This window comes from Aphelocoma coerulescens, chromosome 1 (assembly GCF_041296385.1).
Source record: "Aphelocoma coerulescens isolate FSJ_1873_10779 chromosome 1, UR_Acoe_1.0, whole genome shotgun sequence".
Lineage (NCBI taxonomy): Eukaryota > Metazoa > Chordata > Aves > Passeriformes > Corvidae > Aphelocoma > Aphelocoma coerulescens.
In genome coordinates, this window is record NC_091013.1 from 113,098,306 (window position 1) to 113,226,772 (window position 128,467).

Consider the following 128,467-nt stretch of genomic DNA (forward strand, 5'->3'; position numbering starts at 1 on the left):
AGCCCTGTATCATGACAATGCTTTAAGTACATAATCAAAATTCATTTTCAGTCCCATGGCTGTACCTAGTCTTGTACCCAGACTGAATAACAGAAAGTTTTTCAGGCATCTGGAAAATAAAACAGCAAAAACCTTCCCAGGGTTTTAGAATTAACTGTAAGAAATACAGCCATTCTGCACTCCTGGCACACAGAATCCACCTTTAAAATGAAACACATACAGGAAAACAACAAAGTAAATCTCTCTCAGAAACCTAAGCAGATTCATGAAGGTCCTTGTGACTCCCCAGCAGTCACTAAAGTAAATCTTTTAATATTTGAAGTTATTGCTATTACTTTTTTTCCTGGTGTTTGCTTCAAGATGGATAAAAATTAACATAAAATTAAGCATTCACAATAATTTTTTTTTTTTTTAATTTTATAAGGTATAGTCCTCTTGAAACATTATAAGTGAATACTGGGAAAATATAATCACTACTATAGACAAAGTAAAGCATAGCTGATCTGTACCAACATGTTGACGTAAGTAGAAACACTACAGCTGAATAAAAAGAACTTTGACAATTTAGGCAACTGGGGAAAATATGGTGTTACCTATAAAGCTGAATATTTCTCTGTTTTTACTTTTAAAACATTTGACTCACACACACAAGTCACATGAGCTCTGGATTAGTCTGATGTTTTCTTCTCCATCCATAGTTTTAGGAGGTACTTCTGAGCCTGCTGGCACTCTGCATTGCACTGTCATTTCCCACTTACATTAAGAAACAAACAGCATTTCATAGGACTGGCTCCATGTACCTAGAGAAATAACAAGGGGAAAAGTGCATCTGGAAATCCATCCCCAAACCGAATCTCCGTAGTTCTCTCTACATGTCACAAATTGAAGCTCAAGGGGAACTGCATGACAGGAGTGTAACCTTAAAAAGCTGCAAACCTGTTGAGAAAAGTGGGTGTTCACTAAACCATATAAATCCAAGCTAGAGTATATTACAAAAATATTCTACATTATCCAAAAAAAAAGAAATGTTCTGAGATTTTAGAGTTTTGCTAAATGATATGGACTATCAAGCATAAACATTCATTTAATCTAGTTTAAGAGATCTATTAATATTGCTGTGTTATAAAAGTTAATTTCTGAAACCACAAAATATTAATAATAAAAATTACATGAGTAATTTAAAATGCAAGAAAATTAATTACTCCAAGTTCTCCACATTTTGTTAATTTGGATTAAAAGATCAAATACACCAATGCTGTTCATCAATAAGTTATTTTTTAAGATTTCAACTTTAAATATGTGGAGAATTTTAGTATTTTATAATTTTGAAGAACTAAATTGAAGTTTAATGACATGGAAACATCAAACCATTACTTCCATTGTGACATTGCTACACATTACTAGCACGTTGAAAAATTCAGAATCTGTCACATAGACTATTTATTTTCAAAATACAGCATGTAAGTAACATCAGAAAAGACAGCAGAAAGGCAACATACATTTTCAGAGAAATCCTTCAGAAGACAAGTTTTTTCCTGCATACAGAAATGTACCATTAATATCAGTTACTAGGAGTGTGGGAGTTCTGGAAACAAGAAAAATATCCTCTGGCATATTATGGTTTCCACCTGCTAAGTCTTCATGTGTGTACTATAGCTTCATTTCTCTTGCTATTAGAATTTGCAACACAGACTATTCTGCAATAAAATGATTCTACTTCTTTGAGATTCACACTGGATCCTATCACGAGCTATTTGTGCCACACTTCTCATTCTTTATATTTTTTTTCCATGTTGTCATCATTTTTCAAGAACTTCCCACACAGATGGACATTTATCCATGTTGTTAAATTACTGAAGTAGTCTATTAATTCACAGATTCCCTGACATGGATGTTTGTTGGTACAATTTATTGCTTTACAGATCCCTCCATAGCAGAACATTTACCTAATGGTGAAGTTTTTTGTGTTACTGGTTACCATTTACACAAGATCAGCCCTAAGAGCCAAGGTTTGAAGTCAGATTCCTGAGAAAATACAGTTGTCCTCATCAATTTTAGCACTAGAATAATTATTCTGCAGTCACCTACAGCAAATTGCATTTGCATAATATTGAGATACTTGCTTGTGCTGTTATGCAATCAACTGTTCTCTTCAGAGGTTTTTTTTTTCCCCTTCATTTCAGACCCCCCACCCAAATAATTTACATAAATATTTTTAAAGCTCCAATATAAACACCAAATTTTGTAGTCATCTAGTAGTAATAACTGTCCAGGGCAAAAATGTGTCATTTGTAGCTTTTAGTTACTGTTCCTCAAGTTTTAGAGAGTATCAGTCAAATTTTTACCTAATATATTAAAATGTACCTTTTTTCCTCAAGAATAGATTTTCCTGTTTAGGGAAAAACAAATAATCCCCTCATTAAGAGTGTGGAACGGAGTATATTCCCCTCCTTATCTTCTGGAAGATCATTTCTACTGTTCTTTGCTATTTGTTTCTTGAGTTTGCATAACCCTGCCCTTTCTAAAAGGCTAAATGAAAAAGTTGAAGAAAGCTTTCTGAAAAGACAACCTTTTTCATTTTTTTTCCCTATACTTCAAACATTTGAAAAATACCATCCCCTTTATATTCTTAAAAAAAAAAAAAATGTTACAGCTAGTCAAAAATGCTGAAGAGACATTTCAAAGCACAGAGTATTTCAACTTTAACTGAATTTCAGCTACACCTTTGTATCTATAAATACTGGTTTTAAATGTTACTTAATAAGGTAATAGAGGGTTTTCTCAATACTGTAGCCCTCACAGTCCAATCTAAGGTATTTTCTCAAGAGAAAAATAATAGTTAAGAGGTTTTATAAATTAACCCTGTTTCTGCTTTTATGAATCTTGTTGACTTAGCTAAACAAAAACCCACTGGCCATTTCCACGGTGAAATTTCTAGGTACACAGTGGATGTTTCCAACACTGATTTAGGTACCAAAGCAGGAAACGTCCCTCCCGGCATTGAGGTCCTCTGCTGAACTTAACAGTTTCCTCAAACATATTCCAAAGCAGGATTTTTAAATTCCATATCCCCACTATTATGCCACAGCATTGCACCCTGCTTGCTGCTCTAAGGCATCAGACAGACATAAAAGGAGAATATGTGCTACAAAAAAAGACTTTGCCCCAAAGTTTCTGTACCCCACCATGTTAACTCTACAGGTTAGCCCCCAAATATTAACAGACTATTTATTTCACACAATTTTTATAACAATGAAGGAAAGCAAAACTGCTGGCATGTTTTAGCAGAGCCTTAATCTCTTCTTTTTCAGTCAATATTATGAGTATTTGATCATGCACTTTGAGTTGCAAAGAGGATGTTGTACCTTCATTCCAACAAATCAGAAACATCATGACTGACATGAAAATGAAGTAACCAAATATATTCTTTTACCCTTATTTTATTGTTCTGAGAAACTATGAATTATAGGCTTCATTACATAATTATTGGTATACATTAGGTTATCTCTACAATATTGGGCAGTTTCTAATTCTATCTCTTCTTTAGTTACGAAATTTTCTGATAATCTTGAAAGAACAAAATTACTATGTTTTGTTTTCTGTCAATGCCAAGAACCCACAGGCTAATATTTTCATTTGGGAAAGCTGACTAACATACTTAAATTGTATTTTCACTCTTGCTTATTTGAAAAAGGCTTAAGGAATATAATAGACATTGGAGCAGGAGTTCTATATAAAAAATTAAAAATCAATGAAATTTATGGAAAAGCTATAATTTTCCACTGGTAAATCTCCCTTACATCTTAACAATGTCACTATTCACTACACTGTGCATCATGGTTAAAAAAAATCACTTTTTTCTTTAATATACATTTTACCAAAATTTCAGAAGTAACATCTAATTTCTCATAAATTGCTTTTATAATCCTAACCATGAATGCATGTATTGATCTTGCAGCCCAACTTTGGCAGGTTTAATTGTTCTGTCAAAATACAAGATGAATCTTCTGATGCTCACGTTTGCTGCCCAGCATCTGAGGCATAAAATGCGACACAAACACACCCTACTTGAGCAATAGCAAAAGAAGAACATTAATAGAGAAAAGTGCAAGTGTAGTTTCTCTAACACCACTGCTCACCAAAAATACTTTTTCATATAAAGATATTTTAGACAGCAAAAAAAAAAAAAAATCTTTTTTTTTTTTTTTTTTACTAGAATGGTGAAACCAGTATGGAAGATTGGATTATCTATTTACATTAGACAAAGAACAAACCCATTTTTTATTCACATAACATCTATGTGCGTTTTTCAAGGAAATAGTATGAAGACAAATGAGTCAAAACAGTAAAATTCATATATATGCTAAGGTTTTTCCAGACACATAATGAGATGGCAAGAAACATGAGATTTGACTGTATGTAAATGAGCATTCAGTCAGAATTCTGATAATACAGAGGACATTCAAAACCTGAGTAACTTATGTCTTATATTTTAATGAAACCAAGTGATAAGATAGAAAGAGGGAGGTAAGATGCAGATAAGCAAAGAAAATTGTTTTGTAAAATGTATTTAATGATGGATGACTTCAGAGTGTTTGCAGAAACCTGTATCATTGGCTCACAATTAAAAATTCATTAGGTCTTGCAAGGCCTGGGTAACATTTTGTAAATACAAAGCATCATATGAAAAATTTGAATGAATGCAAGGACTTAATGGAATAATCATGGCTTGAAGTAGCGCTCCACAACACAACAATACATAAATATGTGTGTGTCAAGGACTAAATCATGCTCATTGTACTTTCACTAGCAGCTCCATTACCTTGGGTTATTCTGAAATCAACCAATGTACTCAGAGCAATAAAACAAACAGCACCCTAATAACTGTGGTGTCGTTCCATCACCTCTATTTCTGCTGTTACGTAACCATAGCCCATAAAATGTATGGGACATCAATAATTTCAACTGAAGGAATTTTTTTTCTCAATAGTAGATTTTTTCTATTCCCACTCATGTTAATTTCAATTCAACTCAGTGACAGAAGGCTTAAGTCAATGTTAGTTTAATGTCTAGTTAAGATAATGAAATATTTTTATATAACTGTTTCCATTTAAGATTCAGACTCCTGTCATTTGTTTCAATGGATTCAGGATTATACTCTATGAGTTGCATAGAAATCCATCATTTGCACTTATTCTTTTGTCAACTCCTGCTAATTTATTCATGATAATTTATTATTTATTCTCATATCCAAAGAAAGTATAAAGTAAAAAGCATGCATAGCTCCAGATAGAATGAAGAATAGACTTTTAACAAAACCAAGCACTGAAACACATTTTTACCTGAAGTCAGAAGTCATCAATATCTTACCATCACTGGCACTACACACCTCTCTACAAGTAACTGAGTACCAAATGAATCTACCTATTAAAATAATAGAACATGCAATCATCACACCCACCAGTGCTTTCAAACACTGATTTGAAATACTTTGGAATGATCTCAAAGTACTCAAATAATTGTGGAAATCCCCGCTTGACTTGGAGCACAAAATGGAAACATTTATACACCTGATACTGCTGGCTTTAAGGAAAAGGTAGCACCTGCTCTTTCAATGCACCCATGTTATATGTTTGCTTTTGCCATCCAGCAGCAGCTATGGTGGACATCAAGAGCCTTGAAATAGCTGGCTTAACCCAGGTTTTGGAGATTAAGTGTGCACTATAAAGAAGCTCAACAGTGAACCTGAGTTCAGTGTTCAGTGTAGATATATCTGCCTAATGATGCTGATATATTTGGCCCATCCAGCTGTGCTGACTCCTCAGCCTGTCATCATCACCTCCTTCTTCACAAAATTAAGGAAGTTTGTTTTTTTTTTTTTTAATTTTTACCACATATTTAAACAGTCAGGAACATTTTGTTTCAACATTCTTCCTACTTCTTCAAGATCAAAGCCTTGGCTTTCTCCCTCCCTGCTAATTTGCCATCTATACACAAATACATAAGAGTAACAGACCATCATGTTACTGTATATTTTAAAGTTTTCCTTACAGGACAGGTGGAAAAGAAGTGACTATACATTTTTCAAATCCTTTAGTCCTCCCACTAATTCAGTGGGACTGGTTTTCAAATCTATGCAGTTCAAACAGGACAATCCCTCTACGTGACCTTCTCATTTGAATTATGCAGATTTGTTATTCTGATCTCAACCCACCTGTCAAAAATATTAAAGGGCAAATAAAACACCCAGAAAACATAGAGGGTGAGAGAGATGGATTGTCAGAGAAAGTTATTATTATCTTGTAATACCATGGCAAATGTCTTATTACGGGGAACAGTTGAGGAAAAACATGCAATATTTCATACTAGAAAAAGACATACAACTAGACAAAAATAAATATGAATGGAATTTTTAGAACATAAATTGCGTTGTTACAATTGGTATAGATGCTACCACACCTGAATGTTTTTTCAGAAGAAATTCACATACTTATTTTCATCTATCTTTACATCTTTTCAGCTCTTCTAATTTATTGCCTCTTGCATAAATGCCCTTTTTATTCCTCTATACACTGTTTTGAGCTCTTCTTTTTCATTAAGCAAGGCTTAGCATTATACAAGATTTTTCTATATCCAAGCAGCAGCTAGACATCTCCGAGTGCCTGCAAATGTAATTGACCCTAATCATTACATGACAATAATCACTTTAATGAGACCTAGTCTTGTCAAACTACTGGCACAGTGTCAGCTCTTTAGTTCCCAAACAAGGAATTCTGAACCAGGATTTTGGTTATACAAGTTTTTTGATCACCATGTTTTTTCAAGGAGGTGATCAGTCAGATCTCCCCTGTCTGCACTGACAGTTCATGTGGACGGCAATGTCAGCCACTGCTCTGAGCTCGGCTGACACTAATTCCTGCAGAAGGCAAGGATCCCAATCTTTCAGCCCTAACAAGAGAGAGGCAGATAGTTTGCAGTCAAAGGCGAAGGCCACAGAACATAGAGCACTGATGCTTTTGCAGTTGATGCATTGCCCTGCTCTCATGCCAGCAATCAGCTCTGCCACATATTTTCTTTCCAGCCTCAGCGAAGTCATCTGTTCTCCTCGTGAATCAGTGCCACACTGGCACAGTGGGGAGGACAGCATGCTCCCCTGCCCGTCATTTGTCTGACTTTTAAAATTAGCTCCAGCCTTTTGCAGAGGAGCACACAGAGGTGCTTTGTCAAACAAGCAGAACCCCGCTGGGGCTGAGACCTTCCCCACCACGGCGAGGCCGCGGCTGCACGGGCGACGCCTGCCTTGGCAGGCGCGGGGAGCCCACCCACACGCGCTCACCAAGTGATGCAGCCGCGTACGTGTCAACAATAAAGTGAACCCTGAGCCTGAGAGTGAAAAAACGTCCTCAATAAACGAGGGGGAAAGGTTCATTAAATCTATTCATTTATGCTAGAATTTGAAAGACTTCACGGCCTTTCTCGGTCTTACCACTGCTTAGAAGCAAACTCATGATTAGACAATAGTTAACATTTAACTTAAAACCTTGCTGTTTTGAGAGATTTGGGTTATGACTTGAAGTTTCTAATTCAGACTCAAACCAGGAAACTAAATATTTTAGCAATTAATAGTCTTTTCCAAACTTCAGGTAGCCTTTCTTTATCCATTAATTTATTCTCGGTATTTGACATGTGGGATGGGGAAACCAAGACACCACCTGTGGTTCTATTTTATTCCTAACACATCCTTCACTTATGATTTTAAATACTGCATCAAAAGGAGCCTGTTAAGGTGATCATTTTCATTGTCAACTCAGAAAAATAGTATAGTATTATCTCCTAATGATGTGATTCATATTTTTATTATAAAACTAAACCCTACTTTCTATTTAATTCTTCCCTCACAAAATCCCAGTAATAATGCCTAGAAGATAACTATAGGAGGGAAATCATATCTGATCGCTACACCCTCAGTTTTATCCTTAATACGTTGTTTTAATTAAAAGTAACATTGTTTATACTTGAAGGAATGTTAGGGAGAATTTGAGTGTTGAATATTCCATATATAAAAGGGAAGAAATAATCAACACTTTCTGAAGTCTTGGAACATACACTCATGTTATGTGATGTTACAGCCATTAATCAGATGATTACTCTGTCCTCAGATAGCAAAATGCTTGGGAGTTAATTCAAAACATATGCCTTCATGTTCTCCATGTGGCAAAGTTTAATTTATGCATAAGATAAATACAAAGAACCTACTGTGGCTTCATGGCTTTTAGCTGTATATCATGCAGTTACCTTTTTATAAAAGTGAAGAAACTTAGGTAAACTTTAAAATACTGGTTTTGTTAAGTAGACGCATTAGTCACAACACATAACTGAGGATTTTACCTACCCTGACCTTTCAAATCCTCTCCTGACAGGTTTGATGAGCAGAACAGCCTAACACCAAGGCACTGTGGTACCTCTTCATAATCAATTGAATCCCTGGGACACACTGAGGAATGTCTCAATGGCATTGCCTCAGACTTACTAGAGGATTACAAGGGTGCTGATTTGTTTGTAAGGTAGCTAGAATATCCTTACCTCTGCTTCAAGAGAATCTCTTTTATTCCACAGTTAGAAAGTTTTTTTTTTTCCATGTTCTCAGAGTTTTTGGAGGTTCTCACATGTCTCACATGTTTTTGCATTCTTCTTCCCAGTGTGGCAGCAGATAACACTGTGCTTCTAACAGAGAGCAACTTTCTTACACTTCTCAAGTTTCCTGACACATCAGGGTTTGATCATACAAGATGCTGAATGTAGCTGGTCCAACACTGTGTTATGCTGGAAGCTATTTGAAAGGTGTGAGAAAGGAAATTTTGTGAGGTTTATAGTTTCAATGTTATAAACAGTGACAGTGTGCACATAACAGAGGAGTCCAAAGCACCCTCTTAAAATTTTGCTTTCATATATTTAATCAAGAGAGTAGGAAGTGTTCTGATGAAGGAAAATACTGGTCTAAAGTGTCCCAAGCCCAAGCATTAAAGACACAGCCTTTCCTCTTTGTGTTTATGCTGCCTCTAGGATTATTTGGAGCAGCCACAGTTGGTTCAGCTGGGAGGAGAGTGAAACTTCTTTTCTGATATGGCCATTATGTCTACACCTGAGTCTGCTTTAAAATTGACAATCTTCCCGCAAATATTCAGTTCCACTCTTCAGGCTGGCTCTGTATCATTTCTTGTGACTGAATGCAGGAAGAAAGTAAAGGAAAAAAATTGAAAAAGCAGACTTGACCCAGGTGCTTGCTTTCCATGCTGCCTTTGTGTGACATAAATCAACAATTTTGTATGTCGGTGGCATTTGGCTGCTGTAGCTGAGCAATTACCTTCAGATATTGGTGTCTCCACCTCAGCTGTACGGGCATGAATTTGACCTGAAATATCCCCATAACCCATTTAGATCCACTATGAACGCACCCAGTAAGGGGGGACCTCAGACAGTTGTCATTCTGTAACACTGGACACGTCCTGGGACTCAGAACTTCACTGGCACAAAGGCCAGGTCAAGCTACTCTAACAGTTTTCTGGCCATCTCAGAATCCTTTGTTTCTTGCCTCTGACTGACTGTGAAGCAGAAGCTAATTGTAACTTCTAAGCTGCATATGTTTATAAAACTTTTAAAGAAGAGCCTCAGTAGTGGATTGTTGACATCTTGAACCTAATAATAGAACCTAAAGTGTTTTTTTCCATAAGAGTCAATGGAACTAGTGCAATAATCCAACAATTAAGGATAAATTATTAATTTTAAAAACTATATTCTGTAAATATCAATTTGTTTATCATGCCTTAATCTGCTACCCTTCCATTTCATCACTGATTTTATGATGCTAAAGGAGTGCAATCATATCCTTACAATGCAGAAAGAAAGGATGAAACTTCAAAATAAATAAAAACTGCATCTCAAGATTTTTGATACTATTTAGGTGAGTTCCAGTTGTAGGGTTTATATCTGAACTACTTGTTTCCATATAAATTGCTTTTAGCTACAATAATAAAGTGAGGGAAATAGGAGATATCTAGGTTTAGGTAACTTAAGCATTGTGGTAAACACAGACATACAGAAAAATTGAATGGAGGAGAAAGAACTAAAATGCTTTTGTCTGGCTGGCAAGTTAGGAATATCTTTTATTCACTTGGTTGCTTTACTTTTTTTGTTTGTTTGTTTGTTTGTTTACTGTTTGGATGAAAAGAAATATCTTCAGTAATCCTAACATATGCTCTTTGTACCCTGAGGTAGAGATCATCTGATAAAATACACTTGAAAGACCTCAGCATTTGCAATGACATGGCTATACTTATAGCTTTTTCTTACAGTACTGATAATGTTATACACAGGAAAGAGGATCTATGCACAATACAGGGACTTGCCTACTCTTGCAGAGCCTCAGCTTTCCTTTTGCTATCCCAAACTGTCTGTTGAATAGCAATGAGGCTGATAATGAACACTGCAAAATGACAGCTTCTAGAAGTTTAGAGTTCCCTTCAAGAGCAGCCACATATCAAGACAAGATTTCTTTTCATCTGACAAAGAAATTTGTTTTCAAATATGTCTCTCTTAGGTATCTGGGGAATCCAGTGGACAACGTGACAGACTGCTTCAATTCCAGAATTCTTACCCAGGAAGCCCCATAGGAAAGGGCTACCCCCTTTCTAGTGGTGAAATAAAAGAGGCTGAACTGTGCTACTGCCAATGTGCTCAGAACACAGGCATCAGGAGTGAGGAGGAGGCCCTTCACATCTCATTTACAAACTGAGTCTCAAAATGTTTCAGTTTCGTATCTTCCACATTTTCTTTCAATATTGAGTGAATTAAAAGACTCCACTTACTGTAGAAAGGGTTAGATAATAGAAAGGGAATGATTGGTTTATCATCTAAGGGATTCATATGTGATAAAAGGAACATTCAAAATTCACTGGAGGATGGGAGGGTTGTAACACAAAATTCTCCACTCAAGGCAAGCAAGAGTGTAGTTTACAAAATCTCCTGTATTTTGAAGTTAAAGGGAAAGCAGAGAGGGTAAGAATTTTTTATGTTTGTGCCTACAGAATCTAAATAGAGAAAAATCAATCTCTCTCTTCCTATTTATATAGCTGCTTACAGGGTCCTCAGAAACAGTTTGAGAGCTACAAAACCATGGATTTTATCCTTGAGGTCTTCAATCAGCACAGGAAGTATTCCCCTTTTACTGAATCATAAACAGAATAGTTTTTCAAATCAGGAATTAACCTATGTTTGAGAGCCTTTTTCCAGTGAGACTTTTTTCATCCTTGTCTAGTTCACAGAATATTAATCTGTACTGGTGTAGTAAAGTAGCACAAAATGATCCCAATACATCATCCACCTGTGGTCACTTTTACAAAAGCAGTAGTTTGCTTTTAGGGCAGTATCATACTAAGCAGAGATGTTTTAAGTGTATTAAATGCTCTCTGAATCATGGTAGGAACTAGACAGAGCACAGAAAGAGGATGAAACATGCAAGTAGCAATGTTAGAGGATTTTGGATACCGCTCAAAGGGTGGGTATTTAAGATTATGAGGGACTGGGAAGGATGGAAACAGACAAATAGGCAAGAAACATATTTCCTAGATGGGTTACTTTCTCTAAGAGACAAAGATTTCATTCATAGAATGTGAAAGAGAACAGCTTTTCATGCTTGGAATAGCCACAATTCTGATGCTTGTTAGGAGCTTTTGTTGTTTCTTAATTGTTTTCAAAAGCTAAGTTTATTAATGTCCAGTCTGGTAACCTGAGATTGCTTCTCCTGCAATTTTCATATTGATTTTCATTATCAAAATGAAATTATATTTTTTAATGGCTTCTAACTCCTTGCGCTATCTGGCAAAAATCATGACACAGTTAAATCCTGATGTTAATGGCCTTAGAAGTAGTAAGTAGTTCCCACCTCAATAAATCAGAACCTTCCAAATCTGCACAGTTTATTCCACTTGCAATCAATGGTAATTTCCTTTTGCTTCAGCAACTTCATTTACTTTTCTACTGAAAGTCCAATTATTTCTGATTACAATTTCAACATATTAAAATTAATGTGATATACTATCTATATTGTAATTCATTGTAATTTAAGTTTTATTACACTATGGTGTTTGAATTTATTTTGAAGCCAATCTCACAGGATAAATACTAATGTTAATGTCCCAAATTTTACGTTCTGATTTTCACATAATTCCCCTGCAATTTAGCCATGATCTCTATCTGGGCTGTTAACACCAAGAAGTTTATTTTTGAGCATACTACATGTGACGAAAGAAAATTAGAAATGCAAAGCTATGGTTGCTTCTGCAATTATAGAAACATGTCTGTCAGAGCCTGTGGGCTCTTGTAAAATTAACATAGTCACATGTTCTCCATTAAATTAATTTTTTCTCTGATTTTTCAGATCCCTTACAAAACTCTGTGAGGCTTTTCAGATGTTTCATCACTTGCCGCTCTTTCTTTACATTCCTGCTTTAATGACAGTTCTTCTGGTAGTCTTTCATGATGTCTTGTCCTTTGTTCTAACATCACTCTGAAGTAATGAGTGAGGAATTTCTAGTATTTCCTCTTAAGACAGATTATATAATGAGGACAATTTTTTGAAGATTGTTTAACATGTGAACCCATTAAAACTGCTGTGGAAAGGAACCTGTATAAAGTTTTTTTGAAACCTATTAAGATTTTCCTCTAGATTTGTATGCATTTGCCATGATTCTGCATTCATTTTAATCTTTTATAGTAAGTTATCTAATTGCAGATTTCCAGTCTTGCAACTGATTGATTTATTTATGCCTTATTTCCTCCTTTGTAAATTGTCTTTGTTAACTTCATGACTTCTTTTATGGGCGGAATCCATTTTTGGCCTTGCCTGTCAAAGCACTGCAATCTTCTTCCTCTAATCAGCAAATTAGACATCAGTATATGCATCAGGGTGAGTAGCTGAAAAAAATGATGAGAGATCTGAAGCACTCCTATAGTTAAATGATTAAGAGCTTCATACAATAGTGTAAATCATTGAAGGCTTCTTTGACTAAATCTGACAATTCCTTTAAATCATTTGAGGGACCATTTGAGACATATTGACACTTTGCTAGGCAAACAGACTGGAGTTCCTGGATGTGTTGTATGGCACTTCATTAGATCAATCAGTTCAGCTAATTCACCTACGTTACGTTAATATGGCCATGAAAGTGGAAGGAAGAAGTTGTATTTGTTACTTTCTAAATGCAAAAAGAGCTAGAAAATATTGTGCTGAGATTATTCTTGCCCTAGCTCTGACAGTGTTGAAGGAAGGCCCCTTATACTTTCATTCTTATCACTACACAGTTATAAAACAGATATCATTCTCTAAGGAATCCTGGTTCTAATGAGATTAATATTTCTGCTCTGATTTCAGTAACTCCAAAATTTCTGAGGTTTCCATTTCTGGATAAAATCCACCAATCACTTAAGCAAAAGTAACTTCAAGCACAAGTTGATTTTTGTATAATATATCAATTCACCATCCAGAAACAGATGTTGGAGAGATCAAATGAGGCTGCTACAAAACACATCTAAGAGCTGGTCTACAGCATAGTCTGGCTGAGGATTAACTGTTCACTGTGTGTCCAATAAGAAGAGTCAGAAGAGGAAAAACTAGAAGTCAAAAGAAGCTAGTAAAAGCCACATGAAAATCCAAAAATCAGTAAGTAAATTTTGGATTAGGGTTTGATGGTTTTTTTCTCCTGTTTGAAGTGTTCCAGAGCTGCAAAACTTTTTTTCCTCCCCTAATGGAGATTGTGGCTACTCACATTTGTATGGGTTCAAGGGATGAGGAACATGTTGGAAGAAAAAGTCACTGAGATTTTTCAAACATAGAGAAGCAAATATGGCTTTGACTGTCTAGCTCTTACATATTTTTCAGCTAAAAAATAATTTTCTTAGTAGCAGTACCATACTCAATCTAACAAGCAGCAGATTTAAAACAAAATAACAAGAAGAAAGCAATATTGTAGATATATGGATGTTTACTTGGTGGTCTTAGAATGGGTCACAGGAATAACCAAGTCATTCAGACAAATTTTATATAAGTTGCACTTTCCAGTGAGGCACTTGAGGGCTAAGGCTTAGAATAATGGCTCTCTAAATGATAGTTTGCTGTTCATAATCATCTTCAATCATTCCTCTCTCCTTCTCCCTTGCTTCAAGTCTAGAGTATAAAGGTATTTATCTTTATGAAAAATGCAGAACAAAGCTGGTACACAAACTTTGTAAGTTACACTTGTGCTCTTATAGACATTAAACCCAGTATCCCTCTGCCCTCAAGGAAAAAAAAAGCATCAGGCAAGGATCTATCCTCCTCTTTATTTATATATTTTCTATCACTTCTAAAACAAAAGAAAATCTGTCTATCACTTCATTAGAATTCAGAGATTTTGCTTATTTCTTATTTAAATATAACAATTTATTTCATGAAAAATATTTTTTTGTTTGTTTGGGTTTTGGGAGTTTTCCTCACAGAGTTCAGTCTCACAATGGATATACAGCCATTGAGGACAAGTTACAACCCATCATTCTTCCTGGAGCTCAAAGTATAATGCAAAACAGAACATTAAAAAAAAAATTCAACCTGAATTGTGAGCCTATGATTCCAATTCTAGACAAAGACTGCTGTGCACAGCCTCAGGACAGCCAGTAGCCTGGATTTCAGCAGTAGGTATTCAGTTAAAAAAACAAAAAGCAAACAAAATTATGCAAGCGAATTTGCTGGTTGTTTGAGTAGAGGCTTAGTAAAGGCTGGCATTGTTAGCTTGTTGGTTAAAATTATGCAGCTGAGGCAAATATGTCAAAATCTGGCTTTAGTGAAATAGACTGTTTCTGGCAAAACCTCCATTACAGTCATTTCAGTTAATGGCCATGTAAAAAATGGGATTTAGCAAAAGGAGATCCTACATAGTTATCTAGAGAGGTTAACAATTGTTAACACAACTACTCGTATTTTCCAAGTAGAGAAATAAAACACTTGCTTTCCTTTCTTCTAAGTACACTTATATAATGAACTTTTAATAGCTAGTTTTAACTCTTGCCTGAAAACAAAACATTTAGTGACAGAACATATTCCAAAATGCATGCAAACTGGGAGTTTTAGAGACCTATATCCAGCTCTGGGACATCCAATATAGGGGTGTGGACCTGTTGGAGTAAGTCCAGAGGAGAACCACAAAGATCATCAGGGGTTTGGAGCACCCATCCCATGGACACAGGCTGGGGCTGTTCAGCTTGGAGAAGGCACCAGGGCAGTCTTCCAGTACCAAAAGGGGCCCACTGCAGAAAGACAAAGCACTTCCAGAAAAGCCTCCCTTTCCCAAAACTTTCAGCAGACAGGTGGAAAACATACAGACAGACCTGTTTCTCTCTTCCCCCTCTGAGATAATTTACAGAGCAACAATTGGAGAAATCCCTGCATACAACCTGCAATGGACTGCAACAGTGCCTTTTCTCTGTAAGATCAGTTGTAGTTTGGTCTAATGGAGAAAGCAAAAAATGAGGCTCAATAATTTTAATTCATCCATAGTCTGGTCTGACTGGATGTCCAGGGCATCCAAGTGACAATAAGAGCAATCATTCTCAATCTGATTTTAACATACTCCTTGAGTTGCATATCCTTCATTGGAATAGTTAAATGCTGTCTTATGGATACGTCACTCTTGAGGGAAGTAGCAACAGCAACATAATTTTCTTCTTTTTACAAGGCATTCCCTACACCTCACAGGCAGCATTAAATCCACTAAAGATTAGCTATACAGCAGATTAAGCCTGACAAGATAAAAATCACATAAATAATAAATGCTGAACTAGCATGCTATGCCAAAGCCTATTTCATCAAACACGACAATGAAAACCTCTTAATATTTTTGTTTTGATATCACTGATATTATAAGGGGACAGTAAGCTGCATCTTCCACACCCCAAAGCCTCAGGGGCAAAGTATTACAGATAAAACACCTTTGTCAGCCAGCAGTAACATGCTTTCCAGGAACCCAGACCCACTTCCACACTGGCCTGGAAAAGCCTTGCTGGATTTCATCATTAGTAAGTTTGCCTGTGAGTTTTATGGGAATTTTTGAATAAGTTCTTCTGTGTTGATACAGACTGCATTTCACTTTTTTTTCATAACAGGTAACTTATTATGTTACTTAAGATATTTTTTGTGCTTCTTTTAGTTATTGTAGGATTATTGTATCTCCATTTCTGCAGAGGTTAAACATGGGAAGTGGTAAATGAGAATTTCCTTAATTTTTCAGCATGTTTCTCTTGGGAAGGGGAAGTCCTCTCAGTCTCATACTAATTTTTCCTTATTTTTAACAGTTAGTCCCCCTTGTTTCATTAAGTGCATTACCTAGAGCTCTGCTGCCCATTTATGCAAAAAGTGCTCCATCTATATATTGTATGCTAAAAAAAAAAAAATCAGACTGCTGGTTTATTGTATTTTTCCAACAGAGAGATATTCTCAAGTTAATTATTTATGCTTTGCTCACAACTTCTTTTTTTGTTTTCTTCACACATCTAGCTAGATGATCAAGTTTAAAACAGATTCAGTAATTCAGCAATTTTGTAAAAAGCAGTGGATTTCATCTCCTCATTTTTTATTAATGAGCTTCCTCGCATCTATTTTTTTCTTCTGAATAGGTATAACTCATAAGGAGTTAAAACAAGGATTTTGGCAGCTCTGATGGAGGGTGTGGGGAGTTGGAAGACACAAAGCTAGGAGGAGCGGCCAATACCCCAGAGGGCTGTGCAGCCCTTCAGAAGGACAGGTTGGAGTGATGGGCAGAGAGAACCTTTCTGAAACTCGACAAAGCAAAGTTCAGGGTTCCTGCCTGTGGGAAGAAATAATCCCAGGCATCAGTACTGGCTGAGAGCCAAGCTGCTGGAAAGCAGCTCTGTGGAGAAGGACCTGGGAGTCCTGGTGGACACCAAGCTCTCCATGAGCTAGCAGAGCCCTGGGGACAGAAAGACCAAAGGTGCCCTGGGGTGCATTAGGAAAAGTATTGCCCACAGGTCGAGGGATGTGATCCTGCCCCTCCACCCAGCCCTGTGCTGTGTCCAGTTCTGGGTTTCTCAGTCAAAGAGAGACATGGAGCTCCTGGAGCAGATCCAGTGGAGAACAGCAAAGTTGATTGAAGGGTTGGAGCCTCTCTTATATGAGGAAAGGCTGAGGAAGCTGTGCCTGTTCAGCCTGAAGAAGAGACAGATGAGAGGGAACCTCATCACTGTCTATCAGTATCTGAATGGAGGTTGTCAAGAGGATGCAGCCAGGCTCTGCTCAGTGGTGCCAAGCAGCAGGACAAAAGCAGAAACTGATGCCCAGCAAGTTCCACATGAACATGAGGAAGAAATTCTTTACTGTGCCCTGGAATAGATTGTCCAGAGAGGGCGTGGAGTCTCCCTCACTGGAGACATTCCAGAACCATCTGGACAGGATCCTGTGCCATGTGCTCTGGGATGGCCCTGCCTGAGCAGGGAGGCTAGACCAGCTGACCCACTGTGGTCCCTTCCAACCTGACCCATTCTGTGATTCTGTGGCCTGACTTTAGTTCTGGCTTTACATTTTAAATGCTGATTTTCTGTTAGATTACCTTATGTTTCTCTACCCTCTGTTTTCTCCCCCACTTTCTTCTTGTCTTCTCTACTTATATTTTCTGCTTTGGGTATTTATAGAATATATATTCCAAAGCAAAGACTCCTATATCAGTAATAAACACTAGCACTATTAACAATCATTAATTGGATTCTGCAGAAAGACTGTCTAACACAGTGTCTAAGTCAATTTCCATTCCTCCCTTTCCTTCATCTCTCATTAATCTCTTCTGCACAAAGATTTTAAAACACTTTTTTCTTGGTGTTCAAGAAAGGAGTTTTAATTGAAAACTATCCTTTTTACCTGTGTATGAATTACAGGATTATAAAATGGAATCAGGAGAGGGAGGCAGACAAGGGGATCAATAAAACTGCACTGAGTACACCTCCCAGTAACGCTTCCTGAAAATCAGTTAAATCAGTCCATAGATATTATTTTTTCCTCTTTCAGTGCAAGACTGAAACAAGACTCAAAGTCTTATTAAGGTCTCTGCAAGTCATTATAAGGGTAGTTGTGTCTTGTGCAATATAACGAAGGTGCGGCCCAGCTTTGTGTGTATCAGCAAATATCTAGTGATGTTCTGTATGTTCTACCCATATTAATAATAATTTAAAGTTGCCACTTAATAGAGGTAGAAATACTCCTCAATGATACTGTTTACATTTATAAGCAGTTAGTGGGCAGAGATATTTTAGTTCCTTTCCCTCAAACAGTTCCCCTGCCAGATGACAGAAACAAATTTTAAGCTGTATGGTCACTGTTATATTATAAACAAATATCTGCCAGGAAAAGGTCAGTAGATTTTTTCCAAAAGTAAAGACTGTGAAGTCCAACAGAAGGCACACATGGAACTCACTACACCTTGGTCCAAGACACTTGCAAGTAAACCAGATAAACATGAAGAACAGAGATTAAAATAATAAGAAATTATAATAGGGAATATTCAGGATTAACAAATACAGATATTACTCATTACTTAGAAAACCAGTTTTTAAAATACTTTCTCCATGACTGATAAAAATGAACAAACACGTAAGTATAATATACATTTAAAGACATTAAAGAATGTTCAAGAATATAATGAATGTAATTGTGACAGGGTTGTAGTATGCTTACTAAGATTTCATACTTCGTTAATGCCATTACAGTACAAAAATGCACTTTTACAACAATTACAGTACAAGGGTACATTAAAGTACCCTTCTTGCATCTATGTTTCCACAGTAAAGTGTTCTCCAGTAAAATGAGTGTTTGATTGTATGTGCATTTGCTGGATCACAAGATGCTCCCACTGCCTCCATCTTCTTTTCTTTTTAGAAGAGAGAAATCCTGCCATATGCAGATCTAAAGTTTTCTTTTTTAAATATCAGTGTATACATTTAAACGTTGTGGCACATTAAATATCCTGGATACAGGACCTGTGAGGAACTTGACTGTCTTTCTTTACATCCTTTGCAGAACTCAGCCTGCAGAGGCTTGGTGTACTTAGGATTCAAAGAAACCTAAATACTCATTTCAAAACAGAAATTTATCAGGGTTTTCAAAGCCAATGATAAATTTCCTGCAGGATGTGTTTAAAGAAATGCTAATCCAGTTGCAAGAAAGAGAGGAATATGTGAGGGGAAAAAAAATTGTCATAGACCTCACATGTTAGAAGCAGTCACCAAGTTCTAGAACTCATTGTGTGGTTTGTAAGCTAAAGAAATGATATTTTTCTTCAATCTAGCTGATTGTCAGTTAATGATTCCACTATAAAATCTTAGCAAGATATATTATAAAGGACTATCTGAAAAACAGAATTAGGTTACACATAACAAGGTGTTTGTCAGAAGCACAATTACATTAACACTGAGCACAGGAAATAAAGTTCCTGATCCTCTCATCATCATTAGAGCACCTAAAAAGAGAAACTCCCACAGAAACTCAGAAATATTTCAGGAGAGAAGTACCAGTGAAAGTGCACATAGGTGGAAGAAGCAAAAGGAAAAATGCAGAGGGGTGAACAATAGGTTCATTTAAAAAAGCCAAAAAATACTTTTAGGAAGGGCAGGAGTCTGTGAGAAAGAAGATATAAAAATTCATTCAGCTTTGAGGTTTGTGGTTTAACTTAGCCTTCTTAATTTTAATCATCTACCAAAATCTACTATGCCATGCTGCTACCAACAATAAATTTCATTTTAATTATGCTGGAGATTCATTTGTATGTAGATGTTTGCCATCAGATGCATAAACCCAATGAAAGAGATTCATTGAACATCTGCCTCAGAAATTTAAGTCAGGTCTGCTTAATGAGTAGCATTGTCCAACTACCTGTTCTTTCCATCAGATATCATTTAATTTACCTTTCTTCCCAATAAAAGTAAAAACATAAGGGGGAACTATACCACCTTCTCCTTTTTACAATTATTACATACAATTTGTAAAGATAATAATGAAGGATAAAAGATTCCCCAGCTGAAAAAAAAGCTGAGGGCAAAACATTGCAAATAAAGTCTTGTATTATTGATTTGGAACTAGAAACACAACACTGAGTCTTACACCAAGGGAGTGATTCATGTACTACACACAAGCATCAGGTGCCATTTTAAATGCCCAAGTGGATACAACACAGTACAGAGCCTGATTTCCTGCTCTTCTGCAGCAGCAGGTGGAGGTGTGGGATATCCTTGGGCATCTAAACAGCCAAAAGATATGCAATTTTAAGCACCATTATAATTTGTGAAGTGACTTGCCTGTAAAAAAGCTGCTGCCTCATATTAGTGGTCGCAGGCTCATTTTCAATTACATGGTCTGCATTCAGAACTACACTGAAAAGAGTTTTTGCCTTGATTTGTTTTTGTTTTAGCTTGTTTAACTTCAGGGCAGTATAGTTTTATTCACATTTTCACATCCTGCATGCACCAATACAATATGGCTGTAGAAATATTGAAATGAAGGAGCTAGATCACCCAAACATAACATCTTCAATTAGCTCCACTACCAATGCTGAAAAATCCCAACCTTTCTATGAACAAACCGAGTGCCAAGAAATATACCTCCTATAGTATGAACAATATGACTTTGGTTATTTATTTGAATTGTCTTTTTGTTTTGGAGTTTTTTTGTGTGTTTTTTTCCCCCCAAAATCTACAACACATGTTGCAGCAGGGATGGTATCACTCAAGAGCAATAGGATTGTCCAACTGCTGAGCCAGTCTGCTATGAAATCATTCCCTCCAGCAAAGCCACATGACAGGAACACACCTGTAACAGGTCAGATAAAACGGGGGGATGCAACAGGGCTAAGCTCTCATGGGAGAGGGGAACACATTCCTTGGCACCTATCACATGCAGCTCTGGATGGCAACTGTGCCTGGCACGTGGAAACAAGGAGGGAGAGAAAAGCTGTTGCATGTAAAGCTGTCATCTCTCCTCCCAGGCTACTCCTGCCACATGTTGGCTTTCACAGCATTTCTATTGCCTCCCAACAACTGCACACATAGCATCTATTCTACTGCATATAAAACCAGATCAGTATCTTTAGTTTATGCTATAAAAAGCTTAATATTTCAGGAAGATCCCCCTGGAGCCAGTGCTGATCTGTGCAGTTTCTTACTGATTACATGAGTGGGCAAGTGGAATTGCCTTCCCAGAGAAGTTGTCTTTCTCCTTCACTTTTGTTGTGTGGAAAAAAACAGTACTCCAACTGCAGTGCTTTCCTCCTCCTTTCCTATATATTAGCAGAGGTGGTTTTTTGTTTCATTCTTGAAACACACACTCCTGAAAAAGGTTATATAGTACGTTGAAAGGTAAGATGCAGCTAACAAAGCCTAGAAAAAGCAAACGGGATCATCGCAAGAACAGTCAAAATTAATTCAGTTAGTAGAGATTGGTAAGGATGGATGGAATTCAGTCATGAAACGAAAGAGAGACTAAAATTTTGGCCAGGAAACTAAGCACACACCTTGAATGATAAAGGAAGGAAGCTACCACAATGCAGTGGTAGCAGGTAGTAATGCAGTGACAGCATTACATGCCAAAACAGACTTTTTCAGCTTCCATATGCTTTGCCTTTTTTTTTTTTTTCCCCACATTTGGCTATAAAGCCCAGTATTACAGGGGCCAACCTAAATTTTTTTTTTGAAAGAACTTCTTTGCAACATTTGAGAATCAAACTTGTGTTGACAACCAAACCATGGTTGCAAGATTATTCAGTTTTATCTTACAGTTCATTTTGTTCTTAAAATACATGCCCCACATAACTTGTTGAAGCTTAGCTTACTCTAGAAAAAAGAGAAAAAGCTAAATGAAACACATATCTACATGTTTTCATATTTTTTTTACAGATTCTTTGTTTACTTTTTATTTATAAATGCATTCTTTCCTCTTTTTTCTATTAAATAAAAAAATCCTCTTATTTTAAGAAGACTGCTTATGAGAAGAGAGAAAAATAATATAGTCTGTGAAATACAAAACGTGATAAAATATGGTGCCAGAGTTTGTCACACACTTGCAGTCTCAGAGTCTCAAGTATCTTGAAATTCAAAGTTCAAAGCATTTCAAATGGTAGTCAGCTTTTTAGAGTCTCGTGGCTGTGCCCCACTTACAGCTCAACTTTGAACACAGAAGTAGAGAAGAGACAAATGTGAGCTATCTTTGCAACAGGAAATTTTAGTTATTGTTGATGTTAACCTCAGAAACTTCTATCCACCTACATTCATAAAATACACCACAACAGGTGGTGATTGCCCCTGTGATGTTCTTACCTCTGTCTGTCCCCTTATCCTAAGCATCTGGGCCATATCTGTCTTGCCTCCAGGCTCCTGGGAAACTATTTCAGATACCAGTGGTGCGTGCATAACAAGATTATGTGAGATAGTGAGGGTTCAGTCATACTTCCCTCCTTCAAAGAACTATCATTCTTTTCAGAATTAAATCATACCTAATCTTTGGACTTGGGTAGAGTGATGCAATGAGATCAGGGTTCAGAAACAGAGTCAATGATAATGGAGAGTTCAGATGCAGTCAGACTCCTGGAGAAAGTTGCCATTTAAAGGGAAAAAAGGAAGAGAGATGTGTAACTGATATGTGGTTATTAAAAATTATTAACAAATCCCTGCACAGGGGTGAAAACCCATTATTAATTAATACACAGAGGTTCCTGCAGTGCGGGTTACAGGAAGTGGGCACCAAGTCTGCATACTACTCAATCTTTTTCAGGCATTCAAAATCCAGGAAATTGTAACACAAACTTTATATATATATATATATATATATATATATACACACACACACACATACTTTGTAGGTGAGCAGGGGTATAGAAGTCCTGTCTCCTGGCAAGATAAGGAGGTCAGGGAAACAGTAAAAGTATTTTCTTTTATTCAAAGAAGTATAGCTATCATTTCTGTTCACCTAGATTTGCTTTATTTTGACCTCAAAATGCACAAATTCCTGGAATCAATGGATTTGAGTGTCTTGTGCAGGTTGTTACAGATATCATATACTTTTTGGCAGATTAAATAGGCCCTTTAACAAAAGGCACAGGGTTGTGGTACTCCTTCAATCCATCAGTGATAAAGTGGCTTGGACTATCTTCTTTTTCTTTTTTCCTGTAGTTAGAAGTTCCTGTTTACTTCCATGTCTATTTATTCTGAACATGCTTTGTATGTATGAATCACTCCCTGAATCTTGAAGGGGAAAGAACAGTTTATAATCTTACCTCTACAAAGTCCTAGTAAGCCTTTTAAAGCAGTTCATACAATGCTGTTACTCCAAAAAACAGAGCATATTTAAGAATTTTAATAATCTTACTTAAATCCTTCTCTTGAGGCCATAAAGTGCATGCCAGTATCAAAACCTCGTCAAGGTAAGAAAGGGCAGAACCTGCCTGGTGCTGAGGGAAACAGTTTGAGAAGCAGCCCTTGAGCTTTGACATCTTATTTTCTGTCCCCATGTCATTGAGGAGGGGGACTGACAGCAGCCAGGTGGGTGTCTGGCAGCTGGCCATAGCCAACTCTCTTCAGTAGCTTTTTAAAATGAGCAGACAATAGAGAAAATTGTTTTGAGCTAAATACAGGTGGACAGTTACCTCCTGGAGTGAACTGAGGAGACCAAACTGAGCACGTGTCCCACCAAGGGACTGCCAGATGCTTGGCATGAAGATGTCAAGAGGAAAAAGAACAGGGAGAAGTCAGTACTTTATGGCAAGCAAATGGGATGAGAGGAAGATTTCTAGTTGCACACAGATGTCAGTGAGCAAGAAAGAGTTGGAAAAAACTATTATATTTAACATGAGATTCTTCTCCCTGTGAAACATGCTTTCTCTGACCAGCTGTGCTACAAACTAGATTGATTTTGTGGGTGTGGGTGTATCTTTTTTGTTTTGTGATGGCTGCCTCCTCAAACATAAAGAAAGTGAATGAATGCAGCTCTAGGAGAATACTCTAGAGTCTTTTTCAACTGTAAAGAAACTTCCGAAGAAATTTTAATTAAATTCCTCCTAAGCTTCGGGGGGTGTTCATATATGTATTTAGGCTTGCTTACCAGAGAGATATTTGCAAATGCTTAATACCATAATTCTAAAGCCAGTCCACTTCACTGATACTGCTTAGTTCTGAGAAGTGCTACAAGTGGATGCTGTAATATTTTAATTATAATATTAATTGTAATGATGTTTACAGTTATTGGAACCTAAGGTGTTCTACACCAGCTTCAAAGGGAAGTATCCAGCTCCAGACAAAAATGTGGTATCCATACAGCATTGCTCATTGTATCTGCCTTCTGCTTGCTCATTTTCCCTTCCATTCTTCAGCTCTGGACTACTCAAATGTTGCCCTCAATTCTTCTCCCTTGTTTACTGGTCTGCTCATCAGATTCATTTCTCTAGCTGTTGTTCTAACCCATCTGTTAGACATACACACATACACATACTCTCTCCTTTCTGTTTTTCGGCAAAAACTCTTGGATGTCCTTTCTAGGAGTCCAAAGATGTCACACCTTAAGCTTAGGTCTAATGCATTCTGGAGAAACTGGTTTTCAGGGGAAGCATTAAGGACTACAACTCAGTATCCATGATCAAAAAAGAAAAAAAATTGAACAGCTTGTGGGTATTTTAGAGAAACTGTGTAAGAGCCAGGAATAACATCAAGAAATCTTCACTGAAAATTGTTTAAGAGAGAACTCCTGCCAAATTTCTTTTGCTGAAAATAAATTCCTAACTGCAAAAATTTTTACATGCTCTATTTCTGACTGCACGTAGTCTCATGCTTTATTTACCAAATTAATGTTTAGAGCACAAGGCAAGAGTGTTCTCAATTTACATGACTGTAATTTGGCTATCTTCAATGAAATTAGAAGTGTTCACATGAGAGTTTAAAAAATGCCTAAATTTTAAAACTGTGTCAGCATACAATTCCTTTCATTTTTTAATTGCTTACCCACATAGAATTATGAGTGGAAGAAAATAAGGCAAGTGCTTTTTTTCCTGCTATCATCTCCAAGTTCTTTCAAATCTTTCTGCTGATGGTAGATTTTGACAGACAACATCAAGCTGCCTGAGTCATGTCACATTATAGCTAAGAGGTAATTTTCTCATTTCAAAAATGTTAAATTCTAAGGGTCATTGGTAACCACAAAACCCTGTTGAGGTTATTTGCTAAGAAAAAGCCAACATCCTAAAAATGTTACTTCTTTCATCCCATACTTATTTGATAGAGGTGAGAAAACATCCATTTTCCTTGCACTACACAGTTCAAAATGTAAATAGTATTTATATGCATAAAGAGGGGTCTCTAAAGCTCACATTCACCAAATAACACTGTAAGGTATAGACTAAAATAATGACTTATTTTTTTATGTAGCATATATGGAAATAGAATAAAATGACTGACATGTAGCCTGATTAAGGGCTTTGTTAGGTTTAAAGCTTAAACACCAAGCCTTTTGTTTGTGAAACTGTACAACTGAGACTGCCTAAAATATACAGTTTGTATTCCTACTGAAATATTGAAACAAGAGTGAGGCAATGACAATTCTGTGCATCTGTTCCAGGCAGTACATGCAGTCCACAGGCATAAGAATGTCCTTTGCAAATACGTGATGCTGACACATTTCATCCCAAAGTGTTTCAATAGCTATGAGTTATCAGTGTAAAGGAAATATTTCTGGACTGGGTTTTAGAAGAAAAAAAAGCATAAACATAAAGTGGTACACAACAGCAAGTGGAGGAGAACACTGAATCAGAAAGCAGGATCTCAGTTCAGAGCTCACAGAATCAAGTCCTACACAACAGACCCTGTCCTGAATACCCCTCCATAAGAAATATCATTTCTGCAGCCAAGTGTACCAGTTTTATTACAGAAATTTGACACAAAGACAGTGTTATCTCCTAGGATTTGGCCCATGGGACTTGCACTCTAAAACTCAACTCACATGAAGCAAACTGAATTTGCAGACGCTCTGCCTAGCTTCTATTAAGTTAGCTTGCTTATTAAGAAATAGACAGATTACTTGTTTTCAGCTTGTGCTTTGACTTTGCCATCATGTCCTCATTATCATATTCAATTAATTATCATATAAAGATAATATTCCAGCATTCACACCTCCCTTAGAAACATTATTGACTTCCCCTAAATGAGGTAGACTTGCAACAGATTAGGGGGATTGGAAAAGGAAGATTTAGGGGTTTGTATGCATACAAAACGGCACATCTCTTAGGAAAAGTAAAAGTATACTAGCTTTCTATAGGGGACAAGAAAGAAAAGAGGTAAAGAGGAAATAAAATCAAGAACAGATAAAACCGGGGAAAACTGCATACCTAATGAAAAAGTACACTTATTTTTGCTTCACCTTGACCTCATTATGAACAGAAAGATGAGGGGAATAGAAAATGTGTGTCCATTAAAGCCATCTATTCCATTTCTCTGTCTCAAAGAAACAAACAAATATTTTTTCACAATTTTGGGGGATAGTAGGGGATTAATTGCTGCATTACTTTTAATCAAAAGTCTCAAATCTATTAATGGGGTGAAAACAGACAGTAAAATCAAGAAACACTGTATTAGTTCTAAAAATAGGCCAAGTCAGATGGGTTGTACCCATAGCTTTTCTAGCTTAGTTGAAGGATGCTTTTGGAAGAAAATAACATGATCATCTCCATTTTCTGTATTTTGTTTTTTTCTGTGAAATGGTTTCAAAGCACATGGTTAGAAGATGCACCCTGGAGGCATCCCTAGTATACTTCATTCAGTCAATGAAACCCTAATAAGGCTCATAAAAAAAACCTAAAACCAAACAAGCAAGCAAATATATAAATGTAAAAGTGGTTGGTGTGGATGTTGTGTCCCCAGCATAACTGACAAACTATTTCTAAAGATCATGTCCTCTTAGTATATGTCTAGAATGGAACAGAATATTTTTAGTTGGAAGATACCTCTAATCCTCTGGGCCAAGTTCCTGACAGCTTCAGGGTGACCAGAAGTTAAAACATGCTTTTAAGGGCATTGTCCAAATGCCTTAAGCACTGACAGACTTGGGGAATCGAAGGAAGAAAATTCTGCTCGTGCTGCACAACGTGAAGGGAAGCGCAAAGGCGTAAATCCTCTCTTAGTGATATAAACCAGACAGACTCTACAGGTGATGTTTAGTACTCTGAGTTCAAAAGTCTCCAGATTTCTGTGGCTTGGGTTTTTTCATGATACTTTTCAGTGCTGCTTTGCAGAATAGGTGGCTAAATTGCTTTTCTCTTGGTTAGTGCCCTCATTCTGGTGGTAAAGGGGATGGTTTTGGTTTTCATCAGGAAATAGTCTCACCCCTTTTTTTTTTTTACATAGTTTTCAAATTAAATGAAATATATATGATGCCACATTTTTACATTAAGCACTTCCAAATCTCATTAACTGCAGCTTAATAAATGTAATCCTGCTATTGGTACTATTTGCTTTCAGGGAGTTAAAAAATTATCCTTCTAATGCAGACAAATTGCTTTTGGATACAACATATGACCCAGCATACTCAGGATACAGAATAATCACTAAAAAGCTATTTGCTCTGCTTTTCCCTACAATCTTTTACCAGAATATCAATGTTGTACTGGAAGTAATATAAATACAGCACAACACATTGATCTCATTGGGGTTGCTGCTGCAAAGAGGTTACACAAATACTTCCTAAGGCCTCTTCTAAAATGCTGTTTCTCACTCTTCCCCTGTCAGAAGACCTTGTTTCAACATTGTTACCAGAATTATCACTACATTAAGCTTGGTCTGCTATTACAAATACATTTCCAATTCCTCACTTGGGAAAGTATTCAAAACTTCAGTAGCTCACATAACAAAGAGTTCAAGTGTTCAGAAACAGAAAAATATTGTGCATACTCATATAAGGCATTAGGACAATCACAGATATTTCTCTTAACAAAATGTTCCCTGAACGGAAGCACTAAATTCCACTTATACCTAAACCCATTTATTATATGCTCTACTCAGTTGCAGGTGCATTTATTACATTAATATTAATGGCAATATTGATTTTACTGGTAAGTCCCTCTCTTGGACAGATCCATTACAAAGGAAAGTTCTTGTCACTAACATCCAGTAAACTCAGAGCTCTGGTCCTATCTGAGCTACCAGATGCTAAGTTAATGCACACACCCCAAACACATCAGAGTTGCCATGCACATGTACAGTAACTGAAAGGTATGTTCCAAAACTGACCAGTTGGTAACTGAATTTAGAAAACAGCAACTGTCAATAGAAAATAATCAAGAGGCACCCTTTTATCAGTTAAAGGCTGTGGGTTTATCTGATTTGTTGCTGAAATTTGCTGTTCTTTGTATCACAAATAGCCACCTATTTGATTTTCACAAAAAAAAAAAAAAAAAAGTTGTGTGGAATCAGAATTTCTGGATTTTATAGACATACTTATATATTTTAAATTGAAAAATGATCACCTTCATTGGGATGAATAAATAAATTAGTCATGATCCTGTATTGTGCACTTCCTTCCTCTTCTAGCTAGGCCACCTGTGCATGCTGTAGTTGCCTGATTCAAGACCTGTAAAACAGCAGCTGAGTGAATTGATCACATGAGGTCTGTCAGCCATTTTCATTATTATTTTTTGCCTTGACAATGGCACACATCTTATGAGTCAGGTTTCCAAATGTAGAGATTTAAAACCAAAAAGTCTACAACAATTAAGACCACGTTTTTCAACGTCTAATCCATAGTTTAGCAAGGACACCTGGCCCTCCTACTTGAAAGCATAGGTTATGCATTTGGAGATAACATGAAGAGATGTTTATCTCAGAGGTGACTCTTCCTTTGCAACTTATACTTTCTTGAAATCCCATTCTGTTCATTTTAGGTATCATACTTCCTCCACCCTCTTCTTGCTAACTTTGCCTTTTATTTGCATCTGAAGATGACAGTTTTGTTAGGATTGACTTTCTAGTACTGACAGTTCTAGAAGGACAAGGATATTTGATGCATTGCTTAGGCAGAAAAAAAAAATCTATGTTAAGCATTTGTTTATCTATCACTTGTCTGAATAGACAATGTTGCATTTCCAATCTTTACCACAATAAGGCTCTTTTCCTTCTGGGAAGAAAAATAAAATTATGAGCTTCTAAATAAACTCTAACTCAACTTCTCAAAAATAATTCAATTATCATCCTTTAAGGCTTGCAAAGAAAATTTCTTCCTTATATACTTCAGTTGTCTTATCAACAATAACACAAGCTATACACTGCTAAATGCCTACTGCTAGTTGGTAGTAAATCAAGTTTGCATTTTACAACTGACAGAAGAGTTCAGTTTTTCTGAAATAAAACTTACAGCTATACTTTCACTGACAAGCATGCAAGGTTTCCACTTATCTTCACCATGTGAAATCTGAAGTTATTTTAGATAACTTCATATGTCAAGGTAGCACAAGCTGGAGGCCAAAATGAATTGTTCCACAGGCACTAATTGCCTTACTAAGACAAAGCAATATTGTGCTTCACTACAGTGAATTGTTGTCTTGAAACACATTTTCATGTGTTATGTTCAAGGTTTCTTTTAACAGTAGAGATTGTAGACAAAAAATTTTAAAAAAAAGATATTTCTTGCTATTGTTGCATTTTAAAACAAAACTGAGAATTTTTTAACATGTTGTGATGCCAAGAATCAATGTAGCATAATTGTAGTTTTAGTAGAACATATACATCAGTATGTGGCAGGATCTAGAAGACAGCTTATAAACGTTATTGGATAGGCAGAAATCCCCTTCTTAGATTTCCATTCCAGCCTGTCAAGAAGTTTCCATACATCAAAAGTGAGAAGATAACTATATTCCAAAGCACTTCGGACACACTAGTTTAATGAAACTAACAAAGGAGAGCATGTACACCAAAAGTAGTAGAATGCAACAAAATAATTTCAAAATAGTTTATAGACTAATTTCCATGCCTCAGAGAACTTTAATATTGTTCCTACCCAAGATAAAATTTTCTGCTGAAAAACTCTAAATACACAAAGGAAATATATACAGACATTATTAAACCAAACTAGAAACCTATAGATATAGATATAACCTCTTTTTTTTTTTTGCTCAGGGATAGAATTTAAATGATCAAACCCATATGGCCTTCACTCCAATAAAACAACAGTTCAAGAAAATTTAATAAAACAAATGATACAGTTCTACTACTTGCCAAGGGAGAGTAATTGTTAATGGTTAATGTGAAACTGAAATGTAAAGTAACTGAAATAGAGAATTAAGTCCTAACAGATTTTCATTTCCATGTGGTTCAGTTCAAAATAAGTCTGAACTGGCATTAGACATGAAAATAAAAATAAAAGTTAATCTAAACCCTTCAAAAAACCTGATCAAATATCAGTAACAGATACATTGAATAAGCAAATAAGTAAACCAATAAACTTTTAAATCTCTATTTTGGCAAACTATTAAAAATTTATTCAGCTGAAATGTAGCAAATTGAATTTTAGTGCCTGAAAATGGCAAATAAAATAGACACCTTTGTTACTATAAAACTAATAGCATAATTTCTGACTATGTCCTACTTTCTGTTATGAGGAACTGAACGCTTTGGATGTGAATCCTTCTCCAGTAAAGCTAAAAAACCCAACACAGTAATAAAAAAACAGACAAACACACAGCCCCTCCCCGCCACTGTAGCCACAGTTCTCATTTTGAATTAGTTTCACCTATAGAAGAGATGAAGTTATTTCTCTACCTGAAATGCATTAGGAACCACCAACAAAGTGTTGAAATTGAGTTCAAAAGGGCAACACCTTGCATGTACAAGAAAGTTTTCCTTTAACTAATTCTCAGCATAAGTTGATTTTTCTGTACAGGGCATGTTGCTCCTCTAGATAAGCGAAATATCAAAAAAATGTTAGCAGGTATAAAAGGCCACTGAGTAATATCTCTCTGATTCTAGAAAAAAAACACCACCATAAACTGAAATGGTCATGCAAGCTCTGTCTTCATGGCTCTATTTGTTAGCTACCCCAAGCTTCCTAATTTAAGAAGCAAAGTTTTAACTTCTGATGAAACACTGTCCTTCTGTTGTGAAAACAGCTTTACAAAGAAATAAACTTTTCCATAATCTGGCTACAGAAGCAGAAAATCAGCTAAAGTGGTGGGAAGTGATAAATGCATAAAGGCTTGTGCAAATCACGGTTGAGAAAGTGTGGTCTGGTTACAAAAACAATGCTAGCTTTTTATTTTTAATAAACTATTAAGCTGTCCTTCACAGCTTTCTCAGATTTGAATACAGCTTTGCAAATAAAGAATTCTTACCTAAAGAACAATGTGAATTACATTTGGACTTCATATTAATTGCATAGATTAAAGCACAGAAGTACAGCAAGTTTGCAGTTATGTTTGTGTACTTAGCTGGCTTGTAGAGCTTTTATTTTCTCAAGGAAATGGCTTTTCTACTTTTAGTGTTGTTATCAGTTAAAATTTTGTCTGAGGCAAAAACGAAACCAAATTCTGTCTCCAGCCTAACTAGCTGGAAAACATGACTACATACACGCTCTTGCCAGCTTTCACGGTTTTATCAAAAGCTGCAGAGTAAATGGTGGTTTTCCTCCAAGGTGAGGGCCAGAGATTTATGTGAGTTCCCACTTTCCCTAATGCACCAAAAACTAAACCATCAGAGAAAACCCTTGCAAAACATGAGGGTTTGAAAAGCCACATGATTTTCCAGTGCTTGGGCATCAGCAATGTTCATGTGAAGATTTATGAAACAGGTAGATCTAGAAACAGAAATCATTCCCTTTAGGAAAATACAGTATTATGTATTAGCTAAACAAATTCCCTGCGCAAATGAACCATCTACCCATTTCTTCCTTGCCTTGTACTATTATAAGCCATTGCTAAAACTGGATGGTTTAATACAAGGTTAATGCTAAACCATCTAAAAGTATCACTTGGCCTTCCTGGATGTCAAGCATCAGCACACTCATCTTTCTTGTTTCTCTTTGAAAATACATGTTTAAATTGCATCTCTAATGCAAACTTAACCCAAGTAATTGGAACAGAGTTAATTTGCCTTATTGTCTGCCTAACACCTCCTTCTCACTCTGTCTTCCTGATTTTATGGCTCAGTTTTATCTAATTTATGCATGCCATTGAATGACACTTCCTCAGCCCAGAACCCTGGTGTGCAAACATAACCTATGCTTACTGCACTTGACCTACCAGGCATTCTTTAACTGATAAAATAATCATTCAGGCCTATTTTGCATTTGAGAAGAAATGATTTTTGTTAATCATGTTAGAAGAGATTTCAAAGGCCCATGACTAAGAGAGAAAAATCAATGGAATCTGCATTCTCAGCACACCTTGATTTCTTGGAAAAAAAATACCCCTAGGGTTATCTCTACTTAAATAAGTACTTCTATCTATATATTTTTTTTAATAAATATTTATTTATTTTTATATTTATGAAGTAATCTAGGGTACAGGAATTCATTACTCCTTATTTCCTTCTCAAAGATATCTCACACCGCCCTGTGGCTAAAAGTCCATGTTAGAGGTTTCTTATTAATATATCCTTAATTGTTTTATAATGCCACCCTATATTTTAGATATTTGTGCTCATTTAAAGCAAAGAGAGAGGTGTACATTGCTATTTCAAAGGAATCCTTTTCAAATCAGATCTATTGAAGTGAATTACTGAACGACAGTTTGACTGATTTGGAGGTTTGCTAAGAATATTTCTTTCAGTTCTAACTGAAAACAAGATGCAGAAAGCCTTTGGGATTTTTTGGTCCAGTCATCTCAAGGCCTGTATTCAAAAAAGCTGGATATTTCTTGCTTTACACTGACACTAAATATACAGTGCTAAATATATAATGTATAGACTTAGACTATCCTTCCCCAGGATGTCCCTTCTTGTTTCTTGCCTAATGTGTTCTATGCTTTGCTTAGGTTTCATTTCTTCCCTCTTTAATGTTAGTTTTCTTTACCAAGGTTCTTTAACTTTCAGCATTATAATTCAGTCTTCAGCAAGGTATCTACTCTTTACTAAACCTGATGGAACTTTCTTTACTCACTTCACAGAGATTTAGAGATGTCAGTTTTTTTTAGTAGTGCCAGAGTTGCCAGGTACCTCCAGCACAACAAAAACTGAACTTCAGAAGTGTTTATATACATACTTTTAATGTATGTGTAACAATTCACATCAGAGGTCAGAAATGACCATGTACTTTCATGTAATACCTTTGCAACTGAGTACGAGACATATAAAAATCATAACGGTGCAGTTCTACTGGAATTAAACTTTTTCCACCTCTCAGGTCCATCAGAAGAACATACACAAATTATCAATCATCATTCTGTGGTGTAATTTTGAAAAAAAGTAAGGAAATCATCCTAAAAATTCAGTTATATCATCTTATTTCCATTCAGTTTCTTATTTGCTTTTGGTAGAATTCAACAGCATTCAGGGTATCAGTATTAGCTACCTGAACCCAGCCTCACAAAAAATTACCAAACTGATAACCACAAGGCAATCAGTACTATTAAGAGATTTGTGAAAGGTGCAATTTAAACTTTTTTTAAAAAGTGCAACTACAATAACTCAAATATGAAAATAAACACTACTGATACCACAGACCCTGTCTCAAAATGATAATTCTCAAGTGACAGAACCGGGTAAGAAACCTAGAATTTGCTTAAGAAAAAATAATCACACCTCAGCAATCTCTTCATTGACTCTGAGTATTCATATTTTAGACAAGAAATACTATTTCTTAACTGATGTAGTGCTTAAACTCAATGTACAAAATATGCATGAACATCAGTGAAAAATAAAGGAAGAAAATACTCTAGGCAACCACATCTCTTTCCTCTCCTTTGCACATCACACAGAAATAATATATTTATTAGAGAACTTTGGGAAGTACCATAGTTTATAACTTGATTTTCAGATCCTTTAAAGACTTTTGAAATGCCTAGTTCTAAATAACATGGATATTATTCTGTTAGCTGATATGAATGCAAGTGGAAAATGTAATATTTTTTGGTGGCTGGTTTCATCATATTCTGCTGTACAGAAACTATGGGAGTGTGTCATTTCCAGACATGTATGCAGTGTCTTCAAGACAATCTTAAACATCATAGATAGATACGTTTATTGAGTGAACCAGGCGAATTTTAATTCTTCAGTAGCAACAGTGGTAAATTATTAATTGTTCCTAATGTTAGAGGTCTTGATTAAAGGATTTGGTTTTCTTGAAAGTATGACTGCATTCAGCTTATTTCTTTGAAATATCCCATTTTCGTTGATCCCAGAAAAAAAAGTATTTTTTCTAGCCACTGCTCCTTCTCCAGATGCCTTCCAATTTCTCTTTCCTCTGTACTTGAACAGCTTTTTTATTTGCACAAGTACTTATGCACACATTAATTCCTGAACTCCCAATTTTGCTCCTCTGTTCCTACCCTCTCATTTTATCTAGTCCATTTGACAGAGTGGAAAATTTCATTCTCCAGCTTTTTATCTTCCTTGAACACCTTCCTGGGTGTTCTTTAAGATGATTAAATTTCTTCTCCTTCTTCCCTCTAAGTGTTCTCATCCTTTTTTTTAAAGAAATGATATCATTGACTTTGAAAACTGTGTCAACATCAAAAGTCTTACTCACAAATTACTCTTTCATTGATAACCTGGCTTCTAATAATTGCTTTTTTTGCCCTTAGTTGCTAATTTTACCAACAGCAACAAGTCTAATACACCAAATCAACATGTTCTTTCCTTCCTACAAAACTTTCATAAATCCAGACAAGTTACCTTTCATACTTTTAAGTTACGAAGTATACATCTTCACATATATTGTCTATATTTTAGTGCAAAGCTCATGTATTTGCACTGAAGAGGTAGCTTTAACTCTAGTTTTGACATTTTTATACTGTTGTTTTCTCCTGGTTTCACAGTGTCAAAACAATGCAAGTAATCAATAAGTACATTGCTGTTTCTTGTATCAGGCTTTGCTTAGAGCTAAGAGATTCACGCTTCAGCTTCTGCTGTTTGTCTAAATGTCTGTGGGTGGAAGTGGAAGAAGACAGAGAAAGCTATGTGCGTATTAAACAGGCAACATAATGTACTGTATAGCACAAGATAACCCTTATTTATGCCTAACAAGAGCCTAATCAACATACATTACTGAAATTAGTTCTTATTCTTTGCATGCTAAATATGTAACATATTTAAGGGAAAACCAAAATCGTGTAACAAGTGCACACGAAATTACACCAATTCAGCATACAGTAGACACTTTAAATTGAGTATATAGCAACTTCCACTGATTTGATATCCTGTCAGGCTGTTAGGAATGGCAAAAATAGACATTAAGCAGGGAAGTTTCTGATTTACATGACTCTTTCTTGATGTCTGGCTTTGCGACTCCATCCCTTTTTCAGACCTACTGAATGTTAAACAAATATAATCTATATTTCTGTAGGTGCTCACTTTTATGATCATCTGAAGCCATCATTTACATAACGGCTGAAATTGACTTGAAGGCTTTCAAGGGAATTTCAACCTGTTCCATGAGGTAAATGGACAAAATTATCAGGGCTTTGGACTTCAGGATTCAATAATGTCATTATTACTTATTCCAGCTGGGTCCAACTACTTTACTACAAATCCCTAATTTTTACATATAACCTACTTGAAGGCCTATAATTTCTTAAAAATTATGGTGACATTACAGAATTATGGTCAACTATTTATTCTGATATGCTTACAGTACTGTCCAAGAAGACATTCTGGACCAGCTATTTATCCCTATGGTGATGACAGTTTCATTAAGTCTTTAATACTTTAGGCTATGTATAACCTTTTTGGTAGAACTTCCATATAATTAGCCAACAGTCACAAAGTTATAACTGTTTCAACTGCTGTCCCATAATATTCTAGAGGCACAACAGGCATATTTTTTCAATTCAAATGAACATTACACGACCTTAAACTCTTAAGTCACTTTGTTTTCTTTTTTCTATATTAACTTTTGAGGCGGCTTTGGCATCTTTGAACTCACATTTTTGTCAGTACTAGAAACACAAGTGTATATTCCATTTCCAAAACACTGCATTAATTTTTTTCTTTTCGTTCACTGTTTAAGACCTTTATAATTTCTTTTTTTCTACCTAAATAGGAAGAACCACCATAACCAAAACATCCTGAGTAAGAATTTAAAAATAAAGAATCAATAGGATCAGTTCCAAAAAAAATATCAGTAGACAACAAAACAAACAAACAAACAAACAAACAAGACAGTTTCTGAATATTTCTCTCTGTCTTACGTCTGTGACATCATCTTTTCATATCCTGCCCAAATGCTGAACCCACCCAAAGCTCTACCAAAAACTATGAACAACACGCAGATTCACAGAAAATAATGTTTGCAGAGATGGGTTGCACAACACAGAAAAGTCAGAACCCATGCACTTGTTAACCCTATTGCTATAGCAAAGACACAGCCTGCCAAGTTTATGTGGGGGGAAAAAAAAAAATAAAAGATCTAATTAAGGTTAATTTCACCTTACAAATATTAGGAATTCTCTGTCTGGGAATACCAGGCATTTCACCTGAAGACAACATGAGAAAAAGGAAAGAATCACAACCAGAATATCTTGAAATATTTTCAGTAATATTTTCAGGCAAAAACAAAAGTTGCCACTGTGCTCACAAGCCCTTGACTCTTGTCCTTCATTGCAGACACTCACTAGGTGAGATTACACTGCAGTTTGGTGAAGGTATTTGAGAAGGCAGAGTCAAAACACAGCAAGACATCTGAACCATGAGTATCATATTCTTTTCATTTCAGGTGTTTACTTAATGGAAGTCCTGACAATTGGGTTTATCCAGCTTGCAGAGAATATTATAATTTATATCAAGATGACACACAAGAAAAGTATGGGGGGTGGGGGGAAAGAGATTTTTCTTGTAAGTAACTGAACAACTAGAAATGGAAGTTTCAGGGGAAATCAATACAATTTCAAGTCTTTAGTGAACTTCCACAGGAAGGCTGAGAAACTTCCTTTTCAAAACTGTGCCTGCTATGTTCAATCTATATAGATTACTACAAAATAGACCTGCAGTTTGGATCACTGTAGTGGGTATAGCTTTTGTATAAAATGCCTACGGAGAACATTACTGTTAAAAGAAATAACGATTTTACTGGCAGTATAACAGTCAAAAAAACTCTTGAAATTATTCCTTTCCTATGCTCTGAAAACGAGACATATGACTTCACCTATTTTTTCAAACTTTTATCTTGAAAACACATTACACTGAATGACAGAATCACTCTAATTCTATTGTTTTAGAAAGCTTATGCAGTTCTTTGACGAGAGATAGTGTAAAAAAAACCCCTTAGGGTAAGGGAACATGTACTGCATGAGTCTAAGTGTGATAGATGTACAACATCTTTGACGTCTTCTGGTCTCACGTCATCTGCGTGACCCAGGTCCTTCTCTCCCATCTCATTTTGAGACAAGAACATTGGACCTTACACCTAATCAGTGCTGAACCTGGCATCACCCAAACCAAGGAGAGAAAGAAGTTTCCTCAATATGGCAAAAAATAGCACTTTGAATGTTTTTGTCTCAATGTAATAAATCTCCCCAATGAGATGAATAAAGTATAATTTCTCAGCTTCTTTGATGAAGGCCAACGAAACTTCCACCTTGTTGCTGGATTTTCAGTAGTACAAATAAACTATCATTCCACCTGCATTTTTAAACTAATCACTCCAGCCTTCCTTCTCAAGTGGAGAAGAAGGGAGGAAATGGAAGAAAGATACCTAGAGTGGATGAGTTTCATAAACTAATGGAATATTTCTCAGGCTACCAAGTTGCTGCAATGGTGTGAATTGCTTGAATTTTGATCATAACATTTACGAATTTAACTAAACAGATCCACACTACACTATCTACTGCCTTCTTTCCAATGCAGACACTTTGGCCTTCATCACTAGAAGTGTGTTTATAGTACTACCCACAAAAATAAAACTCTGTATTAGTGTGAACGCAAAGTCCTGCTGAACAAACTACCAGGCAACTGAACCTATCCTCCCTTCAAGATGTTTTCTGTCATAAAATTAGCATTTGAAAACACCCTTCATAACAGCAGTTCTCCTGTGGAAAGCAATTCTGTTAGTATTTGGAGTTTGTAATTTATAAAGAAACTGACAGTTTCTATTCTGGCTGACATGCTCTGAAAGATCTTTCGCTTTAAAAGTATTTTTTCAATACAATGTCTAAGGAAACTTAAAAAAAAAAAAAAAAGTTAAACATTGCACAGCCTTTAATTTTTCCAAGAATTGTATTCAATTGAGCCTTAACAATTTTATATGATACAATAGGGGAAAACTACTTTCTTCTGTTACTCTGTGGGAAAGAAAAAACTTCAATACCTCCAGTACTTCTGTTTCTGTTATGGGGACAACTTCTATAATCCACTTTTTGTCATCTGAGAACAGCAGAAGGCTTTTTTAAAAGGAGACTTTTTTAGTTTTTATTTTATTTGCTCAGATAACTAAAAAAAAAAGTTATTCTTGCTTGGCTCAGCAGATTACATAACAGTTTTATATAAAGTAGCTTTTAATATTTAGCAAGTCCTACATAATAGCTTTTAGTGCTTTTAAATGAGAGCTTAGATATCGGTCTTTTTTACTGTCATTCCAGCAGTATTTGTGATTTCTTGTGTATGTCTGAACTGTGTCAACAGAATTAAGAGAGAGAACCTGCTATACAGAATATGCTCTATTATAAAAAAACATAGTTACCTTCAAAAGCTTACTACTTTATTAAAATGCTGCAATAATTTCTGTTGCATATTTTTTATCTTGTTGCTTTTCAAGGAGATGCTCATATTTCATCAAAAAATGTTAAAGCCTTTGCACATAATTGTGTATCCATTTTGTCTGATGTATTTATATATAAATTTACTAATAAATAAATTTGAAAATAGATGGAATTTGCTTCAATTGCTCTAATCTATATTATTTGCCAATGGTCTAACAGTTATTCTCAAGTATATTCATGACTGAATAGTTTAATACAATTAGAACTGGATTCTTTTGAGAGCAGACCTGTGCACAGAACAAATCACAATACAGAAAAAAAAATCCATAGGAAAAAATTCATAGGAAAATCATGTTCTCTTGTGACAAAAAGTAGATGAGCATAGTAGATATCACTCTTTGATACGTTTGTCCCAAGACTTTTCCTGTACATCAGGTTTTTATGGTATTGAGCCTTCACACTTCTGAAATGTGGCAAAGCCATCTCTTAAGTACCTGAAGCTTGCAGATACAACTTGACAACTCAGCTAAATATTTCCTTCCTTTTATTTCACATGCATTGAGTCTTCAGGCTTTAGCAGTTTCTGTATGATAACTAATGAAACATTCAAAAGTGTGACAGGCTACAGAAAGCTCCACAAAACCACTTATGAGCTTATGCCACAGAAGTACCTGTGTTCTCTTCATTTCCTAGTCACACTTAACACAGGGAAGGTTTTAGCAGGAAGATTTTGTGGGAAGGTCTCCTTGCTGGCACAGCTAGAAGCAGGTAGGGCTTAATGGTTCTGAGCAAATCAACACTGAACAGGATTCCTGAGACATGGTTTTGATTCTCCTGATGAGCCTTTTGATTCTCCATGACAAGCCTCTGAGCTGCTTTGCAGGGCCCACCTGAAGGACAGCCAGAATGATGCCACTCCCTGTTAAACATTCCTTGAGGAGACAGCGACAGTGCTGCTCACCTTTTTCCCCAAACAACTCAGTGGTGAAAACCAACCTCCTCTATAGTATGTATGCTCAAGTCTCTGCTTCCCACCGGTGTCCCAATCATGAACTTACAGGGGTTTTGTTGGTTTGATTATTTAGGTTTTGTTCCTTGTTTTTAACAACAGTAATTGGAGAAAAACAAGACCTCAGTCCTCTCCCTCCCAGGTGAGTACACCAAAACCACATATCTGACACTCCCCTTGGATCTGCCATGGTATTAATGTCAAGCCATGCAGAGCTCTTTTATTAGACTTCATCAGCTATGAGCAGTGCTGCCTGCATTGATCCTGCTTCATACATAAAAATCACAGAACTAAGATCAGCATCCGATCTGTGTCACAGAAATTCATACCAACATGCACTCCCAAGGTGTTCAGACACCCTGAACAACAAGAAGTCTGGAAAACACATGCCTCAATACTGTGCCGTAAAACTGTACTGATTAATTTCTCCCTTCCCTTAGTGCCTGCATTTCTCAAAACCTTTCTTGTCAATCCAGGGCTTGTAGTGAAGAGAAGACCTTGATGGTAATTCACACATCCAATTTTTACCCTATATGACAGTACTGCAAAAAAGCACTCTCTGGTTGGACTGATCCTGAGTCATCCACAGATGGCTTCAGCTGCCAGACATGTTGTTTCAGTAGGGCGTCCCATAATCCTCACCTCTTAGCAACAACACCTATTAGCTGCTATCATTTCAGATAGCCACGATGATTTTGAAAACAAGTGGTTTCCCTCTGTAAAAAGCTGTTTGTACAGGTTCCAAGAACAGGCTTTCTCACTTTCTGAGACTGTTCGAAAGCTATACTACTTTTAAGATGTTTATGTGATAGTCACTGAATCATTCTGAGAGAAGGAGTCTTCCAGAATTCTTTATTAACTGTACTCCTTCTGAAGCTGGACATATGCCCATTCCTTTGTAAGGAAATCGAGTTGTTTCTGCCACAGCAGGCAGTTCTCAGCAAGCTTTAGATGCTATTCCCCACCCTCACTATATGCTAGACAATTTAACATGTTTCTCTCACAGTGACTGTACACAAGGATAATAAATGACTAGCCATTCCAAATCCTGCCGTGCCTCTGGCATTTTCCTCTTGATGATCTCAAGAGCACTATTAGCACCAAATATACACCTGTGGCTAAAAGATAAAGTAGCAAAGTACCTTCTTCTCTTGGAAGAATGCCTTGCAGCACAAGACCCATTAATCTCCCAACTATTTCGTTTGGGTGCTCCCAACCACACATTTAAGAACTACTCTACACTTCATCTGATGCACAAAGCAACACTCAGTGTAAACTGGTTCTCTCTACAACTGCCCCCCTCCCTTTCTAAATCTTCTGGATCTGGAAGAGCTGCATCGTAAAACGTTCATTTAATCTTAATTGAGCATCAACCAAGGTATGACAGAAGCACTATTTCCCTGCCAACATCACCAAGACCAACTTTTTCCAAGTCCCATTTGAGAGAAGTGCCAAGTTATGAATTTCTCAGTTCAGTCAGGCAGTCCCAGAGCATCCCCACCCCCCCTCAGTACTGACAAAGTACCGACAAAGTACCAGGGATCAACTTTGCTATTTTCTTGTTACAGGGAATGCTTTTGCAGTTCCAGCATGCTGGGCAACATCTGCTGAAGCTGCTACTGCCTCTCTCACGTGCTGCAATAATCTGCTTCCTATGGAAAAGTTAATGCCAAATGGAGAGAAAAGAGGGACAGATCAAAAGGGTGAAAATGGGCAAAATTTGTGCAATGGGCTCAAGTAGAACACAAGTGAAGACGAAAGAACAGGCAAACTGATAAGCACCTCTGTTATAGGTCTCACCAATGCTGTTTATGTCTCTGCCAACTTGCTCAACTAATCTTCCCTTCTTTTTGCAGGTTGACACCAAACACAAATAACAGCAGCTGCAAAGCAGGCATAAAAGTTCTGGAATTCAAATCTCTAGATGATGATTCAGTACAATGTCACAGTCTTCTCCTTGCTTATTTGTGTGTGTGCAAGTGTGGCAAGGCAAGCAAGAAACCATTCCAAGCAGACAAGCTTGGAGAGCAGAGTCAAATCAAATTTAATAAACTGAGTTAGTTAGAAAAAATAGAGGGGTAAAGGTGAAAGGCAGCAACTTCTGATAGGGATTACAATCAATCAGAAAAACTGCTACTTTAAAAAAAAAAAAATGCAGTTGAGAAAAACTAAGGTAATTCAGTCAGGTGAGGACTCTTGTGTTTCACTCTGCCTGGGGATAGTTAGGGGCTGCAAATTCCTTCACAGATCTTGACAGTGTTCTTCGTAGCTTGCTTTTCCAATTCCAATATGCTTTTACAGTTCCAGGCTAAAAAAAGAGTGCCTGAACTGTGACCATTCAACTAGTTTACATCTCAGGGACCCAGGGTAAGGTTGAAGGCTAGGACAGGGAGATAAATACACAGATAGTTCAGTAAACTGTAGCTTATAGAATTGCATCTCCCACATAGCATGCTGCATACAACCTGTACCTATTCTTCAAGCCGAAAAACATATCTTCCAATTCATTAAATTTCAAGCAACACATAAATTTTCTTTTTTATGCCTATGTCAAGCAGATTAAAGCCCTCTTTTGCTGTATATTTATCCTTCAGCTTCATGTGGTCAACTTGTTTCTGCTCAGTTTGGATTAGCTCACAATGCCAAGCTTGCCTGCACACATAACAATTTCACCAGCCTTAGTGCAGCTGCCAGCATGGCACTGTCTCCCATGACTCTGCTCTGCCCCTGGTCATACAGTTTCCTCTCCTTAACCAAGCAGCTCCAGCATCACTATTCATTTTTGAAAGAATCATATTCCAGGTCTTTATTCCCCTCCCAGGAGTCTATCTTTACTCTTTCATCCCACCATTTCTCCTCATGAAACCAACTACACATAGGGATTTCACCCTGGCCTCTTCAGTTACATTATATTCTGATTAATATTTAGTCCCTTTACCCAATTTTAAGTCTGATCCTTTGGGCACCTCTCTAAAATGAGGCCCTACTACAGATAGATGTGGAATGATGAAAATGGAAACTTGCAGATTTGGACCAATGCTGAAGTCACATGCATTTAGAAAGTTTCTTTGGTTAAAAAACATTGCCACACACACAAACCCTCTACTCTCAGTTCCTGTATCAAATAAAAATTAGGCACCATAATGCTCATTAGCATGTAAAATTTGATTCAACTCCACTTACTAGCTGAAGTAACATGGAGCGTAACATCTAATCCACAGAAGTCTTTCAAACTACAGTCATTTTTCCCAATTTCATTCACTTTCATAAAGCTAATAACTGCAAAAAATGCTAGTGTAAAGCATATGTTGAATTTGGCTCTCTCCAGGTACATTTTCCTCAGCACACTTGATGACCTTGATGCTGATTATTGTTGCATTCCTCTGTCAAAGACAAGGATTTAAAAATACTGTATGTATTTGTGATTATTAATTCCATGTCTTCTACATTCTTATCAAGTCTACTTAATGATTTATTCCGCCTTGATTAACTTGGAAACTATTATTAGCTAGCTATATTAGCTACCTATCTTATTACATGTTAGAAAGGTTTTGCACTAAAGAAAACAGGGACTTAGTTGTCCTTGATATGTTCCTGTTTATCATTCTCAGATTTGTAGTAATTCCTGCCAGACCAGCCTTCCTTTGTTCCCTGAGCTTTTAGCTTTTTAGTACAAAGTGCTCTCATCAATTGTGTTTAATTTGGGGATTAAATATTCATCAAACCATCAAACCATTACTATTTCATAACAATTTACATTATCTTCACACTTAAATCCTAAGGTTAAAAGTAATTTCTTTTGTGTCCATCCCCCTTGAAATACATATCTGCCCTTCCAATCCCTGTGCTTTCAACTCTGAACATCCTGTACCAAGCAGGTCAAACATTCCCATTGGAGCAAGCTCCAGAACACCTAAACACAAAACCTTCTCGATGATCCATTTCTTTTTTCATATTATATATGAACTTATATCCCTTTTTTGCAAACCAGTTCCTTTTGGACACACATCTGACTTAGTCATTAACATTTCAGCTTACAAAAACTCCAGGTTCCACATGTACACTTATTGAATGCATTTTCTTCTTCCATTGAGGTGGAAAATACTTGTTATAACTACATTGTCTTACAGGGATAAAAAAAAAAAAACAAACAAAACCCTCTTCTGCTTAAAGTCAAATAACTCTATTTAATTTTTTAAAACAAAATAGAAAACCCCCCACATACACACAAACCCACATCAAAGCAACATTTCTGTGGAGTGCTATTTGTCTCTCTGGAAGCATCTAGCTAGTTAGCTGACTGTCTTATACATAGTGAAAATTTAATAAAGAACTAATCCCACTCTAAAACTCAGTTTCTCAGCTCTATCAGTGATGCTTCTTCACAATGGTACTTCAGAACCACCAATCTAACAGTCACAGAAATTCATTTCATGAGCTGTTCTTCACAGCCTCTAGTCACATACTTCTTGATTTATCTAAAGAGAATTTAGCCCATACAAGAGTGGCCTCCTTTAAGGCTCTAGTAAATTACACCCAGCCTTTCTGTAGATAATTTGACTACATTGAAATGCCCTTTCAAAGAAACCAAACAGACCCTCATTCATTCATGAACTGAAATTCAGCATGTACTTTTTGGCAGATAGACACAGACAAAACAGATGGAGATTAAAAAAAAAAACAAAGCCAAAAAAAGAAGAAAGCTTGATTTTGTATTTCTCCAGGAGCCAGTTCTGCCAGATCTTTTGTGCATTTCCTCACAGTTGTTTTGCTGAGATACTATTGTCCACAACCATTGACAGAAGTCAAAATAATCCTCATCCATAACAGGCCTAATGTCTGAGCCAAAACCTGACTCCTCCAAGTGGTAGCTAATATCACTGAGCATCAGAATAGTTCAGGATGTAAATTGCTGGAGCTGTACTTCTGATGAGCACAGGTGATTATTCCTGTGTGTGTGTGTGCACAGACCCGTGCCCACAAACACAGTGCTAGAAACAAATCTGTCTTTCCCTTTTGAGTCCACAACACATTTCTCATTCCTCTCTCTGCTTCAAATTTATAAACTTCATCTTGGCCAAGATGAAAGACACAGGATGCACATCAAACAGGCACAAAGCAACAGACTCTTACTTGACTCTATATAATTTTCAAACTGGCCATCACATGATTTGGTAGCACACAAACACTGAGGCACTGCCCAGGAACAGCATCTGCTCCTAGATATTTGAAGATGACCATCTCACTCCACAGCAGAGCTCACTGAGTTCTTGCAAGTGCAATAAAAAAAAAAAGTCACTTTATCTTTCTTGAAAGAGGTGTGAATGTGTGCATGGAGAAAACAACAACATATAAACATATACTGGATTTCCAAGTCTTTTTGGTGCACAGGGAAAAAAAAAAACCAAACACAACTAAAACCCCATGTCTTACTTTTCTTTAAATCCTAGAAGGCTTACTGTGCTCCCTTAACATTTGCTGTTCTTCTCCCTTGCAATATTGATGCATAATAACCTCTACATATTTCTTTGCTACCAAGAGTTGCCAAATTATCATGAGAACATACTAGTCTAAGGAGGGGTCCTTCCAGAAGAAAATGAGTACCAGACACCTAAAATTCATATGTCCAGAACAATTTCTAGAAAGCTTTGTTTTCTCAGGTTCAAGCAGTAACTCAAAAGAAGCCATAGGATCTGTAAAGTGAAATTCAAAAGGAAAAAACAAAGGTACTGGATGCTTTTTTTACCAACTTTTCACCCTTCTCACAAAAAAATTAAGGTATTATTACACTTACAAAGTGAGTTTAAACTGGCCACACCAGTTAAACCTAAATATAAACTCCTATCTCAAAGCATTTCTTCCTTAAAGATTTTGTTTTTGGGGAGCAGGGAGGGGAATGTTTATTTAGGGGGTTTGGGTTGTTTTTTTTTTTTTTTAAACAGTATTTGGCTTTGCTCCCAGTGCACCACTTGTGCTGCATTAAGTGAAATAAAATCAATTCCATGTATACATCGATAGGAACTTTCAAACACACATAGATGTCTTTGCTTCTGCAAGTTAAGGAACGCACAATTTTTCCATCAGTGCAACAAAAATACTGTTAGTGGCTAAAACCAGAAATGTTTTACTTTTTTTAAACAGTGACACCAATTTTCTCTTTTTTTTTTTTTTAAACTCTGTAAGTTTCAAGAGTAAGAAAAAAATGATACGAACCCCTATCATGTATAGCACATATTTCAGTACAACTTAAAACCTGACTTCTAGTCCCTTATATATGTAAAATATGCCAGCTGTACCTGACACTTAGTGTCAAACCCCAACACAGTGTTATTCTACTTTTAAAAGCTAATTAATTCAGGAGATTGGAAAAACCTGCTTTTCTTTTAACAAGGTAATTGATTATTATTCATTAATAGCTTTAGACTTAAAACTGTCCTGAAGATGCTTAGTAGATGTTTAAAAAAAAGTATCAGAGAATGTATTGCAAAAGTGAAACAAATATAAACAATCTCAAAGAATTAAAAGAAAAAGGAGAATAGGTGAAGGATGAGAAGAGTATTGGCTTTGACTGGAAGAACTTGTGTTTATCACCACCTATATTTTATTTACTAGTCAGTCCAGGGGTATGATTCCCAGAGGTATGGCTGTCTCTCTCAGCATCATGCTACAAGGCAATAGATAATACAAAGTAGAACTGTAGTTAAAATTCTTATTATGTGCTGGTTTCCCTACTGTTGCCTCTAAGGCAAAAAGAGACCACTGAGCTCTGTTGTATTGAAGCTTTCAAACACAATTTCAGCCTAATGCTTTGCATTAATATGTGGCATCTCTGAGTGCTCTGCTCTACTACTGAATGAAAGAGTGACTCAGGTACTGTGAGAGGCACATCTGTGATTAAATATGGCAATGGTATTTATGCTGCAAAGCCACCGGCAAAAACAGCTTAAGAATTAATGAGAAAAAGGTTCCACCACTAAAATGGCGGAGCCAATTTATGTAGACAGATTGACAGTACCCCAAAGAAAGAGAAAACAGAAATTAGCCTACCACCCACACTTGTGCAGATATTGCTACGTTGTCTTTAATAAATAGAGCTGTACACAGATATTAACCTCTGCTGTGAACATACAGCTTACTTATTCAACTATGTTATGCTATATGACTTTGAGAAGGTGGCATCTCCCCAACAGATATTGATGTTTTAGACCTGCATGTTTTCCAGGAACTGATCATAATATTTGTGTTTACAAATTTATAAATTAGTCTCCAGAGTAGAAAATGTTTAATTTTCCTTTTCTTCTCCATAAATGTTAAATTTTTAGTTAGTCCCATTGTTTTGACAAAAAAAGATTTTATCACTTCAATTTTTTTTTTCCTGAGGAAAATACATAGCTTTTCCTCAAAAGCAATGCATAAAATCATCTCACTTTCCAAAATAATAATGACATTATAATGTAACAACACAATAGCATATATTCAACTGAATACTTTCCTCATTTTTTATCAACCATATTACATTGTGAAAGATTCCAACAACATACAATTATGGTTCCTTTGCTGCATAACTATTCCCTTAGGACTGAATTCCATGTGATATCTGCTCCTCTAGTACTCATCAGTGGATTTCTTAAGTTTTTTATTAGGAAGACTTTTTAATGAAAGACTGAAAGAGCATAGATGTAGATGAGATGTTAGGAAGAAAGTCTTTACTGTGAGGGTGGTGAGGCACTGGAACAAGGTTGCCCAGAGAAGTTGTAGATGCTCCATTCCTGGAAATGTTCAAGGCCAGATTGAATGGGGCTTTGAGCAGCCTGGACTGGTGGAAGGTGTTCCTGCCCATGGCAGAGGGTTTGGAACAAGGTTATGTCTAAGGTCTCTTCCAATCCAAGACGTGATCAAAATTTAAAGTGAATGAAGACTAATAAAAATGCATACTCACAATGTACCCTAAATTTGCAACAGAATCATACTAATAACAGGAAGCCTTTTAAAAGATCTGAATTTTAAGATTTAATTAAAAGACTTGAACCATTTAAAAATATTTGAAGGGTAGCTAGAATAGACAGCCACTCACTGAAAAATTTAGACCAAAACCACTCTGACCCCAGCACACTCAAGGGTATCTTTGTCAGTACATTTTAGGATTACACACAGTAGGATTAAATAGTAGGATTACACACAGTAGCTTTACCTGGAATGCCAGCTTGTCGTTGTGTTGTGGACCAAAAAATAATCAAAGCTGGAGCAACTTGAATTCTTACTGAATGTGATGGCTCTCCTAAAGCTATCCCACTGCATAAATGCAGGTACAAAAATACTCGTTTCTAAAAATGCTGTATATAAAACAGTGCTAAGACATCAATAAGAATGATGCAAAGAAAATTGCAGCTCTTCATCCTAAAAGCCCAGCTAATGCAGTTTAAAAGTTATAAAATGGGAATTAAAAGACACTCAGAATTTGATATTTTTTGTCAACTTTTTTTTAAAGTGTTACCAATCCCCTACCAATAACACCTACACGAAACACTAAAGCTGCTTCCAGAACAGTGTTTTCTTTACTGTTACCAGTTCCTTTCATGAACCACACTACAGAAATTTAGAAGAGTTTTCATACAAAACATAAGCAATTTTTTTTAAGTTATTCAACTTTAATTTTTAAAAGAATTGCAGTCCAGAGTTTGAATTTTAGTATTAGAGAACCATAACAAATGATGGCTAAGAATGATTTCTTATATAAACTTTCCTATATGCCTATGTATATACATCACTTTGGGCCCCATTTCTAAAACACATCCTGTGGCAGAAATCCAAATGAAAAGAGTATTAAATACTGATCCAAGTAAAGATAAAAGCCAAATCCCCATTCAAAATTTTACCAATGAGGTTTGGAGCCTATTTTTATAATCTTGTATTAGTATTCTTCAAAATCTATTAAAGACAAACCTATTTTATAAATATATATACATATAAAATTTTCCAGGCTCAGACTAAATGACTCTAAACTTAGTATTTATATTTTGGTTCATAGAAAGTAGATTTACCTCTGCTGTTCTTTGTTCCAATGTCTGTGTCCCTCTGCACTGACCCTCCACGCAGATCTCTTCTGTACAAGTTACTACTTCTGCTTCTCTTCCCCATCCCATCCCACCTCCACCACAATTCTGCAGGCTCATGTGGGAGGGCACATATACGTGAAGAAGTGAAGAAGTATTTGTTTGTTTATCAGAAGGGGGAAAAGGTAAGGATTCATATTAATTGGACAAGCTGCCTGTTAGAATTGTCACAGGCTCTCTATACCCGTCACAGTGCATTAAAACTGTCAGGAAAGTGGGCAATTAGCACAATATACCACACTCCCTGTTCTGTAGGGCACAGGATTGTCACTCTACACCTCATTGTTTAGCCTGATCAGCTAAAAGCCTTCCTAATTGTCTCATTTTTTTCTTGAGGAAAACCAAAATAGGGTTATGAACCACTAATTATCTCAGTTTAAAAACTGCTGAAACTGGAATGACCCCTCTGCTTCTGAGCAACCCTGTTTGCTCCTGAACAAATCTTATGTGAGAAAAAGAAGAAAAGAAGGGAGAGGTGCATTATTTATTTGGATTTGGTTTTTTTTTTAAATTCTGACAACCCTTGTTACAGATCTCAAGAAGAGAGTCTGTGAGCCCAGGGCCACACTGAACAGACGTGAGTGGCTCGAGCGGTCAGGCAGACAGGGCACATCTGTGGGGAACAGGACACTTACATTCCTGCCTCTGGTCTTGCAGAGACACTTCAGGAAAGAGAAAAGGCCAGGGTGAATAAATATGGTTTTATACTGAAACAGTCCTATTCTCAAAGCACATACTAAAATGCCAAATCAGCAGCAGGAAAGAAAAGAATGATTAGTTTATTAGGAAATATGTGATATGCTAATAACTTTGAAAAAGTAGCTGGGGAGACGGGAAACGGTCTCTTCAGGCTCCTGTAAGATGTATATGTCAAGTCTATTCCACGTAAATGAGCAGGGAACACAGAAATAGCTCTTTTTGGTTTGTTTTAATAAAATGAGCTTTCTCAGCTCAATTTTTACCTCATGAGATTAGTATATAATCTTCAAGCAGAATTTCCCAAAAACTTGCACAACTATGAGCTCAAAATCTAGTCCTCTTTGAAGCAACAGAGTCACCTTTCTTGTTAAAGCAAGCTGTATTTGCTTTTTCAGTTGAATGCCACCTAAGGATGCTATTATTTTAAAAGAAATACTCATTCAGTCTCGGACAGACTAGAACAGAATAAAATATTTCAGATGTAAGGAACCTGCAGCTGGTACAAGTCAGGGGACCAAAAGTTAAAGTACATTATTAAGGGCATTATCCAAATCCTCTTAAACACTGACAGGGATGGGGCCACCATCTACCACCTCTCCAGGAAGCCTGTTCCAAAGTCTGACCACCCTCCTGATAAAGTGAAGTCTTGAAGTGTTTAAAAAAGATAGGGAATGCATTGTGCATAATAAAACACAATAACTAACAAGGAAACAAAAATGGCAAATAATTAAACCTTCTTGATGCCACAGTATAGACTTGTATCTTCATTTACCTTGTTCTGTTTTTTCCTGACCTATGTAAACATGGTCAAAAATGCCTGCAGATCTATTTGTAGATTGCTTTTCAATGAAAATTATTGAGCCTCTGTATCATAAGAAATAAGCTTTTTGGCATTTGCTGAGTTTTTAATTAAGTTTTACTTCTAGCTTCAGGAAGGAGCTGTCTTGCACAGTAACTCATAGATAGAGATGAAGATATTTAAACTCACTTCTCAAAAACATCAATATTTCACTCATGCTTACAAGACTCAAGGAATTCTGTGAACTAAAGCATTCTATTTGTTGTTTTAAAGACTGCTTTTAGCTGCTTCTAGTACAGCAATCCTTCCAAATTTTGTAGTTATGAGGTGTCACTAAGATGAAGTGTTATACCTATTCATGTCAATGTGCACATCATATTATCCTCTATCACCACTCCAAGGATTCATGTCAAGAACGACATATAAAAATATGTCTGCAACTACAAACACCCTGTTTTCCAATATACTGCTCAGAATGTGAGTACTAGGGAATTGCTTTATTATTATCATCATTATTTTTATTCTGGCAAATTCACAGTCCTTAACGATTTGCGCTTGCAGCACAAACTTGCCTCACGCATTTTGTATCCAGGAAGGGGAAAACTGGACAAAACTCACAGTATTCATTATTTACAATGTATTTTAAGGCAAGGATATTAGAATTTCACTGAGGGGTAAGAGGGTTTTTCCTACAAATGGGGTTGACTACAAAATTCAAGCTTTTTCCCACCTGGTGTTCTTCAATAGCTGTGTGCAAAGATGCATTTGAAATGATTTGTTACGTGGCTCAAGTTGCAGCTCACCTTCACAAGAGAGGCAAAATGGCACAAACCCAGGGGAGAGATAAGAGAAATTCCATGTGATTTAACTTCATAAGTATTTTCTGGATAAGAGTTATAAAACTAGAAGGGAACTAGAAAAATCATTTAGCCCCTTCCCCTATAATAAGGCAACTTCAGCTATCTTTGTCCTGACTGGTTTTATGTCAAAATAAAATATCTCATGTTGAAGACACTAATTTGCCAGGAAACCTGTGCAAATTAGAGTTCCAGTCTCCTTTCCATGACTTATTTCTTTTTCCCAGAGTATTCAAAGCTCAATCTTTATTGTCATTAAACCCAGACTTCTTGGGCCTCTTAACATGTACATAGAAAAAAAAAAAAATCCTTTTTACAGCAAGAGTTACGAAGTAATCTTGCTGCAGGTAATGACGCTGACAGAACATTCTGACCAGTTTTGGCTCTCAATGTGCAGTAAAAATCTTCACTAAGAATTACCAGAGATCCTGTCACACCTACATATGCTGCCACCTTGTTTCTCAAGCCAAGGCTGCAGCTGTTGGAAATTATACAATGTTTAAAGTTTTTTTATGCAACTTTAGTCAGTTTTGTTTGCCTTTGCCCCAGGGGAAGGGAATTGAACTTTCTTTTCAGGGGACTGTTCCACCAGGTGACCTCTGATGATCTCAACATCTCCACAGACTGTGAATAGCGCAGAAGATAGACAAAAGATAATGACCTTTAATGACCTTTAGTAAATGCCAACTCCAAACATCACCCCTGGCATGGTCAGAGACACCTGGTCAAGAAAAGACTGAGAAGAGAACCGAGGACTGAGGACCACATCAGCATCCAAGGGGAAGAAATCTGCAACCAATAGGAAACCAAATACTAAGAACTGTGTAACTTGGGACTGACGAATGTTGAACCAAAGAATTTCTATGGGTTTTGACTGTATAAAATGTGAAAAATGTGAGTAAAATATATGTGTGATAGAATGATTTTCACTGCACAACCTGGGAAATATGTGGATGAAATTATTTCTGTTGCACATCCTGGCCAGAATAAAGTAATGCCTTGATTCTCAAACACTAAAAATGTTGTTAGAGAGTTTTTATTTTCCCCACAGCTTCGCTGACACAGCCAGGATCTTTAATCCCTACTAGAATTAATGTCAGCAAATGGTCTCATAACAAAGATGCCACAATGAGTTGCTGTAACCTTCAACTTTTGCAGAACCACCAGTAAGTTTTCCCTCTTTAGAGTAGTGGACCACCACACAACTGAGGTTACACAAACAGGCACTAAGTTAAATATAATTACCAATCTCAAAATTTAGAAGGGGACTATCCCAGCAACTAACCAATTTACTGGCTTTTATGAGGAAATTACACTTTATTAAAAAAAAAATAAAAATAGCTTGATAAGCAGACAAATTTGGTGTGAAATTTAAAGGCAGTGTACAGAAAACTTGCTGCTTCTGGCTGATTCCAAGCTTTGCATAGCTGCTGGAGGTCTGGGTGCTCCATGAAAAGGAGCATTACGCAGCCAATCACCCTGACTGATCCCAGATCTAAAATGTTAGGGTTGCTGTTCCCCTTCTCACACAGACACCCATGAGAGTCCCATATACACCAGGGGCTAAGACTAAAATGAAATGCTGGTCTAGAGCTCCTTAAATTTAACTTTGAAGTTACAACGACGGGGTGAGTTTATGAACTCAGGGAGGATTTAGACCTCCCTAGGGCTTTAAATAGTAAAAATGATACCCTTAATTGCATCCTGGAGCATTTGTGTGTTGCAGAAAGATGACTGACATTTCAATTTTTAAAACATGGAAAAATACTTGGGAATTCTTGCCCTTTTTAAGCTGTTAGCTTCAGAGTTGTTAGCCATAAGGCACTCTGCATTCAAATCACAAGGACAACAAAAATCTTGATCTTAGGTAGAGAAAAGGAGGCTGTCTGCAACTTGACCTGCTCTTTTCCACTTAATCGTGGGCCAAGCCTGAAGTTGGCAGCCCATCAGATACTGACATTGGCTCAGTGTTTTTATTCAGCAAGAGGGAAATAAAAAGAACAACAAGTTTGGAGAGCTTATTCCTTGCACGCTAACAAGTGTTAGCATTTGCATAGGACAGGTTTTGCCCTTGCTGATCAGTCCTTGGAGCACAAGTGATCCTGCAGAAACAAGGAGGGCTGCTTGGGGAGCAAGGCTGTGCTTCCATGTCTCTTGTCGTTACAGATTATTTCACACTCCATGTCATACATGGGAGTCAGGAGCAAGCTTAATGAACACGGGGCCCAACAACCAGGATTAGCAGCAGGAAGTTATAGAACATTAGATTAATGAGCTAAATCTACCAGGCCCAGAACAGGAACAATTGGTAAGAATCCAAGATTCACAGCCAAGGACCAGAGTCCTACAAAACCAGTTGCCAGAAATAAATGCTTATTGTACCAACACAAAGGGAATAGAAAAGAAGTTCATTTTCAAAGCACATGACTGGAGAACTGGAAAAAAAAAAAAAAAAAAAAAAAAAAAAAAAAAAAATAAAAACCAAACCAAAAAAGAAAAAAGTAGGAATGACAACCTCCTGCTCAGAAGCAACAGTAAATAGGACACTAATGCACAAGCAAGAAGAATTTTACAGGAGCTTTTTTAAAAAGAGAAAATAGTGCAGATTCCAACTGAGGGAAACCCACAGAGCCAGAAAATAAAGTTGATAGAAGTTCCCAATATCTTTCTTTTATTCTGACAAAACCCTTTCTCCTGCTTAAAGCTGCTGATGTAAATGCCTTGTGAAAGTGACTCTCTGGCATTGCCTCAAACAGAGCCTGGGTAAGATCTGGATGCAGAGAAGTAAACAGCCATCTTAGTGCATTTGTTTCCTGTTGCTTGCACAAATCTAAACAGCCCTCTTGCCTGTTTCACTGTTAAATCCTAACTTTGATTCCAATAAGAGATTAGATCTGGGGGAGTGGAGAATAGATTTTTGCTTATTAGTTTGTTTTTGCAGGATAGTAGCTTTTAAAGAAAGGTATTTTGAAGGTAAAAAAAAAAAAAAATCAAACGAAAAATGAAAGATTTTCTGTGAACACGGATAATTTTGTTATCTGAGGTTTTTGGTATTAAAAGAGTAAAAATGTCTTGAACAAGGTAAAATCCACGCCAAGCCAGGGTGGATTTCCATTTCTTCTCAATTCACCAAAAAAAATATAAAAAACTCCAAAGCAACAGCACCAAACATACCCAGAAAAATGTAGTTTCAACATTCCAGCGTGGATACAAACAATACCAACATAAGCAAGAAATGGCAGCTGGATTATCATTCTCTGCAAAGAGCTCTCAGATTTCTCGATCCATTTCAATTTATCCTTTATGCATGACTTTTTGGGTTTTTTTACCCAAACCTATGAAGCAATGAGCATTCTTGTTTATTTATAGTAAATCCTTCTGCATTATTATATGTGCAACTGTAAGAGATGACCAGAGCACAAGACGTCTGTGTTTATATTTCTTTAACTGAAAATAAAACAGAAGAGCTAAGTTTGTTAAAACTGAGGCCCTAGAAGCCCAATTTATAAAGCTGATTCATGGTCTAATAATTATTGAGAAATACAAGGAAGTGCACACAAATGGACCTATCCTCTTCTGTAGAACCTAATATAACCTAAATATAAATATAACAGCATTCCTTCAAGGAGTCTACTTATAGATTAAGATGTGAAAGACAGGGGCATCTCACTGTGCTGTCCCCATCACAGGTACTCTGATTAGTCTCCTTTTTCTGTGGGATACTGGAGGGAACACTCTGTTTCTCAGTGTATTACAGGTGCATAACTCCTGCCATGCGCACAGGTCACTAGAAAGGAAAGAGAAGCAAGATTAAAAAGAAAAAGGAGGAAATAATTACTTTGCTGTGCAGCAGATTCTCTTTAAAATGGCTCGCCTTCCAGATGCTCCCCAACTGAAGCAATTGGCAGATGGTAACGACTGCAGATGGATGGGCACAGCTGAGACACAGATACAGCTGCGAGTAGCTGGCGCGGCAGTGTTTGCTTTTCCTTCTGCCAGCCACAGTCACAGCACTTCTAGGGAGTGGGTGGCAAAATAGGGAGAGGATTTCCCAAATTCATGGCAGAGGAAAGAGCCTTCTGTTAACATCACTGTCTTCCTTATTATCCTGAGTGCATGATATTATAAGGCATTTTTCTTACTCGTCAGCAAGAACAGATATACTTTGCCATCTATTAATTAATGCATATGATTAATTTAGAGAAGATTTAGTAGATGAAAGTCTGGTGTAAATTTCCCTCTTTCTTACAGCTTGCCATTCAGTTCTTATGAGGCCTCAAAACCTTATACATTTTATCCTAGGTCTGCACTAAAAACTCCTTCATTAAGAGCAAATAGTAGGCTGTCAAACAAAGCACACTGAAGTCAACTTTACCTTCAAGTTACACCATGGAAAACAGTAACAAAGAGACCAGAACTGCAAACCATATCAATGATTGTGCAAATCTCTTTGCCCATGCCATAAAACATTGTGCAGAATTATTTTTATCCTTCTGATTTCTAATTTCTTGTTGCTCTTGTGCCAATTTTAGCTTTATAATAAATTTTACTGAATTCTATGCATCATCAAGATATTTTTATCTAGGGAAGGCCTCAGCCTGGTAGGCTAGTAATTCTCAGTAACAGAGATGTTAATAACCATTTCTACCTGGAGTACTAATGCACTGAATATCATTTAACAGGCAAACAATAATTAAGACCTATGCATTTCAATAGCAAAAGAAAACAGCCCAGCACATTATCTCATGTTTTGAAAGAGCACTTTGGGTAATGACCATAGGAGAGCACACTTAGAGACTGATAATTTGAGAGCAAGAATTCCTATTTGCACGCTTAGTTTACACAGACAAACTTCAAGCCTTAAGTGTAAGTATGTGCTGATAGACATGAGCCCTCTTCTCCACCTGCCTTCCTAATTATGGTGACTACAAACATGGGTAAATAAGAATGTTAATGTGCATTCATTCTGTTACAATGCCTACAGCCACCTATCCTACAAAAAAGTGCAGCTGACAGAGCCTGTCAATGTCCAGACTACTTCTGGAGCTCAGTTTTCCTCATCTTTTTCCTCCCCCCTGCAGGAACGTCCAAACTGCTGGAGTCTCAGTGTTTCATAACTGAGAGCACTTTTCCCTGCCTCTTGGTTAATTCTATCTTATTTAGATTGAAACGTTCTGCTGGTGGACATGACTACTAATGCCACATTTAGAAAGGCTGGGTACCTTCTTTCAGAAAAGGGATGGCAAGGTTTTTTTGTGCCAGCCTAAGTGCAGAGAGGCAATTTTCTTTAAATTGTGCTGATTTATTAAGATAGGAAAAGGTTACATGATAGAGAGGACCACACGTTTCCATCTGCAAATGGCAATACCAACCTGTTTGTTCTGTACATCAGAAGGCATAGAGAGCAATTTCAGAGGAAGAATGAAACAACAATAATTTAACCTTTAAAGAATAAGCTCTTCTTGCTTGCAAATAAAGGCATGTTCTAAGACTGTCATAATCCCTGAGATGTTCTTTAAGAATCATATCCAAAACAAAATGCTCAGGGAAGATGTTATAGCACACAGTTTTCAGCATACTACATGAAGCGTGAGGGAATGGGAGGAGTGGAGACTGATTATATTCGTAGTTATAATTTGGTGGCACACATGTATAGTTAATGGTGTTTTAAACATACACAGAATTTTTCTAACAAGTTAGAATGAACAAGTCTATAAACTGTTAAATTGGTTTGGTTAATAAATCAAATTACTAAACAAGCTTGCCAGACAGATTTGTCAGTGATTTATGCACCTCTGAGAGATTTGTCTCTGGGGATGTTCTTATATAAAAGGCTTTTATTGGTATCCTGCAAATCTGTCCATGGTGCTATTTTCACCCCTTTGACTGTGGAGTCAGATTTGTGACAAGATTTTGTTCAGACAGTTCACAGGAGATTCTATTGATGTTCAGTTTTTGATTGCTTACTTGCATATTTTTATATAAGAGGCAAAAATTAGTCAGAACTTAATTACCTCTAGATTTTTAAACTGATAACTAAATCAATTCAAATACAGATAAACCACTTCCATTAAGTCAATGTATGCACTATCCTTGAATCATACATGGCCTTATCAAGTCAAATGAAATAATCCTGTGCTTTTACTGAGGGTGTATTTCATAAAACTGGCTAAAGACATATTTCAGGACCTACATCAATATGTTTAGTGAGTCAAAAGTCATGCATAAACAAGAACTGTAATCCTGCACAATAAAACACTTAAAAATTCCTCAGTATGAATCTATGACTTCCCCTCCCTTCAGTGGGCTTCTTCATTCCTTCTCTCCTTTTCAAGATAGTCCTTTAAAAACCAACACTATTTTTATGACACTTTTAATGCCCCCACAAAACTCCCAAGTCAGAATGAATTGTAAATTAGTGTTTACAATTTACACACAGTTCATTAATTGTTTGTAAATTTAAATTTTAACTAATTTAAATTAGTTTAAATTAATTAGTTTAAATTTAAACTAATTTAAAAACAATTAGTTTTTATAAACAGGATATTTCCTGTTCATGGTGACTCTGTTAAGCCACATAATTAGATAGGGACAAATTTAAGCCAACCCGTGGGCCAAATTCAGACTGTGAGAAGTAAGATCATTTCTCTCTGTTGGAAACATATATTTTGATATTGTCCTTTACAGAGAGGCAATCAGCATACAACTGCCAGCCTCATCTTCAGGCTGTTTTCTTTTCCTTTAACAAGTTCCAGTGACTCAAAGCAGAAGAGGAATCCACTTTTGCAAGGGAACACTTACCTTTTTCTTTTTAACCTTTTGTCCTAGGACACAGCTTAACAAATTTGTCTTTACGTGCAACATTTCACGAATACCCAGGATTTTTATGTACAGAACAGACAAACTACTGGGCAAATATACACTTAGGAAATAACTTAGCATTTAAGAAAGGGTTCTCACCTCATGCAAGTCACAGATCTATGTAGATTAGGAAAGATCTCTAAGATCATCATCTTTGATTGATCACCACCTTGTCAATTAGACAGTGGCACTAAATGCCACTTCCACTGTGTTTCTTGAACACCTCCAGGGAGGTGTGCCTCTCTGGGCCACCCATTCCAACATTTAACAACCCCTTTCATGGAGACATTTGTTCTGAAGTCCAACCTAAACCTCCCCAGGCAAAGCTTGAGGCCATTTCCTCCCATCCTGTCCCTGGCTGCATTGGAGAAGAGGCTGACAACCACCCAGCTACAACCTCCTTTCAGGTAATTGTAGAGAGCAATAAGGTGTCCACTGAGCCTCCTTTTCTCTAGTCTCCACATGCCCAGCTCCCTCACATGCTCCTCTCTGGACTTGTGCTCCCAACCCTTCCCCCACCTCTCTTGTCCACTCCTGGTCACCCATGTTTTTTAAAAATATGGAAGTTATTTTATGCCAATATGATGACCAAGCACAAGAGAATTTAAAAAACCCAACCAAACAAACAAGAAACCCCCCCAACAAACCCACTCTATAGTAATTTCTTTCAAGCAAGTAAAATATTTTTTAAATGTATGTATTTGGTACTCATGCTTCTGTCCAAAACTCAAGTCTGTATTAAAGCAGAGGTGAGCAGTTGGAATTATACAGGTTGCAGCTCCTGTTTCCATACTTCTCTTTTCTTTTCAAACTAAACAACCACACTATCCTGGACTTCAATATAATCTCTTCATATTCTTGAACTTTTGTGCAAACAATGGTCATATGTTCCTACAACTCAATTCTGCAGTGCTTTTTCAGGCAAGAAACTCAGCTCATTGGAGAAATATTTGTGATTCCCTGAGCTCCTGTGCACACAGACAGACTGTGTGGATGTTTACAAAGAGTCAGGTTTCCAAACAAATGCATTCATTTTTTTCCTTCAAAAATGAGTTTCTTCACCTTTTTATATTTACGTTCCCAGCACACGTTTACCCCAAAAAGCTTAAGACACAAACTCTCAAACTTCAGTGCCAAATATGTTGATGCCACTCTGGGGACAGTCCTTAGAGTTTTCCGTGGGTAAGGAATGCCTAATTTACATCTCTATTCAGAATCTGTTAAGGACGTGTAGCATAATCTCTAGTGAAATTATGAAGACTGTACTTTTCATAAGTTTCATATGATCCTGGGTACTAAAGTGACTACATTGATCCTTTTCACCAAGAGAAAAGCTAAGGGATATTCCATACCATATGATGGCAGCTCAGGCATAACAACAAGGAGAAGACAGAGGAAGGGAGGACATTTCTTATGTAAAATAATTCCCTTCTGCAGCCCCACTTCCCAGGAAATGCTTGCACATTGCTTGCTGATGGGAAGTGGAGAAAAAAAATCTTCCTTTTCTCTTTGCTGGTGCATGAGTAAACTTAGCTTTTGTTTCAGGAAATTGCCTTGTCTCTGCCTGTAGTTGTTTACCAGATTATCTTCTCCCCCTGACCAGCTGGCATCAGGGAGGGACAGCATGGCTTGGAAGCCTGGAGCTGAACCTGATTCCACTTGACCTGACCCAGACACAGGGAGAGACTTAGACCTGGACTCAACAGGAACAGAGCTGCACCTGACAGACCTGAACATGGACCTGCCTTACCTGTACACAGGGGCAGATCTAGACCTGTACCTGACATACCTGGACTTAACTGGACATGGACCAGACTTGACTGATATGGACTTTTACTTCATTTGAGTTCTGGGAGGAAAAAAACACAAACAAACCAAAAGCCCACCAGACCAAGGCAGAGCTGACATTTATCAGGAATTACACTTCCCCACAGCAAGTTCCATGGATAGTCTGTACCAGAGCCAACAGACAGACACTGAGTACTGTTAAAATGCTCAAGCAGAATTTGGTTCTCGCAGACCATGGTTATATTGTTCCTCTTCTCTCCTGTTGTGTTCACAGAACTTGAATTCTTCAGTCATTTCTGTAGCACAGTCCTTTTGGTTTACTTTTTTTTTTTTGTTTTCCTTACAAAAACCCTCTACTTTGCCAAGAGACCTGAATTCACTCAACAAATGACTCAAAAAAAGCATTCCAGGTACAGAAATCCTCCAGCCCTCCCACAATTTGTAAGAAAAAAATGATAACAAATTAGACTTTATTGAATAAGGAACATAAACCCATTGAAATCACTTTTATCTTCCATTTAATGACACAGTCATGCATTATGTTCTTCACTAACTGTGAAAAGGGTGGAGCAGATGGTGAAGGCCACGTTTAAAATAAAGCACCCATTACAATCACATACACTGCCATGAGATTGTTCACAAGACAACAGGTTATTTTCACTTTTAAAGGAGTTTGGCTCTAGTGAAATACTCTGCTCTGCAAGATGGCTGGAGTTCAAAACCTGCTTGTTATACCATCACAACAATGAAATTTTGTTGTAATTGTAAAGATAATTTACCTATTTTGAGAGTGTGTGTGTTTGTATACACACACGCTTCTTAGGAAAGGTTTACGCTTGGAGATTTAGAGAGGTGAAGCTACAGTTAAAATTATATATGATGGCAAAAACTGCTCCTGCTCCTGGCTGCTTTATTTTGTGCACCTGCTGTAGGAAAATGCCTTTTTTCCCCCCTCTTCTTTCTTCAGCAATAAGATTATAGTACTAGCAGGCTTGCAGAAATACCTCTCCAAGCCTCTTCCCTTACTCTGCCTATTAACATCATCCCAGCCCCAAAACACATCCTCTCTTCCAGATCATGACAGAGAGTTATTAAAGCAAGGAAAGTGCTACAACATTATAAACTACAGAGGAGTCAGAAGATTTAAGCCAACAACTATTGAAGAGAGATTTTACTTTTCCACATCTGTTTTTGGCAGGATTGTTTTAAGTCTTGTAACAAAAAAATCGTGTGCTGCACGGCACCTGGGGTCCTAGTTCATGTCAGCAACTGGTTTATTTTCTAATTGTAAAATGTTTTACTCAGTTAGGAAGACATAATGACTCTTAGGGCCCCCTTAAATTTCTAAGCTCCTGAGCTGAAAGGACACTGATGGAGGAGTCAGGTATGCCAGGGTTAAGTACAAAGTGCAAGGCCTACTAAGTAGATGACAAACCTTTAGGGCAAAGCAGTTGCATCTGATCTTTGACAGCAATAGTACAGAAAAACTTTATAGCAGGAACAAAGGAGACGGCACCTAATGTTTTGCTTCAAGGTTGAAAGAAGTGGCTGCTTCAGTTTTGAGGCAGAAATACCCATTGCTTCCTTAGGCAAGAAAATATTCATCTGGAGCTCCTAAGAGAATTTTGCACTTCAGTTATATTTTCTATTACTTCAACCTAACAAAAAAACAAAAAAGGATTAAAAAATAGTCAGTACCTGGTAGTTCAACAAAAAGTAATTTCTAGAAAGTCATAATTTATATAAAAATGACTATATGTGTAAATAGTGATCTGAACCAACTTGTAATTTAACTGTTGATAGAAGCTATTGTTAGAAACTTATTTTTGAAGCCTTAGAGTGTTAATTAAGGATTTATTTATTATTTTTTTAATGCAGCCCTCTCGATGTAATTGAAAATTTGCTGAGATTGTAAGCACAAATCCAGGAGGATCAAATATGGCATATAAATACAGAACATGGACCTAAAATGCAAGCCTTGCCCAAATATTTTTTAAAAAGCAGAGAGAAAATGTACCTTTCCAAAAAGTATTTCTGGCTATACCACATTCACAGAAAGAAAGAAGATAATGTCAATCCTATTCTTGCCTTCTAACACAGTTTCAAATGTAAAACATGCCATGTTTGTGTAAATTAACAATCATAAATTTCAGAAGGAAATTCTGTATTTTAAAGATTAATACAATATGAAGTTCTCACAAAAGGCTGTTATGAGACCCTGGATGCTGTTAGAGAAGAATGTTTTTTCATAAGCATCTCATTAAAAAAACAAAACTTGAAATAATAGTATTTCATAAGCACACTGGCAATAACTTTGCAACCATCTTGTTAAAGATTAATCCTACCATCTACACATCTTTAAGAAAATAAGTAATCTCCATTGCTAAATGATTTCCAGAACAAGAAATTAAACTGATAAAACAGGTAGCTTACAGCAGGTCAAGTGATCCAGTTTTAATGTATCACTAGTGTATCTTTACACGTGAAAGCAAGAGGTTTTGTTATTAGTTGTAATATGTAAGTACATTTATTTCCATGGCCTTTTCTCCACTTTTCCACTTGAAGGTTTCAAACTGAGGTAATGTGTAGAAGCAGAGAACAATACACAACTGAAATTATCTGGGAGATGCCAGAAAAATTACTCATTTTGGTAAATGAAAAAATCTAACCAAAGTTGGTGCCAAATAGCACTTTGTCACCTTGGACTGGTGAGAAATAAATGATTTATCTCCATTTTTCAAATGAGGAAAAGTTAGTTGATGCAAGTGACAAACTAGACATATCTATAGCAGGAACAGAACCCAAAACACTTGGCTTCCACACTCGTACTCTCACCACTTGACCATGCCTCTATGGCTTTCCAAAAGATTATTGCCTCAGCAGCCATTGCCCAGCCAATTTTGTTTAAATCACTGCTGCCCTGTCGGTAGCTGATCAGGACAGCAGTCAGGCCGTGCTCTGCTCATGGCTCCCGCAGCGCTCCTCTCACCGGGAGCTGCAGCATAATGCACCTCTATAATGGATGGCTGAATCAAAACTAAAGGTAAGCTGTTTGTTTGAAATTCCCATCAATTTCATATACATAGACTTGCATAGGAGGCCTCTTAAGGGGTTGTTGGAGATGCAAGGCAGAGAGGTGTGCGATAGGCAAGGCCAACAAATACTCCTGCTGATTACCAGGAGCGTGGGCCTTCGCCTTTCCTTACGATGGGAAAGCCCGAAAGCAAAACGGAAAAGGTTCTGTTTTCCAAGACATGCTCGAAGTGAAACACCAATGCTTAACCCAGGATTTCTGATGATATAGAGAAAATAATTTGAGAGGAAAACAGTAAGAAAAAGCCATTCATTTTTAAGTGTCTTGAGTTCTAAATTCCTCCGATAGTTGTGCATCAAGTAACTAATTTTCAAGATACACACACAAAAATTAATATACAAAAACCAATGCCCACATAAAATGATTAAAAGCTACATCCTAAGAATTAGAGTTTTTCACAAAAGAACAAATGAAGATTTACATTGTGCCCATCTGTTGTGGCAATGGGGATGAGTCTAGCTGGCCTGCCTCAAAGGTCTCTTCTCAAAGACCATTTCTACTGACAGGTGCTCATACACATTTCCTTAAAAATTACAAGCCTTTTGACTGCAGCCAAAGCTTTGGTGAGCACAAGCACTGCAACAATAAACAGAAACTACCTAAAATACTGTACAACAAGCACAACATCCTCCAGTACACATGGAAACATGCATGTATGCACACAGAGCTGTCAAAAGATTTGTCCCCAGATGTTTGGGCAACTGCAGAGTTAATTGCATATCACAAAACGCTCATTACTTTGATTAGATACATGAAAAGGACTTTTAGCCATTGAGTAAATAACCTCACTAAAGATTCCTGGAGCTAAATACGGTCAATGTGGTGATTTCCTGCAAATCTATATGCCTTATGTCCACAATATAGCTTCACTGAGTTAGATCCCATAGATTATATCCACCAAGGTGTTTATTTTTTTTGACCTCTTGGGGACTACAGGGCAACCACCACTTATTTTCTGATGACTTCTCTCCTCTGGTGAATGATTTTAAAGGCTTGTGTGCCTGGGAAGGATATTGAAGGACAGTGTAGGATTTGAATTTACAGCATGGGACTAGGCAACAGAAAGCTACGGCCAGTCAAAATTATATTAAGTAACAAGAGCGTCCACATGGAAAATTAGCGTGAAATTAGCAGTGTGCTGTAAATTCACAGACATACGTATATGTACTGTGCACTAAGACCCTTTCCCCCTTATAAACAAACTTTTCACCCTTTCTTGGTGAGGACAGTCCTCACTGTCTAGGAAAAGGAACAAGTACACACAGAATAAAGAGGCTTTAGGAATGGAAGTCTGAGTAAAGTAGATGTATGAAATGGAAGGTTTTAAGCCAGCCTGTTCAGATTGATTGGAGTTGTTTCAGAATTCAGTGAGAGCTGCCATCTCTTTTTCATGGTTAATTCTACCAAAAGTAGAGAGATTTCCAATCCTTATCAAACACTGAATTTAAGTGTAATATTAAATCAATAGTCCCAGAAATAAAAATATGTTTTTGATCAATAAAGTGTTATTAACTTAATAAGGGAAAACATTTTATTTCAATTCATACTTTTATGTTATTTTAATACACGAGACCTTTGAAATTAAAGCCTGAAAGTTACTTTGATAATATAACAGTGTTGTTTGAAAAGGAAAAATACATATAATATTTCAGGTTTTTTTCCTCCAATCTTTTAATTTCAGTGAAAGCAATACCCATCAATACCCAACTTGAGACCTACAGTGCAGTGGACTAAAAGCCTGACAGACACCTGACAGACAAATTTGGCTGCATGAACATCATCACAAGAGAGTCGGCTGGATGGGCAGCATCGCATCGGCTTCTCATCCCCCACTGCACCAGCCCAGCAGCCATAAAGGAGAAAATAGATCGCTGGATCAAGAAGCTCAACATCAGAGCAATACATAAATGCATTTATCTGCATAAAGACAGGGCATGATGTCCCCTTCCCCACTTGCTCTTTCATAACTATAATCCTTTGACTCATGAGTGCGTCTGCAAATCGTGCGCTGCCCTGTCTGTACACACCCACCCTGGTGTACCTGCATGGAAATTCTGAACACCTTAAGCTTTCCCTAAAGTAAAACAGCAGCAGTAATAATAATATTAATTTCTGATTCACAAGTGGAAAGTGTGCAAAGTATTTCTGTAAGGAGAAGAGGCACGTAAAGTGGAAAAAGGGGCTTAATTTAGTTTTGTAAAAAATAAATAAAATAAAATGACAAAAAATGGAAAAAAATTCTATGAAATTTGGAAAAGGCAGCAGAGTTCTGGAAGAGGCTTGAGTCAGAGTTTTAGCTTTGAAAAAACTCATATTGCTAGCATTAACAACTGCAGGAGAGATATATTTGAAGTAATGATTTGTTCTTTCTGGGAAGAAAAAGAAAATCAGCAACTCAGTAGAAACATTGATGTTATGTTTTGAATTTGATGCTATATAGCAATTCTTTCTATGATTACTTAGACATTAACGAATTTATCTCATTTTATAGGCTATTTATAAATCATGCATTTAAGTATACAGCATGTCCAGGAGAAAATGAGACATTTTTACTCACACAGAGTGTCCTTCTGGGGAAATACATTTTAGTAACTCTCAGAATTTACTGTAAGCTATCAAGACAAAAAGGCATTCAAATCAGCGATAGCTTCAGTCTGTACACAGTAGACCTAAATCTAGGCTAGTGCCTTTAACAATTAAGGGTGACTGGCTTGAATAGAAAAAGACAAAAGATGAGATGGCATCTGCATTATTTTGTTTTGTAATAGGATAAATTACAATTCTAATTATTTAGAAAAAGATAGTTGCTGTAAATATATAGCTAGGAAAAAAATGTGCTTGTGCCAAATAAGATTTATAATAAAAAAAAAATTTGTACACCATCACACCTTATAAAAACATCATGCTTACTGAAAACAGCTCTACCTAAGCAAAGTGAAGAGCTCTTTCAGTGGCTTGTATGTGATGTGACAGTGCCAAAACAAACTGGAGGATCCTTGCCATTAAATCAGCTAAGTTCCTGAAGACTTTAGAAATCTCATGAACTAGTAAATTCAAATGTGCCATCTTGAGCCTAAGGCACATCAAACCCATGCAAGCAGATAGGACTAAACCAAAAATCTAATGTTCTAAATATACCAAGATTTACCTTTCTTAAGGAGGAAAAAAAAAAAAGTCATTTTCCAATCAGCTTCGTGCTTGTCTTGCTGCTATTACCAAACCCAGGCTCTTTCACATTCAGTCAGCTAGAGTTTTAATACCTAGCTAAATTTTACTGTGTGAACTATGATTAACTCATTTCTACATTAAGTGTTTTAGTTCCCTGATCATCACCACCTCAACTAAAATAAAATTCAGCTTCCAAATTATACAGGTTAAATTCTGGATGTTTTTTCCTAAGGTGCACACTATTATAATTAAGATATAATTTATCAACTAAAAATAGAGCTGCATTTTAGAGTTCTTTATGTCCCTTTTGTTTGGCTAAGAGGGGAAGTCATGTATACCTGCACATAATCAGAGTTACAAGGTTTCCAAGTCCTTTCAGGTGGGCAATTTAAATACCTCCAGCTGTGATGCACAGCTGATCAGAAATGCTCTGGGTCAGGGGAGGTAGGTGGAGGCTATGACATAGCTCATCCAGAAGGAGCAAACCATGTCTGTAATTAAGCAGAAATAAACCTGAAGAAACAAATCAGCAGCACCAGTCTTATGCTGAGAAGTGAGAAGCATCACATGTGATGTTCTGCTAGCAAGCACAAGTGAAAGACAGCTTTTCAACTCTGTAAGAGTGACAGAAATGCAATCCACATGAAAAAAAGACAAACATTAGAGGTGAAAGCTCCTGCTTCTGCATGTTGGAACCCTGAGTTCAGAGAATTCCAGCCTTTCAAGTGCTGACAGACAATGATCTTCAAAAGCACACTGCATTTGACCTGAAGCCTTGGGAAAGGCTTCCCAAATTGTGTGATAACACTGAGTTTGTTGCTGTGTAATTAAAGTTATGTCACTGGGTGGAATATGTAGAGATGTAGAAAACTAGGTTTATGGGATTTAGTAACAAGATGGGGGATTTTGTGTGTGGATTTGTTCTTCTTTTCATCTTCTTCACAAATCTGGGTGGTTTGCTATTGGCTCAAAAAACCCAGAGTGGGGAACATGAATGATTAGTTACTGGGTTATAAGTAAAAATAAATTAGTTGGCACTTCATGATTGGACAGTTTAGACTTTAAAAGACCTTGGAAATTAGAAGTCGGGGCCATTTTCACCTTGTTAACTCAGAGGCACATTCAGTGCAGCTATATTATAGATAAGAAACAATAAACATTTGAGTCTGAAGATAAACTCTGTGTCTACTGTGTTTCAATCTGAACGCTGAGTAAAAGAACTCACGAAGCAGAGGCAAAGAAGAAAAGAAACAAAACAGAGAAAAATTAATATCTGCCAGCACCAAGTGACATTTCCTCCATCTGAAGAGAGATGGCTGGAAAGACAAGAGAAACCATGCAGCAGTGAGCTCAGGAGAGTCTAGACCCACTGCCTCTCAGGGAGCTTTCCAGGCAGGCTGGGGCAGGCACACCACACTGCAGTGCCCCAACACACCTTCATCAGCCTCCAGGCAGGTTAGATGGGTAACTGCAAGCAGGTCTAAGTCGTCCTTGAAAGCATAATTGTAGTGCAATTATAACTTCATTATCTCTGAGAATTTAGAAGCCAGACTGGTCCATTCACAGTGGCAATGGAGCAGAGAAAGGGCAGCTCAAACATCCATTGGAATGTTGCCATTAGCAGTTGGGTGCAAAGTAAACACTGAAAAAGATGCACACGATGTGTTGTGAGAGAGGACATCCTCTAAAATTAGTTCCCTAACATGAAGTGCTTATCAGGAGTTGATTTCATAGCCTGGCTGGAATTGCTTGTAACAAATGTTATAACAGTGTTCTGAAATATTAAACATGTACTCACTTGAAGAACAAGATTATTCATGAACTTAAATGCTTGTTCCTACATTAACTTGAGCTACTCCATGGATAATTGACTGAAGTTATTTACAATAAAAATAACAGCCAAGGCTCTAAACTGTGTCCTGGAATGAGCATTTATGAAATGCAAACACCAGCCATATGAAAGACACAGGTTAGCATTTAAGTATCAGCTAGGTTAAGTAAAATTATTTTAGAAGTCCAAACACAGAATAAACAAGTGGAAGAAGGCTATACTAAAATAAAAGATGTCTCATTATTTTGTAGATTTTAGCTCCTATTAAAAATAATTCTATGTACAGAATTCTAACCCCTTCTCCCAGATTTTTTGTCTGAAAACTGCCCCCCTCCAAAACAGCATTGTGATGGGCATAGAATCTATCTTTGAAGAATTTGCAAATATTAAATTTAAATAAAATTTTCTGCATCTACATTTTTTCCCTTTAAAATAAAATTTATTTTATAAAAAATAATCAAAAAAGTATTTAAAAAAAGGGGTTTCATTTTGTCTCTGTCAAGGTAAAATATTGATAACAAACATTAGTGGTCAAAATTTCCATTATTTCTTTCAGATAATTCAGAACTACTTTTTGTTCCGGTATTAAAAAAAACAAACAAACATGTACTAAAAATGCAATTTCCACCTAATCTATGTCTGATTTACTAAAACTGATGCCAAAAAAAAAAAAAAAAAATTATTCAAAATAAATAACCTCTTTTGTAACTTTCTTAAATCACAGATCTAACTTTAATAACGATTTGGGGAAAAAAAGAAAACAATCACTTAAAATACACAGCAGTGGTATCTCTGAAGCAGTACACTAAAGTTTAAGACTGTTCTTCTTTAAGAAAAAAGACAACAAAACCATGCACACACGGTGTTATTTTCCCTCCTGAGTCTCATTTTGCTGAATATCTCCACCCATTGGCTTTGTCTGCCTCAACCTCACCTTCCCGACTTTTGAACAGAACTGCTTTGTTGGAGGTCGTTCACATTGGAACCATTTCATGTTGCCTTAAGTGATGAGAAGAAGCAATTGTGCCATGATTTCATTGAGCAGGATGAAGTCTTGGAATGTGATAGTTTGTTCATTGTGGTTTATAATCATGCCTAATATAATTACATCACTTTTTAATAATGCAATACTGCAAAAAACACAGAACAAGTAAATCTGTACCTACTTAAGAGAGAACTGAAAAAATTCTCTTCATAACTACATGGTGCAAAGATGTGACAAATAGAGGACTAAGTCACTTTTTAAGATGTCACACAAAAGCTTAGAACTAAATTCTTAGTAAAATGTCTGCCTAACACTTAGAATATGCAAATGAACTAGACATATGAGTCATCACAGCAGCTCGTGTGACATGTTTTGGTCTTATGATGTAATTATTTTATGCTGATTTAATTGTTGTCCTTAGTAAATCTAAAAAAAAAGACATTGCTTAAGGTCCTTTTTTTCTTTGGTCTTTTGCAGGCAGCATTTCAGTTTAATCTTGCTAAATATGCTTGCAAAATATGAATTTTCTCTGAGTGAAGATAATATATAAATGTAATGGAAATACATGGAAAACACATTATGAAAATATCAATGAAAAGCATTTAGTTAAAAATAATTTATTAGCTAAATAGCTCTGAAGTGTTAGTCTGGAAACTAACATGATACTCAAATCAAGTTTGCACTTAATTTCAGTATCTATGTCCTGGCATATTGATTTCAGTTCCAACAGATAGCAAAAGGCTCTAAAATTGTTTAAGTAATGATTTTCTGCTAAAAGCTTATTCTCATTAAAGGACTTCTTCTGAGATAAAAATACATCACTATCCAATATTCCAAGGACAAATCCTTCCCTAAGTATCAAATAAATATAATAAGGGAGAGAGAGGTGAATGAAATATCTGCCACTGCTGTTATAGAAAATCACAAGTTCTAACTGGTCAAAGCAACACCTGTCTAGTTCAATCTATTACATGAATGTCCTTGCAAAAGTCTGCAAAGAGCTGCAGTACAATGACTAAACCACTACCTATATTAATGTGTTCCACTCCTGGACAGCATTGCAAGCTACTCAGAAAACAAGTATTGGAATAGAAATCAATAGATCAGCTCTGGTGTGTTAGGAATTAGGTTTGATCAGTTAACCAAATAATCTGAGAGCACAGTATCCAACACAGGTTCAAATACCCTTCTTTGGAAATGGGTTAGTTATTGAATACATCTGGAAAACCTAAGTAAGTACTTCAATATCTAGTGACAGATACCCAGGTGTTTAACTGCTAAATTCTCCTCTTAATGGTTCTATTCCTCAGGACTAATACATTAAGAAGACAAAGCTCACTGCCCTTGTTTCCTATACACCTCTTAGAGAACATTCTTAGCTCAGCATCTTTGTTATCCCTGTCTGAATTGAGCTATTTGATAGGTTGAAGCTAGAAAGAATTATTTCTTTGTAAAGATCCTGCTTTCAAAAGGACGAAGAAAAAAATTGCAATCCCCTGTGTCATCTATTTATTTTGTTCTTTTCAGAAGAATTTTGTTTTTCAATAGAGGTGTCCTGGTCATGATTATACACAGAAGGGCAGCCAGGCCAAGAAACCTCATGGTGACTCTTAGGAGAGAGGTCACATACTTACATTGCCAGGTAGCAGCACAAATTGAGTCCCCCCAGCCAAGTTGATATATTCTGTCTAAATAAATAGCCTCTCTATATTGAACTTTGCAATGCTTAATTAAAGGAATATCTCATTGGGTGACCAGAATGCTGCCTTCCTCCACCACAGCATCCTGCAGAACTGTCACTGTACAGAATCAGATGACAAACCAGGTGTTTACAGTCACTTCCAAGCTAGCAAAAACCTCTCTCCATAACTCTGAGAAGTTGCTGAGGCACTCCATAAACACTCAGCATAAGAAGCAATCAGCTGATAATCCCTCTGTTATTTCAAGGATCTGGTCTACTGAAACACTTCAGTCTCCAACAATTACCTACCTTTAGTACTGCCAGAGGCCAATAAACCCTCATCGGCTTCTTTCAGATATTCCATGTGTGAAAGGTGTAACCTTTACTATCCCCAGTCTCCAAGAAGGGATATGTGGGTGAAACCAGCTCAAACCTGCTGCTCTATTCCAAACTACTTTAATAGTTACCCAGTTTTCACACTCCGTGCTGAGAAAAGTACCTACAACCCCGCTGCTGGTCTGGCTGACTCAGTGAGACATTTGCATCACTAGGTGATCCATTCAGCTGTTGATAGCTGTTTATACAAAACAAAGACCACCCTCTGGTCTCCTTGCTATTGGGATACTCATCTTCTTTACCTTATTCCCCCCCAGCTTCGTGGGCACATCACCCTGTCCTTCTCCCGTGGTAGGGGTTTACTTAGTGAGTCACAATCCACACCTAGGGATTTAGGCAGCCACAAGCACAAGGCAGGTCTTAAAATATCAGTGATCATGACACCATTTGTGTCTTCTTTTTCTTTTCCAAGAGAAGGCAGGAGACTTTCAACAAAAAAATTCAGGGGAAAAATCCATGGGGTTTCCATGGGTGGCAGCAGCTGTTCCAGTGCAGAAAATCATTAATATAAGGACTTTATTGAATCTCACTACTAATCCATGACTCTGAGGACAGTGTATGCAAGTCCTTAGCAGCGTTACTGAGGGAACTGAGAGATATGCGCTGCTACCAGATGGGCTTAGAAAAAAAAAAAGGGGGAAAAAAACTGCCTGTTAGTCAATATTGCCACAAAGTTATTCTTAACTGAAGAAAGCCCAACAAAACACCCCTCCCTAAGACCCTGGTTCAAGCTGTACAAGTCATCCTCTGATGTCTAGCTTTTCAGGATTCTTTATCAGAGTTCTTATGCCAGGGTAAACTTCTGCCAAATTACTGCTTGGATGTCAAAGGAGTCTCACACTGGGGGGGGGAGGGGGCGGTGCTTTTCAGCAGTTCACAAGCACTTTGTGATTTTCCTCATTGTGTTAAGCTTCATTTTCCTTATAGAGAAGCAATAGCCAATGTTCATTTTCCCAAGGAAATGAGTAAAGGAATAACAGGTCTTGATCTTAAAGTGGGAGAAAGGAAGAAATCCGAACCCTTGGCAACACTAATCTTTGATTATCCTTAGCTGATAACTGGTGCAGACTTTTCACAAGCTTCTGTATATAATGAGGAAGCTGTTTTGTTTGGTTGGTGGTTTTTTTTAATTAGACTTTCTCCTGAAGCAGAAATTAGCAGCAACTGTAATCTAATAAATCTTCCTCTCATCCAGGTAGCAAGTCCTACCACATACATCCTTCTTAGTCGCTCTCTTATGTATTCTGTACAACAAAAGATTGCTTGAAGCTGTATTTAAAAGGCCCTCTAGGAGCAGGTGACCAGAAAGTCTGCTAAAAGTACTATCTTTAACAGTAAATCATGGGTAGAAGTTTGGTAGAAGCTGACAGAGGGGATTGATTTATTTCATGATTGTCTCATTTTACGAGTAAGTCTGCAATAGAAATTAAAGCTTCGGGTGTTTTGGGTTTGTGAGGTTTTTTTATTTAACCCTTATCTTTAAGGATAAAAGTCTGGACTTCCAAATGTCATAGTAACATTAAAATTCTAGATTTTTAAAATCCATTTTTTACTTGTAATAAGATTGAAAATGTTTCACCATAATTTTCTTTAATATTAAGATTGGATTACTTTCTAAATTCAGCACAGATTTGTTCACCACAGTTGATGAAATGAAGACTGAAAAAAAATTTCACATGCTAAGGAGATGGCATTTACTGAGCTTAGCAGAAAAAAACCCAAGTCACTGTAAATCCTGTCAGACTTCGTATCTGTTCTCTCCCAGATCTGTAGGATCTCAGTAAGACTACCTCTCAAATTAAAAGAGACTGATGCTGTCACTTCTGTGACTCCTGCACTGGAACCTAACAAGAAAGCCATCTCTATTATTCTTCACATTTGCTTTTGCCCCCATTCTCCTGCAGTGAAAAAGGAATAATCACCACTATGTCTTTTAGAAAGAGTCAATTCTATGGAAGGAAGATAGAGCACAGGTCACAAGAGCACATTTCCAGAGCAAGCTGGAATGAAACCCAAATTCTTGAGTTTTATCATCATCTTGTTGCAAATATTTTGTCAATAGGTTTCAGAGGTTTATCTTTCACCCTTATTACAGCAGCTAGTCCTCGCAAAGGACTGAGTACTATCATCAGTCAGTTGGAACATACTGTAGGTGACAGAAATAAATATGATTGGTTTCCACAGTTACAAAATTGCTGCTGACTTGTATCAGTAGCAATATGGTTCCACATAATAGAATTTCTAGGAGGGATTAGTTTGCCTTCCTAAGCAATGAAATGACACATATTTGAGTGTCCAAAGAAAGTCTTGCACTTGGAGCTCAAAGCTGTTCTTTCCCCTATATGTGTACTTGTCTGTCAAGATGGATTTTTGTTGCTTTTTTTTAGCCAGTGTAAGGAAACAGGGAAAAACTAAAGACAACTTATAGAAAGTTTCAATACTAAGTAAGATTAGTTACATACTTTTCTATGTTCTTACCTATAAGAAATTCAGCTACAAGAGTTACTACTAGCCAGCTCCATGTATTCAATTATACAAATTCATGATGAAATTTTACAAATGAATTTTTATTTCTAGATTGCAGTCTTATTTGCCATATGGTTCAGCTTGCCAAGAGGTTGATAAGAAATGATAAAGTAGCAGCAGATTCCTCAGCTATAAATAAATAAACAGGCACTACCAAAGCACCATAACATCCATGTGACAGAGATTTCAGCAACCAAGAGCTAATAATCAGCCCTGTGATATCCACGTGCAAATGACAATTAAGATTCACTCAGCCAAAGCCAGAGGAGCAACAGCTCCTCTTCTAGTTCTTTCACACCTGGAAGCCAGCATGGTGAAATGTCGTACTTAAAACGAGATTATAATGATCCAAAAGATCTAATCAAGTCCAGCAAATCAGTCTGACTTTCAGAAATCAGGGAACTTCATAGGCACCACAACCACTGCACCCATGGCAGCATCAACTTACAAATTTCCATATGCTCTACCATCATATAGTGTCCAATCATTTGGGCCCCTTTCTCACAGAAGTGTTTATACAGAAGTCAGTCAGAAGAAATTCAACTTGATATTTTATCATTTTTATTTAACTGTACTTGAAATTCAGTAGACAGAAATAGCTGTGTTGTATCCCTCACAAATAAAATGGTTAGACATTATGACCAGTCCTTGAAAAAAACAAACCCCACCAAATCCCTGATGCCATATGCCATACTTGTTCTTCTGCCAGAAGGAATACCGGGTTTCCTAAAACAATTAATATTTCAGTTGGACATCAAAACAACATACATAACTACACTTCTATAGCAGGGGTTTTTTTCCTCAATTCTTATAATGCAATTCTACCCTCTTCTCTTCCTCTTTCCATTTTATTCGACCAAGTTTTCAGTGTATTTTTGTTTTTCTTTTTAGAGCAAGGGAACAAGCAAAGCCAGCCAGAGAGCCTGCCCTTTGAAATGGGCAGTGCTGTATGTCTAATTTAGATTAGTCATGCATCCATTCCAAACTAAAAGCAATGTTTATGCTCTTTTTTTCATTACTCTTTGGCTCTTCAGCAAGTTCCATATTCATTAACACAAGCTGGCAGACAGGAATTCAGGCTGGTGTGGGATTTATTCAGGAAACAGACGCAGTATGAGCATGAGGGAACATTTCTTTCTTATAAGCGTTGTGCACACCTTCTCATGTGGATTTGTGAGACATTTTATTTGCATAAACAGCTGTCTTCTTACCTCATTTCTGCAGCCACAAATAGTACCATGCAAGAAAGCTGCCATAAGAGATCCTACTCTTATTGTTCAAAGTACTCCCTCCACTTCTCGTTGCAGCTGGCTCTTCAAACTTAAAAAAAAACAACCCAACACCAAGAATTACGTTATTTTTCAATTCTATTATAACCTGTATTGCAAGAATGAAGTACTGGGATGTAATTCCAGGAGATATTTTGAAGCCAAATATCAATATATTTTTAACTTTTAGCCATGCCAAAAGATTACTATGCCAACTAATTAAGAAGCTAGAATAACTTTCTAATAACCATCAGGGAAAGATTCTAGCAGAAAAAGGAGAATTTTGAAAGACCAAAATACTATAGAACACTTCTAGAATTCAAAGAGCTATCAAAAAGGAAGCATAAATTAGTACTTCATCTCTGTAAAGGATATTTCAGAGGAAAATAAAACAGATATATGGTAGGATATTTCAGAGGATGAAACAAAACATAAAAAAGCTCTAGGCCAACAAAAGGGAACAATAATGCATTTACTCTGTTTGACTAAAATATTTTAATTTATCTACGTCCCCAAATGTAATTTGCCACCCCAAAAATCTCTTTCATCTCAGGAACTAAGGTAAACAATCTCCATAAAAAGTATTGTTATAAAACCCACTCTGATAGAGCACAGATCAAACATTCCTGAAAAAAATCCTCATTCTTGGAGTATCTCAATCTTTGATAGGAAACAGCAAATGGCATCTAACACTGCAGCTGACATGAACCATAGAATCATAGAGTGGTTTATGTTCAAAGAGACATTAAAAGTCATCTACTTCTATTCCCCCTGCCATGGGCAGGAATTAAATATTTTTTGGTGCCATTTGCTGCTGAGAAACCTGCAAAAAAATGAACAAAGTGGTCTGTTTTAAATAAGACTACAAAAAATTCATCAAGGAGGAGAAGAAAGAAGAGTGTATTCATTCATTGATGAATCAAAATCAGGAAAGGACCCTTAGCATCACAGAATACTGAAGGTATCTTAAATTGGGATCAAGTTGGAAGGAATTTTGAGAACATAGATTTCTTTTTCCACTTATAAAGTAAACTGCAAATATTTTCACATGAAAACAAAAATAAGTTTGTTATCTTTCCTTATAATTTTCTTATGTCAGTTGATACTTTTTTTATTTCAGACGTTAAAAGATTCCAAGAGTACCTAAGTGACCAAGGCACATAAGCTCCAATGAACTATTGATATGTTCAAACTTTACATCCTGATTATTTCCTTTTACAGACAAGAGAAAATATTTTAAACAATTTCATTAAAATCTTCCATGAATGCAGGATAACCACAAATAACTTGGCAGAAGCAACATCTCAGAAACAAAATATAAAAGTGGGTTTGTGTGCTAACATTCTGATGGAAGTAATACTTACACAGCAGCTTCCAAGATAAGCATTTTCTATCAAATTTCTAAAACAGATTTTTGAAAGTCCTCCACTCAAAAAAAACCCAAAAAACACCAACAACCAAACAAAAAACCACAAACCACAAGAAAATCCCCAAAGCCCCCAAGTTCCTACAAAGTTCTCTTGTATTCCTTATTTTGTGTTCACTCTTAAATTCTGCTGTCATTGGTTGGGACTTATAAAGACATTTGAGTTGTGGTGTGTATTCAAAACAAGCCTCACAGGACAGTTGCAGGTGGCAAAGGAGCTACAGCACAACCACTCCCTTTTAAGGCAAGGAGTATCAGCTTAGCCTGGAGTTTCCAGACTGGTACTACACACCAAAGCTGAGCTTTTTTGAACAGTTTTCAGTCACAAAAATTTTTACCCCACATAATTTGTTAATGTTATTTTTTTCCCCCTTAAATCTTTATCTGCCTCAGTTCAAATTCATATTTCCTCTCTTGCAGCCACTCCAACTTGCTGTGAACATCTCAAAGAGCAGGTAGTCACTGCATTCATTTTTAGCCGTGTTGGAACCATCATATCATAGGCATGGCCAAGAAACCCAGGCGAGCCCGTCACAGCCTGAAAGTCTCTTTCAGAAGTGTTCTGGCATTAAAGAGGGGAATGCTGAGGGGAAGCCAGTTGAAAGTGTCATCCAAACAAGATAATAAACATAGATAATAACACACATTCTGTAGCAAAGGGGAGTTTCCAGGAAGCCTGCTGAAACCTCAGAGCTGCAGATCGGTCTCTCCTGACAGACCTTCTTGACTCTTGCAAAAGGCAAAGAAAGATCCACAGAAGCGATTATTTTTTCAAATATCAATAGTGTAACATTCACATAAGATCACTGGAAATAACCCAGTACCTTTTATGCCTTTAGATTTTCTTTTTTATCCTCCCTTCTCTTCCAAAGATAAAGGAAGAAGCTAGAAGAAACAGTCTTACAGATGACAACTTTCATGCCTCACCAGGAAAGTCTCTCATGGTTTATTTCACTGACATTCAGATTTCTATGCCACCTGCCATACACTCTAATGACATTTTCAACAGAGATGGATGAATGATCTTTCATATTCTGAACAAAATGGGCACAAATATTCTAAGTTATTCCCTGTCAAAATTTCTCTGATCTTCATGGAATCAGGTGTTGGAATTACACTGCCTACTGTTCCAATATTTCTTACTGGTACCAGCAATTTTTTTTCTACTTAGATTACTATTTAAGAACAGAGATCTGGTTATGATTAACTTCTAGAAGTAAAGACCTAATGTCACTTAAGTATGACACTCTTCCCATCATCTCCTTCATTGTGAATCTTAACACTGATATTAAATTATGACATCTGGTTTCAGCTTCCACAAGTTTTCCATTCTTCCTCTTTATTATTTCTTTCCTCTCTCATTCAACATTTGTACTCTGCATTTGGGAGATAGATTTGATCTGGCTTCTCCTTTTACATTAGTATTTTTACTCGTTACTGTATCTGAACTGTTTGATAAACACATCAGTGGCACAGAGGTAATTGCAAATCAAGTCACTTCTTTGATCCTCACATTTGCTATGGGTTTTGTTAGCGCAGTACCTAATTCTAATTGATACTGCTGATAAATGTGAGCATCTTCTGCCAACAGCTATCCTCTTATTAGCTTTTCTTTCAACATTCTATATTTGCAATGCTCAGCAAAGCTGAACCGCAGCAATAAAGCCTCAGCTGTATCCCCTTGTTCCCAAGATCTATGAAATCCACTCCAGATTTCTTGTACATTCATCTATAGATGTAACTGTGTGCATACAGATCTGAACATACAGTATTTTGTCTCTGATTGAGTATTAAAACTCACTTTCATTTAAATCTTTTGGGGTTTTTTTTTTCTCCACAGTGAGGGAGAAGGAACACACCTCAAACTTTCATTTCCTGAAGTTCCTCTCTATAACTTCTACCCAAATGGATAGTTAAGAATCACTCCCAGTGTGCACAACATTCAAACAACTCAAAAAGAACCTAAAGGGTCATCTTGGTGTAGTTCCTTTAATTAGGTGCAATTTGAAGATTTGGAAGTAATTACTTACACACTGAGGCTATAAAGAAAGAATATTTGAATATTTCCATATTAGAAGGAGTAGCCCAAACAATTTGCAGGATCTGTGTCTATGTATATATGCACACACAGAGAAAAAGAATATATATAGGATAGGAGCTCTGCTCTATCAATCTAGTGGGCTATTTTTTAATGTTCTGAGTGATTTGGTCTGGCAGTGAATGAGAGAATTGCTTTATTCAAGGGGTTTCTCTTTTCCCAGTATTTTTTTTTTGTTGTTCTTGGAGGGCTGCAGCACAGAGCAGCACGACACAATAGGTTATGAATTTTTCTAGTAAAAAGGAGTTTTCAGAGCCAAATGGCTATTTTGTTAATGTTTTAGACCAACGCATTGACCTTGCAATAAAAAAAGACTAAAACAGACAAATAATTTGAAACTTTTTTTTTTAATGAGTTTCAGCACAGAAATAACCACCCTTCATAAACTCCACATCTGAATGAGAGAGTCAGTATTCCCACAGTGCTTTCAAATTTGCTGGAATGTTGCATTTCATACTGCTTAGTTTTTAATGCCTCATTCTGCTCCCAAGTCCAATGACAGAAGTCACTTGGAACCATGTAACGATGTTATTACAGGCACCTCTGTTCTTGCATTTCTCATCATTCCTCTTATTTGTTTTTTTACAGTCAATTGTTATCCATTGCTTCAAATTAAACCATAAGCAGTTTGGTGAAGTACCACAGTGGATAATCACAGAGTGCATTATTGTAAGGAAACTAAACCCTCTGTGCTTCCCCTCTTGTCAGTGAAAAGGTAGAAATGGTTTAAATTTCCTTCCCACTCTAGAACTCACACCAAGTTTCACCAGAGCTGTAGCCTCTCCTTTCACTGACAACAGGAGAAGCCTGTGGAGGCAGTTGCCTCAGACTGAGGTTACTAAAATATTAGGAGAGGGGGATAGGGGACACAGCTCCTGCATATGTAAATAAGAAAATAAATACACACAAGAGTAGCCATGGGGGTCAGTTCAAAAAATCTATCCAGCTCAGTATGCTGCCTCTCATGGCAAACTGTAGAGACTAGCTGGGGAAGCAAAAAGTAAAAAACAACAACAAAAAAATCCCAAACAATGAGATAATAGTTTCCTCAAGTATTCCCTGTGCTTGCAAGGGAGGGACTTCCTTAACTGAAGGTGACTTGCCTGTATTCAGGGCCTTTGATGGATTCTCTCATCCCAGAAGTTTCCTGTTTCTCTTGCTTGGCTCATTGCTACCTTTAGCATCCAGAGCCTCCTGTAGCACAGCAGGCTCTGTGCTCCTTGCTACCAGCCCTTTGCACAAAGAGCCACCTCCTCTCCTTTGGCTGAGCATGCCATGTACCAATTTCATGAAACTACCTCTAGTCCCACCTCCAGTCCCCTCAAGTTTCTACATTTCCATGGGTACATCTTTGGGCTAGAGGCAAATTTACAGATACTGCATGTTTACTTCAGAACAGTGATCTACTTTGTGTTTTACAAAGAGGGTATTCTGCATAGGCAAAAGCACCACTCCGAGAAACTAGATATTAATTCAAGGAAAAGAGGATGGAGAGAACAGCTTAGCCAACTAAGCAGACAGAGTTTTCCTCAAACAAACAGAAAACCAGCAAACAGCACTTCTCATCATGAAAAAATTGGTAAGCCAAGTCAGAAGCATAAGATTCTCTACTACTACTACTAGAAAAAACCCTCAGTACTTTTAGTATAATATTAAACCACTGTTATGATACCCAGCACCTTCCAAGATGTTGCTTGTGACAGTCAAAATCACTTTGATCTGATCATGATGAAATCAGTACTTTTTAACACTGGATAGAAAAAGTCAGCAAGCAGGTGGTTTTGGAATAAAAGCAAACAACCAGCTCTTAAGTAAAGAACACCAACCGTTTTCTGCTCCTCAGCATTCCCTAAAATATGTCAGTTTGGTATTTGATGCTTAAAAACTGGTTCCAAAATACTTACTCACCAACTGTTTTGGATAACAACATTTGTTGACTTCATTTCCAGGAAGAGAAGCCTAACATGCATGACAAATGAGTGTAAATAAGACAATGCAAATATAAACGAGTAATTTTGGTATTAATGCAGCATTTTATCATGCTTAGTGATGAAAAAGAACAGTACTGAAATGTTCCTGAAACTAGGAAAAAAGTTCCAAACTGTTGGCACTATTTTCTGAGGCTGGTATAAGACAGAGGGAGTGGAACAAAGACCCTAAAGGAGGGACAGAAAAAGGTGACCTGTAAAAATGAAGACAAGCAGGTGTCCTACAAAAACTATTTATTACCAGTTTTCACTTTGTCATTTATTGTGGGAGTGTTTACGTTGGTTCAGTCCGGGCGTTCCCCCTAAGTTCTGTATGTTTGGTTTACCCCAGTTGGCGCCCTCCCTGTTTTATGTTAATTTTCCTATGTATCGGTTTTGTCTCCTCCCAGGGCCCTGTCCGTCACTCTGGCGCCCCTCCCAGGCTTCTAGAAAGTTCTAGCCAGGGGGCCAGGTGATTGGTCCTGGGATTGGAGCCCCTCCCTTACTTTGTTACTATTGGCTCTGGTTAATGTCTGTTACCCTGTTAGCCCTACCCTTCCCTTCCCTGGTTGGTTCCTTTGTAACCCCTCCCTTGACCGCCACCCACCCATAAAATCCCCTGCACAGCCCTAGCTCAGTGCCTTAGAGCTGGGCTCCCCTGGATGGTGAAGACCTGCGCCAGGAGGTACAATAAAACCTTCTGGATTTAACCCTGCTCTAAGCCTGCCTCCTTTCCTCCGCCGCCTGCTTCTGTCCCTGTGGTCCCCCGGAAGGATCCACGAGCCAGACCTCCGGTCACTCCTAAACCGGAGGCTGGTCCCCGCAGCCTGCTGTGTCCAGAGCTGACCGGGCGTGGCTGGACCTACTCGTAGTGGACACAGAGGCAATTTATAGCAGTAACAGACCTATGAAGAAGCTAGTTTTATATTCTTTATTACTGAAAAAAATGACCACATAGACTAATGCTCATTGAACACTAGAATAGTGCACTAGAACAGTGCTCTTTATTTCCATTTGCTAATGCACAGAGAGAACTATTTCCTGACCCAGAGAACGTGTCTCTAAAACCTGAAGGACATCTAAAATTACACCAGCACAACTTGACTGAACTTAATAATATCCTAGGAAAAACCTTCAATTTATGCAATTTCTTCTGTATCTGTTTTCTTCTGATTATGTCACAATAATTAGAAAAGGTCTGACAAGTTCCTTCAAGAAAAACTTGAATGTTCCTGACCCTGCAAGCACTGTACAGATGCCCAACATTAGCCTGTCAGTGATACCATTCAAACCAGTGATGAAACACCTATCATGCAGTAAATTACAGACTGGAAAGAGATATCTGCATTATCAGAGTCTCAACCTCTAAAAATTTTTTTCCTTTATGCAAACTTAATTTCCCAGTTGTTAGAAAAGACAGACAATTGCTAGGAACAGTGAACAAAGTTCATTCTGGTGTTTTGTTTTTTTTGTTGTTTTTTTTTTTTTTTTTCAAACAGCAGCATCATGAAAATGTCAAGGATGTAGCAAGGGAGCTGACATGGAACTGAGAATAAAATAAAATGGGGGGGAAAAAAAAACAAACAACAAAAACAAACCAAAAAAAAAAATCTAAGAGAAGAGAAGAAAGAGAAAGTCAGCTGAAAGAGAATTCTCAGACCAGAAGAAATACCTCATGACAAACTGCCTGAGGAGAAGTGAAGATACTTAAAGAGATGCTGATGTTTTCAGAGACAGAAGTAGGAAGAAGAAAAGATTGAAAGTTGTGAATCTGAATCCCTGAAGGGAACATTAAGCTAAAAAAAGTCTATTCAAGCACATTAAGGCAGAGCTTATTTGTACATTCTGCAGCTGAAGCAAATATTCAGAACCAAGGAAGATTACTACTATTTAAAATGTTATAAAGACAATCTCACATAGACTTGTCAAGTAAGACAAGAAAAGACAAGACCAAGAAAATGAGGATTTTACTGTTCAAGATTTCAAGCTAATGTGCTAATCACACCAACTCCCCCTTCAATTCCTTCCTCTTCAGTAGAGGAACTGGCTAAGTGATAAAATGAGGTAAGTTTCCCAAACGGTCACACTTTTACCTGAAGGAACATTTCATTTACTGTATGTTTTATGTTAAGTACAAGTACTTTTATGTTAAAAGGATCCTCTAGGGCTTCTGTGATGAAAGGCTCCAAGATTACCTGCTACTTCTCTCCCTCGCCCCCAAGCACTTTTCTAAGAATACTCGGAGACATACAGGTACACGAACTCCTGCCATACAGTGCACAGGAGAATCAATCTCGAGGCATAGGAAAAAAGGAATCAAAACATCACCACAGCCAAGTACCAGTATCAAGCCTGCCCCACAGAAATGTACTATTAAATTATAAATTCACTCCCATCTGTAGTCCTCACCCCAGAATCAAATAAGGAGACAAGGCCCATGTGCACCATGCTAAAAAGCAGGACGCTCTGTTGGCAAGGGTGAAAGATGGGGGGCCCAGGTGGTACATTTCCCAACCCTGTTGTTGAGCAAAAGCAGTCATTCAGTGCTCCAGGTAAATAACAGACTCATAATCAAGAAGGGGGGCTGATAAAACCCTCCTGAGGCATCTGGGAAAAGTCTCTCAGTCACAGGAGCTGTCTCTCATGAGCCTCTGTTTGCTGGTCAATGCAATGGGTCAGAGGCCATCCAGATGTTCAAGGTACAAAAGGAACGAGCAGGATCAACAGTATTACAGTCCTGGAATGCAAAGAGCAGATTTCAGCCTCTGCAGAGACCTGCTCGGAAGGATCCCATGGGAAACTTCCTGCCAGGGCAAAAGGACTCAAGAGACATGGCTGAAGTTCAAGGTCAGCCTTATCAGAGCACAAGAGCAGTTCATCCCACTTTGCAGAATCCAGCAAGGCCAGCACAGACAAAAAGGAGAGCTTCTGGCCGAGTTCAGGCACAAAACAAAAGGACACAGAATCCCAAAGCAGGGACAGCTACTTGGGAGAAAAAGAGGCACTGCCTGTGCAGGTAGGAATAGAATCATCAATACATAGCTGGAGTTCAAACTAGCAAAGGAGAAGGAGGGCAGGAAGAAGAGTTTCTGCATGTACACTGCTAGCAAAAGGAAGCCTAAGGAGAGTGTTGGCCCTGCTCAGTGAGGCAGTAATCCCACTGACAAGCAACAGTACTGCAGAGCTCAGTGCCTTTTTACAGCAGTTTTCACAAGTAAGTCTCAACTACAAGACAAGTATTTATATTCTAATCAATTCTTTCTGGAGTTCTTCATAGTGGAAATATTTTTCATCCATTGCCTGTCATTTATCAGATGCCAAGACATAGCACAGACTCTTGTCATCAACACCTAAAAAATAACCCCTCCTCATTAATGTTTCCATATAAAATTTGTTTGCAAAATCATGGCCATTGACTTAACACACACCTTCTGGTCACATCAGAGCATGGCCAGGATTGTTTTCCATATTAAACATTTTCCAAATTTGTTAAAAGCATCTCACAGTTCTAATGAGGTGGTTTGTATCTGCCAACCTATTGCTCAAGAGACACATGTAATTTGAATCATTTTCTAAGCTGATCTCCCACCACATAACCAGCAGAAGAGCCATGCTTGGACTGGCAGTTCACCAGGGCAGTGGTCTGATCAAGCCACCCAGAAGGGTCAGACAAAACTGATAACGAAGGCATCCAGGGATCAGTTTCATTCCCTCTTTTGATCATGTTGTGGTGACATCTGGAGGGCTGCTGTCACCTCTGCTCAACTTGGGGATGTCCAGTATATCCCAAGGCTGTCAGCCATTTTAATAATTGTATATTGAAATTTTGGAATCACGTTCAATCCTGTTCCTCTACCATTTCTATATTGATTATTTAGTATCATTGTAATAATAATTTGTTTATTTTGTTTTGTTTTTCTGAAAGCATGTTTAAAACCAAAAGGCCCAAATCCTTCTGATTTTAATAAATCCTTGCCTGTTTTGTGTTCCAAAACTCAGTCTCAGCATCCAAAAAACACACAGGCAGTTGCAGTACTGGGTCTGACAGGAAGCACTGACAAAGACTAGCAAGCTTTTCCAAATGGAAAAGTTCATCCCATGTTCAATATCCCAGCTCCTGACATTTGTTTTCACAACTAATACAGCAGACAAACTCTACACATAGACAGAAGTTATGCCAACAGAGCCAGATATGCAAATCAAATTTTTGTACCAACACACATTTCAGACAAGAGCCCATAGACTTTGTGGACACAGGGAGAAAGACAAAGGTTTTAATTTCTTGCTGATTCAGAAAGATCAGTAGCCAAATATAATCTTTCTCACTCATCTTTGGATATAAGTAGCTTTTTTGGGTTTGGTTGGGTTTTTTTTATTGACACATTGCAATGCTGATTCAAGTCCAGAAGAATGTTATGGAAAAAAAGAAATACTGTGAAAGTGTCTCACGATTCCTTCCCTTCTTTTCTGAGAATAAAGCATTGTATCACAGAGAAAGCTTAAAATGACAGAAGTAGAACTTGAAATGGAAGAAAAATTACACATTGGTCTTCTGAACATGGATGGATTTCCACTCTACAATTTCCTTTAAGTGTTTTCATTCACACATATGAATGATCCTCAGAGTATCAATTCTGTTCTATGACTGGATGTCTCTGACCCATAGGAAGAGCACAAAGTCATACTTCCTGAAAATTACAGACACTGATAGCATTTTCATTGTGCATATAACCTTACATGGGTGAGAGAGGTATAGTGTGTTACCAAATGTAAAAAAATTGAAACAACCATATCCCAAGGAAAGAGGAAGAAATATTCAGCTCCAAAATAATAGCAATCCTTAGAATATTAACAAAAGAAATTCATAGCCATGAGACCTAAAACATCCTGTAGCACAGTTTTTTTTCCTGTTTCCTTTAGAGAGACCTCTATCACAGACCCAGGCCTCCATAATAACTGACAGGTGAATAAAATAAATGTTTACTGTTTTCCTTTCAGACATCTTTATCACTCTTAAGAATTAAGTCAATGCTATCTACATTTAAAAGATCTTTGAGGCTAGATGAGAGCCCCAAAGTTTTCTTAAATAAATTTTACACAAAGGTTATATCACTTAGGGATACAGCACAGTCTTACCTGTGCAAGAAGTCCAATGTCATATGTAGTCTGACATCTGCTTGAAATAAGTAGTGGTTTTCTGATTTTAGTGAAAGTAAAACCTAGGGCCTTTTTATTGCTGAGTACCTGACTGCAGACTGCCATATGACTCCCTATTTTTTATCTCACCAGCCTACAGAATCTTCTCTGCTTCATTGTTTCAGCAGCAGTTTCTACACCTCCTCTTAAGAAAGGTTTTGTTGTGGGTTTTTTGGTTTTTTTTGGGTTTTTTTTTTTGTTTTTTTTTAACTTCCCTCAGCTGACACCACTACACAAACTATAAACAGGAGAGCAGTAATTATTAGGTACCTGCTTCTGACACCTACTTTCTACTCATAGTCCTCTGCTCAGCACAATCCTCTCATCTACAGAAAAACTTGGTGAAGAATAAGTTTTGGCATCAGTTCTTTATTTGGTTTCTGTTTGGCACGAAGTAGATAACATTTAAGATCCAGGCATTCAAGAGACAGGGAGAAATCCAGTTAAGCACTCCAAACCCCATATTTTACATTGGTAAACCCTAACATTTTCCTAGTCAAATAAAAGAAAATTACACAAGTAAATAAATGATAATATGTCTTTTTTGTGGTTTGAAAATGGTAGGGGATAAAATGCAAGCAATAATATCCATTTAACTTTACAAATAATATCAACTATAAAGCATTAAATGTCATTATTTTAATTAACTAGCAGAGTGATTAATCTTCCTCTAGATACCAACTCCTGTGAGACAGATATTCCCTCCCAAACAAATATGATGCTATCACTGTGGACGTACAAAACACGAGGTCTGGCAAGAAACAATAATGGACTGCTTTGTAATTAATTAATATATACCCTTAGATTTGATGTATAAGAGCCAGAACTACTCAGTTGTTCCTCAAGCATCTCTCACAGGACCATCCTTTTGTACCATCCAAGTATGTCCTATGGTAAGCATTAATTTATATTGGCAGGAAGTGTTGGAAGAGAGCCATGTGTCAGCTTTTCAAACGCAGGCTTGCACCTCTGATATTACAGCAGCAGGTGCATAAAAAGAGCAACTTGGGTGTTGGAATGAAGGGATATTTCTGGAGTCTTTGTCTCCTCTTTCTAACAGACATCCAATGACAACAATCAAGACTGCTCAGGGATCTCATCAACATTTAAACTAAATTTCCTTCCATTCCAAGTTATAACTATTTAGCATTAAGTTATATATTTTCTGATCCTGGAATATAATTCCATGTTAATTTCTTTCTTATGAAAGGAGGAATAAATCCATATAGGAAATACTCAAGAACTGCTATTAAATCCAGGGAGAAGTATGAATTACTTTGTTTAGCAGAACTCTAAATTTTTCTTCTACAGATTGGCCTAAAGGCAACAATAAGTGTTAATGTCTTGTTGATGGGAGCATACTCTTTTGTCAGTGTACATGTATTCAGAACTTAGGAGACAATTACTTTAGAAAAACTTGGCTTTCCACTGTTAGATATAGTTGCCAAATTCCTATTTAATCACCTTTGATTAGTGAGTTTTTCTCTTGGCTTGCTTATTTATGTCTTCTAGGGGTTTGCCTAGCTTAGAAAACACTACATTTTCACTCAACAACCAAGGAGACCAGAGAATCCCACATTAAGACCCTGACAGTGCCACAAAAATGAGAGATACACTTTAGCAACTAACACTCATTCCTTCTTTGGGACCCACAGATACAGAATTCATGAGAAAGAAACAAAATTAAAACCATGAATTAGATCAACTGAGATAGAAGCATCACAGGGGTAGATTTAAGGCAGCGATATGCAAGATACTAGATTGATGAGGGACTTTGTTCAAGAGGTCCCTAAATACAGATCAACTCCAATTCAGTTTGCCAGTAATTCCCCTAATTTAATTAGGGACCAATAAGAATTTTAAGTTCATGAAGATTTGATTGAGTGAAGCTTCTGAATAATGCTGGGCTTTTCATTTATACATAATGAATGAGAAATATAATTAACCCATTTCAGCTCTTCATAACTTTCCCCATTCCTAACCAATTTTTATTTAAGATAAGAAATCATACTATGTGTTAATATACAGACATGTACTTTTATAAGTTTGCTAGGAACATTCTGTCTTTTTGACAATTGTGCTGCCAGCCTCTAGCAGGGATAAACATGTGTTTTGTGACTTGGGACTTACTACCCAGTCAGGCAATGGCACAGTTTCAGATTCTCAGACGACAGTAATCTTGCAGCCTGAAAGTTATTAGCTTATAGTATAGAGTATGGCCACTTCCACCATAACACAGAAGGAAAATAATATATAGTAGAAGGTGTAAAAAGAAAATATATTGCTTTCCCCTGCAGCTAGAAAGCAAAAGCCATCAATAACTCCAAAGGTATCAGATCAAGATTAGCATTTTAAAGTTACTTGCAATTCCTGATTATATTAATGCAGTCCCCTCTTTTCCTTCCCTTCCTCCTCCACACATATACAAGTAAAAGCAGTCTTTGGAAATTTAGGCTAAGAGTAAATCCAGTGTTAGCCTCAAGATTCAAAGCTTTAGCATTAAAATTAATAACTATCAGTCCCAGAGAGGAACAATTCTTTTTCAAAAGACTACCAGCTTCATACAGGGAATACTTGTGTCCTAGCTAATAGTTTAACATTTCAAAAACAGGACTTTAAAATGAAATAAGATTTTAGAGCACACTAAGGATGATTTAGAAGTTCTCTGAGGAACCAACATTATAGTTATGACTGCTTAACACTGTGTGAAATAATGAAATTAGAAATGGAAAATTCAAATGTGAATTATAAGACATCAATTGAAAATACATACATCTAGATCCTGACTCAATACAGGGAAAGTGTTTCAACTTGAGCTCAAAATAAGCTTATAATATTGTGGCAGAGCCCTCCTACAGGCAACTTATGCAATCAAGTATGGAAAAGTGGGAAGAAAATGTTTAATAATCCAATTCCCAAATTCCCATACAGAATCATGTGCTATCTTCAGATGATACCCATAGCAGTGAAGGGCAAAGCAAAGTTTTCTAGACTGATCATTATTCTTCCTTCATTAATTGCCTAACGCAAGCAAACTTTTTCAGTGTTACAACAGGCGGTAGAAAGAAATGAGCCCAAAAAGGCTGAAAAAGGGAGGAAAAAGCCAGGTGTATGCATCCAAACCTACAGAAAATATCACCAAGTCAGCTTAGGCAAAGCATCATGTTAGTTTGTAAGATACCTTATCACTGAAAAATAAGTGAAGTTTTACAGTAGTGTAAGGGTGTGTGACCAGGCAGCCCTGCTTGGGATGACAGAGAAGCTGTTCTGCCCTTTCCAAAAGCCAGCACTGTGCTGTGACAAAGAAGCCCAGGGTGGCTGTTCATTCTCCAAGAGAGATGTCTTGTCCAAGTAATAAAAGGCATTAAATTCAAACTAGCAGCAGCTGCTGGCCAAAATGCTAAAGCATTAATGGAGGCTTGCAAGTGGAGCCTCAGAAATGTGCTGCTACTTTGTCTCAGTGCTACATTATTCTAAACACGTCAAAACCAAACATACCAACATTACATTTTATCTCATGATAAAATTGACCAGGCTTCTCCAGTTCTGCAGGTACTTTTTAAAGGCTATCTCTGCAGTCATCTTTAAAGCTGTGCTGGGAAAAGTTTCCCTCCTCATTTTGTATTCATCCTTTGTGCAACACGACTGGCTGTACTATTAGACACTGTTGGGAGGAAAGGATTAAAAAGCAGACGGCTGGTCAGGAGGATTGTAAATGACCTTGCAGCTGGGAATAACCCTGGATAAACCTGTGTGAACAGCAGGCCAGTGATCCTCTAGCATGGACTGTGTAACAGTGCCTGTGTCTCTGCTGACATGTCCCTGACCAGGTGTTGCCTCAGAGATACCCCTGCTAGCGTGGGAACAGAAATAAATTTGCTGCTTGTGTTCTTGCCACAGGTTTGGGTGTTCTGGCTGCCTGTGTTTACTCAGAGACACTAGCAGAGAAACAGGCCAAAATTTTGTCCTGATCTGAGTAATGAAATTAAAAGGCTCAACACTGCATGACCCAAGACTTAAACCAAAACAAAATCAAACCCTGACACATAAAGTGTGTAGGCCCAGCTGGTTTGTCACAGTGTTCATTAATATTCAGTTAATCTAATGAAATGTAGCAGCTAAAACAGGTTTGCAGCTAAAAGACTAAAGTTTCCTAAGGCACAGCAGGCATTTCTCATTCATGCTATGATATGGGTCAGACCTATAAACCAGCATGGTGACAGCTTTAGCAATTTGGAAGTGACACACATTAAGAGCTCAACATGCCAACCCAGTCCTTCTTAAGTTCAGCTAAGAGTTGGCCACTAGACTTTCAATGATATATTAAAAGGAAATTTGTAAGCAACAGGCAAATTTTTTTTCATTTTACATGTGAATACACTTGTTATTTTTTCCAGCTGGGTTATTCAGATAGAAGTTTATCATCTGGGGAGGGCACAATGTCTGTGATATGTTTCTGAAGAGGCTTTTGAATTTTGTCTGCACTTCCTCATATCAACTCAGGTATGCTGAACACCCTCTTTGAAATCCACTTCTCGTATTGCCTTCTTCAGCAAACAGTTGGTAATAAGAGATGCCACATTTCTTTCTTACTACATCTGAAAGTGTTACTAGGAGTACTGAACAAACAGAGAGGAATAAATATTGATGGAAGGCTTTTTTCCCTGTTTAACCAGACTTACTACCTTTTGTCCCTTGCTTCATGAAAACAAGTTCAGTCTACCCATCCCAGAGCATTCTTTTGTTCAGAAAGGTGAACAGCAACACTTTTTCCAGTGTGATAATAATAGGCAGCACAAAACAAATTTGTTTTTTTTTCATCTTAAACTGTTCAATTACTCGATTAATACATTAACAACATTGGTGGGCGACTACATCTGATCAAAATCCAATTCTGTTTCACACTGCTCTGCAATACAAATGAATTTATTAGGCTTTCATCATTCCAGAACCATCCTGCAGGGGCAGGAATATGCTCAGCTTTGCTGAAGGATTTTCCCACACCCAGATGCTGTCATCTACAACGCAGAGACACTACGGATTTTGTACGGAGCCTCCTGGAGAACAGTGGGTCTGAACAAGCTCAGGGGTACGTGATGTACTGCAGGCTATCAAGGGACCCCATTCACAGGGAGCAAAGCAGAGCACAAGGCAGCTGCTACTTTTTTGTATTCGGGCTTAAGAGCAAATACTGCAAAGCACACAGCAAAACCAGGCTAAGTACAGAGTGCTACTTCAGGACAGCCACTTGTTACACTGCAAGGTCATTCCCCTTCTGTCCTTTCCTTTTAAAATAGAGGGTGAAGAAGAAAATAAAAAGAAAAAATATGAATCAAGAAAGATATTTTCATGACTTCAGGTGCTCTAGAAATGCAAACATAGCAACTATGTCACAGTTTAAATACAGAAATGCCTTTTCAAAGTATGAGGTGAGTCCTACAGGGGGTAGAGTCATGTGAAACTTTAAGCTGAAGAGATTTAAGAGATTCTCAGAGACTGATTAAAAGATATAGCTATTTACAGAATAGACTCTGTTTAAGAAACTGGAATAAAATGTGAGAAATCAAATGAATATCTGGAATACAAACACAAATCTACAAACTTTTAACCTGAATATGTTTACCAAATATCAAGCAGGAGGCTAACTAATCATGGAGTTTTGGTTTTTTGTGTGTTTTTTTTTTTTTGTTCTGGTTTGGTTTTTTTTAAACACTATTAACAGAATAAGGAATCAAAGTAGCCATTTCAAAGTTAGTGGAAAAAGCAGATGAAGTATTTAAGTTACATAACATCATAAAAACGAATAGAGTCCTGACATCTAGAGCAAACCATCATTTCAAGAAATAAGGAAAGAAATTCAAAGTAGAAACAATAAATTGAGACCATTCCACCATTATAATGGCAGGAGGAGGAGCAGGACAGAAAAATACTTTAAGAGTGGCAATAAATAATACAGAAATGAGTATGGACAAAATAGAAATGCACTGCACAGAGTAAGCAAAAAAGTCAAAGCAACACAATAAGGTGTTAAAGCAAAATGTCAGATAGCATGTTGTTTCTTAAATAATCACCTTTGTTCATCACTGCTATTCTTTTAAACAAAGATTGGAACCTTCCTTCACTTCCTTCTTTCTTTCCAACTGTTGTAAAGTCACAACTGAAAAGTTTTCAATTTTTAGATAATGAAATTTTTTCCCCACTTATGCATGTCTCAGATTTTAAAGGCAAAACACATGGCTAAACAGATATTTTAAAGGCAATCTAATCTTCTGGTCTGTTTAGCCATCTCCTAAGAAACAGCCTCCAATGTAGTAGACCAACATTTAGGAACTTGCCATAGCACTGCAGAGTCAGAAGATTTGCTTGATTTCCAATTCTCTTGCTCTCTCTGCTGTGGTTATTTCATTGCCCACAGATACTTCCTTCGAACAGATGTATCTGATGGGAATGCAATGGCAAAGGGGAAAAAAAAAAACAGTTTAAAATGCACTGTGCTTCTCTGATTATAATTAGATTTGCACATGTAGAAATCTAAATATGATACATATGTCTCTGCATCTCTACTCCCACGTGTGTGCCCATGGTAGCAGGCAACCTTCACAGAATGTGTGTGTGATGAGAATGTGTAGCATCTGTCAGATGCTCCAGAGTTTCGCTAGATGAATATTCCTGAGACCAGGCCCAAGAAGGAAGAAGCTCTACAGTATTTTCAGGATGCTTGCCTGATGTACCAAGATCTTCTCAGCTAAACATGGTTTGGTTTTCAGTTTTCTGTTGACTGAACAATAGGAGAACTGTTCAGGGAGGAGAAGCCATTCTTCAGTTCAGAGGAAAGTAGATAAGAGCATAAAGTCCTATCTGTGAAAGGTCAGCTAGAACAATTACAAGTTCATTATATCAATCCCTTCAATTCTGTTAGAAAGGTGGAAAGAAGGTCATAGTCAGGCCTTTCCAATGTTCACCATCCATCTGTTGTGCTGCTTTTTTATTTTTATCTCCCATTTCAGCTTATAAATTGGGCTACAAGCATGTGTTTTGAAGCCAAAGAAGCACTAAAATGACACACACACACAAAAAAGATGGATCGAAACAATAACTTCAGCTCAGTATTCCTGTACCATTCCACAAATTTATCTCCAAAGTAGACTGCTCTTGAAGTCAACAATTTTCCCACATAAACATCCCCCATTAAAGACACCTGAATTATGTTCCTGGTCAGAATCAGTTTTACATGCACAGATGTGTTTCCTACATATTTATACCCAAACTGAAGACAGGATCAAATACTTGAGGAAGTTATTTCTTCTTTCCTCATTTTTTTATCCTAAGTCTTAATCACACCTTGATATGGCAAGGAACTTGTATGGAAGAGTTCATTTGGGTTTGCTTGTGTGAAAGGAGCCAGCAGCCCAACAGAAAAGCCTGATATTCTAATTCTGAAAAGAGTCCACACTGACATCCCAGTGTAAACATCACATGAATTCCAGTATGTACCCAAAAAAATCAAGAAAAACAACTATTCCTTCAAATTGAACCAAACAGTAATGTTCTGGTATTCACAGGTAGTAAGATTAAAAAAATACCATTTCAGAGGTTTAAAGTGAAAATTATGTTACATTAACAGTGGCATTTAAACTACCAGAAAATAAAAAAGAAAATACTATATTTTTGCAATAAATATTTTGGTGTTAAGCTTTCTCCTAGGTGTGGTTTGTTTTTTTTTTCCTTTTTTAATGTGTATTTCATAAACTAACTGTGTGAATTCACACAGCCTAAAAAGAATTAGATTTTGTGGTTACTGCTATTCAAGAAAGAAACACCCTTGCAAATACAGGTAAGTACTGGCATTCATACTGTACTTTCCTAAGAGTAACACACCGAGTAGACAGTGGTCTGCATAAGAAAACCCTGTCACATTTAGCTGAGTCACACTAGAAGTGAAAATAAAATTTTCTGAAGGTTACATATTAGAATAAAAGTCTGGAAATTTTGATAACATTTTTCACTTGAATAGGATAATAGAGGTCTTAAGGGAACGCAAAATTCAATTACATACACATTGGAATACAATTCTGGTGGGAAGAGCTGTAGAACCAAATAAATGCAGCCTCTCTATCCTCCACTTGTTATTTTATCAGGCACTATAGTCAAAATGCATCCTTTTTCTCCCTTGAACTGCATTCATTGACTAATCTAATATGAATAATGACACAAGAAACCTTCCCTCCTCTTCCTCACATCTCTGACAATGCTCATTTATGACTTAATCATTTTGACATTTGGACCTCAGTCTGTACAAAGTCTTTCAGTGGTTTATAGACATAATTTTTGTTGCCATTTTGATTTCAACACATCTAATGGTCTCCAGATGTCCTACTGGTTGTGCATACAAACTAGTACAGAAAGCAATATACACTCTTGGCTCTTTCCAGCAGCTTTCTGGATTTAAAGCCAACAAAACCGCTGGAAAACTGCAAGGGCACACAATAAGTTTCAACAGCATAGCATGGACTAAACTTGATTAGGTAATAGGATAAGATAGGTTTGTTATGTTATTGCTTATTGGAAACAATTCAAATGTTATGCAATTCAGATACTGTATTGCTACGTTGCACAGAAGTTTTGTATGGATTCATTTGTTGCTCCCCACTAAATTTTTGGCTCTTGAAAAGAGCCTTATATTTGTTCTTTGGTCTTTCTTCAGACAACTGAACGTAGCAGTAAAAATGCAGGCTCTTTTTTTTCTGATTAATGAGCATTAACTACTATCCTGAATAGGGAAGAGGGACATAGAAGGGCAAGTCACAAGATAACAAGACCACTGTAACCCCAAAATGAACATTGGATAAGGGAGCACATTCTTCTAGCCAGAGTGTGAAAATTAGTAGTTTCTACCAGCATCAGGAACGCTTGAAGATGCTAAATGGAAGATTACTGAAGAGCAAACAGAATACAGGACAAATATACAAGTCCTTCTTTTGCAGATAAGAGCTCCTTTGAGCATCTAATTGTACTTCAGGCAACAGGGATATGTTGTTTATAGAGAAGGATGGGAAGGGAGGCACACAGACCAGTTCATTTAATCAGGCCAGAACACAGAACTCAAAAGACTTCTTGACTAACACATAGAGAGTATTTGAGCCATAGAGGCTGGCCCTGCCTTTTACGGGGTCTTGATTTAATTAAAACACATTTCCGTTTTTGAGGAACTTCCCTCTTGTTTTTTTACTACCTCAGTTACCAGAGTAGATGAGAGAAGAGCAATATCTTAAACAGTTCAAGGGCAACAGAGAAAAATTTGAAGTCAGCAACAGAACCCACCCTATCTAACAAGCCAGCCTTGTCCAATACATGGGGTTTTTCCACATCACCACAGTATTATTTATTCTGCAGAAACCATCAAAAGCTTTACCTATGGACCAGGTCATTGCTGTGTTATACATTGGACAACATCCCACAAGGAGCTCCTGCCACAAACTGCTTTCCTTCTTTTTATAACAGATGCAAAAGGTAAACACTAAAATATGGAATATTCTTTTCTTCTGTAAGGTATTAAAAACTATTCTTAATCAAAACAGATGATCCTCCTCTCAAACCACAAAATCCCCCACGGTGAGAAGCATATTTTAACTTAATAGACCCATCAATACATAACAAAGCACCCTGCCTCCACTTCAGCAGTCAGCAAAAAACCCCCAAGTCAGCACATTCACCTCCACCTGCTGGCTTGGAAGCAGAGTTCTACTTCACCTGCTAGTCTTATAAAGGATTAAAATGCATAAATTGCACACTGGAGAAGGCTTTTTATCACCAAAAAGGAACAATTCAGTAGATGGGGGATGGGGAGGGATGGTGGTGTAACAGCAGTTAATGCAATGCCTTTAGTACAACATATTTCCTTTGTACTTCAAATGTAAAAGATGATCCCCCTCAAAAGAGTTGTTAAAGACTTGCAGTTTGGTTGGCAAGAAGAGAGCTCAAACCCACCTTTGCAAATGCCTCCTTAAATTCAAAAATATGCTGCAATTACTGGCAAAGTGTTTCACTCTGTCTGTGTGTGGGTAGCAGCATGTGTGCACTATAACTTTCTCAAAATTTCAGCAAAGAAACATTTTAGGATTTTAGACCAGCTCAGTTGTACTACCAGCAGCCCCAGTCCCATTAATAAAAGCATATAAAAACATATGCCAGACTAAATTTGTTCTCTCTTATAATAAGAAAATTTAAACATAACTATTTTATTATTATGAATGCAAAAGAGTTTAGATAATGAATGTGTTTGGAGTCAGGTGAGTAGATTTAGTAAGACCATGGAGCTGCTGGGTGAAGTCAGAGCAGGGACAGAACACTGGGGACAACTGTTTCAAATGCGCTGACATTTGACATTGACCTATCTGTCAGTACACTGCCCTTCACAGTGGAGCTCAAAATTGCATCATGAAGCCATGATCATTCCTCTCAACAGGTAACCTAATACTGGAACACTTCTCAGAAAAATTACAGAATTTATAAAGCAAAAAAAGCAGTAGAAATGCTGTTTTTCTCTACCGCCATATGAAATAAAGAAGGGCATAACAGCGGTATGTGACTGTGTTGCTGAGCTCAGAGGTTAGGTTTCTTCAGCTTGTGCTTAATACTGTGCTTATGAAAGTTACTCAAAGTATCAGCAATTAAATAGCCAAAGAAGATTATCATATCTGTCTAGTTATATGATAAGGATTACAAACAAATGCAAATTAAGATCTTTGGGTTCTTTGAACAGCAGTCAGAAAAAGCCTATAGGACCAACAATTCCCACTAGATAGGGAATACACAGGGCAGGGAAGTTACTGAATGTGTTAATTGTGGCACTGGTTATCTAAATCTTTTAGAAGCTCTTTTAAATTGCAGGGTTATGCTATCAGTTTTCTTTGAGGCAGGAGAGTTGCATCTAAACACTTAACTGAAGGCAGCTGTGAGCAAAGATCTTTTGGGGATACTTTCTGAGCAGCTTTTGCCTCTCAAGTGCTACAAATTCAAAGAAAAACAAAAGAAAAGTCTATTTTGGAATCATGCTCTCATATAAGCTCAAAAATATCATACCACAGCATCATAAGCCTTATTCTAAATAGAAATATTAAACTGGGAATACAGGAATAGTCACAGGCTATCACAGGTCGCCTTGTTCATATTGCTATCATGTTAATTGATTCGGCCTTTAATTACTTGGTTTGGCCTTAAATCGAGGAAACATACAAATTACTACCTTCTGCTTTTAGTTTATCTGCTTATTCTCTCACCATTTCCTGCTACACTGTGAATTGTCACCAGGCCTTAAAAACAGATCCCCAGAGTCATATAAAATTTCTTCCGCTTAAAAAATTTCTCCCAATTCCTGGAAAGTAGTGGCAAAAAAAAAAAAAAAAAAAAAAAAAAAAAAAAAAAAAAATCTGCTCTTGCTCCATTAAGTTTTACTAATTCCCATAGTTAGTGTTATTAATATGAAGGATGCTCATTATGCATATTTATTTTGTGGTGTAGTACTGAGGCTATGTTAAAGCTTGGTTTATATCTTTCTTCACCCAACTGAATGTTTAAGTTCTCTTTAATGGTCTATTTGGCACCTGAGCTCATATAAATATTTCATTAGAATATAGGCTGAGAAGCATTTTGACAATCCTCTTTAAAATACAGTAATTGTAAGGGGACTGTCAGGTGAAGAGGGAAAAAAAAAAATACAACAAACCCTTCCAGTAATTTCAGATGTGGCAGAATTCTACTTGGAAACACATAATATATTTTCTAAAGCACATGCTGCTTCTGCTTCTTACTGTAAGTTTTATGATCACCCACCATACTAAAGAATCACTTCTCAAAAACCATCACTAGGTGTTTTAATGTTATGATAGCCTTTGAGCTTTCTACTACCAGACAAAGCATTTTGAATTATTGTCTTGCCTTTTTCAAGCCAGATACCTCAGTTTCTAAGGCCTGTTTTAAACTTGATTTATTTTTTTTACTCATAGTAACTTTCCAGCAAGAGCTCTGTACTGACTTTGGCACTTTGAAGAACATATCAAAGAGTCATTTTTGGGTCAAAAATTTTCAGTAGAGAGCTTTATACCTAATCATATCACTTTTTTTACGTCTAGTAATTTGCTCCTTTGAATTACCTCTATAAGTATTCCATAAGCAAAATAATGCAGGCTGCTTAGTCACTGCTGTCATACAGCAAAAGATATTCCCAATTACCCCAGCATGTAGCTTGATTAATTTACTTCTCCCTGAGTTCCAAAAGAAACTAAAGATGTAGAAAGTCAACCCAAAACAGCCATAAGCTTGCATAATTTATGCAAATAAAGCAGACATGCACTCATCTAAAGGCAGGAAAGAGATGAGAAACTAAAAAGTATCTACTTGACTTCAATATTTCAGAGAGTAAAATGGTTTACCTTTTACTGTAACTGCATCACAAATATTTCCCACTTTTAGTATAGCCCCCAGTCCTTTAAAAGAAAAAATCAGGAGGTGAAGCAGACAAGACAAAAAGTAATTGTATAGTTTGGTTCATTATTAAACTGAAATTTATTTAAGGTCAAGGTTATGTTTTCCAAAACACCCATTCCCTAATAAAAGGAAGTTTTAGGTAAGAGCACTTTCTACAGCTGAAATCATCACAGATTTGCAGGTAAACTCGATCTGTCTCAAGCTGGTATAGAAATTGTGCAAAATTTGTGTCTTAAGTACTGCAATCCAAGGTTATTGTCTCATTTAACTACTTTTCTTTCTTAGTGATACAAGTGAGGAAATATTATTTCTGTAGTGTATTACTATTTATGATTCCATGAAGGGCAACACATTTCCCTGCAATAAAACAGAAAAAGACTGATAAACTTGAGAAGAGTTTTCCTTTGGGGCATTTCATTGTGGAGGTTTGAAAATTGGTCCATTATCTCTAAGGAATATTTCAGGAAAAATGGCATTTTATAGTAAACAGCATTGGAAGACAGCAAACATTTAAGGATTTCCATCCCTACAATTAACTTCCTAAAGTTAGTTTTGAGGCCATATATTAGGACTTCAGGGAAGATTTTCCAGTAAGTCACAGGATAGTTTAATTTCACATCATGACCTGTCTAAGCTGGGAGCAGCTCAGCATTGCCCAACAACAACCGACTGCACTTCCCATCCTTCATTCCCAACTTGAAAGACCTGGTGGACATTAGAGGTGGGTGTGGGGGGGTGTGTGTGTGTGTCAGGGTGTAGTTTTGTGTGCACCTAAGGAGAGGCAAGAAACAAAAATAGAAGTGGTAGCTTAAATTTGCTTATATCTGCTGACAAGCATCAGGTTCATGTCATAAGCTTAAAGATACCAGAAATTTGCTTTTAAGCTCCAAGAGCTAACCTAATCACAGGTCATGTGTATAGTAGTATAGTCCCCCCTTCTTTTTTTTTTTTTCTTTCCAACATTAAAAGATTTTTGAAAACTTAGTGTTGATCCTCACAAATAATTTTACACCAAAAATTTGCAAAGAAGCAAGCCTATCATAAATACTTTTAAAAAAGAAACATTTTCGCTTAACTTTTCTATGCAACTTGACATAAAAATCACAAAAGCAGACAAAAATATGACAGAACAGAACTCATGAAGATTTTATCTGCTCATGGAAAATGAACTTCCTCCATCAGCACTCACATAATTTTCCAGTTACAATAAATAATAGGTAGAAGTAGCCCATCCATTTTCAAAATGAAACAAGAACCTATTAATTGCAGTTCTTCAATTTAACACCCACTCTTCTGAATGATTCTGTAACTACAAGGCATTTCTGTTTCTTAAGTGATCTGAGGTAATAGTCAAACTGCAAGACAAAAGATTTAATCTGCTGACCAAGTTTCCAATTCTGTTGAATACATAAAGGAATCAAAGAAAAAGTCCAAAAAGTCAAAACGTTTAACCATAGCATAAATTGCGGGCAAAATTGTCTCAACTTGAGAATTTTTACATTATTTCATTTGCCCATCCCATCTCCCTGAAGTCTTTCAACCCAGGATGCCTGGCACAGTGTTCATGCACAAGCACACCCCAAGTAAAACTTGGTCATTTCCCTCACTTAAGTCTGAGAGAAAAAAAAAAAAAAAGTGTCTTTGACCATGTAAGAAAGAAAAGTAATTTTAACTCTTATGAGCTGAATGAAGGGTTAGGAAGGAGTGTGCACAGCAGCTTTTTTGACTGCAGCCACAGCATAAATATTTTATAACTGAAAAGAAAAGGCTGCTTGGTATTTTGTTAGTTTATCCTATAGTTCCTAACAGTTGAAATACCTCAAGTCTTGCTAGTTTGGATCCAAACCTCACTTATCTTCTTACTGTTGTTGTGTCCTACCCAGCAAATACAGTGTATATGATAGTATTTCCTTTGGTAAATTGCTGTGTACCAGGAAGCCTGCAAAATATCTCTGCACATATTGAGACAATTTTTAGAAGCCATTATCCATAGCCATTTCACTGTAGACACACCAGTAGATCATCTCTTTTTCTGGCATAGTTGGAACAGTTCTAGTAATTCCAGTATTTAGAGGAAAAGCTATATATATATATATATATTTTTTTTTTTTTTTGGTGAGATAATAAGATATATAAAAATATGCACATATTCCTATGGATTTATATCAGTTTGGTGAAAATTTAGCTATGCAGATAGACAGAATATTAGAGGTTAGGATTTCAGAAGTAAAAAGTTAAAAATAAATATTAGTGTCACTCATTCTTAAGGGAAATAACATACAAGAAATAAACTAATATTGTCATATAGTCAAGGTATTAAATCAATTTCAAGAAATGGGTTCATCTTTTGGCATAATTCCAATTACTCAAAGAGGAGCCCAAATCCTGTTTCTCAATAACAAGAAAAAAAAGTCAAAGTAACATACTCAGTATGGAGTTTGAAAAACAAGGTTTTTGATCTGTTTTGGGTTTGGTTTTTTTTTTTTTTTAGACCTACAATGCTATTTAGCACACCGTGATTTAAGTTAAATTGCAATCTGTAAAGAGGATTATTATCCCACTGTTCCTGCCACGGATTCTTAATGGCCACTTCTTTCCAGACCTCAAGAGTCATTCAAGATAAGAGAACAACTTGATAAACACTGTCTGTTCAGCTGCAGTCTCATCTCTTCCATCTGCAGCTTTTTTTTTTTTTTTTTTTTTTTTTGTATGGCTGGAGACAGTTTTGACCTCCCCAGTACCTTAAACCTGCATTTCCCACACTGGTCCCTCACAATATGCAAAAGTCTGGCTGAACAACAGAGACCAGCAAGAGCAATCACAGCTCCACATGAAAACATGCTACCTTTAGAATGAGGAAAAGGTCAGACATAGCCCTAGGACCCCAAGAGTGACATTATACCATAACAGAACACATTTCTGCCTGTTCCAGAGTCTCTCTGGAGTTTTTAAAGTAAAAGACACAGCAAACTCGTGGGCTTGTGGAGCTGTCTGTGAACGTGACAGATGAAGCACTCTCCTAGCACTACCTCCTGCAGCCAGTAATAAAATCAGGGTCAAGGCTTTCCTTTCAGCCTTGCTTGCCTCTTGATCTACCTGAAGCTCATGGGCCAGAACCAACAAGCCCAAAATGCCTCAGAGACACCGACCCCATGGGTAAGGTAGCAGGGGCAACCTACAGTAGAACAGACCTATATCTCTATCTATCCATAAAATAGCAACAAATCCCATTCAATGATTAACTTTTCTCCTCCAAGGCTATTATTGCTCATGCATCCATATCATTAGAAGAGCCTTTTATAGGGATCTAATAGCCAAGGTGTACGATTTGTTTTCAGGTTTTAAACCAAATTAAACATGACTGTACAAAATATTTGATTTTGATGCTTCTTTGTGCTTTCTGAAATTAAGACATACTTTTGATTTGAAAATATATTTGTTCCCTTCCAATATGTGTTGATGATTTGTACTTTTCTTTGGCAGTTCAGTCCACTTCTAGAGAAGTATCACATTGGAGCAGGTGCTAAATTTGTCAACTAAAAATAGGATCCTCACTTTGTTTTCTGGCAAACTTCTGAGAGCAAGAGAGGAACAAGCCTGCTGGTCAGCAACACTATCTCACCTGGACACTATTGCTAGTGACGAATACAGATTTTGGGCACAGCTTCATCAGGTAGGAAAGAAACACCTTTTCCCCTTATGAAATATTCATTCCTGTATGGTGGTCAAAGCAAAAAAGGAAAGCTTTCAGGAGAGTTAGATCAACCTTAAAGTTTTTAGACGAGGTACATCATAAAAGGAAAGTAAAGAAAGCTTAAATTCAAAGGGTTATTAAAAGATCTAAGAAATCCTGCTGGCTCAACTTCTATAGCACTATTAATAAAGATGCTTTTGTAGGTAAGATAAAGAAAAAAAAAGATTAAAAGGAGCAATGGATGAGGGGATGATTTTAGACTGTATGCAATGTAAAAGGTGAAACTTATTCTCTGAATACTATCATATTATGGACATTTTGCTAATATTAGCTGTGATGACATAAAATCTGATTTTCTGATTGTCAGAAAGTGACTTCTGGTACATATTTAATTTTGTTCTTAAAGATGGATTTGCTTTACACTGTCAGATGCACAGTTAATCAAATATAAAATGTGAAAATACTTTCCCCAGTTTCCCAATTTCTTTACCAGGTCTGGATAAATTTGGTTTGCTAATGTTTTAAGCATACACAAGATAAATCTTGAGCTGTAATTTTCAAATTAATCTAAATGTCAAGGCTCTCTGCTTGTTAGTCAATGAGTGGAGTATTTTTAGTGTTCTTATATGTCCAATATAAACTCTTCTGAGGAGTACCTACAATTTTTTAATATTAAAAGGGTGAGTGATCAGAGCCCTATGTTTGTCCTATAGGGTCTGGCAATGTCTATGTCATCTGGTTTTGCTTGAAAGGCACCAGTTGTCCCATGTTCTTTTACCAGGTAATTCTTGCTTCTCTCTTCATTTTCTTGATCTCCTACCACGGAGATTTATTTTATTTTATTATTTTACATGAAGTCTAAATCACCCTCAGTTTACAAAAACACACTTCAGTTATGAGTTTTACTGTGCATTACTGCAAAGAAACTAGAGAGAGAATGGAAAACAATATGTTACATTTCTGCAGAGACTTTTCCCTGCCCCATTTTTTTATAACTTGCAAGAAATCTTCTGCAACAAAAAGGATAAGAGACATAAATAAACCAATGCTGAGTAAAACAGAAAGCATGACTCAGTGACAAGTTTCCACAAAACAACAAAATCAGCAAAAAAAAAGTAGCTACAGCAAAGCCAAAAGTTATGCACATTTAACCACAAGCCTCAATTAACTGCAGTCACCTCACATTTTCCTGCAAGCAGAGAGAAGTGTCCAATTCACCTAAAATTGACCTTTTACTGCAGAAAATGATGGTTTGATTAACTCTGGCTGAGTTGATAAGTGCCTCACTTAGGGCCTATAGCTTGTTGTAGCTCCCAGCTCACTCTCTCTGCTCCCACTGGCTCCATTGTGTGAAAGTGAATTTGAAGGACCAGGGCACACCAGCTCCTGCCTTGAGTGCTCCACCAGCACATGACAGAAGGGTGCCACCCTCTTAGGGATAGAAATTAAAACCACTGAGCAAAAGAAAACCCTCCACACCATGCCAATGCTGCCAAAGTCAAACTTGCAAATGGAAAAATAAAGCTAGTTACAAGCAGGATATTTCCTAATAGAATTAGGCCAAGGATATCAATGTCAAAATTAGCAAAGCACTGTGACATAAGTAAAACATATTTGCCCTGTTTTTGGAAGCTGTTTTCCGCATCCAAGAAAATTAAAATCTGACTTTCTCTGTTATTGAGTTGACACCAATTGTGCAGGTTTGTGTTTGCTGAGGTCAAGTTAGTTCCCTTCACAGTGGCTGGCATGTGGCTGTGCTTTGGATTTGTGCTGGACAAAGGCTTGATGTTTTTGTTATTTCTGAGCAGAGCTTACACAAAGCCAAGATCTTTTCTGCTTTTCATACTGCCATGCTGGCAGGGAGGCTGGGGGTGTCTGGGAGGAGACACAGCCAGGACAGGTGACCCAAAGTGACCAAAGGGATGTTCCAGACCATGTGACATCCTGCTCGTATATAAAGTGGGGGGATTTGGGAGGAGGCTTGAGTGATGGCATTTTCCTTCCAAAGTAACCATTACATGTGATAGGGCCCCGCTCTCCTGGGGATGGGGATGCCAATGGGAAGCAGAGATTTCATTCCTTGCTTTGCTTGCTTGCATGACTTTTGCTTTCCCTATTAAACTGTCTCTCTCAAATCACCAGTTTTCTAGCTTTTAGCCTTTCAATTTTCTCCCTGATCCCATTGGTGTGGGAGTGAGCAAGCTGCTGCCTTGGCTGCTGGCTGGGGCTAAAACACACTGCCTTACGAGGCTCTTGGTGTATCCCTTAATTTCCCTCTTTACTACCTGCAGTAAACCTGAGTGAGATATAAGGGAATGCAGGACAGACTTCTGTCATCCTGTAGAGAATTATCTGTTTTACAGCAATAGAGTTAAAAAAATCCAGCCCTAAAATGATCCACTTTTTCTCTTGGAAATGAGGTAAAGTACTGAGCTTCATCAGAGCAGATAAAAATAAGAAAGAATAAATAAGAATTATTTTTAATCAGATGGGTTGTTAATACTTATTTTAGAATACTAAAATTAAGCTAAGAACTCTACAAAGTAACTATAAGGGTATTGCAAAAAATATTCTCTCATTCAGTTCTAGACAACTTTAGCTTAATAAAATTTTCATGTGTTCTGATCTTGGACTCACTGACTAAGCAGTCACATAAATAAAATTTTAGAGGGTTAGGTTTTAGAGGTAGGATCTTTATTCCAGTAAAAATCCGAGACAAGAGCATCCTATGCTACAAAGCAAAGGATAATTTTTATAAATTTAAATAGCAGTAACTAGGAATTACAACTGTGTAAGCCTAAGAGGAGCTAGGAGTGCTTTATCCAAATGATCTCTTTCTTGCAAAATCCCATTGAATCTACCATGTACCTTTGTAGTGTCATATCTAACAGCAGTAGAAAGTGAGTATCAAACTAGGCATAAATTGCATGTACAAGAGCAGCTCTTACAAGCCTTTTAAGTCAGTAGTGGAGCAGTTCTGGCAATGGAGGGTCTTCTAAAGTAGAATTACAATCTTCATGGGTTAGTGAAGCAACAGAAAGATAATTTCTACATGCTATTTTTGTAGTGTGTATGCAAAGGAAGAAAGTGGGAGGAAAACACAAATGGACTTAAACATATTGATTTACCAAAGGAAAAAAAAATGCAGACCAAATATGAAACAAGATTCTATTTTTAGAGTAACTAAACTGAAAATGCAGGTTAGATGAAGATTTCTCTTACACTAAACCTGTGGAGAGTAAAGAGGAACAAGAATTCCTTCTCTAGCATCTCCCATAATTTTTTCTGCAGTTTCCCCTCCAAATATCACAACTTATAAACTGTGGGCAAGTCCACAGCTGTCACAGAAAAAGGTTGCATCCAAGGCCAGAAAAACTGAGGTTTCCACATGAGAAATTGTAGCCAAGTACTTTGAAGAAGCAGCTGGTGGAGAATGGGGGAGGAGGGAGCAGCAGAGCAGGGAAATTTAGGCAGAATCTTTTTAGCCACTGAGGTGTTACTGAGTCTTGCAGGCCCACTCTCCAAAATATCATCACATTACCAGCTCCACCTGGCTTTACCTATTAAATGCAGAGAAATAACACATCCACCTTCATACAGGTCAGGAATCAAAGGATCATTAATGTTGGAAAAGACCTGTAAGAACATCCAGACCAACCATTAACCTAATACTGCCATGCCCACCACTAAACCATGTCTCTGAGCACAGCACTTACACATTTCTGAAATTCTTATGTGACTAGCAGCAAGGAGCTCCAACCCTAGCAGTCTCTAGAGCTCCATGCTTCAGCCTCATCCATGCAGTTATCTCAAGCTGACGAGGAGTTTTCTTCCACTACCCACTACTGCCACACTAAAGGCAGATTTCATTACCTCCCACAGTGTCCTGGCCAGTTCTTGTACACTTTAGCAGACTTGGTTAGGTTTGGTTTTTTGGAGTTTTTTTTCCATTAAATAAATATTAGGCAGTATTTCTAAATGCCACTTCAATTATTTTTCAAGCCACACAAATTCAGACCAAACAGGAATTGTATGTTACTCCTCTGTGTTTCAAGATGTATCGAAGCCCCACTTCAAATTAGACATTCCCAAACCCAGCAATCTGAAATGGCTTCCTCACTTGTCCTCTGCTCTATATTTAATGTTTTACTCCTCTGTTATTCTTCAGAACTATTCTGAAATAATTAAGAGAGATTAATTAATCAGTGTTTTGAATATTGATTTTCAAAATATGCTACCTCATGATTCTAAAACAAGCCTAACAGATTTTTTTTCTAGCTTTTTCATGAACAAGCATCCTTGATTTAGCTCTAAACAGAAGTTTCATACATTTGAAATGGTGTTAGAGCTTCCTTTGTTGTTCTTACCTGCCCTCTGCTTTAAGCCGCTTAATGGCCTGAGCCCCTTTGAAACCACAGCTCTGTCATTAAGCACTAAATAAGTGTTTGATGTGCTTGGTTTGGTGTTTCCCTACACTCCCTCTACCCATGCACTGACATTTGTCCCTTTCTTAGGCCACAGAGTGAAACCAAGTCTATTAAGCTGCAACTAAGAAAATATAGGGAAAGAAAAATAAAATCTCCCGTACAGAATACAGAACCATCCCTGACAAGAGAAATATAGATGATTTCCTTCTGAAATCTGTGAATTTTCTTAATTTTCTTGCTTATATAAAGTAATTAGTAAATAGTGGGGGGGGAGGGGTATGTTTGTAAAAATTATTCACAAATAAACATCTCCTTTCTAATGAATCTAATGTTTCAAAAGATCTCCTGCAGATATAGGTAGGTTACATGAACATTTGCCATTGTCATTTTGTCAGCTAGATTCTCCAATCAAGCTCCTGTTCTGTTGCATGTTGTAAAGAGGGTATATCTGGGTATGTTCTTGTTAGACTTTAAAGACCAAGTAATAGGAAAAGGTAAGTAAATGTGTACAATATAAATGGAAGGAGTAACATCCATAAAAAGCCCCAAGTTTACTTCCACTATGCTGAACTGCAAAATATTAATCATCTGGTTAATCTTGAATAGAAAATGTAGTTTAGGACTAAGACTAACTGCAAATGTCAGAACACCACAGATGAAAACATTTTGATAGACCAATAAACACATTTAGGACCTTATGCTGTGGTTAATTTTAGCAATTTTGCCTCAGTCAGAAGCAGCACTTGGTTTACAAATATTTAGTAGGTCAAGTATGAAGTGTCCTTTGGAAAATTCTGTGTAGAACATTTTAATAATAAACTAAACATTTGTCCTAATCTTATTCTAAATAAACACACAAAGACAACATAATCCTTCAGAATTAACCTTTGATCAAATACAAGTACTCAGTAAAAAACGAGTAGCTCTTTCTCAGCTCATTTTCTTTGCCTTAGGATATTACTTAGCAGGTTTTTTTAAACGTAGTTTAGACTCAAAGATGCGTCCAATTCCAAGCTCTTCTCTACAGAAACATACCAAGGAGTAGCCCCCATTCTTCAGCATAAAAACAGAAGAACAAGCAGAGATGTGTGCCCTAAAAACCTTAGGTGCCAAAAGCTGTTCCTAATATACCACCACAGATTTCTCCATGCCTGATTTGAGTCATCACAATGAATATTTCTGAATGGAATTCATCAGGTTTAGAGGGAACAGGTTCTGCGTAAGAGCCACACATGTCACTTAAATTGGGAGGAAAAAAGTGATTAAGTGGCATGGATTAGGCGGACTTTTTTCAAAGTAGTCCAGAAACAAGGTTCCTAAAGTAAGAGCAGAACAGCCAAACCCCAAAGAGTTGTACTACAAAGCTTTTTTAAGGTGATTATGAATATCACCTTTCTTTCTAAACATTAATAGAATAAATTCAGGTAAGCCTGAAAATTTCCTCTTTTCTCGAACTCTCATTTCATTTTCTAATTTCCTTGTATTAATACAGCTGTGGAGAATCACCTTTCCAAGAAACAGACAATAAGGGCTCAACCAAATTGCCATCTTTCCTTCCATTGCTGCTGAAGCTGGAGGGCGTGTGCACCTTATCTCATTACCTGAGCAGATGGGGAGGCTTATTCCAGTTCTCAGAAGCCTGATTACATAGGTGGCATGCAGGGAAAGCTAATCAGAGGATCCTTTCTGCTAAGTGAGTCCTGGCTTGTGGTTGACAATAGAGTGAAATCAGCAGAACAGAGATGGACTTCCAGAAGCTTGTTCTACTAATAATGACAATCTGTGGCTTATGAAGCAGGAATGTGCTGAAAATACTCAAAAGATTAACTGAAAGAGAGGAAATATTAACTGTGAACTCCATGGCTTTTCTCAATAAGTGTCAAAACCTCAAAGCGATTGAAACATTGTTTTTTGCATTTAATATTTGCAACGCTGTGATAGTAGCAATGAGATAATTATAGCACTTCTGCTACCAAGGCCATGATTCACCCAAGCCAAACATCAAGTCATTATTTGTGTCATTCCACTAGAAGGGGTGAGGAGGGCTAGAGGGAAGAGGAGAGCACTGGGAGCTTTTTACTTTGAGATGCTGTTTACAGAAGCAGAATATTTGTTTCCAGCACAAAGCATTTTGCACCTCATGCAACTGAATTACTGTGGAATTTTTTTCTACCTCCATCTTTTGGGGTTTTTTTCTCCTCCCTACATCTTGTTAATGACCAACTCAAATACCAATGCAACAAGCAAGAAGGCAGCACACGAAGGGCACAGTCAAGATGTCAATTTGTGAAGTGCCCCAGTTTTTCAACCTGAAATACTGCAGGCTCTATTTATTTATTTAGCTATTTCGTGGTGATAATGCACAGTATAAGTTTTCATGTGGTGAAGATAACCATGCCACATGATGTGGCTTTGGGGTTTTTAATAGGGCATCTGTGCTATCTGTGTAGTTATAGGGGAACCCATTTTCCAAACATCATCCATGGCTTTCAGAGATATGGCAATTAATCCCCTTAAGTAAAAAACATTTCCTGGATTGTGCTGTGGGATCGCTTAAAAAGTATTTTTGCACAAAATGAATCACGCAATATATCAGCAGTATCATAAATTAAACAGGTACTTCCTGTTCATCAAAATTATCCAAAACTTTAGTCTACATACCAATTCAGCAACAATCTGGAATAACCCATGTTTCAGAAAGCATTGTCTCAAGTTGGAAGTAAAATCTGGCCTTTAATATTGTCTGAATGATGTCCAGGAAAATAGACAGGAAACTTTACTACTTGTAAATCCAAGGTGACCAAGTCTCTCTCCTCTTTTCAGTTGCTATGCTGCACAATATAAAGTACAGTAGTAGGCTGTAAGATGCATGAAGAAAATTTTTGGTGGCATTAGGTGCTGGTAAAACTCCAAAGCAAACACTGTTCCATTTTTGGGCACTGTGATTCAAGGAAAATACAAAACACTTGGGGCTGGACTAGGAAAGAATTTTGAGAGGAGTGAAAATTGTGATCAAGTCTGAAAGGAAATGAGGTAGTTCGGTCTAACAGATGGTGAAGGAAGATGTGTGTAACAGCTTTTCTATCTTGTACAAGTTAAAATATTTATTAGTAGAGAATAAACATTTCTTCACATCTGATGAAGATAAGTAGTGGGTTTAATAGCAGCAAGGGACTTCCAGGTGAAGTACATAGCACTATGGATGGCTAAGTACTGGGAGTGCCTAGGGAGGCAGCCAAATCTCCATTATTACATTTAGAACAAGCTAGATAAATATGCATCAGGAATAGCATAGGAAGACCTGATTCTACCTTTGGGCTGAAAGTGAAAAGTGACCTCTTCAAAATCTCTTCCAAGTTGATTTTACAGAATTTCTGCTAGGATTCCTTGCTATCTGGCCTTCTCAGACCCCAGCAAGCTCCTTGCTTGAATGCACGACAGGTTTTCACTGTTATCCAGATGAGAAACTAGCAATTGACTCAGGTCTTGCCATGCTGAGATGCCAGAAGTTTGCTGGCAAGTCAGCACTATTAGTGGAAAAATCCTTTGAGAGTTCTGCAGTAGTACAAGATTTAAAAGCTTGAATTTATGAACAAAGATGTCCAATCGTAAATGTGGACTTGCTGTGTTTACAGCACTTCAGCATGTTTTACATCAAAGCACATAAAGCCCATTTCATGCCACTAATCCTCATTTATAAGGCAACTTAATTCAAAACAACTTTATATTAGTAATATATGTTCCATGTGCTCAGCTGGATGGGATTTTGTTAGTATTGAGTTTGTAATCATATAGATAGAAATAATTGCACCACATACAAAGGTAACATTGTGCCACACTGGATCACAAACAGAACTCAATTAGGACTTGCACAACATTCCTTATTACTTTTATTATCTTCTCATAGGTATTCTACACAGAAAATCTGTAATTATTTCAAAATCTGTTTTTATTTTCATAGTCCTTCATTGCCTGAACTAGATGACAATTTTCTCAGGAGCAAGGATGACAAAGCAATATAAACCTTCCTTAAGAAACCAGAACATTGCAAATCCCACTGTTCTTCAAGTGCAAACTTCATCTCCTCACTTGGTAATTAAGTATATAAATCAGGATTAATACATTAAAAAAAGTAATAATCTAAAATATTACTGAAGAAACACTTTTCATGTTTTCCAGCTGTGAAGAGAAAGGCCAAATTACACAATTCCAAATACTTTTGCTGCTTAATACATTGCTTGAAAAAGCAGTAATAGATAGTAGCTAATCAGACCTGGGGAACATAAACAATTTTTTAAAATTCCAGACATAATTTTGCATACTATTTGGTGCATTCTTGAAAAGACTCAAGAGGGATTAATTCATCCACATATACTCCAAATTCCTGAAAAAAAACTTGGAGGAAATTTTACTAGTATTTTCATAAAAACAGCTAACTCTGAAAATCAACGTCACCTCAAGGAAGCCAAACACATGAAAGGCTTAAGCACTTTAACCTTTGGTTGAAAGAACATGTCTGGAGCTTTAATCTCTAGCAGGAAAAGGAGAAGCTTCCAGCACATTGAAAGCTGTTAATTAAGTTCAAGACAAAAGTTATCAAGTTAGAACAAGCTGCAAGAAGGTCTACTCAAAGATGTGCAGAGTATCTATAGATACAGCCCAACAAGGATATCTTAAGACATGAATGGCTATGACTCATAAAGGTAGTTATATTAAGAAATCATTACTCTGTGGGGTAATTCAGCTTGGATAGAACATGACAGTGTGGCAAACAGTGCTTCCAATACCACAAACTACCTCACATCAATCAAACCTGGGCATTTTCATGGTACAATTTTATGCCACAGAAATGTGTCTTAAGTGAACATGAGTCACGTAGCCTAGCAACAGAAAACACAAGAGAGGATACTTCTCTTTAGCATGGAAGTTGTAGGAGGATTAATTAAAAAAAAAAAAAAAGGCAAAGAACCACCCAACATGACCAACCCACAGAAGACAAAAGAAGAAGAGAGACATAAGAAAAAGCTGGGAGCATATTGCCTGTGAAAAAGTGACAAGTTTAACTGTATTTAGAAAATTAGAAGGAGAGTTAGAATAGCATCTCAGTAAGAATGGAGGGGAGCAGACAAAAATTTAGAAGACTACTCCAAATGAATAGCTTTAATGCTGACTACACACCAGCTGACACCTTTACTTGTATAGGCCGAGCAGTGACGGGTTCACCAAATGATAAGAATTGATGAAGTATAAATTCAAAAGCTGTTCCTACTGAATGAGATAAAGGATGTAGACAGGAAGGAGCAAAATATGAATACAGGAAGGAACTGAAACACATTACGCCTGAATTGCTTCCAAAATGACCTGAAATCACACTTCACAGAATAAATTTTGCAGCTAATGTGAAAGGAGGTATACATCTTCTGAAGAGAAATGGTGCCCTTCACATCAGCTCCCTCACACACACACCCAGCTTGAAAGCAAGGTGGCAGAAAAGGACCTGTGTGTCATGATGAACAATAGAATATGTTAACCTATTTTTTTTCAGTGAAGCTCATAACTTGTCATTTTTCAGATGCAACCACGATACTTACATTAAAAAAGTAAAATTTCATAGCTTTGTGTAACAAGTATAAAATAAACAAAAAAACCCCAAACAACCACAATGAAACAAAACACACAAAGCATCAAGAAAAGCCACCCAAAACAGTATAAGATATTTCATACATCACTAAATGTTGAACTTTACACTGGTAAAAAATTTCATCTGCCATAGTTGTGACTGCATTTTCAGGAAATTCACTAATTTTAATGGAAGTTCATGGTGTTTACTACACTGCAGAATACAGCCAAACTGAATGTCACCACTGAATTTTCTCATCCTTATTCAGCATTCCTCATCAGTTTACTAAGTTAATTGACAAATGTTTATGACAATTTTCACTTGAACAGAGTCCATCAATAATTTAAGAAGAAATAAAGTGTTGCTAGTAAAATGGACTCCTTTCTCAGAGACCTTTCCCTTCATTTCCTCCATATTAAAGCTGGCACATCACAAAGTGACACATGAATTTTATGAGGATTGATTCATGCCAGTCTCTGAAGAGTAATTAAGTTCAATAAAGGCCTGTCAATATCATTTGGTATCAGTTGTCACTTTATATCATGTATAAAAGGTCCAGATGCACACAGAGATGGACAAAAACTGCAAGAACAGAAAGTGGATTTCAGCTGGGACAGGGAGGTGGTAAATATTAAACACTAGGGCTGAAGTCATTGCCTCACCTTAAAAACAGTTGTGAACCACCCCTAAAGGCCAGTCCTCAGTCGGTAGCCAAAAGCACAAATACTCCCAAAAAGAAAGGTTAAAACTTTCCTTTCTCCAAAGGACACACATTCCATGCTCAACCATCTTCGGATCCAAGCCTTCTAAATCTTTTTAAAGCATTGGAAGAGGATAAGAGAAAGAAAACATATAAAAGGAATATTGTCCTTTTTTCCCCTCAAGTAAGCATACGGTTTCATGCTTAACACAGGCACCTGCATGACAAGAGCCATAAACCCAAATTCACACTCCAAGCTTTGGGCTAGTTATCCTATCTCCTGGATGAAGTGTTTCAAATAAGACTGCAGATAAAAAGAACCCACAGCAACAATCCTTTCAAAACTGTTTTGGAAGCAAGAAGATCCTTCTGTTCTGTCAGCAAGCCGGAGGTTCTAAGCAGTTAGAAAGCACATAAACACTTACATCACGATGAAGCAGTGTTGCAAGCCACTGGTAGCAGCACTCCACGTGCTTTAATCCCAGCAAGAACACCAAGTAAAGAGAGATAAAACTCAACCCCCAGCCTTTGCTTTACAGCACTTGCCCATTAACCAATCCCATTGAGATGGAGTCAGAGACCTTTCTGGAGAAGGCTGCCTGTGAAAGTGCTCCACCCTTCCCCTGAGTTTTAATTCACACTTTCTGATTAATACAGCTGTACCAGAAGCTGAGGACTACATGGCTTAGTGGGGAGCATCTGCCCTTTCAAGGTTAAATAAGCTAAAGTTAATTGAATATAAGAAACTCAAACTGCAAGTGGGAAGGCTCATGCAGGGATGTTAAGAAAAGAGAGGACATGCTAAGTTAAAAAAAAAAGGCTTTGCATGTGGAAACATAGTAGGGCCTCTAGGATACATAGACCTGAACATTTAACAAAATAGTAGGTGCCCAAGGATGAAGTTAGGGGGCTTTTTTGTTACATTTGAAGTTTCAGAGCAGGAACAGTGGGTGCTGATAAAGAATAGCTGTTAGCTAAGAGACTTTGGTATGCAGCAGGTGATCCAATAGAAAAAATGAGAGTAAGTTTCAGCTTTTGGAAAAAGGAGTGATGGCTCCGTGCAGTACAGTGGAAGTTGGGTGATGAGTTTTTTCATGGGCTGCTAGATGGCTCATTCATACTGTCATGACAGACAGAAGCTAAATACTCTTAAAATCCTGCTGTTAAGTGCCTAACTCCCTTATGTCCTTTTTTTCTTTCCTACCTCAGAACAGATCTTCTGGCCAAATTGTGATTGGGCCCAGATGAACAATCTGAATTGGAATTACTTTATTATGTATGATATTCATCTCATAATGAACCATTACTCACCATTTTATATTCTCATATTCCTATCAATGATCTAGAAAAGAAAGGTTTATCTACAACCTGTCCATTTCATTTAGGATGTAGTTCTCGAGATTTCATTTGCAGATCACTGGAGGCACAGAGAGTAGTTCTTTGTTTTTTTAAGGAAATCATTGTTCTGTATATAGTGAGGTTTTTTAGAAGTCATACTTCATAATGACTTTTAGAACTTTTTAGGTGATTTCATGACCAATTAATCTGAAATCCCTGTACAGTTTCTCTTTTTTTTTGTGCTTGGAATAGCAGCTCCACATCTGTTGCTGGTAACTTTAGAGTGATTGTTCAATTTTGACCACAACTTACAAAACAGCAACAAATAAAATAACAGAGGCCAAAGTGAAATGAAAAAGAGGGGTTTGGTCTGTGACATTTTCAGCCAATAGGGGAGATTTAATATTAGCAAATGCAAAACCTTGTGGCAAAGAAAATGGAAGAATACATATAGAAAGAGGCAAGCATCACAATCAATGTAAGTTAAAACATGGCAAGGGAATATTCTCTTTTTTTTTTTTTTTTTTTTCCTTATGTTTTATGGCAGAAAGGGTTTAAATCCAATACAATTTTTCAAAAATTGTTGATTCTTTCAAGGTTCTTCTGCCTGTTATAAAACCTGCAGGGGGGAACATCTACATAACACCTTGATGTCTTCATTAAGGCATTATCTATTCTAAGAACATTCTCATTATCATGATCATCATTAACATGTTTTATAGCATGTTCATTTGTTTTTCCTCCTTCTGAAATGTTAATCAAAGATTAAATTTACTGTAATTTACTGTAAATCAATCAAAAAACATTTTCTTCATTTTAACTTTAATCACAAAGTGTTGCACTGTGTCATAAATGAAATACAAAAAATACTGAGTCATTGTTGTCAGTTCTTTTAATAATAATAATGTGAAAAACCTTGAAGTTTATAGCACTACTAATTTGAGCATAATGTACAGTTACTTTTAATTTTTTTAACTAATATCTTTTATAAAAAATATCACTTCTTTAAATTTTTTTTATTTCCAACTTTCCAACTTAATAATATATTTGAAAATTCAAAGACTGGTATATTAGAAAGTTTGTTACTAATCCCAAAAAATATACTAAGAGTCCACTGAATTAAAATGAGCAGGCTAGCTCATGAACAGCTGCCCTTAAGGAAGAAACTCATTTAAAAATCAACTTATAACCAATTTAATTTCAGTTACTCTTCTGGCTGCATTGTTAGAAATATTTGGCAAAATATTTTAATCTTATTCTTACACTTGAAAAAACTTCGACATAAATCAGGCCCAAATTTTCTGATACCTAAGTATCATAAACACTCCTCAAAATCCAATGGAAATGCTGGACTGTCATGCATATAAACATTTAGCTGGAGTGTGCACAGAGAAGACTCAAAGCCACCTTCAAGAATACTGCCATAGTTTTAGAAAGTGAAAGTGTACTTTATATTAGTTTCATGACAGTAACGTTGAGTTTATGGCCTCAAAAGGAGAGAGCAGATTCTGAGTGACAGACAATTGTAACTGTCTTTGAAAGTGTGGTGAGCTGACCTTTTCTGGCTGGCAGATGCCAACCCAGCCACTCTCTCACTCCCATTCCTCAAAAGCGCAGGAGGAGAAAATATGGAAAAGCTCATAGGTCAAGATGAAAACAGGGAGATTGCATATGAGTTATCACCATGGGCAAAACAGACTTCGTTTGGGGAAAATTAATTTAATGCATCACTTATGGGATTACAAATGGAGTAGGACTGTGAGAAATAAAACCACGTCATCTTACCATTACCCCTTCCTTCTTCCTTGGCTCAGCTTCATTCCTTTGTGGAATCTTCTGCCTCCTTTCCCTGAGTGGTGCAGGGAGATGGGACAGGGGAGTTGTGGTTAGTTCATAACACTTCAGCTCTCCTGCTCCTTTTTCCTCAAGAAGTTCCCATGCTCCAGTGTGGGGTCCCTCCCATGGGAACCAGATCTTCACAAACTGCTCCAATGAAAGTCCTTTGCACAGGCTGCAGTTCTTCAAGAATTGCTCCAGCATTGATCCTCTCCTAGGGGTAAAGTCCATCAGGCACAGACACCTCCAGTATTGTTCTCTCACAGGCTGCAGTTTCTGCCAGAACACCAGCTCCTGTATGAGTTCCTCTTTTGCCAGGAGCTTGCTCCTCCCTGGGGTCCTCCATAGGTTGCAGCTTCCTCCAGGGAATATCTGCCTGCTCCAGCATGGGGTCCTCCATGGGCTCATATCTACTGGCCAGTGGTTACAGGGAATAACTGCTCTGGCATGAGGTTCTCAAAGGCTGCATGGACATCTGCAGCACCTCCTGCCCCGGCTCATTCTCCCACCATAGATCTCACAGAGCTCTTCCTCACACTTTCCCCTCAGTTCCCACAGATGGCCAGCACTTTGTCCTTCCTCACACAATCTTTCCCTGAGTCACCACTGCTGTGACTGCAGGACTCAGCTGCGCCCTGGAGTGGCTCTGGAACAATGTGTGTCTGGGGCACAGAGAGCATTCCACTCTGCAGTCCTTGAACACACAGCACTCTGAGCCTTAACTTTCAGATTTTTAATAGAATAGTTGAATGTCGTCAAATTAGAGAGTTTCCTGCTAGTATGAAAAATTATAAAAGAATTTCGCCACTCTATTTTAATCATATTGGTTTTTGTCCATGCTCATTTCAGCATAAAAGTACTTCCTTCGTGCTACACTTTAACTCCAAATTACCATCCAGCTTCAGCTAAGGAATTGGAAATCAATTCCTAAAACATTATTTTGATGACAAATAAATGATACGCAATTCACAACAAGCAAACTGAAAACTTTTGGACAGAAAAATCAACATAAATATTTGTGTACATACTAATGGAAAATAAGCTACATTCCAGTCTTCCTGAATTATATGCAAATTCTTATTCCAGAGTACAGAATAATTTGTGCAGAAAATATTTATTCTACATGTACTATGGGTATAAAATTGTATAAAAATATATGATAACCTTGATTCAGATACTTGATAAGTAGCTAGCACAAAATATAGATCTGAGAAAATCCTGTGTGAATATTTGTTATCTCCTATGGCTTGGATCTGCTAATATGCTGAAATACAGACTGTGTTGGAAGAAAATAAGCAAACAAATAATTGTTTGTTGAGCATGCTGATAGCATGATGAACAGATCAGTTATTAATGCTAAAAAGCATCATACATAGGATATGCACACAGCTCCCAAAAGGTAGAGGTGGAAGGAAAATAGTTTTCCTGTTGTGTCTATATTAAAATTTTCTATTCTATGGATATCTTTTCTTTTTTCATAGTGTCAGAAAGACGATGGGAAATATATCCATTAATGATCTGCTGAAAATACCAGAGTAAATGCTGCCCCTAGGTTTTGCTCATTCCCAGATATCCAGGCTGCAGAGGACAAGTTAATGTACAAAAAAGTGTAATTGGCTGGACCCTGAGAACTGAGAACATTATCTAGAGACAGAATTGTAGCTCCCCAAAGTTCCTATCTGAAGGTCCAAGAAATGAAAGCACTGAGCGTGGGGTAAATTAAAATCTCAAAAGGGAATTATGTACCTGGAAAAAATTCATAGTTGTAATTCATTTTTTCTTACCTGAAAAAGAGGTTTCAAAATAACAGAATGAGAAAAAAAAAAAAAATAGTGTTTCCTTTTGTAAAAACTAATGGAGACAAAAATCTTAGTCATAAATACGAAGTTTGACCTGCTCTGTACAAGCCCTATTTTTTCTCAGTAATGGAACAACACTTAGAAGGAAAGGTTCCCACAGCAAATTGGCTAATTCGAGTGATCTGAAGAGTTCATATAATGCAGTTTGCATTTCTTCATCCTTCAGTGTCTCATCATTTGTCAGTGAACACAATGAGAAGAGAGCAAAAGACAGCCAAAGCTGCAGACGTGACAATGTGCTCTGGCAGAGGAACAGAGGGGTACAATTAGGTGGGATCTAGAGGCTGTTAGTAGAGGCAGCAAGGCAAATTAGTAGTGTAAAAAGTGATCTATTATTCCTTAGTGAACAGTGCTGCAATTATTTTCTCTCTCTTTATGGCAGGTCTTCCCCCCCCCCCCCCCCCCCCCCCGCCCCTCCTGGCTTTTTAATTTTGCCATAGCATTAACTGAGTGAAAGTTTTGTCAGGGTTGTACCTAATATGGCTGGTGAACTTCTCTCTTATATTTCACAGGCAGAAATTTGCTTGCACTCACTGTGCATTATTTGTGGAAACTTTGAGATATTTAGAATCAGTGGGTCTCATTAGCAGAATAGTAAGAGGTGCTGCCCCACCAGGTCACTGCAGGCAGAGTGATTTTACAGGTCACAAAAAGTTTGCATGTATTTCTCTTTTCCTATGCAGACAAAGCTTGTGGGCAGAAAAAACTATGAGAAATCTTGTTGGTCCACTAGCCCTACAATTTAGAAATAGGGTGGAAATGAAAGGAGCACACATTGGTAGGTGTCCTTTTTATTTTGCTATAAAGTTCAGTACTTTGTGACTTTTTCCCTGACAATACCAATCACTTAGGAAATGCACGTTTCTAAAACAACGGCACGTTTCAATAAAAATAGCGATGCGCGTTAGGGGGTAGCAGGGAAAAAAGAAAGACGGGAAGTAAATTTTTAGCTATCTTTAGATGGAAAATGCAAGTCACTGCAAGATGGCAAAATTAATGGGTTCCACTTAACTTGAGATAGCTGAGTGAGCCTGCTGCCTGACAGCCATTAGTGAGTCTGGGCTGAAAATCCTTAGCTGGAGGACACCATCTGGTAAGCACCATACAAACAAAACCGAATGCCTTGGAGCACTTGGAGCGTGGAGGCAATAGCAAGCAAGAGGCAAAACTGGAGTTTGGGAAATAGACAGCGTTTCAAGCTGAGTTACTCAGACTGAGTGATTCATTTCTATACACGCTTCAGCCTTGTAGAAACACCAGCACAGCCTTTCCTCAGGAATTTCTGGATAAAGAAAAAGTAAAGAAAGCTAGATCCTGTGTCCTGTAATCATCCTGAGAAATGCAGTTCTCTGTGAATAACTTAGGGAATAAGACAGTGGGAATCAGAGCAGTGCAACTGACCTTAAGACAATCCTGCAACTGAATACATCTCTTAAACCTATCAGAAGAGAAATAAAAATATCATATATGTTTAACAATTATTTTTAATCAGAGAAGTATCTTACTTTGAGAGAAGTTCTATAATCTTCAATGGGTTACTCATGATGATGATCATGATAATAATAAAAAATATGGTTCATTTGGATTATTTTTTCACTGATATATTGAAGGGATGTGGTAAGATCCCACTACCGAGCTGCACATCTATATTTGTATTATCTATTTTCAGTATCTTTGTATTTCTTAAGAGATTGTCACATGTAGAGCTTCACAGTTCAAAGGATTGAAAGCATAAATCCTCAAAAATTGAGGAAAAAAAAAAAAGAGAAAAATTTCTTATTGTTAGATTATTTGTTTTGATTGTTTTGGGGTTTTTGGCTGGCTTTTTTTTTTTGTGATAAGACCTTTCCAAGGAAAGGAGATAATACTTTCAAAATCATACTAGTGCCCAGGCTAAAGCTGACAAAGAAAAGTCTTTCTGAAAGGATTTAGACATAAAATAAATGGTTCTATATCTGTTATCAGGTTTCCAAATTTATAAATTTACCTAATAGTCACTTATATCATGCTTTAAACATTCTTTCATAAGTGACATCATACATATCTAATTTGAAGTAAAACATATTACATGACTTTTTTCTTTTTTATCCATGGATGAACTCCCTTTCATAACATTGCAAAAAGATTTCTACTCAAAATCTTTTTTGGGAAAAGGAAAGATACCATCTACATGGCAATTATGATTTACTGTTATTTCAATTAACAGTTTAACAGTCCAAATAATTAATCAATATTTTTAAAAACCCTCTTTGGTAATAAAACTAGCATACAAATCTTCCTCATATTTACCTTTTTTTTTCTGGCACTAAACTCTCTTTCCTTTGGAAAAGCTTCAGTCTTGGTCAATGACGTTGGGAAAGGGAGGGATGTAGAAGAGTTTATTAGCAGCATCCTGAGGTCCTTACTGGGAGGAATATCATGTCCATTCTGGCAGTTCCTCTGAAAGCCAAGGAAAATACATATTAGATTTACATATTTCAAGACAGAAAACATGGAATCATTTAGGCTTTAAAAGAGAATAATTGAGTAAGAAAATTTTCTAATACTTGTTCAGCTAAAATATATTCACTAGGTTTTGGTTTTGATGTCGTTGTAATGTGAGACACACTGGGACAAGAGGCAGACTTTCCTATTGATCTAGCCCATGTTCATTAAAATTTACTTTCCAGCAGACTGTGATTTGCACATTTCTCTATGCTATTTACTCCATCTTCCAGATCAGGCCAGAATGCATTGAATAAAATTAATTTGAATGCATATGGTTTGAGTATCCATCTACCCTTCACCCCACATTAAAGTTCACTTGATTCATTGTCTTTCATCTAGGTTTTCCTCCATGTAATAGCAATCATATTCAAGTGAATGTGGATCCCTTTTGTAAGATTTTCAAAGGCATGATCATACTTTACTAAAATGCAGATATACCTGTGGCATATCCTTCATTCACTAATTTTGTAAGTCTATCAAAAAAGCAATCAAATTTGAGTGGCAGGACATGGGTTTTTTTCTTTCCTTTTTGTTTATACTCATACTGATTTTAAAAAATTAATGGTTTTCATTACAGCACCAAGATAATTCAATATATTGAAATGAGTACCCTATAATAGTCAAATACAGAATAAATGCAAAATGCAAGAATTGGAACTTCATTTTAAAGTTGTGGGTAGCATTCAAGTATTTCATTATACTCTATAAATTTTAGGAAAGTAAATTAAATAATGCCATGTATAGAGATATTACCAAATAAAGAAGAAATGAGCTGGTGGATGCATTTTATTCTCATGGTAGTGCTCATCTGTTCCCCCATTCTAAGCCTGTGGGTCAAAACTCTTTTGAGCAAACATTATTCTGACACTGCCACAAGTCACACTGAGGTCTTCAAGGCCAGGCTGGATGGGGCTCTGAGCAACCTGGTCTAGTGGAAGGTGGAAAGGTATCCCTGCCCATGGCAGGGGGGTTAGAATTAGCTGATCTTTAAGAACTCAGATTCACAGAGTATTGTCTGTTGGACTCATCTGACCCAAACCCTTCGACGATTCTATGACAAATGAAAGCAGGCAAAATAAATGGGATTTATGCATTTTCTAAGATTTTTTTTTAATATTTATTCTGTTACTGTTGGCTGTTTGGAACCACAAAGATTTTAAAGTCAGGAGTGACCACAAAGCAGGCCACAGGCTTTTTTCAGAAGTCCTTTCTGAGGGCTGATGGTTCTTCTCTCCATGTAATGATGAGACAAAGTTCAATAACTTGCAGGTGAACCCAACTGTGTCTTTTCAACCCATCTGTGATTTTAATTGTAAACCAACAGGTTAATTGCTCCCTTGGTAAGTTGCCTCATTGGGATATAATGTTCATTTTAAACAGCCAAACATTACCCTAAATTTGATTGTTTTCAAATTTCAGTTTTTCAACTACATGTCTGTGGTTTTAGTCTGTTAGTTTATGTAGCTTCCAGTGGTCAGTGTCTTATTCCATGGTGGATATATATAATCCATGATCAAATTCTCCCTTAACTTTCTCTGCACCAAGCAGAAACTACTGAAGTCTTTCAGTATGAGGCAAATATTCCAAACCTTACCTAAAGTTTGTTTGAGCATTTTCCTACAACTGGCAGTGTTCTTAATTAATTAATCATCTGCCTTATATATTCCTGACCAGGTACTGAAGTCTGGGGAGGTGGTTAAAACAACTACAGGAATAGGTAATACCATTATGTGAAGCTTTGACTTCATGAACTGCTTCAGAGGGCTTCTAGTTTCTGTCACACATGCTGTAGCATCCAAAACACGACTAGGAATGCTCTCAGGGTATTTCTTGTCCTTGTGAGAACTCATGTGAGACCTCATAGGAGACCCCAAGCTGCAAAGAGATCTTTGGGTCTATCTTTTGATTGGCTGAAGAAGAACAGACTAGTTGGAAGACAGAATTGTGTAGGAGACGAAATGGAAAAAAAAAGAATTTGTAATTTGCAGTTGTCATCCTTAGCAATGAGATGAGCTGACAGTGCCAGGGCTGCAGCTGATCTCTCCTTTCACTGATGGGGAGTAACAGAGCTGCTTAAATGTCAGGCATAAACAAAGCATTAACACCACCTTAATATCTACTGCCTCAAGTCTGCGGGCTCAGCTCAGCATCTCTGCACTGGTTACATGATTGTCCACAGACAGGAAACGAGTGAAATAACTTTTCTGTAGTAATTTAATCTGTGGAAATCTTTATAATGGAGTTTGACTCCAATTTTCTACTTTGGATTAAATTTTGAGGTCTGTTGTGGTAAAGGTCCATAGTGGATCAGGCTGTGAGGAAAGTGTAGACAGAACCATTGTTGCTCCCAGCTTGCAAAGGACATCTTATAAAAGATTGAATACTTCAGTTTGATTTTTATTTATTTATTTTCTTTACAAGGAAAGTCACTTACATGAATTGTTGAATAGTACATGTAATATTTATTAAGAATGTACCAGAAGAAGGAAATCAGACTGGAAAAACCAGAAAAGCTTAGCTGCAAAATCCAATGTAAGTTAGTTAATGACCTCAGGAGTCTCAAGTAAATCCCTTTTATTTGAAAATATCTAAATGAGGCTTCCACATACACATCTCAGTTTAGATTTAATTTTGTTTTTCAAGGGATTGTAGAATAGGACAAGTACCAAATTGAGATAAAGCACTCCTTTTTTGGATTTTGGGTAGAAAATCTGTTCCAGTATGGATGGAGGACAACTGTTCAATTGCTGCAGCTAACCATAAACTCAAGCCTTAATATAAGTGTTCTTCTGAGTCAAAACCAGAACTTGGATTTATGTAATGCAGAATGTTGAACAGTTACATAACCTTGAGACCCCTTCCAACTTCAATTATTGTATTATTAGAAAAGGCATACTGCAGCATTTAACACTAGCTAGTCTAGGAAAGTGTACTCATAGACGTAGACACTGAATATTATACTTGCTCTACATTTTGAAATACTGACAATTCAAATTACAGCACAGAGAACGATTTTTATTTTAAAATAAATTCTGCACCTGGGACCCCAAATTGGCACATACAGAAAACTGGATTTACTCAGATATTCTATGTGACGGATTAAATTTTCTTTTCCTATATAAAATAAACACAGAAAGCTTTGTAAGGTCATATCAGACCACTGTGACAAAGAAAAAAATCTTCAAGGGAACAGTGATGGTGTTTACATTTACTTAGCCCAAACATTTCTTCCTTTAAACCAAATCAAAGTAGAATGAGAGTTGAAGTCTCAGCTTTTAGCTGAAATCTGAAATTTAGCTTGAATTTTAAAGACTTTAGCCTTTAAGATTTGATGATAAATAGTCCTTTGCAATCAATAAATATTGACAGAAACCAAAGAGAGAATTTGAATTTGTGTGGGAATCCCAGTGGCAAGGGAAACTCAGTTCCCTATGTATACAGTTAGGTTAAAAAAAATTAAATGACACTGCATTATTCTGGACTATAAAACAATAATGAAAAACATGAAACTCAAATAGCCTTGTGTATAGCTGAAGAGTTATAAATATGTTCAAATTTAACTCTCAGCTGGGTATTAATTAGCTGTCCTTTGTATGGACAACAGTGTTTCCATACACTCCATCTTTAAGCAAGTACTGGAGACTTCTCATCAAATAAACAGGTTTATTTTCAAAGTACTGAGATATTATTTTTTGAGACCTTTGAAAAATCCTTGCTATACTGAAGGTTATTCAGCACAAGCACAGGACCCTTAAAAATCCAGCTGTAATTTTGGGTACTGAACCTTTGAAACATCAATCAAATGTTCCCTTCTTTAAATATAGGTCTAAATAGGGTATAAACTTATTTAAAAAAAAAAACCAAAAAAAAAAACCCACAACCAAAAAAAAAAACAAAAACAAAGACCAAAACCCACAGGAGAACAACCACCCTGTATATTAAACATACATTCATTAGTTACCTCAAATGTGAAAAGCAACAGAGACTCCTTTCTCATATTAAAACAGGGAAATTGTATACTGGAAGTAAAAAGGACAGGTGATAAAATATAATGGAGTAAAATAAATGCTAAAGCCATTCTAGTCACTAATTAAGCTTGTCTCACTTGATAACAAGCTCAAGAACATTTCCTGCTTTCCTGTACACACACATATCAGAATTACACTGCAGAGAGTTTGAACGAGTTTGGGCTAATTTTGCAAGTTCATTCTGTTCCAGACTTAAAGGTCTTTTCTTGCAAAATAGAAAGAAATAATGTCAAATTAGGGGTTATATTTCCTTCCTAACAAGAATGTCATGTGCCTTGACTAGTCCAAGATGTACCACACAAATGCCATGGGTTTGAACATTTCCTTCACTTTATATTTCTGCCTAGCAAACATGCAAAACAAAAACCCCTTTTCCAAAGCTGTTATTAGACTGCTTTGCTTCAAACACATCAGAAAGAAATGATAAGACATGTCTTAGTAGTCCTGCCCATTGTCCCCTAAATTTAAATATATATGACAGTAGAGAATAGACTTGCATTGAACTAAAAATTATCCTAGTACAATTAAAATTTAGCTGTCATATATACCCCAAAGAAACTGGAGGGTTTGAGGCATGGAAAAAGTTGTACCAAACCTTGCTTCAAATTCTATTCTTGAACTTCTCAGTAGCAAGTTATAATTTTCCAAAATTATTTTAATTAAAGAAATTTACAAATTAATTCCTGTAATTATTACTAGCTCTTATTACTAGTAAATTGTTTAGAAGCTTTAATTATGAACATTTAATATTCAAAATTCAAGCTGAATTGTGATTAAATGTAGTCCTATTTCTGCTTCTCTGCTGGATGAAAATAGCACTTGGAATTAATGTTTTCGGAGTATTAAAAATACATGTTTAACAGTTTAAAAGTGTCAAACTGCCTAATATTTACCTAAAGTTCCATTTCTTCTTGTTTAACACCTTCTTACAGATAAGAAATACTGCTGGCAGAGAGCAAAACCTTAGAAATTTGGAAAGAAATAAAAGGAGTTGTATAAGAAGTGCAGTTGACGGTGAGAGATTTTTAAGACTGAAGATCAAATACATGGTGGGGAGGGGGCTGTGTAAGTTTGTCTGTTTTATATATTTGTGTTTCTTCAAATCTTTTCATAAAACCCAGAGGTGTAGACACAGATTTGGTCAGGTGTTGGCTCTGTACTGTTTAACCTCATTTCTATTACCATTATATAAGTGATTGGAGGCCCTAAGCACTTTCATATTTTCCTAATTTTCATTATGTTTAACACAGATTTGTCCCAGGTTAGTGGCACATGGATTACCTGCTTCTCTCTGATCAGTTCCTGTGATGGAGTTTGTGCAGTGAGAAAGAACCTTGTCAGTAATACCTCCTGAGGAGCAGTCAGGAAAAGTCCATGATTTGTACCCACACACTCCTACCAAAAGACTTTAGAAAAGTTTACCAAGAGACCAATTGGACTGTTCTCTTAAAAAAAAAAAAAAACAAACCAACCCAAACTCAAACCTATTGAAGCTTGTAATATTCTATAGGTAAATGAAATTCATTTATTTCCCTCTGAGTGTATGAATCAAGACAGTGCAGTTCACTGAGGAATGTCCAATTACATAGGCACCTTTGTCCTCTTTGAGTGTACATTCTAGAAAAAGACAGGGAGACAGGCAGAAAAAGGAAAACTTAATACTGTCTCATTCATGATAGTTTTCTGTATTTCATTTCCCAACTAATTAACCTTTTGCTGCAGAAAAGTTCTGTGTTAAGAAGCACAGCATAACCATCAAGCAACTCATCATTATTGAAAGACTGTTTCTAATTTAAAGTATTTCCACTCTTTAGAAAAAACACTAAGTTCCATAAAAATCTTTCTGTTCTCTCATCCCCTAAAAAAATCATACCAGTATGCAGAATTTAAACATAGAATTATTTTTCTTTTACTTCAGTTTCTAGTTGTTAATGTCAAAAATGTTTGTCTCTCAGCAATACAGAAAGACAGCATTTTTCATATTACAAATTGTGAATAATATATGAAGGGAGTTTATTATGTTCACACTTGTCATATATGCTTAATCATGCATAAGCTGCACTTTAAAGAAATAGCACTCAAAATGTACAGAAAGCATATGTGCACACACGGGGTGTCCCTTTCTGTAGGCACCCACACACCTTGTTTATATATGAATGCACATGTGTGTGTGTATATATATATATATATTTTACAAGAATACACCCCTTCTTTGTGCATGAGAGCAAACAATACATATAAGATATGCAGATAGTCAGTGTTTTTTAATGACTGAACAAAATGAATGAGATGAAATCCTTCATCTGTCTCAGCCACAGACTGCCCAGAAGTTTTTGCACGTGGCCATCATCTCTGCCTCAGCAGAACACTTGGACAGTTGACTCCAAATATATTCTAATTTAAAGAACACATAAGACAAGACACTCTCAGAACCTACCTCTCCTCAACATACTTCAAAAGCAGCCACTCATAAAAGAGAAATATCTCCTTGCTGAGATGCTTTACTGCTGCTTTAATTTACCTGACAATCTATTTTGATGACTTCCTTAGTGACAGATATTCAAAAACTCCTCAATATGAATATATTTCATTTAAAATCAGTGAGCTAAAAACCTATAAAATGCATAATTTTAATAGTTTGAAAATCATAGTCACTATTATACAGGAAGTTGGTATAACCAGACATGATTATTAAATGGATAACACGTTATGGTTGAAAGATTCCAAAAGGCCCATTATGCTGAAAATATTTCTGGAAACAGATCTTTTTTTGTTTTTTTACCCCTACATTTTTGCATTTTTAGAAATGATATTTCTTTTCCACATTTCAAATGTTGCATCTAACAGTCCGGTGTATTTATGTGCAAATTTCAAAATGATTGAAAGTGCCACTTCACAGCCAAAGAACCCTATTAATGGCAAGTACTCTAACAACTGGTTTTTCCCAATATCTTTTTTTCTATGCTCCCAAAGCCCTGCTTCTGGGAGTATCCCATTGACCATTTCCCTGCTGTGAGGGGCACAACCTATGCACCACCAGTTTGTATACGAAGGAAGGCAACTTAGAGTAGCTGACACTGCTACTATGCAATTCATAGATCATCATCTGTAGATACTTCTTCAACTCCTGCTAAAGTCACAACAAGGACTTTCCTGGCTTTGAGAGCTGAATCAGGGCTACAATTGCCTTCAGGGTGTAAAGACATGCACAGTTTTTTTAAGGAGAGACAGCTTTAAGGAGAGACAGTTCTCTAGAAAATCCCTTCCTTATGCAAGGCCTATCATGAGATGTTACGAGGCAGAAGTTTGGAGGTCAGAGCAGGCACCCAGAAGATGCAGCAGCACCAAGATTGTTAGGCACAGTGTGAAGCTGGATGGACCATTCTAGCCATGACAGATATGCCACAAGAGAAAACAGAAAAGGCAGGAATTCTCTAGCCCTTGTGCTGTGCCAGGGTACAGTGACATTGCAACAGCACCAAGTGGTGGCAGATGATGCTGTTAGAGTTCATCCCTTTCCTTGTCTTTAGCCATCTAAGAGATCACATATTTAGTAGAAACTCCTTGATAATTCATTTTCTTCCATACCACTGCCTGGGAATCTCCTGCAAATTCACTTTGTGATCCAGTTGTTTGGGATTTTTTTTATGTTATGGGTTACATTCAGCATCCTGGAAGATGTGAACCCCATAGTTTGAAGAAAAGGTACATATATATTCTATCTTGCAAGCAGTTATCTCCCTCAGTGGCTAATGAAACAAGAAGGGACTTAAGCATCCTTCAGGATATAGCTCTGTCATTTCTTACTGAAGAAAATGAGATACAAAATGACTGTAAGGAAATAATTTATGCTATTCCTCTAGAAATCTCTGTAAGAATACTGAGGGAATATACTGACCACAGAATCTGAGTCTGCTGCACTGAAACTCCAAAAATGAAAGATTTTGCCCCAATACAGTCAATTTCCAGGTATTATAATCAAGCTTTTTTTTTAATAACTGATGCTTGTTTGTTTTGGTTTTTTTTTAATAACTCATGCTTATTTAATGTTAATGAGGTGAACTTGTTTCTCCTATTAGAGGCCTCTGAGATCTAGTTTGGAAAGACATCAAAAGGGTAAGTCTTATTTTTAAAAATATTAAAAAATGAGAAATTAAGTTCTAAATTATTGTGTTCTGCCTTCCTTTAATTGATTCTCTTATTCAGACTTGTTTGAAGTTTGACATCAGAGCCTCAGTGAAAACATAGCCACGGATTAAATACCAGTTTGACCTAA

At 37.0% G+C, this 128,467-nt stretch overlaps 1 long non-coding RNA gene across 1 annotated transcript; it reads right to left on the reverse strand.

The window, feature by feature from the left end:
* Nucleotides 1-59,999: 59,999 nt before the first annotated feature.
* On the reverse strand, nucleotides 60,000-113,256 carry LOC138114888 (uncharacterized). Its single transcript, XR_011152867.1, has 3 exons — nucleotides 113,069-113,256; nucleotides 74,973-75,081; nucleotides 60,000-61,738 (listed from the first exon to the last, which is right to left on the reverse strand). It is a non-coding gene; the product is annotated as an uncharacterized lncRNA (long non-coding RNA).
* Between the last annotated feature and the right edge of the window lie 15,211 nt (nucleotides 113,257-128,467).